Here is a 144,179-nt window from a genome sequence, read left to right on the forward strand (position 1 = left end):
AAAAGTATGCCATACCTATACATAATGACTTTCAAGGTTATATAAAATATTGAAAAAACGATTTGATAAAAACAATACAATTCATGAATATAAAAACAGCGGACTATATAGATGATTCTAGGGAAAGATTTTACAAGAGTATTCATTATCTAATAACAATTATTTTATGAATTTGTAGCGTTATTAATTCATTATATATATGGTAATACATGAAAGCTGTAGCATTTAAACATTATGCGGTTCCAATGATGTAATGTCCCTAACTCTGTTCCGTCTAGCACGGATAGATGCTATCAGAAAGTTCGCAACCCCAAACATCACTACTGGGGACTCCATAAGTTGTAGATATAGCAGTGCAGGTTTTAACTGTGTAGACCCCTTATCCCTTAGCAGTGGTACAATATACTGTTTCCGTCCTTCCACAAAAAAAGGGCAAAAAAACATAAAATGTATAAGATCTTGGTCAGATAAACTATCACATTTACATGGTTTGTTTTCCATTGGTCTACACCACTTCACGTAATAGCCCAGCAAAAAATGTGCTTGATTGAAACCAAATTTTGTTAAAAGCCACCGATGGTAGGGTCTTGTGACAATGGTCAAATAAGGTTGTATAGACATTGTCGTAATCAGGGAATAATTTACTCTTACTGTTGGCTTAACAATTTCTCCAGCTTCACGCTCTATTTCTCTGTTGCCAACAAAGTGTTTCTTTACCCATGCAATATCATCCTTGCATAGGTTTTCGGGGTTAAGATATCATTCAGGCCGACCCAGTTGCTTTGCTGTTGTTTTTATAAATGACAGCCATTGAATATCCTTTTCCCGTCCCATACAGTCCTTAATGATCTTGTGGTTTAGTGTAAGGTTTGGGTTCAGCCATGTTTTGATTTAAGAGTGGTGCCATGTTAAGGGTATCCTCAATGTAACCCAGCCCAGTTCCATATGTACTGCAAAGGATGACTTGGAATGGGGCAGCCCTAGAAGTGAACGCGGAAATTTATTTTCCTCTCTCTGTATTTGGGCAGAGTCTTTATAGCCTTGAAATAAAACATTGGAAGTTGTTTCTGCAACTCAATAACACAAATGCACTAGAGACTGAGATAAGACCAATTGATTCACAGATCTGAACCCCTTAAATAATAATGACATTAAATTTCTGATGCTTCTTGAAAAAAATAAGAAAATATATCTCACTCGTTCTTTTAATGTATCTTTTATATCTCGTTGTGTCATAACACAATTATACCTGAGTATATATGCATAGTTGCAAATATTCTACCATAGATTACGTAAACTAGACTCAACATTACATCAGATGTAAAACATAGCCCCCAAACCCTTCATATTTCCCCAAGAATGAATAGTGCACATTTCTGGTGGTAACCCCCCGTGGGGATAGAATTTCCAGGGATTTGATTTTGAATACAAGGTTCATGTTTGTAGTGCTCAAAGATCCATCACTCCTGTTGAGTGATGTTTTAGATATCTTCTCACAATGGTCAAGTGATAGGCGATCCATTTGACAACTATGGCAATGCTGTATTTAATATGGGCATACTGATGGGGTAATATAAATAGCCCATGATCACACAACTTCGTATTTCATTATCTTTATGCAAATATCATGCCGATCATAGTTTCAATATGTTTACCCATGAGTGTCACACACTCTAGGCAGATGGGACTGGTTAGTAATACACTTGCCCTAACATTGGTTGGGTCCCCACAGGTATGACATTTGCGGGGTTTGACGCGTATTTGCCCTGGAGAATTTTGAGTGACTATTATATCACGTCATCATACTCAGCAATCAACCTTAACCTGTGCATGAAGACGACAAGGTCAATATGCAAGGGAGCCTCCTTTGACTTTTCAGATACAGAATACTGATAGGAACCTGCTTATATCTGCTTTTTAACTTCTCAAATGTCCCCTTAATCCTTTCTTTCCCCCTGTTTCCTCTTGCCGTGCTCAATACATCTAAAAGAGCTTATTGCTAAAAGACAAACCAAGGAGTGACTCTCAAATCATCATCTACCTAATGACATTTTGGAATGTACAAATGGTATGTTCCTTTCTCTTTTCTGTGTTTGTGTTGCTGTTATATTGCAATGTTTTGTAAATGTAAATGTAAATGTATTGGCATTTATATAGCGCACTACTTACCCGTAGGGTCCCAAGGCGCTTCGACCGCTGCGAAACCCTTCCTGGCTTCCCTGAGAGATGGTCCCTTAATGGGTATCTCCAGGGTGAGACCAGGCATCCCCGGCGGTCTGGTGGGGCCGTTAGTGAAGATGAGGCAAGCTAATGCCCAGAGTTGCCGAGTGTGATCGCTGATCAGAGTGGGCACCGAGGCGAGAGAATTATGGAGTCCGCTGACCCTGGTCCAGAAACCTGCCGCGCCAGGAATCGAACCCTGGTCCCGGGCCGTCCTCTGCTCTCGGGTCTGCCGCCTCTAACCAGTGAGTCACACTACTTCACAGTGTTTTCACACTGTAATTTATTTTGGTATCTGAAGCTTTGGTTATTTATTTTGTAATTGTTGTTTGGTGTAGTTTTTACTTTTATGAAATTTTATGGTCCATAGTGAGGTCAGATATATTGTACCTTTTTGACGTGGTCTCATTGGTGGGTCTTTGAAATAAGCCTGCTTTGCCAACTGGTGTACACATTCAGCTAAAGGGTTATTTAAGAGAGAGTGCCTCAGAACAGAAATATGTGCTTTGCATTCTCACTCTGGTAATTAGGCCCCATTACAAACCAGTCTCGGGTGTACTGATCTTGAATGGGGATTCAGGTTATCACTTTGTAGATATATGCAACCTATACCCTGTCCCTATGTTCAACCCCTACTGTCCTTATATATGGTTGCCTCTATGGTGGCAAAGGTTGTTAGATATTTATTAGATATAATATTATTTTTGCTGTTGGTATTAATGTTTTTGTTTCTCCTGATGTAATTGTATAAACCCTTGTCTGTTTGTGAATATCCTGTTATTATCTGGCGTATGGTCATGCTATGAAAAAACATTTCTTTGTTTATATGCAACCCCCCCAAAAAATATGTTATTCATGATGATTGTATCGAACATACAAGACGTGTTGTCATGTATGCATTCATTTATGGCGAATATGTCATATTAAATGTGGTATACAATGACTCTGTTCATCATTGTATTAACTTTGCAGGGGTCCAATAAACCCAGTAAAGAGTAAATAGGTGATTAAGCTTAAAATAAGCTGGTTTAACTATCTCACATAGCAGTGAAAAGGAAGCCAGCCAGGCCTCGTACAGATTTGTATTTTCTAAAACATTTTTCCATAATTTTTGGATATTGTCCTTGATATTATCCTCTGCTTCAATTAACAGTCAATACCACAAGGATACCTATTTATTAATTTTCCCTGTCTTCATAGCCTGGATTAACCACATATCATCCTGATATTCTACCCACTGCTGTCTTGCTCACCAAGCTGAAAGTTGATAATATTTAAATCCCCACATTATCAGTTCACCACCTGATTTTAAGTCTCCCCTACAGAGAAAACCTGCTTGCTTCAATGGCAGGCTAAGCACATCATCCAAACATTCTGGCATCCCTGGTCAATCAATCAATCACGGCATTTATAAAGCGCGCTACTCACCCGGGAGGGTCTCAAGGCGCTGGGGGAGGGGGTATGCTACTGCTCAAACAGCCAGGTCTTGAGCTGCTTTCTGAAGGAGATTGTCCAGGGTTCGCTGAAGGTGGGTGGGGAGGGAGTTCCAGGTCTTGGCTGCCAGGTAGGAGAAGGAGAAGGATCTTCCTCCGGCGGTGGCTCTGCGGATGCGTGGTACGGTGGCGTGGGCATGGCTGGTTGATCGTAGCTGGCGGGTGGGCGTGTAGAAGGTCATGCGGTCATTGAGGTACTTGGGGCCCAGATCGTGGAGAGCCTTATGTGCGTGGATGAGGAATCTGAACGTGATTCTCTTGCTGACGGGGAGCCAGTGCAGGTCTCTCGTGTGTCTGGTGATGTGGCTGTGTCGGGGAATGTCCTCGATAAATCGTGCGGAGGCGTTCAGGATGCGCTGGAGTCTTTTTTAAAGTTTGGCTGTGGTTCCGGTGTAGAGGGTGTTCCCGTAGTCCAGTCGGCTGGTGACTAGTGCCTGGGTGACGGTCTTCCTGGTTTCAATGGGGATCCATCTGAAGATCTTGTGGAGCATGCGCAGGGTGTTGAAGCACGAAGATGAGACGGCACTGACTTGTCTGGTCATAGACAGGGAGGAGTCCAGGATGAAGCCCAGGTTGCATGCATGGTCCATTGGCTTGGGAGCGGTGCCCAGGGCTGGGGGCCACCAGGAGTTGTCCCAGGCGGAGGGTGATGATCCCAGGATGAGGACTTCTGTCTTGTCTGAGTTCAGTTTAAGGCGGCTGTTCCTCATCCAGTCGGCGACGACTTTCATCCCTTCGTGTAGGTTGGCTCTGGCGGTGGTGGGGTCGTTGGTGAGGGAGAGGATCAGCTGGGTGTCGTTGGTGTAGGAGGTGATGTTGAGGTCGTGTTGGCGTGCGATGGCTGTGAGGGGGCTCATGTAGACGTTGAAGAGGGTTGGACTGAGTGAAGATCCTTGTGGTACGCCGCAGATGACTTCGGTGGCCTCGGATATGAACTGGGGGAGGCGGACTCTCTGGGTTCTTCCAGCAAGGAACGAGATGATCCACTCCAGTGCTTTCTCTCAGATTCCGATGTTGCTGAGGCGCTTCTCTAGGGTGTGGTGGCAGAGGGTGTTGAACGCCGCAGAGAGGTCCAAGAGGATGAGGGCTGCTGTTTTCCCGTTGTCGATCAGGGTTGTGATGTCGTCGGTGGCTGCGATTAGGGCGGTCTCGGTGCTGTGGTTGGCCCGAAACCAGGACTGCGAGGGGTCAAGGGATCCATTCGTCTTGAGGAAGGCGGCAAGCTGTCTTTTGACGGTCTTCTCGATGACTTTGGCCAGAAAGGGAAGGAGCGAGATGGGACGGTAGTTCTTGAGGTCGGCGGGGTCCGCCGTTAGTTTCTTCAGGAGGGCGGTAAGTTCGGCATGCTTCCAGCTCTCCTGGAAGGTGGCGGTGTGGAAGGAGGAGTTGATGATGTCCCGGAGATGGGGTGCGATGATGGCGTCGGCAATGTTGAAGACGTGGTGTGGGCAGAGGTCGGTTGGTGATCCAGAGTGGATGGAGTTCATCGTGCGGGTGGTGTCTTCGGTGTTGATCGGGGTCCAGTTGCAGAGGGTGGTGGTGGCGGGCGTTGGTTCGGCGGTAGGGTACGTGGTCTGTGAGACGAAGCTGTTATGTATGTCGGCGATCTTGCGGTGGAAGAACGTGGCGAGTGAGTTGCAGAGGTCTTGCGAGGGAGTGATGTTGTTGTTTCCGGTGCTGGGGTTGGAGAACTCTTTGACGATGTTGAAAAGTTCCTTGCTGTCGTGGGCGTTGTTGTCCAGTCGTTCTTTGGATGCCGACTTCTTAGTGGCGCGGATCAGCTGGTGGTGTTTGCGGGTGGCGTGCTTGAGGGCGGTCCTGTTGTCTGTGGTCTGGTCAATGCGCCAGGCTTTCTCAAGGGTGCGGCAGTTCTTCTTGTATTCCTTGAGTTCGTTGGTGAACCAGGGGGTTTTCTTGCTGCTGGGTCTGCTGGGAGGGTTCTTTAGTGGTGCAAAGTCGTCGGCGCAGGCGGTCAGCCACTTGATGAGGTTGCTGGCTGCTTCGTTTGGGTCCGTTGTGTTGGTGGGTGTGTTCTGGCTGAGAGAGGCGGTTAGCTGCTCGGTGGTGATCTTGCTCCAGCTCCGGCGGGGAACCTGTTGCGGGTGGTGGTGGGTCGCAGTCTTTCTGAAGCTGAAGTGGACGCAGCTGTGGTCGGTCCAGTGGAGTCCGGTGGCTTGGCTGAAGGAGATGTGCTTGCTGGATGAGAAGACGGGGTCAAGCGTGTGGCCGGCATAGTGGGTGGGAGTGTTCACCAGTTGCTTGAGTCCGAAGTTGGCGAGGTTGTCCAGCAGGGCGGTGGTGTTTCTGTTGTTCTCCAGGTGGAAGCTGAGGTCCCCTAGGAGGATGTAGTCGGCGGAGGGCAGGGCGTGCGGGCTGAAGAAGTCTGCGATGTCTTCGCTGAATTGCGTGCGTGGTCTCGGGGGTCTGTAGATGAGGGTGCCTTGGAGGGTGGTCTTGGGGTCAGTGTGTATATGGAAGTGCAGATGTTCGGTGGCGGTGAAGGTATCGTCAGAGTTGGTGATGCCTCCTCCCGTCTGGTTGACAGGGTCCTTCCGGGTGATCTTGTATGCGTCCGGGATGGCTATGGCAATGTCGTGCGATGAGGAGGAGTTCATCCATGTTTCGGTGAGGAAGGCGACTTCCGGTGCTGTCGCGTCGAGTAGGTCCCAGAGTTCCATGGCATGCCTGTGGACGGAGCGGGTGTTCAGCAGGATGCACTTCAGGTGGTTGCTGCTGGTGCTTGACTTGGCGGGGTGGTGCAGGTCCAGGGGCAGGTGAATCGGCAGGCTTGGCAGGAGAAGGGTCCGTGGGTGCGTCTCCGGGTTTCTCGGTAGCAGGCAGGGTTCCGGCCCGCATTGAGTCCGTTGAGAGAGGCGGCGTCGTAGGTCCATCGAGTAGTCATGCATCGGCGGGAGCCAGAGTCCTGGCGCTGGGCGCGGTCTAGGTGCGGATGGGCGCAGACGGGCTTGCCTTTTGCGCACCTTCGGCGTACAATCGGCGCCCGCTGCATGTGACTACTGCGCGTTCGCCATTTAAGGCTAAGTGGGAGGGAGGAGCAGCTGGGAGGCAGGAGCGCGGAGGAAACAAAGCAAAGAGGGTGTGGCCACGTGTGAACCGCGGCGGGAAGCGGAGCGGGGCGGGCAGGCACAGGGGTAACAACAGTAGCAAGATGGGCACAATTACACTAAATACAGATAACAGCAGATATGGCGAACAGCTGGGGAAGGCAGGCACATGGGAAACAACAGGGGAAACAACAGTAACAGGATGGGCACAACTCTACTAAGTACAGATAAACAGCAGATAAGGCGAACAGCTGGGGAAGGCAGGCAGGCAGACGGCACAACGAGGCTGCGAGCAGCAGCAGGGGCACACACACAGCTGGTGGCCGTGCAGCGCAGGGGTGACCTGGTGAACCCCAAATCATTGAAAAATCTGAATAATAAGTAACTCCCATTTTATTCCATATAAAAACCCAATTTTTCACTGCCTGTAGCAAAATATTGAGTCAAGCCTTTTAAAAAAATGTTGGATCCCTGCTCATACCCAAGTTCACTCAACATTACTCCATTAATACAAGCCAATACAAAATCGCTTGGCTTTCTTAATAACATCCTGAAATTCTTAAAGTGAAAAACATGTGCGTAGACCCATAGATCTGGTAGCACCATGTCCCCTTTCTCCAATCTCCTCCTAAGCTTTTTCCAAGAGATATGAGCACCCTTTGATGCAAAGATAAAACTACGATCTTGCCCTGCATCTCAACAAGGACTTTATTTTTCAAATGGAAGAGGTATATTATTAAAAATAAACATTATCTTTGGAAGGATGATAACTTTGGTCAAATTTACCCTACTGTATATATTCGGAGGAAGATTTGCACACCTATTATAGTAGTTTCCCAACCTCATTGCTGATCTTTCTACAGTTTACAATCGGAACATCTACTAATTTTTGAGTCATTTGAATACACAAGTATCGCATCTGGGATTTAGCCCCAAAGGTCCCAGATGTTTGATTCCACTCCATTACTTCTGTTTTATCACTATTCACACTATAGCCAGAGACATTCCCAAAAATCTCTGCTCTAGCCAGAAGCTTAGGAATAGAGACTGCAGGATGTGTTGTGTATACAATTAGATCGTCTGCATATAATGCCAATTTAGCCTTGAAATTATTATACTCAAATGGGGAAATAGTAAGATCTTGTCTAATTGATGGCACGAATGGTTCAATGTAAATATTAACACCTTGGGCGCGGCGCTGGGGGGGGGTCATGTGGCCCTGCAATGCTTGTGACCGAACCACTCCATCACGAGCCATGGGCACGCTGTGCTTATGATGGAGTGGTTCCGTGACAGCCCCGCCCGCGGAATTGATGCAGCGTGCGCAGAGCGGCCGCCGCATGACGGGACCACTCCGTCATTAGCACAGCACGCCAGTGGCTCATGACGGAGTGGTTCTGTCACAAGCACGGAATTTGTTAATACCAGTGGAGACAAAGGACACCCCAGCCTAGTTCCTCGCATAATCTTAAACGACTCAGTTAGTTCCCCATTGACTAACACTGTAGCTCTAGGTGATGTATAAATTGCCTGAAGGGACTTTAATAAATTCTTAGGGAAACTAAACTTTTCCAAGGTTGCCCATAGGTATGGCCAGTAGACTTGATCAAACGCTTTGGCAGCGTTGATTGCCACCATAGTTACTGGAAGGTTATGGCATTCTGCCAAATCTATTATTCCTAACATTATAGGAGTGAGGTCATTAAGCTGCATTCCCAGAATGAATACTCTCTAATCAATATGGATAATATTTTTTATAATTTTGTCAACACTGGTCGCCAATATGCCCATGAACACCTTGTAGTCCGTGTTCAAAAGGGATATAGGCCTATAAGATTCAGCTGCGATCAGGTCCTTGTTTGGTTTTAAAACTAAAACTATCGTAGCCTCATCCCACGATACCGGGGGATCATCCCTGTTCCTCAATAAACTATCAAAGAGTTCCTTAAATACTGATATTAAGTTCCCCTCTAATATTAATTATAACTCTATCGCACGGCCATCTGGGCCCGAAGCCTTTCCTCTTGCCATCCTTCTCAGCTGTGCCCAAAATTCTTCCTCCGTTATTCCAAAAGCTAAAGAGGAGGTCTGATCATCACTAAATGATGGAAGCTCAACACTTTCCAAAAATTCCTTAATTTTTTCTGCCCCAGGTTCCATCTCCTCATTATTTAATTTAGCCATATATCCCCGTACTTCCGATCCAATTTCAACATTGGTGAGTAAAGTCTGACTAGTAGAGCCCTCCCTCACACTACAAATTTGATTTCGGACTCTGTTTCAGCCTTCCAGGCTAAAAGCCTACCACTCTTCTCCCTATTAGAAAAGTTCTGAAGTTTGCTAACCTTCCATCTACTTAATAAGAGGTTATCCAGAAGACTCTTATATTCTGCCCTAAGTTTCTCTCGCTCCTTGGTAAGGAGTGAAACCCTAGAAAAAGATTCTAGGGAAGCCCTTTGTAATTCCTGCTCTTTACTTTGAATATTCTCGAGAAGGATCTTCTCTCTCCTTCTATGGCTACGATTCCTACCAATCATAATGGATGAAATCTCTGCCCTTAAAAATTTCTTAAAAATGTCCCAAATAACCTGTGACTTTGCTGACCCCTGTTAACCTGGAAAAACCAGGTAGCTTCCTCCCGCAACTTTGATTGAACTGTTTCGTCAAGTAAGATTGCCCGATCTAATGTCCATCTTATAGCTCCTCTCTTTCCTTGTAATCTTATAGATAATAGAAGAGCAGAATGATCAGAGAGGATAGCAGGCAAGTGGTCAATCCTTTCAACTTCTCCATAGAGGCCCTGATCGATTAAAAAGTAATTTATGTGGGAATGATGACCGTATTTTTTGCTGTTAAAAGAATATCCCTTCTTGTTCCCTTTTTTAACTCTCCAAACATCGATTAAAGTTAGGTCATGCTTCAACATTTTAAGTGAATTCATAGAGTTTAAAGGGGTATTATAAATTGTCCAAGAGGTCCTATTTAACTCTGAACTTTGAACTCAATTAAAATCACCTCTGATAACTACTGGAACATTAACTAACAGGAGGGCAGCCTCCAATTGAATCAAAGAGTCTGGGTTATCCTGATTTGGCCCGTAATAGCTCACACATACCATAGCCCTATTCTGGATTACCTACTTCCCAGAACAGTCCGTTGAATGACTTTTTAATTTGATATATTATTAGATCTTATAATAATAACAAATCATCTTGTGCTACCTCTCTGTTTTGAACTAACAATGTCCTGAACCCAAGACCATTCTGTAAACATATTTAAACACTTCTTCTCTTGTAAATGAGTTTCCGGCAATAGAAAAATATTAGCTTCAGATTTTTTAAGAAACTTTATAATACGACCCATTTTTTTCTCACCCCATTCACATTCCATGAGATGAGATTTAGTAAATTCGTACTAATTTATTAGTTGGAAAAACTCCAACCCTCTCAGTATAAACCAAAAAGATTTAAACATATAAATATACACAACACAGCAGGTAGAGGAACCTACTTACTTTCATCGTCAATTGGATGACAGCCAATTTGTTAAAAATAAAGCCTGACAAGACTGAGGTGCTGGCAATTATGACGGCATCCAGCCCTTGGAATGATGTCTTGTGGCCAACTGAACTAGGGCCCTCCCCAGTACCAGCAGAGGCAGTAAAAAGCCTAGGCCTGTACATAGATGCCAATCTCACTATGTCAGCCCAGGTCTCAGCCATAGTGGGCACCTGCGTGGGCCTAATTAGACAACTGCGTAAGCTCTCCCTTATTCTGATGTTGGACACGCTCAGAAGAGCGGTGTCAGCTCTGATTCTGTCACGGCTGGACTATGGCAACATCTTGTATGCCGGTATCTCTCAACATCTGCTGGCCAGACTACAAATAGTCATGAACGACGCTGCCAGACTAATTTTTAACAAACCAAGAGGGACTCATGCCACCCCTCTCCTTCACAAGCTCCATTGGCTGCCTAAGTTCAACGGCCTGTGCATCACGCATAAAGCCTTGTACGGGCAAGCCCCAAAATACATCAGAGAACGTCTAGTTCCGTACGTCCCCAGCAGGAATTTACGTTCAAACTATCCTCTCTAGGAGGGCGCGCATTCTCCTACACAATCCCCATAGCGTGGAATAATTTACCAGAGACCTTGCGTAAAGAAACAGGCCTATTACCCTTTAGGAAAAAGCTTCAAACAGTGTTGTTTCAGGAGGTATGGGGCAGTGCCTAACTGGCCCTCCAACTGGGACTGTGTGCACCCTCTGACAAGCGCTTAGAGACCCCTGGGTGATAAGGTGCTCTATAAATCTAAATACAAAAACAAATACAAATACATCTTCTTCACAAATGAGATCTAAATGAAAATGTGTTCTATTGGGACTTCTGCTAATATTTCCTCTGGATATATGTGTTTGGGACTGAAAATCAACTGCCCAATTGGGACCAGTTTTCCGCCCAATTGTTTTGAAAGCTTCATTTGGTATTGTTTGAAGAATGGCATTTCTGTGCACAGCATAAGGCACACTTGTATACCACAATAAAAGGAATATTATGCATAAAATGATATGTTTGTTTTGCAGACTACGCCTGCCAGACATCATTAAAATGCAGCCTTTGGATACAATCACAAGCATAGACTGTGCCCTGAGCAATGTATACATAGCTCTCTTCATATTGTCTAAAAAAACACACATTTCTAAATTATTCACGTAACAAATAATAAAATTCCAAACGGATTTCCTAATCACGGCCTAAGAGCCGCCGATAAAGTGCCTCTCCCCCGTATGAAAGTGATGGGCGAAAAAATAACAAAGTTTTGTCAGCGAAGAAACAACAGTGGGAGCCTAGAAGCCTACAAATTCATCGTGCGTTCGGTGTCCAGGACCAGAGATCTCCCCCTCCTCAAACAGGGTGTCTCCCGGCGTTAGCCAGCCATCATGTTCCCTGACCACACCTCCTACATGTAGTGTTTTATATGTGTTTTAACTTTACAGCAAGTTCTGTTTGCAGAATGACAAAAGGCTGTGGCCTATTTAAATAGAAAGAAAATAAAGCAATAAAGAAGTCATTTCAATAATTTTGTTAAAACGGATTAGAAACACATTGAATTGATTGTACACAAATTGGAATGTGGTGCGACTTTAATAGAAGTTTACACATATCTGGAGGTGGCTGTGGTTTTCTATCATCGCATATATATTTTTTTAATACTAGGATACTGTGGTCCCTATTCACAATGGTAAATCTACTACCAGTAAGTTCACTCATATGATTTTTGGTATTAAGAAAATACGAGTTACCAAAAAACATAGACTTACTTTTTTAAAACCCTTGAAATGGGGTTAGGTACATATATAAACGAAAAGTTAGAAGTGCCAAAGAGGAACAGTATTAAGTCCAGCTCCATATATGGCCAACAACATATGCTGAGCACCCTCCCATAGTAATTATTGAAGGTAGTGTCTTAGAGTAAAACCACATAGTGAATAACTGCATTTTCTAAATAGATACAAATATAAATAATCATGTTTAATGTCTAAAAAATATATAAAAGAACATGTTTTATTGTACTATATATTACTTTAACAATATTTCACAATATTAAAGTTAAGGTAACATTAAGTTTTGTTAAATTATGACTGAATATGTTTGTATTAATTCTATACCTCACTTGTAAAAATTATAATATTTTTGCTTTGTATGGTATTCACTAACAGTGTACTTTTTTTCTCGGTGATGACAATGACTCTCAAAGACGGGCACTTGTTTTACAACTCTAGTAACACTGGAAAACAGTGAGGTTTGGGTAATGGAATTTCAAAACATCTCCTAAACACTCTAAATGACACTATGTACTTAAGCATTTTTAACAATGCTAAAATGCCACTAATATATGGCTTTGTCTCTGAGAATCAGTCTCTGTCCTATAATCAATTTGTAGCAGTTATTCTGATCCATTCCATTTTTAGAGCATATGGCTACCACCACTGGTGGTTTCCCGGCGCTAAGCAGCGGAAGAAACCCGAAAGAGGATAGAAAAAGCAGGACGGGACGTTCTAAGGTATGTCAAATAGCCAAGTTTTCAAATTCTTCTTAAACACAAATTCTGACTCTGCGTTACGAAGATGGTGAGGCATGGAATTCCAGAGGGTAACAGATCTCACTTAGAAAGCTTGCCCGCCAACCCTAATCTTGGTGATGCGAGGAATCTGTGGCAATTCCTTAGAATGGATTTAACCCAGATCTCTTGATTAAGCGTTAATGTATGATTTATTCAGCATTCGGTCTATCATTTGTTTGCATTGCACTTTTCATCCTAAGTGGAATGGGTATGCCCAGACGTGGGTCCCTGGCTCACTGAGCTATTTGATACAAGCTAGCCCGGCTCAGGAAGTATAACACCCAGAAACTGGTCCCCCGATGCTTGTTTCAAGTCCAGGGAGGACCTGGCCTGACAGTTAGGGCTGGACTCTTCCCATTGGACGCAGGGTCAAGATTAATTTGCTTATGGCGGGGTCCAAACGGGAATGGCATGGTGAGCAAAAAAACAATGGATTTAGGCCCAGATCGCTGTACTGGGGTGAATTAATGACATTGTTCTGCATTCTGTCCATCAATTGTTCCTTTTGCACTTTAATTGATGGACATCATATATCAGGCCAAAACTCTCACAATTGTTACTTGTGAAATCCTTGGATTTTTCACATTTCCTATGGCTTCAATGATGTAACCCTGATTGCAGCACACCCATTCTGAAACTTGTTCCAGCATCACTGTTGCAGAGAACCATATACAAAGCATATTCATATACATACCTATCCAATCCACTGGCACCCCAGTCAGATGGATCACAAGCCCTCTCTGATGCATTGGCTAATTTTTTCGAGGACAAAGTTAGAGCCATCTTCAACACGTTCACACCTGATGCATCGCGCATCTCCTCGCACACCACTGCTGATAGTGCCCCCATATTCGCAGCTTTCGAACCCACTACCTGTGAACTCATCCAACCCTTGGTAGCTCGAACCAAATCCGGCTCACCTTTAGACCCATGCCCTCCAGCCATTCTTAACCTCATCCCGGAAGTGATTGCTCCACCTTTAACTAACATCTGTAATGCAATGTTTGCATCCGGTGTCTACCCCTCGGTTTGGAAAAAAGCCATAATTAAACCGCTGCTGAAAAAACCCAGTCTAGACCCTCTCCTTCCTGCCAGCTATAGGCCAATTGCCTGCCTTCCGTTCCCTGCAAAAATCTTTGAAAAGATCATGAACTCCCAGCTGTCAAACTATATCCATCTCAACAATCTACTGGATGACACCCAATTTGGGTTTCGCCAGGGCCACGGAACAGAGACGGCACTGCTAAAGGCAGCAGACGAAATCAGGTCCACCATGGATAAGGGAGGAGCCGCAGTTCTTGTACTCCTGGATCTGTCTGCGGCCTTCGACACGGTCGACCATGCCACCTTGATCGACCGTGTCGAGGCCATAGGAATTACAGACAAAGCTAAGGACCTTCTGGCCTCATTTTTGTCAAACCGCCCGCAAACAGTAAAATTGGGCAATTTTACATCTCATACCTTCTCTCTGCCATGTGGAGTACCGCAGGGATCCTCGTTAAGTCTGACACTATTTAACATCTATGTGTCGGACTTGGCGAGGGTCATAAAATCCTGCGGAATCTCCCTCACTACATATGCTGACGACACCCAACTGGTGTTGTCGATATACGACGATGGAATCTCGGTGGCAGCCAATTTCCAAGCGGGAATGAGGGCAATAAGCTCCTGGATGTCATCCAACTGTCTCAAACTTAATTCTGATAAGACAGAAGTGATGACATTCGGGAGGCTGCAACCCACATGGTCCCCACAATGGTGGCCCCATCAGATGGGACAACCCCCAGCACCTGTGACGAAGGTACGCAATCTGGGTGTTGTCTTTGATAACAAACTATCATTCCAGCAACATGCCAATGCGTTGGCTTCCTCATCCTTCCACATAATGAAAAGGATAAAAAAATTGATTCCATATCTACCTTCACATGCTGGTAAAACACTGATCAGTACATTAGTGTTCTCCAAAACGGACTACTGTAATGCACTGCTACTCAATGCACAACAGAAAGTCCTCAACAAATTGCAAACAGTGCAAAATGCAGCAGCCAGGACACTGCTATCCATCCCCAAATTTGCATTGGTCTCCCCTTACATCCGACAGCTACACTGGCTACCGGTGAGGAGCCGTGTCAAATTCAAAGCTTTATGCATTGCATACAAAGCTATTCATAATCACGGCCCTTTATTTCTAAAAAATGCTTTTCGACCGCTTGAACACACAAGAACCCTACGGTCATCTTCAGCGCACTTACTCATAGTCCCCCACACAAGGAGGGCCAACTGGGGCGACAAATGCTTCTCTGTAGCCACAGCTAAATTATGGAACACACTTCCTTTACACATCAAGTGTGCACCGACCCTCCTCAACTTCAGGAAAAAACTAAAGACATGGTTATTCCTTGCCTAAACCTCCATTCACTGAGAGTTCTGCAACCCAGCGCCGAGACACCCACGGGTATTTGCGCGCTTTAAAAATCGGCAAAATAAATAAATAAATAAATAAATAAATTCTGACGCGAGGACATGATCCCCTGACAGCTGGACATCCAGGTCTGAATAAGCCTACATATTTTGTCAGATATTACTTATAGTGGCCACAAATGCAAAAATGAAAAACTTTGTGTGAAAAACCTGTGCATGCAAAGATACCCCAAAGCGACAGAGGTTGCTGCGTCACAGCTATAACTTGGAGAGCTTTCTAAGGTTGTGTAAGACCAATAAAAGCACCATATGGATTGTCTTTAGTGGTGCAGGCCACTTACGTAAGTGTGCACCATATATCAAGCCAACGTCTCAAATGTATTAATTGATTAGGGCGCACGACCTTGGACCTTGGGATCTGGGATCGAGTCTCAGTAACCATGCCAAACATCCTATGATTCTGGAGTAATCTCCCGGTGCCTAACAAAAATGAATGTGTGCCCTCATGTAACGTAACTGGTGCTATATAAAATGCTCCGATACCCAATTTGGGTCAAGTTCGCGCTATATAAAACTCTGCCAAAAAAAAAAGTAAGTCACTAGACCCTCAGTGACAGGTGCTGTGTGATAATCTCCCATTCTCGTGTTTTACTTTCTTCTTCACCTTACTTTCTTTTTCCAATATACTCACACCAAACTTAAGTGGTGTGCCACTCGGTAACCTCGCTGCCTACTCGAACATTGCCACCAAAAACTGAATTTGCCTGGAAACTTTGATTTTAAAACTGTGTTTTTTTACTCTGTGTCACAAAATCCCTGATCCTCACCTCCATGTTCCCTCACTTCCGGTATCCGGGTCTTCCCCGGTCTAGTGGTTGTTTCAGGACAGCCGCTGCACAGCAGGGCTGAGTGGTGGGTCGGAGGAGTAACAGGGTTAAAAGATGGGTGGGAGCGGGCGTGCTGTGATAGAGGGTCACACCAGACTTAAGTGGTGTGCCACTCGGTAGCCTCGCTGCCTACTCGAACATCGCCACCAAAAACTGAATTTGCCTGGAAACTTTGATTTTAAAACTGTGTTTTTTTACTCTGTGTCACAAAATCACTGATCCTCACCTCCACGTTCCCTCACTTCCGGTATCCGGGTCTTACCTGGTCTACTGGTTGATTCAGGACAGCCGCGGCACAGCAGGGCTGAGTGGTGGGTGGGAGCGGGCGTGCTGTGATAGAGGGTCACACCAGACTTAAGTGGTGTCCCACTCGGTAGCCTCGCTGCCTACTCGAACATCGCTACCAAAAACTGAATTTGCCTAGAAACTTTGATTTTAAAACTGTGTTTTTTTACTCTGTGACACGAAATCCCTGATCCTCACTTCCACATTCCCTCACTTCTGGTATCCGGGTCTTCCTTGGTCTAGTGGTTTATGCAGGACAGCCGCTGCACAGCAGGGCTGAGTGGTGGGTGGGAGGACTAACAGGGTTAAAAGACGGGTTGGAGCGGGCACGCTGTCACAGAGGGTCACACCAGACTTAAGTGGTGAGCCACTCGGTAGCCTCGCTGCCTACTCAAACATTTGCACAAAAAACTGAATTTGCCTGGAAACTTTGATTTTAAAACTGTGTTTTTTTACTCTGTGTCACGAAATCACTGATCCTCACCTCCACGTTCCCTCACTTCCGGTATCCGGGTCTTCCCCGATCAATTGGTTGATTCAGGACAGCCGCGGCACAGCAGGGCTGAGTGGTGGGTGGGAGGAGTAACAGGGTTAAAAGCCGGGCTGGAGCAAGCCGAAGGCGCACCTAAGGCAAGCCCGCCTGTCCGCGCCTGGCCGGGACCAGGGGCCACAACCCGTGGCCCAGGGCCCTGGTACTCCAGGAAAGTCTTGCCTATGCTAAACAATAACATTCGTCACATAAGCCCGCAGACAGTGGAGACACTCCTCGGGAGGGGCAGCTGAAACCTACAGTTAAGTCATTCATTGGCAAGGCGAGTCCAAGGAAGGAAAGAAAAAGGGTAACATCACAGAGCGTTGCCCTGCTGAACACACGCTCGCTTCAACAACACAATCTGGAGGTATTTTCGCTGCTTCAAGAAGGCAACCTGGATGTGCTGGGGGTTATGGAAACATGGCTAGAAGATTTGTCCACCCCGACCTGGTGGCAGCACTTCCACCTAACTTTGGCATCATTAATTACAATAGGAAAGATGTTAGGAAGGGGGGGAGTTGCCCTCCTTTACAATAACTACTTGAAAACTGAAACCATCTGAGCAAAAAGTCTGGAGGGTGCAGATATTTTGGGAGTCAAGTTTCGTTCTGCCACCAACTGTTTGGTGATACTCCTAGTCTACCATCCCCCAAGGACTCCGCCGGGCTTTATCGAGCCTTTCCTGGGACTGGTCCATGACCTGCGGTCAAGGTATGAGGGTCTTGTGGTTATGGGAGATTTTAATTTCCATTGGGAGAAGTCCACCAAAGAAGCAATCTCAAAACAGCTAGAACAGGCCATGACCTCGCTAGATTTAATTCAGAGGGTGACTGGCCCTACACATAAAAAAGGCCACACATTGGACTTGATCTCGACATCAGTCCCATTGCTGAGCCGAATTACCATTTCGCCCTGTACATGGTCAGACCATCACCTGCTACAGGGGAGAATGGCATTCCCAGGGCACAGTTGATCCTCTCCTGCTGAGTGGCAGGTTGTGAGAAGCTGGAATACAATTGACACAGACATACTGGTCTCTACTCTAGGGAAACAACCCTCCCATCTTAATAGACTACCAGAGGATGATACTGAGGCGGCCAGCCTCAAGTTGTCTCAAAAACGTAAAAGCGTGATTGAAGTAGTGGCACCAGCCCGAAAGGTAAAAATTGTAGACAAGGTTAAAAGTGCGCCATGGTTTAATGATGCACTGAAGCTACTGAAACGATTCCTACGCAGGAGTGAGAGAACCTGGCGTAAGGGGTATGATCCCAGTACTCAGGCCATATATGCAAAGGAGTTTGTCACCTACAAACAAGCTATCAGGGTCAGGAAAGCAGAGGTCTATGAGGATAGATTTTTGGCAGCACTCAATCCCCAGAAATAAATCTTTAAGGTCCTGTCAGAGTTGAGGAAAAAGAAAGAACAGCCCCCTCCTTCTCGCAAGAAGACTGCCAAAAATGTCAGTCATTCTTTATCACCAAGATAGCCGACTTCCTGACAGAAATTGAGACCACCCCTAGACTAGCCTGCCCGGGAGACCTCACAAGTACTAGTAGTGACTCAGCCCCTTACCACACTGCCCCTACTCACTAAGGATACAGTGAGAATAGTGATGGGTCGAGTCAAATCGGGCTCACCGGCTGATCCGTGTCTTCTGAGGATCTTCAAACAAGCCTGGCCGGGGCTGGAGGATGATATATTATCACTCCTAAATAGCTCACTGATAACTAGTCAGGTTCCCAACAACTTCAAGGAAGCCGGCTGATCCCTCTCTTAAAAAAGGCAGGGGCAGATAGTAATGGAGCAACCTGTGCTGCCCACACTCTCACACCACCTCGAAAACAACCTCTTGTTGGAACCTAACCAGGCCGGTTTCAAGGCCCTTTAAAGCACGGATTTGGACATGCTTTCCGTGCTGGATGACCTGAGACTCAGAGCAGATAAAAAACCCTGTGTGCCCTGGTGCTGTTGGACCTCTCCACGGCATTTCATACAGTCAATCATGACCTACTACTGTCGCGGAAGTGTGACCTCGGTATCCAGGGCACTGCCCATGCCTGGCTGACATCTTTCCTTAGTAACCGGGTCCAGAGAGTGCAATTAGCTGACCTGGTATCGGAGGCAGTGGGTCTCACTTGTGGAGTTCCACATGGTTCAGCCTTGTCACCTCTACTGTTTAACGCCTACCTGCAACCCCTGATTTTAGCATTAAACCAGATGGACTGTATAATTTATAACTACGCCGATGATACGCAGATCATCATCCAAATTGACAAACGGCACATCAGAGAATGCAAAATATTCTAAAATTCATTGTCAATTGGATGACAGCCAATTTGTTAAAAATGAAGCCTGACAAGACTGAGGAGCTGGCAATTACGACGGCATCCAACCCTTGGAATGATCTCTTGTGGCCCACTGAACTAGGGCCCTCCCCAGTACCAGCAGAGGCAGTAAAAAGCCTAGGCCTGTACATAGATGCCAATCTCACTATGTCAGCCCAGGTCTCAGCCATAGTGGGCACCTGTGTGGGCCTAATGAGACAACTGCGTAGGCTCTCCCCTATTCCGACGTTGGACACGCTCAGAAGAGCGGTGTCAGCTCTGATTCTGGCACGGCTGTACTACGGCAACATCTTGTATGCCGGTATCTCTCAATATCTGCTGGCCAGACTACAAATAGTCATGAACAACGCTGCCAGACTAATTTTTAACAAACCAAGAAGGACTCATGCCACCCCTATCCTTCACAAGCTCCGTTGGCTGCCGGTTAGACAGCGGGCTAAGTTCAAGGGCCTGTGCATCACGCATAAAGCCTTGTACGGGCAAACCCCAAAATACATCAGAGAACATCTAGTTCCGTACGTCCCCAGCAGGAATTTACGTTTGGCAGATGCCGTACTGCTGGTCTGCCCTCGGTTCAAACTATCCTCTCTAGGAGGGCGCGCATTCTCCTACACAATCCCCATAGCGTGGAATAATTTACCAGAGACCTTGCGTAAAGAAACAAGCCTATTACCCTTTAGGAAAAAGCTGAAAACTGTGTTGTTTCAGGAGGTATGGGGTAGTGCCTAACTGGCCCTCCAACTGGGACTGTGTGCACCCTCTGACAAGCGCTTAGAGACCCCTGGGTGATAAGGTGCTCTATAAATCTAAATACAAAAACAAATACAAATACATCTTCTTCACAAATGAGATCCAAATGAAAATGTGTTCTATTGGGACTTCTGCTAATATTTCCTCTGGATATATGTGTTTGGGACTGAAAATCAACTGCCCAATTGGGACCAGTTTTCCGCCAAATTTTTTTGAAAGCTTCATTTGGTATTGTTTTAAGAATGGCATTTCTGTGCACAGCATAAGGCACACTTATACCACAATAAAAGGAATAATATGCATACAATGATATGTTTGTTTTGCAGACTACGCCTGCCAGACATCATTAAAATGCAGCCTTTGGATACAATCACAAGCATAGACTGTGCCCTGAGCAATGTATACATAGCTCTCTTCATATTGTCTAAAAAAACACACATTTCTAAATTATTCATAACAATATGAAACTAAGCCTATTTGGTCAGTCAGACTTTTGTGTGGTGTTCTGTCTGTGGGGAGAGGGTCACAGGATGCTTCTTCAGTATGTTGACTCTTCATCTGGTAAACCCTAGATACCAGTCCAAGGCAATTTCAGACCAAGCTGTCTACCCCGAGGATCCAACTGTCTATAGTCGATCTCTCTTCCTAGCCTCATACTATCACTTTTCTCTCTGCTCTCACCCTCTCCTCCACTTTGGATGCTACCTTCTGTGCTCTCTTGTATTTAGAGTCTGAACCTGTTTTGTCTTTTGTGCGCGTTTGCCTTCTCTGGCTCTTGTTCTGTTTATTCATTTCTGCTTGGTGCCAATGTTTCTTATGTGCTCACTGCTCCTCTGTGCCTGTTGCTCTGGCCTTTTAGATGTTGTTATGCTTGTTGTGCTTTTTTGCTTTTGTGCTTCTTTTGTGTGCCCATTTGACTTGTGTGTCCTTTTTGGTACCTGTTTCTATTGTCTGCTTCTCCCAGCGCTGCAGTGACCCTCACCTCCACCCTCCAGCACTGTTCCCAGTGCCCTTCTTTCCCGCTCCTTACCTGCTCTTTCCGAGCACCTTCGCCTGCTGTAGTTTCCATCGCCTCCAGATACCTGCCTCCTCTATCCTTCCCTCCTATGCCCTATTGAATGGAAGCAGCCGCTTGACTGTGCAGAGGGCATGCTGCTGGTAGGTGAAGGTACACCAAAGAAAAACAAATCGTTCATCATTACAGTTCCACAAACTTGCTAGCACGTAACACTAGACCTCATCATGAGCACTCTCTTCTTTCTGCATCAAATGGCAGGACATTTCCCATGCTATCACTCTCCATTCTCTTGCAGTATACCCATGCCACCCTCTGAACACTCCTCACCAAGCATTTCCTGCATAATCATCAAAACCAGATCCTTCTGTAAATATGCCACCAATGTCTGGGACCTTATTGATATACACTTCTCAGACATCCTCTTTCCACTGAAACGTAGCTCAGCCTGACATGCACCCCCACCATCAGAATGGCCAACCCACCTGCAACAAGACCATCCAAACCAAAAGACTAGACACCCCTATAAGAGGCCTGACAGTCTCCTACAAATACCTCATCACCTGCACTGCCTCTACAGATTAACCAACCACACTCTTGATACCCATACTAACTTCAGCAACCTGCTCACTTACCTAATCACTCCCATCGCCATTAGATTCAACAACTTCCTTCTGCTCAGTGACCTCAACCATCATCTCTATGACCCTACAGAATCTAACACTACTGACCTCATAAACAGCCTTGACAATATCGGATGCATGCAGGTTGTACAAGGTACAGTTCACATTGCTAGACACAATCTTGACCCAGTATCCACTAGGCCTGGGTGGTAAATTACGCTCCGCTTGTGGAATTTGCGGAATTTTGGCAAGTCTGCATTCCGCAGAGAATGAAGATTTGCTTGAAATTCTTGCTATCCATGATGTAGCTGAACTTTTTCCTTATTTGCGCTTTCAAAATGTGTGTTCAGGCACACGGGAGCAACTTACCAGGATCCCTGAATTCTCCTACAATTTTTCCTATCCGTATGCAAGCTCTACAAGATTTTGATAGCCGGCTTCGCGATCCTGTGAGAGTGTGCGATAGAGAACACGTCATTCAGAAGCTCCATCATACATCCCTGTTTGCAAACAGTGGGCGGGACAAGTGAAACAAGATGGCAGCGACTGCATGGGAACGTTTGCAAGATATTTTCCCCCGAGCGCGCAAACAGCAAAAACGCATTGAGAAAGGGCAGAACAAGCAATTCCAAGTGCTCGCGGAATTCTGCGTAGCTTTTTACCATTTTAAGCAGCTTTGCGTAACTGTCAACCCTTCACAGTACTCATGATTTACACTAACTTCGGAGCCCAACCAACTGTAAAGTACATTATCACACAACACAACCACTCTAATGAGCACCCACCTTCTAATGCACTTTAGCCCTGTCACTAAAGTTGACCCTGCTAGAATCATGCAGACTATTCACTCATGTCCCCCTTAAACCCTGCTCTCACCACATGTACAACCTGAGCAGCCAATATCACCCAATCATGAAATCAGCAATAATCAGTGAAATCTTCCCAGACAGCTTGAAACACATAGAGGTCACAGCCCCCCTGAAGAAATTCTCAACCAACCAGAACAAGCTCAGAACTTCAGGCCCTTCTCAGCCGCAGTCCTTGAGGCAGCTCTGTGCTCATCGTGAACAGCAATATCTCCTGGACTCCACCTCGTCAGGTTTAGGCAGCAAACAGACCACCTTCCTGGCAGCAACAGCTGGCATTGAATTTATCAATTGAAAGAAGTCCTGCTGCACTGATCCTGTTTGTCTCCCTTTGGCATTCAAGACCATCTCTCATGGCATCTTCATTATCAGACTTCAAGACTCAGGAATCCAAGCAGAGTTTTTTCCTCGCTCGCATTCACCATCAAGTTGGCGAGCTTTATTGTGGAAAATAAACCTCCCAGCAAACTTTCTCAATGCGAGGGGGTCAGGTTTCTCATTGCGAGTGGTCACGTATGCTCGCAACAGGTCGTGGTAAGAAACTGTCCATTCGCATTGAGAAAGCTGCTGCTCGTGTAAAAATGTACTTGAATAGCAGAAAAGGTAAGCTTGTGCTGTGCATGGTGCTGTTCGCATTGATCGCACAGTGCGGACAAGCATCCAGTACTGTGCAATCACCACAAACAGCATTTTTCTAGCATACTCCGCCTGTAGCCGAGCTCTGCGTTGTGCAACGGAGTTTTCTTTGCACTTTGCATAGCTTCGCCTGGAGCAACTCCGCAAACTCCACCCAGGGTTAATGCAGCCTACTAAAATTTAAGATAGGTCCACTCAGGGCCCCTCTTAATTCTACGGCACGGCTTGTCACCGGATATAATAGAAACAACCACATCATTCCTTATTTGACGTCCCTAAACTGGCTCCCATATTAAGCACGGATAGGGAACAACATTGCCTGCATGACAAATAAAGCCCTACTCTTCAGCACCCCAATTTACCTTCCTCAAAATTAGAGCTGGTCGGTGACTGCAAATCCTCAAGAATTTCCAGCATCTTATTGATGAACCACAAAAGAAAACTTACAACTGAGCCTTCTGACTAACCCTCTCAGCAGCATCATTCAAAAAGATATCATATACCAGGCCACATTCTAACAATGTGTCACCGTGGTGCAAGGGTGTCTGCTTTGTAGGGATAATTGATTTTGTGTAGAAAGGGACACCTTCCTAAACAAATACAATAAATGGGAGGAGTTTCATTGTTCTATGTGCACTGCAGAATGCAGCACACATAGAATGAGGAAGAAGCAAGGAGATATAATGTTATTTCTCCTCCTTGCACCTGCCCCACACCAGCCCTGGGACAGCATGAGCTTTCAATGCATATCCATGGGGTGCTACATAGTAAAACCCACTCTAATAACCTGTGACATCCCGGTGGTGCATAGGGCTTATTACCGAGCCAAATAACTTTAAAAAAAAAATCTTCTAGTACAAGCACCAGAGGTTTTCTTTAATCCTCCCCAGTATCAGCTAGTTTCTTACAGAGAGACTGGAGAGAGAATGAGGTAGAACATTGGATTAATGAAACAAAATATATGTATAATTTTTGTTTGGTTAGTTTAATGTAAAAACTATTTACATTTCATTTTGTAAAAATTCAAGCCTAAACTATTTGCTTTTAATTCATTCAAATTTCTGAAGTTGTTTGGAAAAACAAAGGGCACACTTTAATGTACCAAAGGTTACATAAAATGTAAAAGCCTTGGGCCAAGATGGCGGATGAGTAGTTCGCATCTTCTCGCTGCTCCTGCCTACGGCCCGGGCCTTGCCTACCTAGCACCTTACAGCGTGATCCTACCGGCAGACCCAGACGCAGGTGGCAATTGGGATCCTCATGTGCACCTCTGATCTGCCTTGACTGGGAACGAACTCCAGATTCCAGCTCCCGACCCCGAGGACACCTGCGGCCGAGCGCCCGGAGAATGATCCACGCCGACAGCAGCGAGCTGCGATGGCGGAGACTGTCGCTGTGGCCTGCGGGCACCTTTGTGGAGCTCTGACGGAGGTTTGAGGAACCTGCACAGTTCATCAGCTCTGCCACCAGGAGGACTCTGCCCGCACTGCCAAGATGGCGGTACAGACCTGAGGCTGCCGATGTCACTGCCGCGCCCTGACGGAGGATTACAGCTGCTAGGTGAGAGCCTGTAGCCGGGTGGGCCATTAGCACCGGGCCTGTCTCCTCACCTACACCATGCCCTCCTAGATGCGTGAAAGTTGAGACCGGTGGCCCCACAGCAGGAGTTGCATTTGCCTGGAGGGTGCTGCGAGCCACAGGCAGACTAGAACTGGTACCCGCTTGACCCGCCAGACCACCAGCAGTGGAGCACAGAGAGGGCCAGATCAGAGCCATCTCACAAAGATGAGCTGGGACTTGAAACACCAGATTCCTCAAGCGCACCTGGGTTGTGGTCCCCACCTCATCGTTTCCGCACCCACCATGGGTCGACTAGCATAATGCCCCCGCTGTCATTGCCTGGCGACTAATGGCACTTTGGTTGAGTCCAGCCTAGCCTGTCCTTTTGCTTTCCTAGTAGCCACGCTCGGAGTGCAGCTAGATGGGGAGGGGCCCACCATATTGTACTTGGAGCCCGGGCCTGGGCCTAGCTGCAGCGCTTGTCATAGAGAGGGCATGACCTTGTGGGACACAGAACGGAATGACCCGGGCACCCTTCCATTTGCTGCCAATGACCCTAGTGATCATCACTGCGGCGAACCAGTCACTGCTGAGTAGCTGTGCTGCATGGCGGTCTCCCCTTGTACACTATCCGGTCTCCCCCTAGGATATCAACACTGCAAGGAGATTTTGCCTATCACCTGAGACCAGAAGCCAGGGCGGAGTGCAAGGGATTTTCCATGGGACACCGCAGAGGTTGTCTTCTAATGGACTTGGTCAGGGACACTGCCACATTGTGCTAAGAACCACGTGCTGCCACCGTCCTCGTCCTCTCCGCCACAGCCTGATTGTGCAGCCTTCCATTAATGGCAACTTCCAGAGGCCGAAAAGACAGATCGGTCAAAGACTTACTTCTCAAGGTAGGGACTAGTGGACTAGAAGCAATGTCCCACCCAGGTGGGGCAACTGAACGACGGGACCTGGAAGAACCCGATGGACCTGTCACCCATAGCGTCCTGAAATCGCTTTTTGCAGACCTTACCAGGGAGTTTCATACTATGAAAAAGGATCTTACGGAGGAAATCCGGGAGATGCACAAGGATATTGATTCACTGGGGGAGTGAGTGGATGATCTGGAGACCAGATCACAGTCAGAGACGGAGAGGTTTCCCAGATCCAGCAGGAGGTGCTGCGACTAAGCTAACAACATCTAGATCTTCAGTCCCACACCGAGGACCTGGAGAATCGTTCTTGCTAAAATCATATCCGGATCCGGGCGGCCCCTGAGTGAGCAGAGGTGCCGGACATTGAAGCCTTCATTGCAGACTTGCTCTGCCACATTCTAGGAGGTCCCACAGACCAGGAGATCCGGCTTGATTGCACACATTGAGTGGGCCTCAGGAGGTCACCGATAGCTCCACCACCTGACATCCTGATGTGCATCCACAATTTCTAGCTTAAGGAACGCATCCTACGCGAGGCAAGGTTCAAGCACCCTATTGAATTCTGATCATGTAAACCTCTTCTCTTCCAGGAATTAGCTGCCTCCACTCTTCAGAAATGGCGTGACGTCTGGACCATCACTGCATTCCTCCACTCTAAAGACGTTGCTTACTCCTCGGGGCATCCATTTAGACTCATTTTCAAATGGGAGGTCAAACTCTGTCAGATATGTTCTTTGGAAGAAGCGTCTTGTCTACTGCGTCTCTCGTGGTGGACAACGGTAGGCCTTTGAAGCACGTCAACCCCAACCAATGAGAGGACAAAAGACGTTGGTGGAGAGTGGGTGGCTCATCATCAGTCTCTTGCCCAGACTCAGATATTCTTGCCAAATAACGCTTAGCAGTTCTTCGAACCTTGTCGGAAGACTCCACCTCCGCAGACTGACTTAGGCTCCTTTTTGAAGTATCATCTATCTTCGACTCCTTTTTACCAGCTGCCTGGTGGGACTGCTCCAACTGATATGGCAGGGGTGGCGGGCAGCGGGGGCTCCTGCTATCCATCCCATGTCTCAGCACAGGCAGACCAGCTGGGACATTTATGAATTTTGTCAGCCACTACCAAGACTGTTGGGGTTTTGCTATCTTGGTCTGCTCTCAGTTGCCAGAGTGTGTTGGTAGCAAACAGGCCGAAATAAAAGGGACGTTTTTGGCCCACACCTTCATCCTAGACACACACACTTTTGTGCTAGCCTCGGTATACGTCCCCAATAGTGGCCAGGAGGGCTTTATAAAGACGAACATTCAGGAAATAAGGGGTTAACCAGATCGGACAGTCCTGCAGGGAGGGGACTTCAATATAATTTAGATTGTGACAGGGATCGCTCTGGACAGAGGGGAATCGATTACTGACAGAAGCTGGGCTCACTCACATATGGAGACTTAGGCACCCTAACACCAAAGCCTACATGTTTTACTCACATCCTCATAACTCCTACAAATGGATAGATGTTAAAAAATATTTCTTACACGTGCTTACACCAGGCGGTTTCATGGCGCTGAGAGAAGAAGAGCTGAGACATAGGGTACTTATTGATATGCTTGAGAGAATAAAAGAGTTTTCATGAAAGTTCTGAATTTAGTGTAGCATGTGGCCAGTCGGAGCTTGTTAGGGAGGGAGTTCCAGAAACGGGGGGCTAAGGAGTAAAATGCTTTTTCCATCTGAAGGTGGGAATGGTGAGCAAGTGAAGATAGGAGGAACGGAGCTCGCATGAGGGAGTGTAGCGTTGAATCCGGGAAGAGATGAAGGCAAAGGATTGGTTGGTGGGAGCTTTAAAGATGGTGCAGCCAAGTTTGAAGGGACAGCGTTTGGCTAAAGGTAGCCAATGAAAGCTCTTCATGAGGGGACTAACGTGTTGGTTTCTGGGTTGGCGAAAGATGAGCCTAGCTGCCTGATTTTGTACGTATTGCAGGTGATGGAGTTGGTATGCCGGGATGATGACAAGGATGAGAGCTTCCTTGGTAAGGAATCTGTAGATTTTGTGGATTCTGCGGAGGTGGAAAAAGCAGGTGGAAACTACTGCATTGATTTTGGGCTTAAGCGATAGGTCGCTACAGATGATTACTCCGAGGCTCTTTACAGAGTTTACTGGGTTAGGAGCGGAGCCTAATGAAGACGGCTAGAAGCTGGGATTCCAGGGGTTGACTGAACCTCCCACTAAAACCAGCTCGGTTTTATCGGGGTTGAGTTTGAGTTGACTGTGGTACATCCATTCATTGACAAAGGTCATGGTGGTTTGAAAGTCAGTGATGGAAGTGTCAAAGGAGTCAATGTTAAAAACCAGCTTGAGGTTGTCAGCATAACTGAAGATTGTGGCAGAGCTGTTACGTAAAGACACGATCAGATGTTGCATATATAAGTTAAAAAGGAGGAGCGAGAGGGCCGAGCCCTGGGGAACCCCACAGGTTAGGCAGGTATTCTTTGCAGGGAAATTATTTAGAAGTACTGCCTGGGAGTGCCCGTCAAGTAAGGAGATGATCCATTTTAGGGCCATGCCCTGGATGCCGGCATTGCCGACACGGTGGATCAGGAGTTCATGATCAACCGTGTCAAATGCCGCTGAGAGATCTAGGAGCACCAGGGCCTGAGAGATGTTATTGTCAGCTCCATTCCTGAGTTCGTCCATCACTGCCAAGATGACGGACTCAGGCGAGTGAGCAGGCCGGAAGCCCGCTTGCCGGGGATGAAGGAAATGAGTATGCTCAATGAATGAACTGAGGCAGTTTGTGACATGGGCCTCCAGGATTTTACTGAGGTAGGGAAGCAAAGAAATGGGACAAAAATTGCTTAGCACTGCGGGATTTGCATTGGGCTTTTTTAGTACTGTGTCACATTTAAAGATTTCTGGAACAACGCCTGTCTAAAGAGAGTTATTGAGGAGCGACAGTGGCGGGTCCAGACAGGTGGTAAAAGCCTCTTTCAGGATATGGTGGGGGGCAACGGTCATTGGGGAGCCTGATCCCACTCTGTTTAGGAATGTCAGAAATTCTTCTCTGGAGATCAGAGGGATGAGGTCGAGCGTGGAAGGGTTTTTACAAGCAGCAGGAAGGGTGGAGGGGGTAGTGGGGGTAGGGATATTATTTTTGATAGAGGTAATTTTGTCTATGAAGAACGAATTCAGAGAGTTGCATTGTATTTGTGAGGGTATTGATTTTTGGGTGACCCTATCAGGTTGGGCAAGCTCATTGACAATCGAGAAGATATCCTTGGCCTTTGTAGAAAAGTTCGCGATTTTTTGGGAGAAATAGGCCGATTTAGCCCTAACAATGGGAACTTTATAGCATTTTTGTAAGGCGACATATGCTGCTCTCTCCTCCGGAGCATAGGCTCAGGGCAAACGGCGTTCTCCCTGCCTAAGTACTAATTGTTTCTTTTTTAGGGCATCAGAGAACCAGCGTTGGGCATCATGTAGGCGTTTGAGTGAGATTTTTCTCAAGGGGGCTACCTTGTTGCTGGCTGCTTCTAGCCAGCTGACTAGATTAGAGGTTCGAAGGAAGATGGGGGCCTGTTCTTCTTCTTGGGGGAGGGTAGCAGTTAGAATAGCATGGAATTCGTCTAAGTTAGCTTGTTTCCAATTCCTAGCCAAAAGATTGCTGATAGGGGGTGACATGGTAAAGGGAGTATCAGTTATGTTAAAGGAGATATGATGGTGATCATACCATGTACAGGGAGAGACTAGAGGTGGAAGTTCACCAAAAAGTTGAGGAAACTGAGGCATGTGGTCCAGGGGGTGATAAAAGACAGCACAGCTGAAAGAGGACTTGGGGGAGTCACATTTTAAAATAAGACTGTCAACATGGGGTAAAAAGTTGGTCTGGAGGGAGGTAAAGTTAGGTTTGTGTTGAATGATTGCTGCCACTCCACCTGATGAAGGTGCAGAATTCCTTCTGTTTTTTAAGCGGCCCTGATATTGGGCCTGATGGACCAGTTGCCCTGTCATTTTTGGAGCTCACAGGAGGTATAAGAGGTACGATGAGCATAGTGACTGGCCCCCGGTCCTGGTCGGTTGCGGATGGGTGCAGTTGGGCTTGCCTTTGGCGCGCTGGCACGCCTGCTGCGCACGTCCACTTCGCATTCTGGGTAAGTGCCTGTTTGTGTATTCCCAAGATACTAAGGTGTGTGTGGTCAAAGGAGGCATGGCAGAGGGGCGTGTCACTCTCCACCGGTCCGCCCTCCACAACAAACAGCAGTGAGTTATTTCAAAAAATTGCACAGAGCGCTGGCGCAGCCAAACAGTACACGTGACTCGCAACACTTCAGCCGCGCATCCCAAGGCTGGGTCTTACGTATCGTTCAGCTTCAATTTGGGGCGTGTCTCTCTCCACTGGTCTGCCCTCCACAACAAACAGCACCAGCTGCGGTGGAACGGGCCGGAGCGGGAGGCGAGGGAAAAGAGGCGAGCAAGGACACAAGTAAAAACAGCTTCCTAGTAAATCAAGAGACTACATCTTCACTTCAGAACTCCTAACACAACGCACCCGAGAAGTGGAGAGTCTCCCCTTCCCATTGTCTGACCACTCTGCACTGCGGCTTTCTCTGACCTTTCCCCAAGGCGTACACCTCAACGCTTCTGGCCCCTGCGGGAAACCATTCTCCAGTATCCCTCGGTAGTGCAACTGGTTGAGGGAACCATAGCAGACTACTTAGCCTTAAATGACACCCCAGACATATCCACGATGATGCTATAGGAGGTGATGAAGGTGGTTATTAAAGGGGTCTTCATTGGCATTGCATCAGGCAACAATAGAGACTGATGGAAGAAATGTGAGCGCCTGATGGGTGAGGTCACTGAGTTGGAACATATTCACCAGTGAACGGGAGCGCCAAGGGTCTGGAGACATTTGAAGGCATCTCGGGCACAGCTTGCAGGGTTATACGTATGCAGCTCTATGCCTTAACCCCTTCCATGCTCATGACAAGCTCAGCTCGTCATGCAGCACAGTGCTCGTGTGCTCATGACGAGCTGAGCTCGTCATGACCACACCGTTTTAATTGTGGCCCAGCACAGGAGGGGAAACTTGCAAGCTGCAATGTGGTTAAGCATGCCTTCTATGTAGGAGGCCATCTATGCAGGCACCTCCTCACAAACCTCCTCTGAGCACAACGACAAGCACATAAAGTGACACTGATACAGGACCCCGGGGGGGAGAACAGCGACGACACCACGATTGCAGATGCATTTAGGCGTTTCCATTAATCGTTGTACTTGGCTCAAGTTTTGCCTGACACTGAACCGACTCAGTACCTGCAGGTTGTGACCTCAAATCCCCCATATAGCTGGAAGAGGTTATCTTGGTGATTGCACGCCTCAAGCACAAAAAATCAAGGGCACAACTGTAATTCCCAAGCCTGGGAAGGATCCTCACCTTTGCAGGACCTACCGCCGAATATCCCTTCTTAACGTCGACTTAATGATTTTCATGGGCATCCTAGCAGCCCGGCTCTCCTGTCACCTCCCCTGCCTGATATACATGGACCAATCAGACTTTGTCCCCAGGCGACAGTGCTTGGATAATACTAAATGACTTTTCCACCTGATGGACAGCTCTGAATTCTTTCCGGCAGAATGCATGATCCTTTCGGTTGATGCCGAAAAGCGTATGACAGGGTCCATTGGCCAAATCTCTCGGTGACATTAATCCATTTTGGCTTACCCAAAGGCTTCATCGATTCGATCTTTCAGAAATATTCAAACCCTACTGGTACGGTGTGGGTGAATGGTGTGGAATCAGAAGCCTTCTCGATGTGCAGAGCGACCCAACATGGTTGTCCGCTTTTGCCGCTCTTTTTCTCTCTTGCTCAAAGAATCCGGGATGACCATCCATCAAGGGGTGTTTTATGGAGGGTCAGAACACAAACTCTGCCTCTATGGTGGTGATGTGGTAGTGACTGTGGAATACCCTCTGGACACTCTTTCGGCATTTTTGGACGAATTACCCCAATTTGCTCTGGCCTCGGGCTTTCAGATAAACGTGCATAGGTCGCAAGCCCTTAACCTGTCCCTAGAGCCCAATATGCTGGAACTCCTTCAGCAACATTTTCCGATCCAGTGGGTCCATGACACCATCACCTACCTGGACCTTCTGATGGCGCCCACCATTTCTATCAGTAGACAGTTGAATTGTTCGATTATTTTAAAACTACTGCAGGACTCCCTCCGCAGATGCAGACCTCACTCACTCTCTTGGCTGGGACAGATAGCAGCTGAGAAGATGGTGTTGCTGCCTCAAATTCTTTATATCTTTCACACCCTCCTGTTGATGCCCCCAACATGGGTCCTATGGGCCATGCAGAGGTACATAGAGAGCTTTATCTGGTGTGACTATGGAGCTCTAATATATCGCAATCCTACAAACAGAGACCTGTGGAGGGACTTATTGGCATACTGGCGGGCATCTCAGTTGAGGGCATTAGTGGAGTAGTTTCGCCCTGAATCAGAGAAACACTGGTTATTTAAGGACAAGGCTCTTGCAGCTCACTCACTGTGGGGGGTTCCCTTTCTCCCTCGCCAGGGATGGCACCGCAGTTTATACTTATCAGAGGAGACCTGGCCCATCATGGCAGCTTGGGATAGAACGGCAACCGCTAGAGGACTTACGACTTTTCCATCCCCCATTACGCCCATTATAAAGAACCCAGACTTCATACCTGGTCTTGACTATGGGTAATTTCACTACTAGACAACAGAAGACACTAGCTCCATAGGGCATTTCTTTGATCTTTCTGGCCTGTGCCCGATTGTAGAGTTCCATTCATATCCGGGCTTCCCGAAATGGAGCGATACCGCTATCTACAGATATGACATTGGGTGCTGCAAGAAGGGTTGCGGGAGGGTACAGAAGGGCTGCTCATGCCATTCGAGAAGTGGTTAATCACAAGACATAGCGACACACACTTGACGTCAGATCTGTATAAATTCACGAGGATCTCTTCAGACACTGAGAAATCCCCTGGGCATTTGCGTTGGGAGGGTGAACTGGGAAGTGAGCTTTCACTGAAGGAATGGACAGACATCTACCACCAGGCCCGTTGCACGGCCCGCAATGTAACTTCTATTGAAACAGCTACTAAACAGCCTGCCTATTGGTACTTAACCCATGTATGGCTCCATAGAGGAAATCTCTTATATAGCCCGTTGTGTTGGAGAGGTTAAAGCATGCCAGGTACTCTTACCCACTTGCACTTCTCTAGGGACATACAGGCCACAAATATTGGATGAGATCGACTCCCACTTCGACACACAGATTCCAAGATTTCCGGCATATATCCTCATTGGCCTTCCCAATACCATCACCTTCCCGCTTTATTCTAGGAGAGGCAAACAAATTGCCATAACTCTAATTGCGGCAGTTCAGAATATTCTCACACACTGGGACTCCATGACTGTGCACAATCTATTAGGATGGTTATATAAGCTATTGTTCATGCTAGGGACGGAAAAGATTTCTCTCTCTTTGACCAACCCCGGGGCCTCGTTCCAAGACCTTTGTGCTCCCCTTTTAGAGCTTTTGACATCGTAATTTACAGAACTCACCTGTCCCAAATATCTTAGACTATTACGTCTGACAGACCCCCCACCTGCGCCCATGCCTGCTGCACCTGCCACTTAGTTTCTTTTGGGACATACTTATCGGGCTGCATTACTCCCACTGTCATGAGTTCACTTTTTCTTTGAGGAGGAAGAGGGGGATAGGGGAGGGTGTTTTGCATTCCCGTTTGTTGTTGTTTCTGCCTGAAATGTACAACAGTGACATACCAGGTTGCTACCCGATGAGTGTGCAGCACGCTGACTCATTCGTTTCTTTTGTAGATAAAATCAATTAAAGAAATGTAAACACAAAAAGTAAAAGTTTGTACCAATAGCAATATATATTTGTATTTGCATAAACATTATTGTTGACATATTCATATATATTTGAATGCACATCGTTGTTCAATTTTTTTTTAACACAGATTGATTTTTTTTGCTATTTTTGCATGTTTTAATACATTAAAACTATTACATTTTTACTTATTTTAAATATTGTATATTTGTATTGGTCATTTTAAGTCAGTTGCTTTGATTTATATACACATTGTACATATGTTATACATGTTTTAGAAAAAGTTATTTGCATGCATATTTTTGCAATAGTTTGAATAGTAAGAATATATATCTTTTTTATTTTCAATTACTCCAACATTTTTTTTCTACCTAATTTATTTTGCAGGTTGTTGCATGACACCGGTGACTCTTCCAGTTAATGGTTCATTATTGTTGTACCATACTGCAAGTGATTTTAATATTGTTGCTCTAGTTATCATGTTTCAGGTGAGTTTGAAAATTGTTTGCGAAGTTTGGATTTGTATGTTAATATGTTTACTAGGTTAGTATTGTAGAATCCTTTTATTGTAAGAAGATATTTACAATGTTATCTATTCTTAGATTTTTAACATCTGGTTCACTATTTACGGGGGCATATTTATTTATTTATTCTTTTTTTTTTAAAGCAAGTTATACTGTATTTTCTTTTTAAGCATTTCTGATGATGTTGAAAATCCAATTTTGGCTGGTGGCTGCATTACATTTTGTTATATAAAGATAAATAGTTGAGATACTTTATGACACTGTTTATTTTATTTTTCCTTGTTTTGGTTGGTGTCCTGTAAGAGTAACTTCATTTTGCAAGATTTTCAGGCTTTGAAGGACTTGTGTTGATTGTATATGTTTTTATTGGATGTATTACATTTTTAATTTGTAGTTTTCCATGTTTGGGCTGCATTTTGTACACATGTTTGATTTTGTATGTATTGTTATGTTGTCTATAGTGGACTTCAACTACTAGACGATGAGTAATCTTATGTTTTATCTTATATATTTATTTTGTAGGATCTTTGTATTGTTTTGTGTTTGTTTTCATTTGACTATTTTGCAATTAATGAATATTATGTTATATGATATGCTGTTTTAAATTGATATGTGCTGTATATTATTGTATATTTGTAAGTAAGTGTTTAATAAATAATAACTATTGTGATTACTAATATCATTCAGAAATAATGTTGTTTTTTTTTATAATGTGTGTACACAGTGCTATCCTTATTTAGTGACTAGTTTTCTAGTAGGGTAGGCCAAGGTAGTTGGCAAATAGCTAGCATTTCATGTATTTGTTTAGCTTGACTGGGTCTTTTTGTTTTTAAATAAATCTATAGTATTAGCACTTTCTGTGACAGGGACAAAGGCTAATGTGCATATTGAGCATTTCAGGCAGGTCGCACCCCACGCCGCACAGCTAGCACCACCTTTGTGTGTTGTTCCTCTCCATCCCTGCGGCTTGAGTGCTAGATCTCGGACCTGCTCTCAGTTTCTTCCCCCTTGTTCTCTGTAATTCCTCATGGTTTTTTTTATCTGCTTATTTGCTCCCGGTTTCTCTGTATTTTTAAATGTAAATGTAAATGTACAGGCATTTATATAGCGTAAATCACTGAGCGGTTTCTAAACGCTTGCTTAGGGCACCCGTCCTGGTATTCCCCTGTGAGATAACCCCGGCAGGGTATCCGCAAGGTGAAAGCCGGGCATCCCGCCGCGAGGGGCCATTGTGGAGAATGAGCAAGCTATTGCCCAGAGTCGAAGAGTATGAACCCGTGAATCGAGTAGGCACCGGAGCAAAAATTGTCGATTCCATGGACATTGCAGGACTCAAGACCCCGCCGAGCCGGGAATTGAACCCTGGTCCCGGGCTGACCTCTGCTTCCAGGTCTGCCTCCTCTAACCAGTGAGCCACACTTCTCCACATTTTTACTTGTTTTGTCTGATTATTCTCCTTGTTCTCTATAATTTCATTAATTTCCCTGCTTTCCACCACACTCCACTGTCCCGCCGCTGAGTCCCCGCCCCCTTTGACCACCTATTTTCAAGCTCACCTGCCTCCCAGCTACCCCTCCCTCCCACCTCCCCTTCTTAATGGTGGCACGCCGAAGGCACGCAAAAGGCAAGCCCGTCTGCACCAGTCAGCACCTGGACCGTACCCAGCACCAGACACCCTGGCCCCTTCAATTGCCATGAAGCCCGACACCGCTCCGATGCCACCCTCCATGCACTCAATGCCAGCTGATCTTACACAAGCTGCAGGGCCACCCCGAAGCATACCCATGGACCCTTCTCCTGACTGAACTGCAGCAACAGCCTCCTACAGCATTCTACTTAACACTTGCTCTGCCTGCAAACACACCATCGTACTCTGGGACCTATTCAACACCACCTCCCGAGATGTCCCCTCTCTGAGGGAGACCTGAATGAATCCCTCCTCGGCAGCCGATATCACCATAGCCATCCCGAACGGCTACAAGAGCACCAACATAACAGGAGAAGTAATGGCCATCGTTCACAGAAACACCCTCCAAATATTGACCAGAACCTAAAACACGCTTAGTATCGCTGAACAGCTGCATTTCCAGATTCACACCGACACTAACACCACCCTCAGAGGAACCCTCTTCTACAAACCACCTGGCCACAGTTCAGTGACTCCATAGCAGACTTCATCAGCACACAGGCAATTTTCTCCACAGACAACATCTTCCTCAGAGACCTGAACTTCCACCTCAAGAACACCAACAACGGCACTTCCACCACCCTGCTCTACAACCTTGCCTCAGCCACACCACCGAACTCAACTGGACCGACAACCACTGCACACAACAGGCAGCTGGAGCAAAATTGCTGAAGACCAGCTAGCCACCACCCTCACCTGAAACCCACCAACGGACACTACCGACACCGACTCCGCCGCCCTTATCCTCAGGCATTGGATCAACGACTGCACGAACACTCTCTACCCAATCAAGAAAACCTCGAACAGACGCACAGACAAAAAAGTCACCTGGTTTAACGCTGACCTCCATGCATCTAAGAGGGACTGCCATAGGCTTGAAAAAAGCGGCACCACAAACATATACCGGACTGCAACACAGACTACAGGAGCGCCATCTGCAGACACCACCAACTCATTCAAACCACCAAAAGGACCTCCTTCAAAGAGTGCATTGACAACAACACACACAACAGCAAAGAAATCTTCAACATTGTGAGGGTACTCTCAATCCCAGCTCCAACTCCAATGATATACAGCCATTACAATACCTCAGCGACTCCCTAGTCACCTTCTGCAAGATCGCAGACATCCACGACAGCTTCAGCAACCAGGACCCCCGACAGACACAGTCACCTCAGTTGCACCGCCGCCCAGCCACACCAACTCCCAGCTCTCCTGGACCCACGTCAGCGACAAATACACCAACAAAATCATATACATATCTACTCCGGCTCACCATCTCATCCCTGCCTGCACCAAACCTTCAACAAAGCAGGCTCTACCATCGCACCCCATCTACACAACATCATCAACAGCTCTTTTGAGTCTGCCACCTTCCTGGAGAGGTGGAAGCACTGCGAGATCAACACCCTCCCCAAGAAACCAAAGGCAGACCCCAAGGACCTCAAATACGTCAGGCCCATCTCCCTCCTCCCATTGCCAGTGAAATTCATCAAGAAGATTGTCAACAGGCTACTGACCTTTTTCCTTGAAAAGCACAACATCTAGGACCCATCCCAATCTGGATTCGGCAACAAACACAGCACTGAACCAGCCCTCATCGCCGCCACCGATGACATCAGGCCTCTGCTGGACAACAGAGAGACCGCAGCCCTCATCCTCCTGAACAATGCAGGGATCCATGACAAAGCACTGGACTGGACCACCTCCTTCCTCACTGGCAGAATACAGAGTGTCCGCCTCCTGCCATTCCGCTCTAAAGACACCAAGATGATCTGCAGCATACACCAAGAATCGTCCCTCAGTCCGACACTCTTCAACATCTACATGGCACTACTCACCAACATCGTTCAATCGCATGACCTCAACATCATCTCAAACACCGATGACACTGAACTAATCCTTTTTCTCACCAAGGCCCCCACCATCTCAAAATCCACACTCCATAAAGGAATGAAGGTCATCACTGAATGGATGATGAACAGCCTTCTGAAACTGAATTCGGACAAGGTGGAGGTTCTCATCATCGGATCCACCCACTCTGCCTAGGACGACTCATGGTGGCCGGCCACACTGGGAGCTTCATCAACGCCCAACAACCACGCCCGCAATCTGGCAGTCATCCTGGACTCCACATTGTAAATGACCCAGCTAATAAATACCATCTCTTCCTCCTGCTTCAAACACCCTCTGCATGCTCTGTAAGATATACAGATGGATCAACACTGGAACCAGAAGGACGGTCACACAGGCCCTCAACAGCAGCAGACTGGACTACAGCAACACTCTCCAGAAACGAGTACAACGCATACATAACACCTCTTCACACCTCATCCTCGACATTCCCCACCACAGCCAAATCACAGCCCACCTGAAAGACCTGCACTGGCTCCCCATCAACAAGAGGATGACCTTCAAGCTCCTCACTCATGCACACAAGGCACTCCACAACACTAGACCAACGTACCTCAACAGATGGCTCTCCTTCTACATCCCCAACTGCCAGCTTCACTCCACTAACCTTGTCACCGTCCCCTGCATCTGTTGAGCAACTGCCGATGGCAGAACGTTCTCCCACCTCACTGCAAAAATCTTGGAACACCTGCCCCTTCTGCCTACAGGAGACTCCTCAAGACCTGGCTGTTCGAGCAGTAGCAGCACCCCTTCCAGTGCCTTGAGACCCTCAGGGTTAAGTGGTGCGCTCTATAAAAAAGGATTGATTGATTAATTGATTTGTGTCATGTTCTTTTTTCAATGTACTTCTTCTGGAACTTTTGGAAGTATTTTTTTTGGTATTGTTTATGTGGGCTACGTCAGCTTGTGCTCATTTCTCTTAAATCCTCTATGACATTCCTAACTTGAATTTCATATTGTTTGAAGTGTGAATGTATCCCATACAATGTAACTATTTCAAATTTGGATGCGGTCCTGCCATAGAGATCGTTGGAGCACTATTTAGTACATTTCCAACGCATTCTTTTACTGGAAACTCTGTCTTTCCTATCATATTATCCCTTATACCATAAAAGTAGTTTCCCTCTTTAAAATGTTATAAATGTTGCAATTTCCAACACTGTATCTGTGAATTGCACTCAATCTAAAGAAAGTAAAACTTTTTTGAGAACTCCTGTTCAAGCTCTGATTACATCTGGATGGAGGTATGAAATATGAAAAACCACACCCTGTAACTTGGCCACAGTATAGATGAAAGACAAGCATAACGTCAAATAGTTATAGGAAAGATATCTGTGTTATGAACAGTCAATGCATTGTGGTATATTGTTCTTTGAAGTGGTGAGTCTTCAACTCAGAGCAGTATTAGGGAGGGCTTGATGGATATGGGGATGTTGTTCCAGATACTTGATGCAAATATGGTAATGGCATGCTGCCTTTTAAAAACAATCTGTTTACAATCCTTCTTCTTCTCATGACTGAACCACTAGAGATGTTGAGGTTGCCTCAAGATTAGCACAGGTGCGTGATATGATAAAGACTGTGCGAGCAGGCACATACAACTCAGTTGGATCCAATAGATTTCGATAAGGATTTGGGTGATGTGATCATCTTTCTTTAGGGCTTGTATCAGACAGGCTCTGTTATGTAGGATGCCTGTAAGGGATGCCAATGTGGATAATTCAAGGCCATGGAGAAGCGTTACTGCCACCATGATGCTAGTATTTAAGAAATTGAACACTGGTTCTGAAATTGCTTCCTGTAAAAAATGGTTTCAGTTTCTTAAAAGACTGAGCTGGTACCTGATTGTCTTCATTTTTTAGCAATATGCTCTTTGAGGTTCGGTTGATGTTCAGTATGGGATTGCACCCGGGCATTTTTTGTGGGTTTTGTCTCACAAAGTATAATAAAATGACCCATAAATTCATGGTTTGCTCTTGTAGCACTTCTTCAAGGGACCGGCTTAGACTGTGCTAAAGCATGTGTTACATAGCATAGTTAGCATATGTTTGAAATGTTTTAGTTCCTAAATAGACACTACTGGGGGTACAAATGATATGTAGATGGTTCTCACATATTCATGGGGCTGCAACTTGCAACATGACAATCGTCCAAGACTGATAATTAAGACACACATACAATGCTATGGAACTTAAAACCTTATCCTGAAATGCTAAAGGGTTCCTTTTCCACTAATCGGAGGGGCAATCATAGGTGAGAAATATGGGAGAGACAATATGATTTATAGCTCTTCAAGAGATGTAGCTTAGGAAATGGAAGGAATATTTGTATCCCAGTGTCGACCCTCCTTCTACTGCTACAAAACATCATTATGTGGTTCAGTTCTTTCATAAATCATTAGGTATTAACCTGGTAACCCAGAGTGCAGATCTAGAGGGCTGATTTCTAATGGTCTCAGTATCTCGGAGGGGAATAAAATGTTACTTTTGCCAAATAAAATGTTACTTTTGCCAAAGGTTATGCTCCAAACTTAGATCAACTTATCACTGTTTTTTCACAGTTATGAAGTCTGTCCCACTTCAATAAATCATTCAATCAATCAGACAATCAATCATAACATTTGTGAAGCACACCATTCACCCGTGAGGGTCTCAAGGCTCTGAGGGGAGGGGTGCTGCTACTGCTTAACAAGCCAGGTCTTGAGTAGCCTCCTGAAGATGAGTAGGTCCTGGGTCTGCCGTAGGAGGATGGGGGGATGTTCTGAGTTTTGGTGGCGAGATAGGAGAATGATCTGCTGCCGGTGTTCATGCTTCGGATACGGGGGACAGTGACGAGAGTGAGGTCGATGGAGCGGAGCTGGTGGTTTGGGGTGTAGAATGCGAGTCGGCTGTGGAGGTTTGTGGGTTCGGTGGTATGGAGTGCTTTGTGTATGTGGGTGAGGAGCTTGAAGGTTATCCTCTTGTTGATGGGAAGCCAGTGCAGGTCTTTTAGGTGGGGTGTGATGTGACTGTGGCGAGGGATGTTGAGGATCATGCGCGCTGAGGAGTTCTGTAAGCGTTGTAGGCGTTTTAGGAATGTTGGCGAGGCTCCTGCTTAGAGGGCATTGCCGTAGTCTAGCCCGTTGCTGATGAGGGCCTGGGTGACCAATCTTCTTGTTTCAGGGGGATCTATCTGTAGATCTTGCAAAGCATACAGAGGGTGTTTGAAACAGGAGGAGGAGGCGGTGTTGACCTGCTTGGTCCTGGAGTGTGTTGAATCGAGGATAAAACCTAGATTGCGAGCGTGGTCAGTGGGTGGAGGTGCTGCTCACAGTGTGGTCGGCCACTAGAGGTCATCCCTTGCTGAGGGGTTGGAGCTGAGGATGATGAATACCATCTTGTTTAGCTCAGGTCAGGCAGCTGATCTTCTACCATTCTGCGACGGCTCTCATTTCTTAGTGAAGATTGGTTTTGGCAGTGAGGAGGTCCTTGGTGAAGGGATATGTTCAGCTGGGTGTCGTTGGTGTAGGAGATAATGCTGAGATTGTGCAGTCGGGCGATGTGAGTGAGTGGTGCCATGTAGAATCTGTATCCTCCTGAGGCGGAAGTCGGGAGTTTTGTTGTCTAATTTTAAAACTTTATGTTTCACTGTTAAACTTGCTGATTTTACTAGCACTCACCTCTCTGGCACCACAGGACTCTGCTCACTAACTCGCCTGCACAGCTGATTTCAGCGCTGGCTGCCGAATCGAGTTGACAAACACATCACGCCGCCATTGACGGCAAGTCGCGAGGCCACGCCCCCTCGAGGCCACGCCCCCCGGCCTGCCCTCCTTAAAAATGCTGGAATCGAGCGTCTTGTGTTAGAATCTGTATCCTCCTGAGGCGGAAGCCGGGAGTTTTGTTGTCTAATTTTAAAACTTTATGTGTCACTGTTAAACTTGCTGATTTTACTAGCACTCACCTCTCTGGCACCACAGGACTCTGCTCACTAACTCGCCTGCACAGCTGATTTCAGCGCTGGCTGCAGAATCGAGTTGACAAACACATCACGCCGCCATTGATGGCGAGCTGCGAGGCCACGCCCACTCGAGGCCACGACCCGCCCTCTTTTCTCCCTTTATAATATGTGCTTACACCGTACGCGCAGCGGACGGGCACAGCGGGCGCGCCGTTTGAGCGCCTAAGGCAAGCCCGTCATCGCCAAGTCATCGCCTCTCGCCGATCCCCCTGCTCAAAGTACACGGACAGCATACCACTACGATAAAAACTATCTCCTTGCACTTAACCCGGGCCAACGCTGTGACAAGCTAGTGGGTTGCATTGGGCAGACTGGTCTTCAGTGTAAACCCTGTAACTTTGTCATATCTGAGCCGAGCCTACTCCGACACAAAGCCAGCATAAGAAAACACACTCAGCTCACGATCTCTCAGCTTAATGTCAGGTCCCTGGTAAAGAACCATCTTGAGGTAAATACTCTATTGACCGATGAGAACCCAGACATACTATTCCTGTGTGAAACCTGGCTCAAGGATGAGTTAACCAGCATCCCTAACCTTACGTTACCTGATGGATTCTCTATGACATCTATTAATAGAGACTCTAGAGGAGGTGGCATTGCCGTTATTTACAGAACGCCATATTCTTGCTCCTTTTTGAAGAAAGACATCACGGGATGTGAGTGTGCCCGTTTTAAAATCACCACAAGCCCTCATTTCTCCCTCTCTGGCCTTTTCATTTACCGACCCCCAGGGCCTACCTCAAAATTCACGCAGGAACTCCTAGAGGTAGCCCACGCTCTGGTTATGAGCTCCGCCAACTTCACTATTTTGGGTGATTTAAACCTTCACTTTGACTCCACGTCGGATCCCACTATCAGCAATCTTCTAGCAGACCTAACAGCCCTACAACTGATCCCCCTTATACAGTCCACTACTCACTCTGCTGGTCATTTGCTAGACCCTGTATTCACCAACATCATATAAGCCAGAGCTGATCCACCCAAACCTATGGGTTGGACTGACCACTTCCTCGTCAAATTTGTGATTTTGGCCGATATCCAAGCCAACAAGGTCTCGCCTTCCTCCTGTCTTAAACGGCCCTGGCACAAACTCCAAAACAAGGGTCTTTCCGCTATTTTAGGAAAGCCTAACGCCGCAACCACTAACGACATTAATACGTCGTATGCCGCCTTTCAGGATTGGATCACTAAGGGACTCGACATACTTATACCGGCCAAATGGACCAGAGGACGTAGCACCCCCTCTAATCCCTGGTATAACGAGAACTTGAAACTTCTTAGAAGGGAATGCAAAGTAGCTGAACGTTACTGGAGAAAAGATTATAAGGACAAGGACAAAGCCTCTTACCTGTCTAAACTGAAACTGTATCATAAAGCGATACGCGCAGCTCGCGCATCCTATTCTGCAAAGGAAATTGACTCCAGCTCCAACCCTACGAAAACTATTTTTAAACTGGTTCAAAAGCTGCAAAACTGTGGCAACTCTGCCTCATGTATCTCTTCTACTCAGCAGTGTGAGGACCTCGCCATTTTCTTTATTGAAAACGTGAGGAAAATCTATAACACCTTCTCACAAAACCCCTCTGACTGCACTAGCTCCCCCAATTCCCCCCTGAAGGGCAACAGACTCACCTGTCTGCCTGCTTTCTCCCACGAGGATCTGGCCAAAATCTGTAGAAAGGTGAAATCCAGTGCCCCTTCAGACCCCATGAAACCGGCTCACTTCTTAGAGACTCTGGACTTCTTTCTTCCTTCCCTGGCCATGCTCCTTAACCTCTCTTTCTCTCCGGCTACGGTGCCTACATGTTGGAAACAGGCATGGGTCACTCCTATTATTAAAAAGCCCACCTTGGACCCCACAAACCCGGGGAACTACAGGCCCATCTCACTACTCCCCTGGGTGTCCAAACTGGCAGAAGCCCATGCTAACACTGTACTATCAGACCACATGGCCCAAAACAACATCTTGGACCCCTCCCAACACGGGTTCAGGCCTGGGCATAATACAGAGTCCGCCCTCCTATCCACCACCGAACACCTCCGGAGGGTACTGGACACCGGCCAAAGTGCTGCGCTGATATTACTCGATCTCAGCGCAGCCTTTGACACGGTCTCCCATAACATCCTACTGAGTCATCTGGAAAACATTGGGATCAGTGATCTGGTTCTTGAATGGTTCCGCTCGTTCCTGAAGAGCAGGTCCTTCCGTGTCTCAGCACCCCCGTTCACCTCCCAATCACACTCTATCGGCCAAGGAGTCCCGCAGGGTTCGGCCCTCAGTCCATCCCTTTTTAACTTGTATGTGCAACCTCCCACGGGAGTGGCCAAAGAATGGGACCTCATGCTGGTGTCGTATGCCGACGACAAACAGCTGGTAATCACCCTCACTGAGGCACCCTCAACCTCTGCCACAAGATTCAAGGACGGACTGGCTGCAGTTGCTCATTGGATGACGGCTAACTGTCTACAATTGAATGCAGGGAAAACCGAGGTGTTGCTCCTGGGCAAGAACCCCGGGTGTTGGAACGACCATTGGTGGCCCCCCTGCTGGGCCCCACCCCTCCTTCTAAATCTCTGGTTAAAAATTTGGGAGTGTGGTTGGACTCCTCGCTGAGCTACCAAACCCACACCAAAAGAGTAGCAGCAACGTGCATCGGGCTGCTGAGAAGCCTTAATTACATTCTAGGGTTCTTCAACCCCAAAACTCGGCAGCTCATAGTCCAATCCACCATCCTTTCCCGGTCAGATTATGCTAGCGTACTCCTGCTGGGCGCTAACAAAGCCGAGACAACTAGGCTTCAGCGAATTCAAAATTCCGCGGCTAGGGCAATAGTTGGCCTTCCCAGAAGATGCTCTGCTAGAGCCACCATCCATAAACTCCACTGGCTTCTAGTGGAAATCCGTATACAATTTAAGGCCCTTACCATTGCCATCAAAATACTCAAAACTGATGGCCCTGAACTCCTCCGTCCGCTTCTAACACCTTACACCCCCCAGCGCAATCTTCGCTCCTCGGGTCAACACTTAGTAGCCGTCCCACGCACAAAACTCTGCCGTGTCGGGGTTCGCTCCTTTAGACTATTAGGAGCTAAACTCTGGAACTCCCTTCCCTTGAACATCGCTGCCTTGACAACTTGTCTGCTTTTTGCAAAGCTATAAAACCTCACCTGTTCCCGCTACTATAAAGCCTCCTTCCCCCCCTTCCCCTCCAAGTAGGTTGTGCTATTGATTCTTAGCGCCGGGACGCCCCGTTGCTGGGGCAGCTGTCGCGCTCAACAAACCTGTAACATAACATAACATAACATAACATAACATAACATAACATAACATAACATAACATAACATAACATAACATGTTGAACAATGTCAGGCCAAAGGAAAATTCTTGGGGTATGCCAGAGAGGAAGAAGCTGGTCCAGTACAGTGCTATGTCTTCGCAGATTCCAGAGTTGTGAAGGTGTGTGCATAGGGTCCGGTGGCAGACAGTGTTGAAGGTGGCAGACAGGTCCAGAAAGATGAGTGCCGCAGTTTTGCCGTTGTCCTGTGAGATCCTGATGTCATATGTGGCAGCGTTTCTGTGCTGTGATTGCTGCGGAACCCGGATTACGATGGATCCAGGATGCTGTTCTCCTCGAGGTAGCGGTCAGTTGTCTGTTGAGTGTTTTCTCCATGACCTTTGCTGGGAACGGGAGCAGGGAGATGGGTCAGAAGTTCTTGAGGTCTTTGGGGTCAGCCTTTGGTTTTTTGTGTAAGGCGTTGATTTCGGCATGCTTCCAGCTTTCAGGGAATGTTGTGGTCTCAAAGGAGATCTTTATGGCCTTACGGAGACGGGGTGTGATGGTGGAGCTGGCTTTGGTGAATATATTGTGTGGGCAGGGGTTTGACAGAGAGCCAGAGTGGATGTGTTCATTATTTTGATGGTATTGTCATAATTTATGTTGGTCCAGTCGTGCAGGGGGGAGATGAGGCTGGTGGTCGTGAGGTTGGAGGTCTCTGTGATTGTCAGGGCGGTCAGGGTGTTGAAGCTGTCATGATGTCTGCGATCCTGCAATGGAAGAAGGTGGCGAGGGCATAGCACAGGTCTTGTGAAGGTGGGATGTTGTTGGTGTTGGAGCGCTCTTTCACGATGTTGAAGAGCTCTTTGCTGTTGTGTGCGTTGTTGTCCAGGCGGTCTTTGAAAGATGCCCTTTTGGTGGACCTGATGAGGTGATGGTGATTGCGGATGGTGTTCCCGTGGGCTGCAAGCTGTCTGGTGTCTATTTGCAATGCCATTTCTTCTAGTTGTCAGCAGGTTTGCTTGGATGCCTTGAGGTCCTTGGTGAACCAATTTGCTTTTGTGGTGGTGTGTCTGTTGGAGGGTTTCTTGAGCGGGGCGAGGGTGGTGCCACAGTCATCAGTCCACTATCTAAGGTTGCGGACAGCAGGTTCAGGGGTCGATAAGTGGGCTTTGGGCAAGGGTGGTGTTTAGCTGGAGTTCGGTGAATTTGCTCCAGCATCAGAGATGGAACTGTTGGGTGCGGTGGTGCGTGGGGTGTTTCCAGAAGGTGAAGTGGATGCAGCGATGGTCAGTCCAGTGGAGTTTGGTGGTGTGGCTGAAGGAGATGTGGAAGCATATGGAGAAAATGGAGTGAAGCTTGTGGCCGGCAGAGTGGGTGGGTGTTGTGATGAGCTGTATGAGTCCTAGGTTGGCGAGGTTGTCAATCAGGGCTGTGGAGTTGGTGTTGTTGTTGTTCTTGAGGTGGAAGTTCAGGCCCCTGAGGAGGATGTAGTCTGTGGAGGCGAGGGCATGTGTACTGATGAAATTGGCGATGGTTTTGCTGAACTGTGGTTGTGGTCTGGGGGGTCTGTAGATGAGGGTTCCTCTGAGGGTGGTTTTGGGATCAGTGTCGATCTGGACATGCAGGTGTTCTAAGGGGCTGAGGGTGTCATCGGTGCTGCACAAGGCTCTGAGGGTGTTCCTGTGGACGGTGGCTATTCCTCCTCCTTTTCCATTGGTGCGGTCCCTGCGGGTGATCTTGAAGCCGTCAGGGATAGCTATGGTGATGTCAGGTGCCAAGGAATAGTTCAACCAGGTCTCCTTCAGGAAGCCAGCATCTAGGGAGGTAGAGTCAAGTAGGTCCCAGAGTTAGATTGAGTGTTTTCTGGCTAAGAGGATGTTGAGTAGAATGCATCTGAGGTGGTTGCATCCTTTCTTGGTGGGTTTTTTGGTGGCTTGGATGCTGGGGAACCTACAGTTCCGGCAGGAAAAGGGTCCCTGGGTTTGCTTCGGGGCAGCTAGGAAGCAGGTGTATGATTGTCTGGTGTTGAGTTTCTGGCATCGTAGAGGAGACAGGCATTATGGTGTTCGCGGGGGCCAGGTGTTCTGGTGCTGGGCGCAGTCCTGATGAAGATGGGCCGGACAGGCATGCCTTAGGCACGCCAGCAGTGCAGCCGTGCAACGGTCACCATAAAAATGGGAGGTGGGAGAGAGGAGCAGCTGGGAGGAGGGAGCAGACGAATGGGTGAGCGAGGGGCCACAGGGGACACAGTGGTGGCAAAAATGCTGAGAGGAACAACAAAATAAACAAGAGGCAAAAAAGGATACATGGCACCGAAATAATACAGGAGGGAAAAAGGAGGAATGGAAACGAAACAAAGTGCAAAACAATTAAAATAAGGAAACCTACAGCCTACCACTGGCCCCCATGGATGAGGTGCAAGAGGAAGCCTGCGGGTGGAGAAGGGACTTGAACTTTACTCAGCAATGGCAGCTGGGGCTCAAGGGCATGGACACACAGGTGGTGTTATGTGGCTTGGGGAGCGACCTGCCTATAAAAGGGTCAAGGATCACTCTCCTCAGATCACAGGGGATGCAGCAGCGGGAAAAACATGGAAAGGATTGGTGAAGGAAACAGAAATCAAAAAAGTGCACAGGGCACAGAAATAATACAGGAGGGAAAAGGAAGGATTGAAACAAATAAACAAATAAAAACAAATTGCAATACAATTACAATACGCAAACCTACAGCCTACCATTGGCCACCAGGAATGAGGCACAGGTGGTAGCCTGCGGGTGGAGGAAGGCCTCAAACTCTATGCGGCAGCTGGGGCTCAAGGGCACAGACACACAGGTGGTGCTGTGTGGCGTGGGAAGCAACCTGCCTATAAAAGGGTCAAGGGTCGCTAGGTTGTGTGTGACTTCAACTTAGTACGGTTTCCTTAGTGGACAGAATCTGTCATGCTCTAACTTTCCCCAGAGCATGTTAAAAAAAAGGTGAAAAACACAGTGAAATATTTAGGACTTTGGACACAGTGCTTAACAACAGTAGTATACTTTATTTTCACTTACATATAGGATATACTTTTGAATCAATTTTTTTAATGCTGAGTAATGCCAATATGCCCTTAGCACAGAAGAGTGTGCTCAAGTCGGTCATGCTCTCTGATCATGCCTCAGTGCAGCTATTAATATTACTTAGTGGGGAGATGTATCCTCCACCCAGCAAACCTGAGGGACAAGATATTGAAAGTCGAATTTAAAGACCACATAGACCTCATAGTTCTTCATTATTCCCCTATAGGACCAGCTGATATGAGCTGGGCCTACACATGGGATGCAAATGAAACCATCAATATGGATCATGTTATTAACTCACTAGGAAGATTAAGAAATTCTGACTGGTAAAGTTCACTTTATTGAAGGAAGTTAGCTAAAACCAGGAAAGAGAAACCCTCTCTATTATTTTAGCAATCATTGATATCCCTAAGGGGGAAACTAAATGGGCTTTATATCAACACGGCAGGACTCACTCTTCTGTGACTTAAAAAGGCTTCTTATGACCAGGGTTATGAAGGAGGGTATGTATCTAGCTAGACAGCTGAGGCAAAAACAGGAATGTAATTCCATTAGAAATACCAAATGCCCCAGATGCCAGAAAATACATTGCTAAATGTAAAGCTTTTCAAGGCTTTGACATGACCCTCTATATACAGGTAAAAGTTCAGAGGTGCAGCCATTAACATTATTACAATCAGTCACGTTACCCCAGGCTGTGAGACTTCTACAACCAAGGAAGAGGATGTGCAGCAAAGTCCCAGGTCCAAATGACTACATTTCACACATTTATAAAGACTTCTTCAGTTCCTTGAATCCACATCTGGCACTGCTTTTCAATTACCTTACACAATTGAGTACAGTATTCTAGACTTTGGTCAAGGCCAGATCTCCTTGTGTCCATCATCAATGCAGTAACGGCCTTCATGCAGGAGGACAGGAGTTTTCTGCTCATAATGTTGCACAGCATTTGTTTCTGTGCAATCTTATTCAAGATGCAAATTAAGGGATATCAATGCCTACCCTCTAAACGTCAGCTCAAAGGAGAGTGCTTGCAAACCTTCCAACTTGGTTGAAGCTCAAATTATTATTATTATTATTATTACATTTATTGAGCGCACAGCTACCCAGAGGTTTCCCGGCGCTTGCCTTGGGAACCCGTCCTGGTTTTTCCCTGTGAGATAGCCCCTACAGGGCACCCCCAAGGTGAAAGCCAGGCATCCCGCCGCAGGGGTGCCGTTGTGGAGATTAAGCAAGCTTAATGCCCAGAGTTGCAGAGTGAGAACCCATGATTAGAGCAGGCACCGAAGCGAGAATTATCGAGTCCGTGGACATTTGAGCACAAGACCCTGCCGCGTCGGGAATTGAACCCTGGTCCCGGGTCTGACCTCAGCTTCCGGGTCTGCCTGCTCTACACCGTGAGCCACACTTCTCCACAAATCAATGAAGTTCACTCACCTCATACCTTTTTGCATCAAGCATTACCTGTCGCTGCAGGAGTTAGAGAGTAAAAGGAGAGAAGGGGCATACCCTTCAACAAAGAGGTCCTCGTAAATATTCTGTGTGAGGATGCTCTCTTCTTGACATTACTATAACCTCCTTCATCTCTAAAGCTGTTGTTTTTGGTAACAGGAGCAATATTAGAAAGAAACCGTCTTTGATATAAACACAAGCAATTCAGCAATCTCTTGTATTATGTTACTTCAAGGAGAAGTCAACACACTGTCCTTACAAATGTGCTTCAATGGGCTAATAAAATACCTTGGGATACATATCCCTTCTCATCTGAATGATCGGAGTAAGGCCAATTACCCACAGTACCCAAGGTCTCTGTGTGAATACTTTTGGAGATGGCCTCCCTGTTTCTTGTCATGGTTGTGGAGAAGAAATACTATAAAAATTACCAAACTCCCTTAAGCCATTCCATTATCCATTCATAAGTCCTCTCCTAGCACAAAACCTTATTGTTAAAATATTTTGGCTAAAATAAAATTAAAATTAGGTTATCAGCGCTGGAGTTTTTTAAAATGTTATCTACACTTAAAATGCATATATAAAATCAATAGACATTAATATTTAACATAAACATATGTCTGCCATTTTTTAAGCTTATTGAATATTAATATATTTCTAGTTGATTTTAAATATGGAAGAAAAGTAATTTTTTGGCACTAGTAACTGATTTTTAAACAATCTTTAATTAATGTAAATATATCATGGGAATATTGTGGATTAATAATTAATAAATCTAATCAAATCAAATCTGCTTTATTCGAGTTTTTTGGACAATAAAAAAAACCATAAAAGTACAGTACAAGATAACAAACACATTTAAGTTTCATATAATATCACAAAATTAGCAATTAATTAAACCGGTTCATATATCTTAAAAAGATAAAGAAACAGGAAAGAAGAGTAAAAATTGATGTTGCTATAGGCAAATTTTACATTGTACTCCTATATCTAATCATCACCTTTAAGAATGAAGAGGTAGCCAGTATTATCTGTTCATTATCTAAAGATTGTATCCTCAAAAGTGCTGTTCTAGATTGGCTTAGGTCCAAAATCCTGAAAATAGGGATGAAAACCCATTTTCTTGGTCGGACATAATATTTACAAAAGAGAGTACAGTGTAATGTGGATTGTGTTGAAAAGAGGGTACAGTGTAATGTGGATTGTGTTGAAAAGAGGGTACAGTGTAATGTGGATTGTGTTGAAAAGAGGGTACAGTGTAATGTGGATTGTGTTGAGGTATCAGCACACAGACATGATGGCAGATGACGCAACTAATCATTTGTTTCTGGGAAAGTAACCATTCTAAAATAAGTTCCACAGCGGAAACGCATTAAAATCATGCAACAAAAACTAATCTGGACCTGTACCAGATAGGGTTGTATGCCTATACATAGCGTAATCAGATGGTTCTCAATGACTGTTTTTTTTTTGCTCTCCCAGTAAACCAACGCTTATTCTCTAGGTGGTTCAAAGAATTTGATTTTAACGTTTTTCTTGATATTAATTCTATGTTTTTTGGAAAGTCAAAATATTCAGGATGGTCAATATCATACAATACTTTTTTGAGATAGCTGATCCATGGTATGTTGGCCACCACATCCAATGTAAGGCTATCCATAACTACATCTCTATTGAAACCTGTCTCCTTAGAAACCCGTACCTTATGCCACAATAAAAGGGGAGTTGTTTTAATGGTGTCAGATATGTATGGCAGACCAAGTTCCCTATGACTTCTAAAGGTAGCAGTAGAGCTAGGGACCGCCAAGAGATAGCGAATAAAAGCATTTTCACAACATTGAATTTGCTGAGCGTCTGCTAAGCCCCAGATACCTGCCCCATATAATGCTATTGAATTGCATTTGGATTTATAAATATCTAATAGCTCCGGCACAGGTCTACCACCCACTTTTTTTGAGAAATTGATGACTGAACCTATTCCTCACGGCGGCTTTCCACAAGCCAGTCCTAACAAAATCAGTTCCCAAATAGGAGAATCTATAGATACTTTCTATTTTTTTCTTCTCAATAAACATGTTGCATATTTTACTCATTTTTGTTTCGCAGCTCATAGTATAGGTCTTACTATATTTACTTTTAGACCCCTATCTTTCATACTGGTAGCAAAAGTAGTAATAGTTCTTTGGAGACCTAGCTGTGTCTGTGTCATGATACCAGCTTCATCCGCATACAATAAAATGGGGATGGGGGTGTTCTTGATGATTGGGTAATCCTGCTGATGATCAATCAAATATTGTCCTACACTTTTAAAATATAGGGAGACAATAAAAAGGGGCAAGTATACAACCTTGTCTCTCCCCTTGTCTGACCACCTAATTTGGTCGAACGTTCCCCCTGTAGCCCAAATAGGACGCTCGCCCAAGCTCCCCTATACAATTCCCTAATAAATGATAGGGGAGGAGGGTCGACGTCCATGTCTGGAAGGATGCTTCATAGCTTGCCGTGCTTTACACAATCGAAAGCTGAACTTAAGTCCAGAAAAGTAAAAAAAAGTGTTCCCCCCTTACGAATGGATATTTACCTACAATTACAGCTAGGTTAGCCAATATTGGAAATTTTCATAATACACCTGTATCTTCTGCCCAAGCTTGTAACTTATTTAAAACAACCCTTCCAGCAACTTTTATACGGGTATCCAATAAAGAAATTAGGCATTAGCAGCTTGGTTAATTTCTACCTCCCTTACTTCAATACAGGGATCACATTTGCCTCCGAAAAAGTGGAAATAAACCTACAGCGATTACAGCTGGTTAAAATGTTAGTTAAGAGCAGTGCCTGTGGCCTAATATTGGACTTATAGACTTCCACTGGGACGCCATCCAGTCCTGGTGCTTTTCCTGAAGGACTCTGGGTTATTTTCCTTCTAACTTCCTCATAGGAGAAGTCAATATCTAAAGGAAAAACTATGGGTTGTGCATTTACTTCGCCCTCCGCAGCCACAGTGGCTACCTTACTATGATCAAGAATGTCATAATTATAAAGACCTCCCAAAAACTCAACCCATTTATCCTTGGTGAATGCTATATCTATAATATTGGTATCCCTATTTACAAACAAGCGGGCATTGACTGCTCTCCAAAAACAATGTTATCTTTATTTAAGCATGCTTGGTGCAGTGCCTGCCAAGATTCCCTTTTTACTTTCAATTTTCGATTCTTTATTGCTAATCGATAACGGGTTCTGGAGTGTCTAACTTCTTACCTACATCTACTTTCACTTTGCAGGACGATCTTCAAATGGGCATGTGCTTTACTGCATGCCTTGTTGAACCTGCCCTGTGACTTTTGCAGTCTCTGTCTCCGCTCCCTCATTAGTAATTGTTACGCTTTCCATGTTATGTTAAGGAAAGCGTCAGAAATATGCACATCATCCCTTGTCTGTGAGAGGCAGATTTCAAAATCCCCATATGTCCTTTTAACTAAAGATTTAACGAAAACCAAAGAATCCACTTTTGCCCAATGTAAAGAATATCCATTAGTGATAGCAAGGTTAATATTTCACATGTGTTACAGATACAAACATCACAGGAGTACCTATTTTATATCAGGTCAAAATCATTTATCGAATTACAACCCCTCACATTAAAAGTTGGCACAAAGGGTACAGGGGTTATGCACAATTCATTTGCATACGACAGGTCAAATTGAAAAAATGTTTTCATTCAACAAGTCCCCCACAGTTGGATGTGAAAAGTGGGTCAATATGTGTTCCTTGTCCTTGCCTAGGCCACAATTGCCCTGTTGGCTATGTTGACACAAAACACTGTTGAAATCACCAACCCATATTACACATATCCCCGGGCATATGTTCTTCTATGTGGCTCAAGTTATGATATAGGCCCGCTAAAACCTTTGTGCTCTGAGATTTAGGGATGTTGTTATAGAAATTTATTAACACTGTACTGTACTTTTTTCCTCCCACAAGCTCACTGATATAATCTGGTAAAACTCACTTTAGTGAGAATATTCTTCTATGAAAGTCAACCACTGAGGGTCTATCAACTTACATAAAAGGCCTAAATTGTTCCAAGATAATATTTTACAGACCTTGCTGTTTTCGGCCTTTGTCTGCTCTTCCCCTACAACAGTGGTAGTCTAGATTCCTCCTAACCTATCCACTGTCGGGATCGAGTTGTTATTTTATTAAATCTATTTTTGCTATTAGATGGGTTTTTGCTGCCTCTCCATTTTTATCCCGCCTTCCATTATTTCTTCTGGGAGCGGTATGTGTTCTCCTATTTACTCATATGGAGTAATTTGACCAGGTCCATATACGCCCAATGTATCACCTTGTATAAACACCGCCCCCTCCCATGCTGTGACCTTGGTCAATCAAGGTCTTCCATTGACCCTAACGGGTCAAATCGGTTTTGAAGTGGGGCAATCCATGGTTTTATTTAAGGACGATGCAATCTCCCTGAAGCAATTTTGCTCCTTCCCCACCCACATGATCCGTCTAGCCATTTTGAAAGTTTTAAATAATGCATCACTCACATCAGTATGTCCTCCTAGCTAGTGCAATGATTTTTTGTGAAGTTACTCCCAAGAATCCTGCTCAAATGTATGCATTATGGGGACATTAGCCAGTATTACTATTTATGGTGTAGCTGCCGGCGGTAGGTCAAGACGATCACTGACTGGGATCTCTAATGACAACCTTGTTCTCATCAGGGAAGCACCTGCACTACTAGCAAAATAGTTTTTTCTAACTACATGCATATTTGGGGCGATGTTATCTTGATGTTCACTTCCTAAGGGAATAGTTTTTTTGAGTGATGCTCTAGGTGCTACATGTATGGTGTCTAGATCCGAAGTAACTATATGTCTTGTGACATTAGATCAGTTTTTAAAGGTCCCTGTTACAAATGTATTTCTTCATTTTAGGCATCCTTCTAGATTGTCTACTCTATCAGTCCCAGGGCTCCGACCATATAGCCGTACATATTTATAAAGCACAAACACTTTACCTGTTAAGGTTCTTGGTGCTGGGGGCCATCGGGGAGATGAAGTGAGCGATTGCCCAGAGTCACATGATGTGGAGCTGAGCTGCCCACATACACTATTTTAAAACATATGTAGTTACTCATAAAGATACTTTGAAACAGTCATTCCGAGATGCTAAAACCAAACGACTGCCAGTACAGCACTGTACCCACCGTGAACAAATACAGCCAGGGACGGGTCAGCATTGGAGTACCAGAACCGCTTTTTGGACAAGATATATAAAGTCTGTGATAACTTGAGAAGATAAGGGAAGAGAGGTACTACAAAGAATTTTAAGAACCATGTCGGAATGAAGTAATGACTGGCGAAATACTAGTGTGATGACAGAGGGAATTCTTAAACACAACACACTGAAAAGATCTGCAGCGCCCTGAAGAAACTCCTTGGTAGGGAGTGAAACGCGTTGGCTGAACTCGCTATATATTTTATTGATGTGTTTTTTAGCTGGACAAAGATAAATAAAGAACATTTTTCTATATATTTCTTCTTGGACTTTCATTTTGGTGCGCCCCCATGAGCATTTAAAAAACAAAACATGGTTGTTTGTTCGATTTGTAAAACTGTAGTTAGCCAGGGTAAGCTTGGTACCAACTATGGTAACGGAGGCTAGAGAGGTCATCTCCAAAAACACCACACTATCATTTGGAAGGCGCACATAAGGAAGATCCGGGAAGCCAAACGTACAACAATTCCAAATGTATCCATTCATATTGCATCTGATGATGACGAGGGGCTAACCGTGCAGGGGGGAAGTGAAGAAGTGACAGACATTTGTTCTGGTACACCCAGTACCCCTGGCAGCAGCACTGCAGAGTTAGCGCCCAGACCCTCAACCCCAGCAACATGTATGAGGCACACTAAGAGCCTGGGAGAGACACCAATGCGTAAAAGTACATCAATGAGCCTAACTGGGTTGAATAAGTCTGGAACATCATCATCACAGATGAGAACGGTCCAGACCACCACTAAAAGCATGTTTTGGTCGGTGGGGCCATTTGTACGCAACCACCCAACGGCACGTCTGTATAACACAAAGCTGGCTAAAATACTAGCACTGGACCTTCTCCCTTTTTCTTTCGTGGAAGTGTTGTGTTTTCTAGAATTTGTGGCAACAGTCTGCCCTAAATGGAAGGTTCCTAGCTGGTCCTATTTTGCCAGAGTTGCGGTTCCAGCACTACATGAAGATGTGCTGGAAGTGATTGGGTCAGCTTTGCAGAAGAGTGCTGTTCACACTATCCACCTGACAACAGACATGTGGACCAGTTGCCAAGCCGTGGATTACATGTGCATCACTGCACACTGGGTCTCTTTTGCATTGGTTAAAGAGAAGCTACCTGCAGGTGTTTACCATGCCACAATTTTTAAAGCAAGTCGGAAACATGCAACAGTAGCCATGTTTGCCATTGAGAAATCTCATATTGCATTAAATATTTTGGATGCATTTAAGAGTAAAGTCTCTAAATGGCTGGTGCCAAGAAGTCACATGATTTAGTATGTTTCCACGGATAATGGCTGTATTATAGTTAAGGCCTTGCAAGATGGTGACTACTTCAGAATGCTGTGTTTGGCTCACTGCATTAACATTATTGTTCAAGATTTCTTGAAAAGAAAAGACACAGTCAGCAAGTTACTGACCACCTGCCGAAGAATCTGCACACATTTCAGCCATTCTTTTAAGGCCCCAAAGGAGATGCGGATTATTCAGCATAGCCGTGGAGTGCCAGTCTGAGGACTCATCCAGGAGGTGGCAACACGTTGGAACTCATCCTTCTACATGCTTGAACGTCGGTTTGAGCAGTACTTGGTAATCAATGAGTATGTCACTGGCATTAACATACGGTCTGCTGCTGTGAAAGACATGAGGCTAGAGCCGGAGGAATGGGACCTAGTTAAAATCCTGACTGACATGCTTCGTCCTTTTGAGGTCTTCACCCGTGAAGTCAGCAGGGAGGACTGTAATTTGGGCAAAGCTATGCCATTGTTATTTATGATAAAGCAACAACTGAAGGCAGTGTCTTCAACGTTCTGAGCTGATGTTCACAAAAAAGACGTATATCGGTTTACGGACAGCTTATTAAGCCGCTTACTTGTCAATGAAAGGCTTAAAAAAAGACATTCAGAACAACATTACATTAGTGCCACTATTCTGGATCCATGGTACAAAAATGCACTGACCAGCAAAGTATTCATTCCTTTTGATGAAGAAGATGTTTCAAAGTGCTAGCTGTGTCAGCCACTCGGTTCGAAAAAGAGCGGCAGGAAATTGAAGGAAACACCACACTTACTACTGAAGCAGCAGGCCATTCAGCGTCAAGGTCCACTTCTTTGGCTGAAGGCAGTCACTTTCCCTCACAGCCGTTACCGACAGCAGCAACAGTATCCTCATCATCATCACCTGCACCAGGCCCAGCCCTAATATTGTTGGAAGCGGATTGGATGACTCAGCAAGGGTTTGCTCGCTCCAGTGTAGCACCACCCAGGGAGGCCCTTGAGTGGATGGTGCAGGCCTATCTGGATGACCCCACAGAGGTCTACATTAATCATGACCCATTGGTGTATTGGTATGGGAAAAGGCCTCACTGACAACTGCTCAGCAGGCTGGCTATAACTTATTTGTCTTGCCCACTCACACGCGTGTCTTGGGTATGAGTTTTCAGTGCTACTGGTGCCATTTTCACATCAAAAAGGTCCTGGCTCTTGCTCCTAAATGTGGAGAGGTTAACAATGATCAAGATGAATCAGCCATTACTACCACGAGATTACAAAATACGTGAATCCACGCAGGAAGAAGAGGACATCGACTTAGGTGACGGAACCTCTTCTCTGTTAGCTGACCTACTCCATATTCAAGAATTCACAGAGTTTGAGGACGAGCTCTACTTCCCAGACAACTAGGCTTGAAAAACTTACTTTTTGTTTTCTTCCGTCCTTTGGACTTTTATTTCTGTGTGTCTTTCTTTCATTTGCAACTTTTAGCACAACAAAACTTTAATCACAACAAATCCATCAGCAGCACTGTCTTCGTCTTATTTTCCATATTGAAGGTGCCACTGTCTGTATTCCTGAAGTTCACAAGTTCACAACTCAGTCATGCTCCTCTATCCTCCTCCAGACTCCCCCTATCCATTTCTCTCAAGGCAGATGGCCGGATTACTCAGAATCTAGAAATTGTCTCTTCAGTCCGTACACGAGTCCCCTCAAAAGAAGTGGGACTGGAATGACTGACTATACTGACTGCACCTTCTGAAATTGACACGAGAGGCTGCCGTGTTGCCCTTCACTTAAGAATAAGATGCTGACAAGTGCACCAGGTAATGAATGATGAGATGGCATGCAGTGGTGACACTGGCTGTCAGGCTCTGATGAAAGCAATTGTTGTTTGTTTGTTGTGCATGGAGTGAATCCAATTATGTGTTCTGTTATTATTATTTAAAATTTTACACACTAAATGTTACTCAAGTCTACTCTGTTACCTTGTTTAATACAAGTTGTACTTCTACTGCAGGAGCCACTACGTTGCATTTTTCAATATGGAAAATGTCCTTGGACTCAGTGAGTGTGTAGACAATACCATGATGTTGATGAGCCTTGATGATTAAAGTTTCATAATATCTTAATTCTTTACACAGTCACTCACTGGGATGGATGGATCATCATCATTGTCGGTTTACAGAAGAAATAACGCTGTTTCGTGAGTGGCAAGGCAAACAACAGGTAAACATGTCAACAACAACCACAGAAGACCTATATGTCTGTCTAGATCAAACAAGGGAGGGAAACCTGCCCTATATGGTCTAGTAAGAGGCCTCAAGGAGGTCCACTGTATTGTGCAACGTGCCCTGACACCCACAAGGAACAATTCACAAGTACATTTACTCAGATTGAACAAAACCCTACCATCGGTCCCCATTCCATCTAAGACCATCCGTGCATAGTGTTGTGTGATGTGTGAATGCTTATGTATGTGTGTAGATTAAGGGTGGGCATAAAATCCGTTTCGCGGGCGAATTTGCGGATTTTCCGCGATTTTGCGATCCGCGAATCTCGCGAAATCGCGGTAAAATCCGCGAATCAGCGGGGACACATTTTCAGTCAAGCAAGGGTTACAGCAGGTGCAAAAGGTGAACCTAATTTCTTTGTAACGTTTTTCAAAAGGGTTACAAGCAAATTAACTTCAACTTGGACTCTTGCTGCTAATTGCTTCCTGGCGCCTCGTTGCCTACTTGGAACTATTCTCTGACCCTTGAAGCAGGGTCAGAGAATAGTTACAAGTAGGCAACGAGGCACCTGTCCAAGGAATTAAACCTCATCAGGAAGCACTTACAGATATAAAAAACAGGAAGAAGGGAGAGGATGGTAAATACACCCTTTTTGAGTTGTCAGGAGGGGTTAAACTAAAAGAGACCTTTACAGCACAATTTTCATATGCATTTTGCTAAAAAATAAAAAGCTGTATGTTCTGTAGGGGCAATTCAGGAATCTGGCCCTTCAGAGATCCGGCCTCTCTTTCTTTCTCTCGTTCTCTCTCTCCCTTTCTCTTTCTCTTTCCCTCTCTTTCTCTCTCTATCTATCTATCTATCTATCTATTTATCTATCTATCTATCTATCTATCTATCTCTCTCTCCCTCTCCCATAAACGACTGCATGGGTAACTTCGCTATGCAAGCGGCTCGCGAAGACGCAAAAATCCCCGCGAACACGCAAAAAACCCCGCGAACACGCAAAAACCCAGCGAACACGCAAAAAAACAAAAATCCGCAAATTGGCACAAATTCGCGAATTTTGCAGATCGCGAATTCGCAAATCCGCAAGTTCGCAGATCGCGAATTCGCAAAATTCGCCCATGCTTAGTGTAGATGGTATGTAAGTGTGGAGTAAGAACCACTGTTAATTGTGTCTTGCGTTTTTTTATCTTTGCACATATTTATTCATTGAATTATTCTAATCTATCGACGACAAAAATGAACTTTAAAATAAAAACGAATTTTGATAAATCTGAGTAAATGTATTTGTGAATTGTTCCTTGTGGGTTCAGGGCACGTTGCACAATACAGTGGACCTCCTTGAGGCCTCTTACTAGACCATATAGGGTAGGTTTCCCTCCCTTGTTTGATCTTTATTGTCCCCGTCTACCTGACTTTTATTGATGTGGGGTCCCCCTTCGGTTTGAAGTTTCTTCACAGCCCAGTTGCTGTGGGGGTGGTTGTTCTTTATCCTTTATTTATGACTCCAGGACTGCCCACGGTCTCTGTCTAGGCCTATTCTGTATTTGTTTGTGCTTTTATGTTTTTGAATACGTTGAACTGTTGTTGTTTTTGATTTGTTTTCCTTTCTTTGAACCTTTTTTTACCCCAACTTCGTCAGTGTTCTTTCCTTTTAGAAACTCTCTGCTTAGAAACCCCAGGATGGAGAGCATTAAAACTTTTGGTTTCTCAGACGAGGAATTCGCCAAGATGGTTGGCGCCTCAGCCAACAATGATGCTGCATTTCCCTTGCCCAAAGGACTGCAAGGTGACTGGTCTAAATTACTCAATCTCCGCAAGAAATCTAAATGCACGGAATTCCATGCCAAGTTCATTCTCGATTATCTCCGGGCAGGTACCATACCTATTGGTCTTAGAGTACGAAACATCCCTGGTCTCTTTGTTGAGATCAGACAGTTCCTGGAGAAATGGGCTCTTATTTCCAACAGTTGCTCCAGGGACTGGATGATGCTCATCCTAGAGACCGCCCGGGATGTAATAGACATCCTCACCAAAGAGATCGAGGCATTGGAAGCAAAACTGAAATCTGAAGATGCCGTGGATCTTGGCAAAAAGAAACTTGAGGAGATTGAGGTGGAATTAGACTCCTTCTCTGAGTATTTATTAAAAAGGAAAACGGAAAATTTCTGCAAGGATATCAGGGTGGGCGGAAAATCCGTTCCGCTCGCGGATTTTGCGGATTTTCGGGAAATCCGCAATCCGCGAGATTTGCGAACCTCCCGCAAAATCCGCAAATCCGCGAGCAGCGGATTTTGCTCGCACTGCTCGCACTGTTCGCGTGAGTTCGCGTGAGTTCGCGCCCCGCGAATAAGTGCAAAATTGCAGAAATACGATCTTAGCAAAACTGAAAGTATCTACTTACCAGGTTCAAAAGTTCAGGCTCATCATTAGTAGCCATTTCCTGTAGTGCTTCCTGAGGGGCCCCTCCAGAGTTCAGTTGCCAGTTGAAACTATTATGTGACCCTGCTCTGAACCTCAGAATAGTTACACATATGCCACAAAGGTCCTGAATTACAGCTAAGGGAGACAAGCAGGAGCCAGGCTGGAAGTTAAAATCCATTAATCAGCCCCTAATTCATTATTGTCAGTTGGGGCAGGGCAGGTGTTGTAACTAATTTTGCAACAATGAAAGCACTTAGCAAGTGCAAAAGATCACTAATCAGGGCGCACTAAGGAAGCAGGTGCCAGCTAAAAAAATATTCTGTGACACATTAATCAGCCCCAAATTAATTCAGGTCACTTGAGGCAGGGAAGGTGTGCTTTGCTTTGCCGAAAATAATGTACACTGGACAACCAGAGGGTGTGGTGATGAAACAGAGGGTGGCATGGGTGGGCCAGAGGGTGGCATGAGTAGTCAGAGAGTGGCAGTGGTGACAGAGAGTGGCAGTGATGAAGAAGAGTGTCCCAAACAGGCTGGACACGTATAAACAACAAGTTCGCGAAACTTGCGACCCGACAGGTAAGTTCGCAATTTGCGAAAGTGTACAAAACCCTCGCGAACTGGCAGAAACACGGGCAAATCCGCAAATCCGCAAAATTCGCGAACGCGAAATCCGCAAAATTCGCTCATGCTTAGATATCAGCCTTTTTACTCAGGAGAAAGCATAACCCTACCTAGCCAGTAATTTTTATAACACTCAAAGTAGCTCCGACCAACAGAGTGGTTATCAAAAGTGGGGCAAATAACGAGTAACCACTTTTTCAGATACCACAGATTCCGATGGTGATGATGGACACAATTCAAGTTCAAGTTCAAGTTCGAGCATTTGTAAAGCGCACTACTCACCCAGAGGGTCTCAAGGCGCTGGGGGAAGGGGTTCATTATTTGTCGAACAGCCAGGTTTTAAGTTCTTTTCTGAAAGAGAGGTGGTTATGGGTGAGACGGAGGAGGGTTGGGATTGAGTTCCAGGTCTTGGCAGCCAGGAAGGAGAAGGATCTGCCACCCATAGTGGATTTCCGGATGCGCAGGACTGCGGCGAGGGCAAGATTGGATGATCTCAGTTGGCGGGTGGGTTTGTGGAAGGATAGTCGAGTGTTGAGGCATTCGGGTCCTAGGTTGTAGAGGACTTTGTGCGCGTGGGTGAGAAGGGGGAAAGAAATTATTTTGTTAACGGGGAGACAGTGGAGGTCTTTTAGATGTTTGGTGATGTGATCTTGGCGTGGGATGTCTAATATGAGTCTCGCTGACGCGTTTTGGATGAGTTTTTTCTGTAATTTTTCTGTGGTTCCGGCGTAAAGTGTGTTGCCATAATCCAGTCGACTTGTGACCAGAGCGTGGGTGACAGTCTTTCTTGTCTCAAGGGGGATCCAGCGGAAGATCTTTTTGAGAATGCAGAGTACGTTGAAGCAGGAGGACGAGTCGGCGTTGACTTGTTTGGACATCGAGAGAGAGGAGTCTAGGATGAAGCCCAGGTTGCGTGCGTGGTCTGTGGGTGTGGGTGCTGTGCCCAGAGTGGAAGGCCACCAAGAGTCATCCCAGGCAGAGGGGGAGGATCCTAGGATGAGCACCTCCGTTTTATCTGAGTTTTTTTTAGGCGGCTATGTTTCATCCATTCGGCTACTTCTTTCATGCCTTCGTGAAGATTGGTTTTGGCAGTGTTGGGGTCTTTGGTGAGGGAGAGGATTAGCTGGGTGTCATTGGCGTAAGAGATGATGTTGAGGTTGTGTTGACGCGCAATGGAGGCGAGAGGACTCATGTAGACGTTGAAGAGGGTGGGACTGAGTGAGGATCCTTGAGGTACGCCGCAGATGACTTCGGTGGCCTCTGAGTAGAATGGGGGAAGTCGGACTCTTTGGGTTCTCCCAGCGAGGAATGAGGTGACCCAATCCAAGGCTTTTCCTTGTATGCTGATGTTGCTGAGGCAATGTATAAGGGTGCTGTGGCAGACGGTGTCGAAAGCAGCGGATAGGTCGAGTAGGATGAGGGCCACTGTTTCTCCGTTATCCAGGAGTATTTGGATGTCGTCGGTTGCTGCAATGAGGGCAGTTTCGGTGCTGTGTTTGGCTCGGAATCCAGATTGAGATGGATCAAGGGAGTTGTTGGATTCAAAGAAGGCGGCGAGCTGGCTGTTGACGGCTTTCTCGATGACTTTGGCCGGGAATGGGAGGAGGGATATGGGTCGGTAGTTTTTAAGTTCAGAGGGGTCAGCTGTGGGTTTCTTCAGGAGGGCGCTGAGTTCGGCATGTTTCCAGCTTTCTGGGACGGTAGCGGAGTTGAACAATCAGTTGATGACATCACGGAGATAGGGTGCGATGATGGAGTCAGCTTTGTTGAAGATGTGGTGGGGGCAGGAGTCAGTGGGCGAGCCAGAGTGGATTGAGTTCATGAGGCGAATGGTGTCTTCAGTGGTAATTGGGTTCCAGGCGCTGAGGTTGTTAGTTGGCGGATTAGGGTCTGAGGGGGGTGGGGAGGGTTGAGAATTTTCGAAGCTGTTGTGGATGTCGGCAATTTTGTTGTAGAAGAAGGAGGATAATGCGTCGCATAGGTCTTGGGAGAGAGTAATGTCGTTAGATGCAGCGGTGGGGTTGGTGAATTCTTTGACGATGTTGAAGAGTTCCTTGCTGTTATGAGTGTTGTTGTCGAGACGGTCCTTGAATGCTGATTTCTTAGCGGATCGGATCAGTTGGTGGTGTTTGCGGGTGGCTGACTTGAAGGAGGCCATGTTGTCTGGGGTTGGGTTTTTTCTCCATATCTTTTCCAGGGTGCGGCATAGCATCTTGGATTTTTTAAGGTCATCATTGAACCAGGGAGCCTTTTTGCTGGCTGATTTAATCTGGTGCTTTTTCAGGGGTGCTAATTCGTCATCGCTGTGGGTGGTCCAATGCTTGAGTTTGGTGGCCGCTTGGTTTGGGTCCAATGAGAGCGTGGGAGGGTTTTGGTTGAGTGAAGTGAGGAGTTGGTCGGAGGTGATTTTGTTCCAGTTTCTCCGAGGAATAGGTTGAGGGCAATTGTGGGATTGGGATGTTTTGTAGCTGAAGTGAACACTGCTGTGGTCAGTCCAGTGGAGAGCTGTGGTGCGATCGAAGGAGATGTGCTTGCTGGAAGTGAAAATAGGGTCGAGCGTGTGTCCGGCTATATGGGTGGGGGTGTTCACAAGTTGTTTGAGTCTGAGGTTGGCCAGGTTGTCCAGAATGGTGATGGTGTTGCTGTCGTGTTTGTTTTCAAGGTGGTAGTTGAAGTCTCCTAGAAGAATGTAGTTCTCTGAGGCTAGGGCGTGTGGGCTGACGAAGTCTGTGATGTCATCGCTGAATTGAGTGCGGGTACCTGGAGGCCTGTAGATGAGGGTGCCTCTCAGTGTGGTCCCGGGGTCGGTGTGGATCTGGAAGTGGAGATGTTCGGCAGTTGCAAGATTGACGTCTGAGCTGGTTGTGATTTTGATGGTGTTCCTGTGGATGATGGCAAAGCCTTCTCTTGTTTGATTGGTGCGGTCTTTGCGGATAATCTTGTAAGTGTCCGGTATGGCTATGGCGATGTCGGGAGCTGATGATGTGTTCATCCATGTTTCAGTGAGAAAGGCAACGTCAGGTGATGTAGTGTCGATTAGGTCCCAGAGTTCTGTTGCGTGTCTGTGGACCGAGCGGGTGTTGAGCAGGATGCACTTTAGGCGGTATGAGTCGGAGTTGTGTTTGGAGGACATGGAATTGGTAAGGGTCCTGAAGCAGTTGTACTTGCAGGAAAGGCAGGCGAAAGGGCCGTGAGTGCGTCCTGGAGTTGCATCGCAGCAGAGTGGTGTACGTCCGGGATTGAGGGCGAGGAGAGTAGCGGCATCATGTGTGATTCTAGTGGGATGGGTACGGCGGGGGCCAGGGGGTCTGGTGCTGGGCGCTGTCCAGGCGTGGACGGGCGTAGACGGGCTTACCTTTGGCGCACCTTCGGCGCACATGGGGCTCGGCCGCTGCGCGTGAACGCTGCGCGCAAATACATCTGACATATATGGATAGAGGGGGGGTGAGGGAGGGTCAGCTGGGAGGCGGGGTGGGCAGTGGAGGAGGTGCTCCGAGGCAACAACAACAAAGATGGCGGCCCGAGAGTAAACTCGTGGTAGGCAGGGTCAACAAATGGACATCAAAGGCTGCACAACAATAAGGCAATGAGGCGTGCAGTACAGATAAACACAGTACAAAAAATACACAAATAATGCGGGCGTCAATCAAAGCGCAGCGTTAAATATAATCAAAGCGATACAAATGGCAATTTCTGTTGATAGAGCAACTCGCACTATAGCGCTATGCATTTAGGAGGCGCTATGCAGATCGTAACAATGCAAGAGTAAGAGGGAAGGAGCGCGGGTACGATACCAGGCAGGAGCTGTGGTGAGGGAGCGACCGCTTCTGAAAGTGCCAGAGGGGTCACAGCGTTGACGGGGCTGGGAGCGGGATGTGTAGTCCGTGGAAGGGAGGGTCAGCTGGGAGGCGAGGCGGGCTGTGGAGGAGGTGCTCCGAGGCAACAACAACAAAGATGGCGGCCCGAGAGTAAACTCGAGGTAGGCAGGGTCAAGAAATGGACATCAAAGGCTGCACAACAATCAGGCAATGCGGCGTGCAGTACAGATAAACACAGTGCAAAAAATACACAAATAATGCGGGCGTCAATCAAAGAGCAGCGTTAAATATAATCAAAGCGATACAAATGGCAAATTCTGTTGATAGAGGCACTCGTGCTATAGCGCTATGCAGTTAGGAGGCGCTATGCAGATCGTAACAATGCGAGAGTAGGAGGCAGGGAGCGCGGGTACGATACCAGGCAGGAGCTGTGGTGAGGGAGCGACCGCTTCTGAAAGCGCCAGACCCGAATTATGATACCAACTATCCCCACTCCGGGAAACAGGATAGCATTAATCGACCTTCACGACCCAACCGTTTTTTAGGGAATCGCCGGGGAAACTACAGACCAAGAAATCGGAACCCCCACAGAGGGAATTACCATCAGGGTCCACCTCAAATGTATGCCAAACCAGACAACAACAATATTAGACAAGGTGAAGACTATCCCTGTATTTAACCTGTCTAATAAGGATATGACCCCAGAGAATGTAGGATTACTCTCTAGGGGGTTATCCTTTGTGCCCACCACCCATTTCAACAAATTTGAATTCCTAGGAGACTTACATTCATTTTTCAGAAAAATACCCCTTCAAAATTTTTTCTTGACCCGTCCTTCATTGGAGGATACAGAAAACAAGTCAGGCCTCAAACCTCTGTCCACCTTCATTCCCAGTTTGGAAGAGATCGGCAATGAGGTAGGAACCTTTGAAAAAACGTTTACCCTGAAAATAAATAGAATCTTGAAATTTGTCCCTAGGGGACCTGGAAATTTGACTAGTACTGAGGAAAAAACCCCGAAGTCCCTTGAAACGAACGACACCCTCACCATTAAACCCTGTGATAAGGGCGGGGGTATTGTTATCTTTGACACTCCCAAATACATAGAGAAAATGAACACCTTTCTCTCTGCTACTGAGTATTATCAAAGAATAACAAGAAATCCTGAGCCAGCTCTCAAACGCCACATCCTCCGTCTGGTAGAGAGAGGCGTCAACAATGGCGATATTTGTGAGAAGGAAGCTGAGTTCCTGACCCCCACATTCGCCAGGATACCGATCAACTACGGGGTTCCTAAAACTCATAAAAACCAACATGACCCACCTTTGAAGCCTATTGTATCCATGATAGGATCGGCCTCTGAGCCACTATCAAAATATATTGACCAATTTCTCAAACCCTTGGTCTGCTCGTTGGACTCCTTCATCAAGGACACTGGCCATCTTATTTCTAAGGTGGAAGGAACCCCTTACCATTCTAATAGGGAATTCCTGGAAACCCTGGATGTGGAGTCTCTATACTCCAACATTCCCCAGGAGGGAGCGTTGGCGGTCGTGCAGGATATTCCAACATCTAACCCTGAGATCGATAATGCTAGCTTCATCATTGACTGCCTGAAAATAGTTCTAATGGAAAACTATTTCGAGTTCAACAACAACTTTTACCATCGGGTCGGTGGAGTAAGCATGGGCGCAGATTGTGCCCCCAGCATTGCTTGCCTGTACATGGGTGCATTCGAACGCACTAATGTCTACAATGAGATGGCCCCATTCTGTGAGAACGTGCAGGCCTGGTCCCGCTTTATTGACAACGTGTTTTTCATTTGGGAGGGGGATGATACCACCCTGAAGGAATTTATTGCATGGCTCAATTCAGTGGACCCTAACCTGAGGTTCACTAGTCACTTTGATCATGACAGGATAGAATTCTTGGACCTATGGGTTGAACACCGCAATCAGGAGATCACGGTCTCATTGTTTACTAAACCCACCGCCCGGAACACCATCCTTCAGTACGGCAGCTACCACCCCGGGTGCCAGCGGGATAACATCCCCTTCAGCCAATTCCTCCGCATCAGGAGGAATTGTACGGATATAAGGGACTTCCTAACCGAGGGCGATATCCTCAAGGATTAGCTGCTGCAACGGGGCTACCCTTACCGGCTGGTAAAGGATAGCTTCAAACGAGCCCGCTATTACAATCGGGAATCTATGTTTGAACCGAGGAATACCAACACTAAGGAGTCCATCATATGTATCACTAGACATTCGACCATTAACAACAAATTAAGACAGGCAATTATTTCAAGCTGGTTCCTCTTTAATCTAAATAAAGATTAAAAAGCCCTACCCAAACCGATCTTCGCATTCAAACGAAATAAAAACCTCAAGAACCATCTGGTAAGAGGCAAAATGCGTGGATGGGAACCCTTACTCCAGAGCTCTATCACTGGCCCCTGTCCTGTGACTGGCAACCACAAGTGTGGTAAATGCCAAGCTTGCCCGAATGCGATAGTGGGAAACACGATTATTACACCCACCCGTACCATCCATCTTACCAGAATGACGAATTGTCGATCTACAAACAGTATTTACATCATCCGAAGTCCCTGTAAATTACCAGATGTGGTTAAAACAGGGAGGGAGATCAGGTTGCGCATCGGGGAACACAAATCCTACATCCGTACCGGCAAGAGGGGAGCATTGGATGACCAAAGGGCACTCTGAAACTGATCTCAGTTGGTCTATACTGGAAAAAATTCAGACTCCCACTGGTGTTGATCCCACCTCACTAAGAAAAAAATGTGAGGTCTTTTGGATGTTCTTTCTCAACAGCATGGAGAAGGGCCTTAATGAGGAATGCCCATGGGCTAATGCCCTATTGTAATCCCTTATCCGGCGTCTCTGTCCTATTATTATCCGCTGATTTTCTGATTCCTTCTAGCCGATTTGTGAAGATGCTATTTGAGAACTTGCATCTATTACATGACTGAGCATACACACTACTTAGGTTAGGGTTTGCATTCCCCCTTCACCGCGGTGAGGTTCTAATGTGTCTATCTTATTAGTTTACATTTTTGTTCATTTTTTTCCCTTCTTTTTACATTTTTCTCAGTTCTTTCGCTATCCGTTCCAATTCTGTGTGATTATATATATACACATATATTCTAACAGGACTCCTTTTATCTGTGAAATTTCCTTAACTCCTCATATACGTTTCCAACATGAATTGTGGGCCATCTATCCCCCTTACAAGATGGCCGCTCCATTATTTGCCAATCGGTTTGACCTATTTGATCCCTCTTTGATGTTGCCCACGCGCTAGTAATCCCGCGCTGCAACAGCTGGCCCGAGTTGCAGTTATGTACTAGTATAAAGGGGCCCCGTCTCAGCAATTCTATAGCTGATTTTCTGCTGCTATGTGTGCTGCCGCTGCCGCCGACCGGATGCCCGTTATCCTCCCATACGTCAGGTATGTTTGTGCTCGTAACCATGCTCTGCTGCTTTTACCTCCTAGATTCTTGAAGCTTTTATCTACAATTTAAGCCCCGCACATAGCGAGTGTATTCCGGCACTTAGACAGCCTAAATTATTCTGTCTCAGCAAAGAGGTTTCTAGCTTCCTGGTGACCAGAACTCTGTAACACGCTGCAGGAGCAGCCTATTTCCATACCTGCCGCTTTCCAGGGCTTTCCAGGACACAGCACCGACGTGAGGAGCAGCGCGAGAGCGAGGCCGCAGAGGAGGTGAGAGGTGCGGCCCCGGGACTGCGAGGACCAGCAAGCAACATCAACAGCTGGTCCTCTTCCCGAGGGAGCCGCGCCCCCTCCCAGTGCCACGTCCCCTGCCGCGTCCATAACCTCTCGCGGCCCCCGCTTTGCGGGAGCCGCTCGCAAAGAGGTTTCTAGCTTCCTGGTGACCAGAACTCTGTAACACGCTGCAGGAGCAGCCTATTTCCATACCTGCCGCTTTCCAGGGCTTTCCAGGACACAGCACCGACGTGAGAAGCAGCGCGAGAGCGAGGCCGCAGAGGAGGTGAGAGGTGCGGCCCCGGGACTGCGAGGACCAGCAAGCAACATCAACAGCTGGTCCTCTTCCCGAGGGAGCCGCGCCCACTCCCAGTGCCACGCCCCCCCTCCACCTCACAGATATAAAAGAAAGACCGACTCACGCAACGCGGGACGTGCGCGGGTCGGAGCCCGGGGCGAAGCCCGGGCCAAGGGCGGGCCCGTTGTTGCCCGTTAGTGCCCGATAGAGACCGGACCGGGCCATCCCTCTTTCATCACTGAACCCATAACCAGGAAACACCATGCCACCAAAAACAAGGAGCACCACTAAGACAAAATCCAAACACGCACAGGAGGTAGCTCAAGTAACAGGTCCCATCGACCTATTCATCTCGCGGGTCCACGAAACAATAAACCAGAGTATAGCCCTGATGGAAAAGAGAGTATCACTAGACCTTATGAACGCTAATGCAAAGCGTTCCTCTCTAGGCGCTATAGCAAACACCACCTCTCCCATCCACCTCAACACACAAAACTGTTCCCTCCCAGTGACTCTGTCAGTACCAGACTCAAACACAGTACCGTCGGTAGTAAACCTTTCTGTTACACAGTCTGAGTCAGATCTCTCCATTCTCCCTAACATTTGACGACTTGGAGACAACCCCAGACCTAGCTGTCTGTCACACTCAGGAGGACGCCCACTCAAACGAAAATCCGCTCCATCAAGGTGAAAGGGAAGGAGTAATTCCAAAAAAGCATCAACCAATCACTGAAGAATTAGTAACCAATATCCCGTCTACAGAACACGCGACAACCCATTCAAATCCTACAACGTCCCATAGCATACTATTTCCCCCAGTAACCAACCAACCGCACAAGGCAATTTCCAATGATCGTCTTGACAACCAATGTAAAACTTGCAGAATCACCTCGCAAGTCCTTACTACAACAAAAGATCTGTTATTTCAATACCTAAAGCCCATTCAACTCAGTATCAGGAATCTTGAAGCTCAGTTAACCATAATCTCGGCCACCCTTTTAGACACGAACACCTGTATAGAAACAAAAGGTCAGCGGAACATCTCGCAGCTACCTAAAAAACAACATCAAGCACAAATCCAAAAAATAGCTAAACACACAAATCCAACGTCCCTAGCACAGAAAAATCACAAACAAAACACCACACTTCCCAAACCGTCAGCTAAAACGCCCCAACCTCAGAGAGAGAAACCTTCTGCTATACCCATTCAGCAAACAGCAAACACAGATCCAGTCAAGATAGATACCCCAGGTCGAGCGACAAATATAGACACCAGTAGAGCTTGTCAGAAAAAAGGCCCGAAACTCTCCCATCAAAACCACTGCCCTTTCAACCGACTCCTAAAAACACATACATAAAACCTCCAGCAGCTAGACGCCCTGCCCACTTGCCTCCGGAAGCCACTCCTTACACAATAGTTCTCACAGGTGTACCAGAGCTAACCGATGACACCCCTGAAACTGCATGGTCACTCAAAAACAAGGCCATGCAGTGGTTAAGCATCAATAGACCTCTCGAATCCCACCTATCTGGAGGGATCACCACAGCCCGTAGGGTAGCCTGGATAGGCAAAACGACAAAAACAATCCGCGGAGACTGCATCATTGTAACATGCAGAGATCCCTCAACAGTGGACTACATCTGTGCCTGGCCTCAGCTCGACAAGAAAGGGGGGATTGATGCTCGCCATCTCTCCTTTTTCTATCCCCCAGCTAAACAACAACGTAATCCTACACCATGGACATGGCACCAGCTCCCTAAAGAACCATGGAACCAGGAGCCATGGTATCAAGTGCCATGGAATCAGATGGAACACTCATATGACTTTGTAGGTAGGGGGGGACCGAGAGAAAGGCCTAGAGAACGCCAGAGGCCCTACTGGCAAGAAAGACCCTATCAAACATACGAAGGTTGGCAGGGCCTCTCAACCCAAAACCGTTTTGATTGTCTCGATATGGTCGACTGACCATTCAGGGACAAATCTAGGCATCTTAAATCCGATATTACTTTGCAATTAGTGAATATCATGCAGCATCCAACACCTCCAGAGTCTCTCTACGATAGACACGAAACCCCATCTCAGGAACCATTTAACATCTTCTCCACCAAATCCGAAAAACCTACCCATACCTGCCAGGAAATATCCAATGCTCCAAAAAAAGCTCAGTTTATCATCTTTTCAGCAGAAGCTGACACTACCTCGGGAATGTGCCATCAGCAAGTCGCACCCATTAAAGTTTCAGTTGAACGTCCCCGTGTCAAACCACAACAAATACCAGAAATCGAGGCTGCTAACAACCCGACAAAACCAGCACAGACGGAATCTTCAACTTTGAGATTTGCCATCGCTTATTGGAACATTGCAGGCTTAACTACAAAAATAACCTCTTCTTCGTGGCTCGATACAGCAAAGAGTCATCAAATTTTGTGCCTGCAAGAGACCTGGTGTACAACACCACTTCATCTAGCGGGCTACAAAACATTTTTCACTCAAGCAGTATCTGGTAGTATGGGCAGACCAAAAGGCGGGCTCACGACCTACATTTCCAATACCCTTCCCTTCACTGCGATACTACTAAAGGAAACACCCATCTTTCAAATCATACAAATCACACAGTTAACGGCTTCGAAAGGAAATCTATATATACTCATAAACTACTACAATAACTCAAGCACTCTGGAATGCTGCTCACACCTAGACGAAATAGTCGCATATCTATCTTCATTCCAAAAAACTAACAACAAATCCACAATCTACCTCATCTGGGGTGGCGACTTTAATCTCACACTATGCCCAAAGCACAAAAATGGGAATTGCGGGCTACAGAACGAACTTGGAAATCCCATCCCTCACTTTGTGCATACGCCAGGTGGCAACAAATTAAATGAAATCCTCTTCACCTTAGACCTTGACTTTGTAAATGAACTAGTCAATCCGGAGCAGGACTTTCTACCCACCTTACACGGGCGAGGCTGTCTGTCAACCATCGACTACATTCTGGCCTCAAACTAAGCAATTACAAAATCGGGTCTAACCCAATTAGCGACCACTATCCACTCAGTGTAGAAATCTACATGAAACAAGCTGGGATACTCCCCTTAAAAGCTAGTTCCCTCGATCAACAATCGCTGTCCATGAAGAAGCTGAACGGGTACGCAATTAAATGGACAAAGATCGACCCGGAAGAGATGACACAGAGGATTCTCGGAAAAACACACCTCTGGCTAACCAACTGTTTGTCCCCTGAGGCACCACCAGAATTAATTGTCACCTCTTTTCAAAGCATTCAGGAAGCAATAAGGGACGAGCTATTCATCAACTCAAAAAATAAGCTCAGACTACCTACCACGAGATGGTTCGATACCGCCTGTCGGAAGGCCCTTATATCCCTCAAAGAAGGTCTACGTCAGCAACCGAGAGACTCCCAAGAAATTTCCCAATTGAGGAAAATTTATAACACTGCTCGGAAAAATCGTAAAAAACAGATCAAGCAAGACCTATGGCTTCGACTACATGATAGTGCATTAAGGAAAGACAGCACCGCTTTCTGGCAGACCATAAGATCACCTCTCCTGGCCAACATCAGCGACCCAGACCATCTCGATGTGGCAATAACTGAGAAAGACTGGGTTTCCCATTTTTCAAAAATCTTCGGAATATCACCAGATGCTGCACCAACAATCCAAATACAGGAACCCGAACTGGCAAAGAGCAACATCTATCCAATCAATCTACGTTTTACCCTAAATGAGGTCAGAAAGGCAATTAAGGCCTCAAAAACAGGTAAGCCCCCTGGCCCAGACGGGGTCCCCATGGACTTGTTCCTGCATGACGTCGACTATTGGTCGAAAATAATCACACGGGTAATGGCTGCAGTAGTCTCAACCGGTCTCTTCCATTCATGGTCAACATTGACACTATTGCCCATCTTCAAAAAAGGGGACCGTAACGACCCTGCGTGCTACAGACCGATTTCGCTCCTGGACTCCACGGGCAAGATTGCAGGTCGAATACTCCTGGACCGACTACAATCTTGGGCCCGGGAGAATAACATCATTACTGACCTGCAATATGGTTTCCAGAAGGGGCTCGGAACTGTGGAACAGGCCCTAAATCTCGTCCTCCTGGCTGGAAAGTATGCTCGCGCTAAAGGAGGCAACATCTTCCTGGTCTATGTAGACTTAAGCGCGGCATTCGACTGTGTACAACATGCAAAGCTCTGGCAGATCCTAGCACACCTCGGAGTGGACCCACCCATACTAGCCTTTTTAAGAGAGCTATATACCAACGCAGAAGGTCGAGTTCGATTTGGCACCAGCGGTGAACTATCACGACCCTTCAAAATCTCAAGAGGAGTAAGGCAGGGATGTGTACTGGCTCCCTTCCTGTTCAACCTATACACAAACAGGCTTGAACAGGCGATGCTGGAAGGGAGCCAGGACCTCCCGAAGATAAATCACCGCCCAATACCTATTCTCCTCTATGCCACGACTCTGTAATTCTGGCACGGACCTCTAACCAACTCCAGCGGCAGCTTAATAAATATGTGACATTTATGGACACACTTGGTCTTAAAGTAAACATCAAAAAAACTTTCACAATGAACATTGGCCCAAGGCCAAAAGTCTCCAAGCCCATACTCATTAACAACAGCAGACTAGAAAAAACACCGGTGTACCCATATCTGGGCATCCTAGTGGATGACACAATGAACTGGCGCAAGGCAGTGGAAGCCAGAAATCTTAATTTCCGCCGTGCTACCACAGCACTAACCGCTTTTTCAAGGAAACTAGGCAAACCAGCCCCAGCGGAACTGTTAACCATATACTATGCAAAATGCCACAGTGTGGCTACTTACGGAGCAGGTATTTGGGGCTATGGATGTATCGACCAACTTCAGGTCACTGAAAACGCCTTTATCAAATACATCCTAGCTCTCCCCCAAAGTTCCCCGATTTTAGCCTCACACCGGGAGCTTGGCATGGAATACATTATCGACACCATCCGATGCCAGCCCATCCTACTGTGGCAGCGAATATGGTGTAATCCTGAAAGTCACATTACCCGCTCCCTTATTACTGACTGTATAGGCCTAGCGCACTGGAGGAAAATTCTGTGGCTTAATTACATTCACAAATTCTTTGCAGATCTTGACTGTGAGCATTATTTCCTCGAACCACCCTCAATTGAAGACATCTCGAAGAAACAGCTGAAGCAAATATGTATGGGTCATCTAAGGGAACTCCGCAACCAAGCAGAGATCACCAAAACACAAAATGAAAAAACTTGTTTATTGCAAATAGGGAAACCCATTCAGCCCTACCTGACATATTTCATGTCAAACTATGAAAAGTTCTTAATTACAAGACTCCGCTTTGATCTTTTTTACCGTCTGGTCTCATTTCCAGAAATGAAGAACTGGTCCCGTAGTTTGATGAGTTGTCCTTGCGATGGAGTTTCCGAACAATCCACGATCCATGTCGTCCTTTTCTGCAAATACTACAGACTAGCAAGAAAAACATGGATCATTCCCATCCTCCGATCTAGTGGACTCAGACAATCGTATCCAGCACTCTCCCATTTACAATCCCCGAAATCCCCGCATGAAGCCAAAATGATAGCAACCTTTCTTAAAACAGTAATATTAACACGTCGCAAAGTTTCTACCTAAACCTGTATTTTTCCAATTCACAGAAACAATACCACCATTTCGAAATTCCTTTTCTACACAGTGATTTAAATTTTGTGATCCTATTGCTTACTGATTCTATCTATTGATCTATGTTTAAAATGTTCTCTTTTTAAAAATGTACTTTTTATGATTATATAAACCTATAATCGAATAAAAGTTGATGAGATTGAAATTGAAATATTCTGTCTCAGTCATTTTTATATCCGCCATCATGTCTCTGTTCATAGATTGCATCCCTGCTGTTTATATCTATCCACGAAGAAAACCCGTTGTCTCCTATAAACTCCGCTTCTGAAACCTTTCCGAGCTTGAAAAGGCCATTTACTCTGTAAGGACGCCTGCTTGTTTTTTTCATTCGTTTTCCACACTCGAGGAAAGCCACCACCTTGACCTAGCCTCCTTATTTGTAGGAATGTTTTAAACCTGGGGACCATTTATGAGATCGTCCAAACCACTATCTACTAGCCAGTAAGCAGCTTGTTTTTTTTCCCCCTAGGTTTTGTACTTGCTATCTGCCGGGCGGCTGCCTGTGGGCATACCAGAAATAAATATATAAAAAAACGGAACCCATTCACGGAACTGTTTCCTTCCCTATCAGGTGTATATCACCCCTCTGATATTGCTGGACTCCAACCTTATGTTGCAGGATCCCCTCTCAGTGAGTTTATATTACTAATTTTCACCCTCTTCTTCCTTAGGGAACTACAAGCTTCGTCGCATTGCCGCCCACGTCAGCTCCAGTCTTACTATCCGTCTCTGGGTGCATTATTCAATTTTTCACAGGTATGGTTTTACTCTGACAAACGAAGGCACCCCCCCTCTATGTGCACTATATAAAAATGACGTTAGGGGAGATTGCCCTTGGTGTTTAAACACCCTCATTATCCTATCCCCCCAGGTTACAAAGACTGCGTTGCTCTAACACACAGGTGCTGGTAGAGAAAACTAACTCTTGAATCAGAAGATTGCCCTACTTGAAGTTAATCTAATCCCCTAGTAACAGGTAAAATATATGACATGGCCACCATAGCGATTTTCTAGCTGTGCTCTCTGCTTGTTGTTTTGTACCCTTGGTCTATACTTTGTCGTGTGCTCCATTTGTTATCCAGTTTCACCTGAAATATGTATATATGCGCATGTTGTCTCATTAATTTATTTGTTGTTTGCATGCCTAGTTATCGTTGGACAAACTGGATGTCATTATCCTCATTAGTCTCTAAGTATCCGAATTTTGATGTGCCTTGAACCTGTGCAAGGATGTTTTCTAAAACCATGTTTTTAATATATCATTTACACAGATTATTTGTCTCCTTTGTGGTTCCATCTCCTCCTCTTCACTTTGCCCTGATGAAGGTGTAGCCCCGGACGGGGCCATACACCGAAACGCGCGTTGGCGTCTGTTCCTATCCTGGAACTTACAGGACCAACCCGGATACCCTACCATCGGTCCCCATTCCATCTAAGACCATCCGTGCATAGTGTTGTGTGATGTATGAATGCTTATGTATGTGTGTAGATGGTCTGTAAGTGTGGAGTAAGAACCACTGTTAATTGTGTCTTGCGTTTTTTTTATCTTTGCACATATTTATTCATTGAATTATTCTAATCTATCTACAACAAAAATGAACTTTAAAATAAAAACAAATTTTGATAAATCTGGGTAAATGTATTAGTGAATGGTTCCTTGTGGGTTCAGGGCACGTTGCACAATACAGTTGACCTCCTTGAGGCCTCTTACTAGACCATATAGGGCAGGTTTTCCTCCCTTGTTTGATCTTTATTGTCCCCGTCTACCTGCCTTTAATTGATGTGGGGTCCCCCTTCGGTTTGAAACTACATGTCTGTCTAGTCATGCTATGGGAGTGGTCGAGCCAGTGTAGTGTATGCCAGAGACCAGACAGCAGTTAATGTAAAATTGTGGCTATGTGGCTTGCTCCATAAAATTAGATATGCTTTGTCTGTCTGTATCAAAGAGGTATGTTACATCCTCAGGTTGGTTCACTCAGTGGTGCCTGGCTTGACCGTTTGCATGGCCCTGGCCTGCTGTGTGCAATTACTATCCTTCAAAAGGAGACTTAGAGCACTCACTTTAGAAATGATGCCTGTACTGTCGCCTATGAAAGGGTTATTTTTGCACTACACACCGTACCTTATATTTTTTCTCAGTGCTGTTTTAATATCCTTTCTTGCTTTTTCCATCAACAATTGCAGGCCGGCTTTTACCTTGCGCCATGGGAACAACATCAATCTGAAATTCCGCATCCGCCAGGCAGGCAATGGACAGTGTGTCCAGTCACCAAGATTGATTGACGGAGCGTCAGATGGAATGGAGGAGTGTTGTGTTTCTATCTAGGACCCTAATTCGATATTCCAGATTCTTGCCCTTATGTGGTTATAATCAATAATATCCTGATAAAGCCATAAGAATCGTATCCATTTTCAGTAATAGCCAATGCAGTCCAAAGCACAGCACGGCTACTCCCATCGACTCCTAGAAAGCACAACACGTTCTTTAAACAAACCAAGCCTGCAGCAGCCCAGGAATTCCCCCCAGCTTTTGTTTTGATTTGAACAAGAACTCATGGAGTGCAGAAAGAACTGTTAGTTCTTAATGGCGTCTTATGTTCAACCTTACGTCAAACTCGGCACCTTTCATTTATAAATATATCAACAGTTGCCTTAAGCAAATACACAGTGGTTTGGAGCAGAGCGGCCATTTACTTGCCCTAGAGCCCAGCTGATGCGAGAGCCCACGGAAGCCGTCCCTCCCGTTTTACGCACTGAGAGAGACGCTGTCTTTTTCTCCAGCAGAGAAAATCCAGCTCCGGTGTTTCCAGCCTACCCTTGCGGGTTCCTGGGAGATCGAGTCCTGGGGAAAGAGAAACCAGACCTCCCACATTCTATTACCAAGGTCCAGAGTTGACTAAACCCTTAAGAGAATTCTTGATGCATATTCTTGGAAAAACAATCTTTACAAGCTTAAATTAAACTGCTACTTACTTACTCCTTCCCAAGTATTAGGCTTAGGTCAGGTACACCGGGGTAGGTGTAGTTAGAAGCACCAGTTGAGTACGTTAGTCAAATGTTTTTATGTATGTATATATTTTATCCATTTCAAAGTATCATATGGCTAACAAACCATATCAATGCTTTTACAGTATTATTTCATAGTACTACTTTTACTGTACTCACTTTACCTTATGATAAGTATTGCAATTGTGGCAATTTATTTCTCTTGCATGAAAAAGAAGACTGCTCAATAAATAACACCTTTTATTGAAAACGCCCGCCTCTCTATTTCTCTGCACTCTGGTGAAACTAAGTATGCACGGTTGACTAGTTGAAATACCTGCCTATTGTTTTCACACGACTCTAGAGATACACTCTTATTCTGAGGGATCAAAGTTGTCATGTTTATGCGGTTGTCAGAAACGGAATCCCTTCTTGACTGAGTCAAGGAAGTTCATCCCTCCCTATTCATTCAAGAAAGTTTCTAATGACCTCTGAGCTAGCTGGCGCAAACCTAAATTAAGTTTAACATAGTCAGTAGAGACCTAGATGACCTCAGTCCTACGTCTACACTGCTGTTTATGTTATTCCAATGCGCAGAGCCTATTAGGTAAATAGGAACTACACTACATGGCGCCTAACGTTTGGTAAGGCGATAATCTAAGGCAAGACACTAGATTAACTCAGTCATGCTTTTTCACACAGAACCCTTTTTCCCGTAAAAACTCCAAAAGACGTCTGGAATGGGTGAAAGGTTAATATCCGCCGGAACTTAGTAGGATGAGAATCCTATGTATTAGTTTTTGGTTTAGTCAACATTGAAGGATACAGTGTTCCAAAATATTGTGCACCTAATCTTTGTTTCCTTCAAACTCGATCTGCAACAGAAAACTTTCAGTCAGTATAATGTCAGAAAGTGACGAAGAGAGAGAAAGAGAAGCCTTAGCAGCTTGACTCTTAGAGGAAGACACAACCCTCCAAGTAAATGACCTGAGTGTTATAATCATTCCGGTCAATATAAGAAGTACTATAACTCTTATACTTATAGAAAACAGACTGACACCACGAGGTGGTAAAGTCATATTCGTGGTAGGGGCACATGAATATCGGAAGACAGAGGTATTCTATTCATGGATACATTTTCCAGCAGCACACGCTGTGACAAAAGACTTCCACTATTAAAAAATAGAGGAACCTCCGGGAGAATACACTCCTTTCGAGGAGATCGAAATCCCACTAAATTACCGAGAGCACCTGCTCTGGTTTAATGGCGGCCTAAAACATAATAATCACGTCACCAGGCTCGGTCCACTAGGTAGACCAGAAGCAACGGGGCCGGTCCTATGCAACTACGCAACACATCCAGACATCGAAACAATGTCAAGCGAAGAACTCTTAGTTAAACTAAAATAATTAACAAAGGCATATAGAGAATTAGTTCAATTGGCAAGGAATGATATGAAGTAGCTCCAGAAATTGAAGAAAACATAAATAGCAGACCAACCATTTGAACTCGCCCCAGAATCATAGAAAAATCCTATGAAGAACTAGGAAGAGATAGTTTGGGTGGCAAACTGGTAAAACCCTAACTAACTGAAATCCCAAAAAAGAGTTGGGATGGTAATTAACAATCCACTCCCAGGGAAAAACATTTCCAGTCCAGAGGAAGGTCTTCTCAGTGGAGAGAGAGATCTCCGGACAGAGAAGACAAGTCTCCCCAAAGGGAGCCCTCTGAAAGAAGATATAACCTTAGAGATAGGGATAAAATAAGAAAACCTGACAGATATCAAGATGTTGATACACGTCCCTCTCGATCCTTCTCACTCAATATTCCTTGATCTTCCTCACAGAAATCAGAAAGAAGAGGACGCTCAGTACACAGAGAAGAGCACGTCAAGTCCAAAGACAAGGAATCTGCTCATCAAAGTAAAAAATTACAATTTCCCAGAAAGAAGGTAGCAAGTATTAAAATTAAACATGCCGAGAATTCTGTGGACAAAACTGAAAAAAGCAGAGTGGGCACAGACAATGCTAGACAGCGCGGCAGAAGTGAAGATAGCTCGCAAGATCCTGATGAATCTTCTGGAGACAGTGGACACGAAGGAATACATTCAGGTGGAAACTGCAGACACACGAGTTAGTGTGCCCGATAAACTATATGAAATAACATTACGTATAGAGGGGGATAAAACTAGGAAAATAAAAGGTCTCTTTTGGGAAAAACTTTCTAAAGGCTATGACATCCTGCTAGCTGAGAATGACTGGCCACCAGAGTTTGTCAGGGAGTGCCCTCATGGCGAAGAAATGATTATGCCTGCCTTCTCCAATCATATTCTGATTCATAAAAAAATACACATTGGCAAGAAAATGGGCAGTTGCCCAAGCTCCTGCTTTCTACAAAAATCATGTAGGATGGGATGAGGATTCTCCTCACCACAAAATCCAGTAAAAAAATCAGCCCACTGCACAAAGACAGTACCCAGTTAAACAAGAAGCGAAAAAGCAAGTCAGGGAGATCTTAGATCAACTTGAATATCAAGGGGTGATCGAAACATGCACGTCTTAAATGAACAATCCTTTGTTTCCTGTCTCCAAGGAAGACGATTCATATCGTCTAGTTTTGAACTAGTTTTGAACACCTTAACTCCTGTTGTAAAACATTTGCAGTACACAACTCACATAGTGCAGCACTAATGAATAACATTGTGCGCAAAAAATGTAAAATGACATTAGATATCTCCAATGGATTCTTTTGTCAAAACATAGCACCTGAAAGCAGGTATTTGACCGCTTTCTCAATAATGGGATCGCAAAAACAAATTTGCCCACTCCCACAGGGATTCAAGAATAGCCCAGGATTATTCTCAGCAAAGGTAAAAGAGTTACTACAAATTTATGATGATGAGGCATTATCCTATGTCGATGACATTTATCTCACAGATGATGACCTGGAGACTCACTTAAAAAGAGTGAACACTCCTAATACTTGGGTTCGTATCAGAGGGTTACAAATTCAACATTAAAAAGTCACGAATTGCCCATCTAACTGTCCTATTTTTAGGATATGAATTATCAAGTGAAGGCAAAAGCCTGGCAGACAGTTTCTTAGAGAAATGCGCTGTACTCCAAGCTCCAAAAACGCTGAAGAATTTACAATCAATACTAGGTTTCCTGAATTTTGGAAGAACATACATTCGAAATTATGCAGAGAGGGTAAAACCTCTCTATGAAATGATAAGACCAGATTTCAAACAAATCAATTGGACTCAGAAACGCACAGAGATTTTGAGATCATTGCAAACAGACATGTTAGCTAAAACAAAATTACAAACTCGCGAAAACATACGCAATCTTGTAATCCGAGTCATCCCAGGAAGATGCGGATTCACATACCTGACCTCTAATGAGGGAGAAACGGTACCTATAGCTTACAAATCTCATTGTACACTCAAGCTGAAATGAAATTCAGCTCTAGATAAAAAATTCTGACGGCGGTTCAGACTGCTGTAGCAAAAGAAAGAGCCCTAACCCAAGGCAAATTAATATCTGTTTATACAGCAGAATCGGCCCTTGAGGCATTAACAAGTCCACGTAAACTGATTACAGTGGCCTTAGATCCAAAGTGGATAGAATGGGAAAATTATTTTGCTACAGAAGACGTGAAACACTATTTTGACCCGAAACTGAAAAAACTAGATGATCTAGACTATGAACGTGAATATCCTCTGCCAATCGAAATTCTGCCTCTGGAACAATACACCTGCGTAATCTATATGGACAGATTCGTACAACACTACGATGTAGATAAAAAATCCTACAATGCAGCGTGCGCGATTGTTAAAGGTCGCTGGCGCTCTGGTAAATTCAAACCGATGATCACCAAAACTGAATCACTCAGAAACTGTTCAGCTCAGCAGCTGAAATAAGATCTTTAAAGATGCCGCTTGAAAATGCCGATTGAGAATTCCCCACACTGATAGTGTGTGATTCGTATTTCTGCATCAAATCATACAACAGTGACATGCAGACATGGAGTAATAACGGTTACAAAGATGACACAGGTGCCACAATAAAGCATAAAACGCTTTGGGAACAAGTAGTTCTTGTAAAGAAAGAACTACGAAAGACTCACGTGATACATGCACTGAGTCATCGACGTGATGGCGTTCACGTTGCAGGGAATTCATTGGCTAACACAGCCACAGCTGAAGCAGTTCAACCGGCTTCCATAGCCACTGAAAAGCGTTCAGAAAAACACATAGATGGGGAAACCATGCTGGCGGTAAAAGCCTCATTAAAAGGTGATTATGCAGCATTTCCTCCCAACTATCCACTCAGTAATACATTCCTAATTGATGCAAACTCAGTTCCGTTTGCTCAAATCCCTGGAGTGGGGGATAGAGTAATTCCAAACACGAACCAGAGAGCTTTCTTGATTGAAGACGCACACATGGGATTGGGTCTGAGGCACCAAGAGATCCTGAAATCTCTGATGGAATTACAATCAGAGTACTGGGTTGCCGGGAATGAGCGTAGATATCTACAATTTTGCAAAAAATTGTGAGGACTGCAACAGAGATCGCAGTTGTGAACTGGACCAGCCAATAGCCCAGATACCACTATTAGATGGCATCAGGCTATCTATAGCGCAGAAATCCAGTCGGAGGAATGCGTCCCCATAATTATTAAGACTGAATTCACTTAAAATGTAGACCCCAGCACTCGGCTGATGCCAGAACTGTTATAAAAGATTTGCGAATCTTTATCGGCACATACGCAATTGGCATGCTACATTCTGATCAAGGTCCTGCGTTTAGCTCTCGAGCTTACAAAGAGGCCATGAACAGCATGAGCATTGCATTGCGGCACTCTTCTCCCTTCCATCCTGAGGGAAATGCGGTAGTGGAAAGAAAAAAACGGGACATAAAGCAATCTATAGCGGCAAGGGTATTAGGTTCACGTTATGGGTGGGTCAAACATTTAACAAGTGTCCAACGTAGTCTTAATAATCTGCCAAGAAATTCTCTAAAAGGTCTCACTCAATATGAACTATTGTTCGGCACTAGAATGCTCATTCAGGACCTTGATTGTCACACTTCAGTGGTAGAAGAAAAAACCTTTGATATCAAAGATCGTTTGGCTGTTTTACAGGATTTAAATGAAACAAGAAAAAAACAGAGTAACATAAAGTTGAAACAACAGCCGACAGCCACTGAAGAAAAACCACCTGTCCCAGCAAGACCTTTCTGGATTCCAAAGATTGGGGATCTAGTCAGAGAGAAGATCGCGGTGAAGAAGGAATTTGGGCCTTCTTACAGAAAATCAGTACCTGTCCTAGCTATAAGCAGAACAAGATCAGTGGTACTACCGCCCCTTGCTGGTAAAAAGGAGAACAGAGTTGTATCCATCAACCTGGTAAAACCACAATCATGTGGCCAATATTAAGTAGTAGGCCAAGTGGACTCCCAAGAAATAGCAGAATACCGAAATTTGCTACAATCCAAGAGGCTCATACTGAGAGACTAATCACATTTGATAAACCTGCAGTGAATAAAAAAGGACTATGCAATAATGCCATGGAACTTGTGCCTCTTGAAACCCAAAGTGCAACAGTTTGTCAAGAAACACCAGTATACAATGATGTATCCTCTAACTATGCTAATGAAACAAAGAAAAATGCAAAAGCAAATGAAAATCCAGAAAAAATTCCAACAATGGACAGAACTGCATCTGGCAACTTCATCAATTTCGACGACTCCTCTGAAGATCCAAGCGAGCATGAAGAAACGCCTCCAACAAAAACTTTCAAGGACAACGTTATTGAACTTTTTCACCATCTAAAAGAAACATATCTGATTTCACCATGCATTGAACTTTGGATTGTGTTAGGTATACTTACTCTCCTGCTTTGGCTCATCATGGGTATTGTATATTGTATTGTATATTGGATTTATATAGCGCTTATCACCCAGGGGTCTCTAAGTGCTTGCCTTGTCTATGTTTGGGAAAATTCATTGATGGAATTATAGTACAATGGACACAGCAAGTCAGAACACCAGTGGCGGTGGCGGATAGTTGAGCTGGTGGCGGATCCGGCGGCCACTGAGGAGACCGACACTGCTGGGCACGACTGGAGTTCACCGGGAGTGCTGTGCTGCCCTCGGGAGGTCTCCTAATCTCCTAATCGCCTACGGTCTCGCCAGTCAACAACGGAGTCCTGGGGACAGGACTCGCACCATCGCAGCCATCTGTACAACTGCTGCCCCCGTTCATCGGGAGTGCTGTGCTGCCCTCGGGAGGTCTCCTGGTCCCCTGGGCGCCTGCGGTCTCGCCCTTCAACACCAGAGTACGTGGGATGGGACTAGCACCATCGCAGCCATCTGCGCAACTGCTGCCGCTGTGGAGACTGACACCACTGAGCACGTTCTGAATTCAGCAGGAGTGCTGAACTACCCACGGGAGATCACTGGGACCCTCGCGCAGATGCCTGGACCGTCGGGTCGGCTTGTGCAGGCTCCTCACTGGAGGGCTCCCAAGCCTGCACCGGCCTGCATCGGACCATCGACGGATCTCTGGGTTGGTCACTGAGCTTGCTACAGACCCTGCCAGCAAGGAGTCTGGCACAGCTGGGCACGACCAGAGCTCTCATTGCCCTCGGGGGTCTCTCTCTTCGTCACCGGATCGATCCTGGAGTAAGGACGCACACGGGGAGCAGCGCGCCTACCCCCAGACAGACAGATCAGCTGGATCAAGCCTCTCATCCAACAGAGATATTGGCCACTCCCCGCGCCCCCCTCTGCTACCACCGGGATCTACAGTGAACGGAGCTGCAGCCTGTGCAAGGGTGTTTCGAGCTGCCGCCTGAATCCCTACAAGGTGTGGGCACACAAGTTTACTTTCCTATGGGCTTCTCTCTCTTTGCCCGGACTCCTAAAGTGATATTTTCTTACAATTCAAATTATTCTCGGCGACTGGGCAATGTTCCCATTGTCTAAAATGGCGGGGGCCGTAAAGTTGAGCAATAAATAAATCACCCCACTGCTCCCAGTTGACCATGAGGCTGCATACCAACTCGGTCAGGGGTCAACAAAATGGAGATAAGTCTCTCTCCTCCCCACCAAGCAGCAACATAGAAGCAGCAACATAGAAGCTGGACTAACTCGACTTGCACCTCAGTAAAAAGGGAAACTGGACTCTCTAATTCCCAACAACAACAGACAAAGGACTAATACCCCTGCCTCTCTATATTCTATTTTGGCGGCCATCTTTGACTAATCCTCCACTTTAGTGGCCATCTCAGACTAGTCATCCTCACAACCCACACCTAGGGCTAAACTGAACTCTCTTATCCCCAACAACTACAGACAAAGGACTATTACCCCTGCCTCTCTACATTCTATTCTGGCGGTCATCTCAGACTGATCCTCCACTTTGGTGGTGGCCATCTTAGACTAGTCATCCTCACAACCCACACATCCAAACAACCCAAAGCTATCCTCTATTCTCTATTCTTTTCATGCCTACCGCCCTATAACTGCACCCACCCACCCACACACACCCCCCTCTTCTACCTACACCTCTTCCATTATGGAAAGCATGAGCAAGCATACATACAAAATTTACTACCCACCCAAGCTCACCCAAAAAATGCCAAACGCTTCAAACACAACTTCCTGAAGGCCCACCCCGAAACCCCATTTGTGGACACCTATTTCTCAATAATTAATGGGGCCACGAGCACTGATATCATCCTCTAAACTCCACGTAGAGCACAGTGGAGGAAAGTGTTCCTCTCCACTCTCACTATCTCCACCACTAGAAAATCCGCTCATGGGCTAACACTTTCTATTATACCATCCCAACTTTTCCCTGGCAGGGCCACTATCTCCATCTACAACAATGGGATCATCCTATTCCAATCCACTGGTAGGAACCTTGACCTACTCAACAACTTGTTCCCCACCTTCATAGATCATATCCCCAACTGACGGACCCCCACTCCAAATACCGCGGACTACACAACACCCTCAACTCCCAATTATCAATCTAACTTGCCTAACCTATCACAGCATCTGAACGACACACACCCCTCCCCCCCAGCGCTGTAATCAGTCACCCACTCGATTCCACCTCGCCACACCTCTCATGCACTAGCGAAGATCACTCACCTTCTTACATCCCTAATACCCCCACCCTCCTTACCCCCACCTCACACCTCACACGAGCCTCACAGAACCCACCACCACCCTGAACATATCTCCCACCCGCACTGCAGGACCATCTCTCACCCTACCCCCCCACTCTCACTCCACACTACCCTACTCTCCCAGCTATACTCACAGAACACACCACCTCCCTCTCCCTAACTCCTCAACCTCTCTCCCCCCACTTTCAGCCCCCCACCATCTTACTTGCACCCCCACCCCCACCATCTCCAGTCTACACTCATCCCTTAACTCACATGCGACGCCTCCAACCAGCGCCATCACCTATGCTACCAACGCCCCCCCTAACTCATCCACACCCCCTACCCACAATCTCTCTCACCCAGCGAATGCCACCCCACCTACTATTGCCGCAGAGCCCTGCACAGTCACTAGCACTTCTCTCCCCCTCCGCTCCAGTTCCCACCCCAGTGCCCCACTCTACCACTCGCCCACGGCTCTCATTCCCAATACCATCCCCAATCCAACCCTGGACATGATCATATCCACCCTCCTACAAGTCAAAGAAGATCTCCACACCATCAAATAACTTCTCTTCACACACCCCAGACACCCCTTACCGACCACTTCTGCCCTCAACAAGTCCTCCTCTCTCCCCACAGACCCTCTCATTCATTACCCCCCGCGTTGGCTCTGTATCCCCACGTGCAATATCACCTGCCGCCCCCGTCACACCCTCAACCCCCTCTCTGACCGCGACTTATACACTCTCCTCCGCTCATATGGCCCAGGTCCCAAAAACACATAACCAACACACACCTTCCCCTACCCACGATTCTCACAAATCCCCTTAGACCCCCCACGCTGAGCAACAGAAGCTCCATACCCAATAATCCCAGGAAAGTCCCCCTTTTACTAGAACACTCGACCACCCCTCTCACTCCCAGACTCAAATGTCTCCTTCTCAACTGCAGATCGGCCCCGAGACACTCCTCCAGCATTGTGGATCTCATCTTAACAATGGACCTCGACCTAGCCATTCTGACTGAAACGTGGCTAACTGAAGCCTTTACACCTATAATGGACATACTAGTCCCCCCCAACTATCACATCATTAGACTCGACAGAACGGGTAAGGCGGGCGGGGGCATCGCATGCATTTTTAGGAGCAACCTTGTGGTCACTAAAGCCACCTCCCCCTCCCTCACCTCCTGTGAACTCATCTGCCTCGATATTACCAGCGAGGGCAAACCTGTATGCTCCCTGCATGTCATCTACCACCCACCCGGGGACAACCTCAACTTCTCCCAACAACTCATGGACACGATAACATCCAACGCCGGGCGACAGATCACTCAAGTCAACTTGGGTGACTTCAACCTCCACTGGAACGACCAGAAAGACGCTGTGGTGAATAGTCTCAAAACTTTCCTTTATGCGCTTGACCTCACCCAAATCTGCAACAGTCCGACAAACGACAAAGGCTCCATCCTTGACCTTATCATCGCCAAAGAGGGCTCGACCCAGCTGGAGGCAATCATACCCTGTGACTGGTCAGACCACCACATCATCACATTCTGCATCAACGAAAAGGTCAAGCCTATCAAGGCTCAACCCACCAAAACCAAGATCTGGAAAAGGGACATGAAGAATCTTAACCCAAACTCCTTGCCTTCCCACACCCGCAGTCTCCTCCTTCCTCTGGCGGGCGTCTCTGATGTTCATTTTCTGATCGACCTCTACTTCGACTCTATGACCTCAGTAATCAATGTAGCCGCCACCCTGCAATTGAAGAGAGTATCTACCAAGAGCTCAAACCCATAGTATGATGGTAGACTCAATGAAGACAGGCGTGCTATGTGAATGGCAGAGCGCACTTGGAGATCGGACCCCTCAGCACTGCACCTTAAAACACTTAAGAATAAGAGAAATGCCTACTTTAGGAAAATCAAGCACTCAAAATCAGACTTTTTCAACCAACAGTTGGACCAAGCAAAAAAACAACCAAGAAAACTGTTCGAGCTAGTCAAAGCCCAAACCAAAATGCAACACATTCAATCAATCAGCACAACTCGTGTTACTCCAAGCTTTGAAGACTTTTCTGCTTTCTTTAAGCTAAAGACCGACAATATAAGAAATGATCTCCTCATTGATGTAAACAGATACTCCAGCCCCATTTCCATCAACACAACAAACACTCAACCTAAAAACAACGCATCATGGACGTCCTTCGCCACCTACTCTGAGGAAACAATTCACAAACTGCTCGGCTCCTTGAAGCCCTCTAATCACCTCACAGACCCCCTACCGGCTAATGCTGTAAAAGACTTCACCCCCCTGCTCCTCCCACTCTGGACTAAAATCATTAACGGTTCCCTTCAACAAGGGCTCATCCCAGACTCCCTCAAGGTAGGGCAAGTCACGCCTATACTCATGAAACCAACAGCTGACCCGGCCGACCTAAACAACTACTGCCCTATCACCAATATCCCCACCTTGGCAAAACTACTAGAAACATGCGTACAACTCCAACTGACAAAAACACATAGATCAGTTTGACCTCCTCAACCCTCATCAATCAGGATTCCAAGCAAAACACAGCACGGAAACGGCTAAGACACACATAATTGATGAAGCCCTCCAGATCCTTGGCCACAATGACTCCTGCCTCCTCATCCTTCTTGATCTCTCCTCAGCATTTGATACGGTCAAACATGAGAATCTACTGGAGTTGTTAAATACCAGAATGGGTTTATCCGGGACTGTGTTCAAATGGTTCACTTACTTCCTACATAACCGGTCTCAGAAGTTCAAGATCAAAAACGTGCTGTCCTCATCTGTGCCCGTAACACTAGGCGTCCCACAAGGATCTTCCCTATCCCCACATTGTTCAACCTCGTAATGGAACCACTCACTACCTTGCTTCAGGCATCAAATGTACACTTCCATATGTACGCCGATGACACTCAACTTTACCTCAAGTTACAATCCCCGGAAGACATCAAACTTCTGAACTCCACACTAAGAAACACCCAAACTTGGCTGGCCGATAATCACCTCAAAGTAAATGCCCTGAAAACTGAGTTCCTTCTGATTGCACCTCCTGCGAAAAAAGCCATCACCCAATCCTGGCTTAATCTTCTAACCGTACTCTGAGGTTCCGTGACGATTTGAACCCGTGTTTTCAACATTGTCGTACATACATAATTTTGGTATCAGTGAACCGCAAATGGTCCATTTAGCATATCCTGGTGTTTTCGCTGTGCTACGAGCAAGAGCACTCCTGTTACAAACACATTTCTAATCTACCCATGGCATCCATCTTAGATCATGGCAGCCATTTTGTGTTTCTTGCCCTCACATAGACAATGGACACGCAATGACCTCTGATTTCTTCATTTCGATTAAGGACACGTAGGCTTAGCCGGAGATTCACCTCTCTAGTGACACGTGCACCTTAGAACAGAACACGCTGTGGCTGCATGACTCGACAAAGGCTGCCTCCTCTGCCCGAGGCCAGTCCTGCCATACTGGTTCTCGTGTTCGTTGGCCTGATCATGATTAGGCGGCCGAAGCTGGTAGCCTTGCCCATTTACAACCCACAAACATCTCTTATCCTGCCTTTCTATCTCCTACACCTGGCCTTGTTTCTTTCTTTCTGGACCTTTATTAGGGGGAGGTAACGAAATTTACGATGAGGCGGTCCGGCTCTTGAATGAAATGTTGACATGGGATTGTGATGGAATAGTGGGAACCCCTCTTCGTAATGTTTGACATCAGATATTATCGACGATTCCTGTGCAACGCCAAATATTTATTGTTTAGGACACAAAGGTTTGGGAATGTACCAGCATGTAAAGAATTTGCCTGAAGGCCATTATTTAGTATATAAGGAGCAACCCTTCTTGTACAAATCAAACAGGCTCCTAGATACTGCCCGTGTGTAGTTTCTGTGACTTCTGTGTCCCTGCAGTAATAAACCTTTGGTCTTTGACGCCACCATCGAGAAGCCCGTGTTTCTGTTTATTTGTGCACCGAGACAGGTAGAACTCCGGGGTCTTCGGGTGTTATCCCTGACACCTCTGGACGGAACCAAAAAGTCCAGAACTCCAATTGGCGCCCAACGTCGGGCGACGTCATTCGGTACCGGTCCAAAAGCCTGAAGAGTTCAAGAAGCTTCGTGTGAAGATTCCTGAGGAAGGCGCCCCACTTCATCGATCCCGGCATATCACAAAAGTGGCCCGACGTTCTCTTCCACGAGGGTTCCCGTTCAGGACGGCTGCAGTGGTCGGTTGCCTTGACCGTCGCCCTGTCTTGGACCCGAGGTGCAGTCCTTAGTACGGCGAGACGAGACGGGTTTCTCCTTGGTGACGTCTTCAGTACCTCAGTTAAGTATTTAGTGGTTGCTAGTTGGTTGCTCCGTAAGGGTTGTTAAAATCCTTTTAGTTCTTGGTTTGGTTTGGTTTCGTAAGATTATCACTGGTTGTTCTGGTTAAGGTAATCTATTGGTTTAGTTTGGGTATCGATACATTGGTTCGTTTTTGGTAGGCCTAAGTTCTTGGTTCGAGTGCACATTTCTGTTTGTGTTTTTGTTTGTTCTGTGTTCCGGATTACAAAATGTTTAGTCGGAAAAATTGTATGTTGTCGTGTTTTGGTTGCAACAGTGATTCCGGGTTGGAGGACTCGTGTCTGGTTCCTCCGATTGGAACTCCTTTATATGATCTTTATTGTAAACATGGTGTGGGTCCTATATCTTATAATGAGGTGTGGGTCCGTTATACAGACAAAGACGGTGTCCTTAGTTGGCCACTGCATGGTAGTTTTGAACCTGAAGTCCTTGACAATTTAAAAGTGAAATTGTTTAAGAAGAAAGCCCGGCCGGCAATGTTTGATTCTTTTCGTTACTGGCGAAAGGAATCTAAACAGAGAGAAATTAAAAGATTGAAAAAAGAACAGAAAGAGCAGGAGTTGACTTTAGAACAGGCTGCTAAACAGCTGCAAATCAACGAGTCTGAGAAGGCAATGGAGGTGGCTACTAGAGAGCGTAATTTAGCGATCGACAAATGCTACCCTGCCTTGCCATCGAGTACAGCTAAGGCGGTAGAGGACTCCGAGAATGATCCTTTGCTGTCTTATTTGTTACAGTCACCCCCACCGTATGCACAGGGTGCTATGGTTCCTCCTTTACCGAATGTTCAATTGCCGGTTGATGGACAACCTGGTATTCCTGCTCCTGCTCCCCTGAATCAAGCTCCTGTACCACCTGTGGTCAATGTGAATGTTCCTTCGGCACCCCCTCTTCCTGGGGTGCCGGTTTCTTTGCCTATACCTGTATCACTTATACCTACTGTTTCACAAGCTACCTTACCTGATACTCCTACTGTTCCTATTCTATCTGTTCCAACTGCTACTGTGTTTTCTACATCTGCTAGTATTATGACTCCGCTTTCTGTTCGTCGGAGAATCACTGATTCTGTCTCTAATATTCTGTCTCCTTTCTATAAAACTTTAATTAAGACTCCTGCCTCTGAGTCTGTACAGAGACGTAGCCAGCTTCCAAGCACTGAGGAACGGGGAATCTTAGATTCCACGGCTCTCAGATGGATTTCGAAGAGTAGGAGATATAGTACGAGAGATGTATTAGATACTTTTATGCAATGGAATGAACCAACGCAACGATATGTGTTCGACGAGATGTGCTCCCTTTTGCGTGATGAATTAGAAGAAGATGATTCTGAATCGAACTTAGAAGAATTAATTAATGTTCAGAAAGAGTTTGCTGCAGGTACAATAATTGGTCAAAATATAAAGGAAGCGATGGAACTAATTTTAAGCTATAGTAATGATCCGTCTCTTCGTTCACCGAGAGATTTAGAAAAACATAGTACGAAGCAGAATCTCCAATATCCAATGAGGGAAGTTCCACCAATTTGGCGTGAAGCTGTGCAAGCTGATGCAGTGAATGGTATTGCTGCCGCTCCGGCGCAATTCCAGAGAGTGTGGATACACATTCCATGGAAGCGAGCTGAAGTGCTAGCGGTGAAACAGGACTTGCCAGATCCGCGTAAGAATCCTGCTGGATACTATAAAGAATTAGCACAGACAGTTGAGGCTTGTGTGATGAATTTAGCGGACATTGACATGTTATTTGGGAATGTAGTTCCGCAACCAATTTGGGCCAAAATTCGTAAAGAGAATCATCCAGTTGCCCTAGGTGGTGATTGGGCAGCTATCATAGCAGCGGATGGTCAGCAAATAGGTGGTTCCAAACCCAAACCTCTAATTGCTAATCTTCCAGGTAGGATAATTGACTTAATGAAGACTCTGATGCCAGCATTGCGCGTTAACTGGGACAAGTTGTCCGCATGCAGGCAGAAGAAAGATGAAAGTGTCTCCGATTTTTTCACGAGGTTTGAAGAGACTTTTGTGGATCACAGTGGTCAGGATATGAGCACAGAAGGAGGACAGAGATTGATTGTCGATAAATTTGTACACAATCTGCTACCAGAGCTTTGCAATAAATTGAAAGATTCCGAGAGTGCGTGGGCTGTCTCTACAACTGCGCAAATACTTGCAACTGCACAGTATTATGAAAATAGGGATAAAGAGGAGAAAGAGAAATCAGATAAGAAAACGAAAGATTTAGAAACTAAAGTTCTTTTGCAACAGGCATATCCGCCTCGCATGAATCAAACCAATACACAGCAAGGGTCATATCAAAGGACAGATTATAGTTCACCGAGGCCGCATTATCAGTGGAACCAGTGTGCCTACTGTAAGAAAGAGGGTCATTATAAGAATGAGTGTCCGATCTTAGCGCAAAATAATGCGGCAGCAGCTCAAAGAGGTCGTGGTGGTTCTATGCAAAATTCTAGAGGTCGAGGATGAGGTGCTATGCCTCCACAAACGAATGATCGCCCTTCTAATCACTTTGATCAACGAAATGGACAGTCTGCCCAGCAAAATAGATCCCAACAGTATCATGTTGAGGACTATTGTGAAGTAGATGAGGGATTTCAACACACTGAATACTAGGACAGCCGTGGACAGAGAGAGGGAGTAGTATCAGTTCCAGTGGATCAGAGTGGGCCTTATGTCGCAGTAGCAACATCAGGTGTAGTCGAACCGTTTCTGTTGGATACTGGTGCCGCAAAAAGTTCTATCATTCATGCGAAACTCCCTGGCGCACCTTTATCCGGCTTAACAAATGTTTCTGTAGGTTTTTCAGGCGCCCCTGTTTACAATCCAGTATCTGGTCCTTTGCCTATTTCTGTTGGACCGTGTCAATTGAAAGCACCCCTGATTTTGACGACAGGTTGTAATGAAAATCTGCTTGGTTTAGACTTGTTAAAACGCCTATATGCGACATTGCACTGTTCTCCATCAGGAGTACAGCTTACATTGGGTAAAAGAATCACCTCTCCGATGTACTTGTCAATGGATGCACTCCCGCCAGAGCTGCGTTCACTCCCTGATACTCTTTGGGCGACTGGTCCTAACGATGTAGGCCTTTTGGAAATACCACCATATGTAGTCACTTTGAAAGCAAATGTTAAATTTCCACGAATTCCACAATATAAGATTTCTAGTGAAGGTGAACGAGCACTTTTATTGATTGTGCAAGATTTGATTAAGAAAGGTGTGGTTGAGGAAACTAGAGGAAATGTCTGTAATAGTCCTGTATTACCGATTTTGAAACGTACTGATCCTTTAAAGCCTCCAGTTTATAGATTTGTTATCGATCTCAGAGAGGTTAATAAGATTGTGGTTCCGCAGTTTCCTGTGGTTACAGACATCACTGCATTATTAACGTTGATTCCTGCTACAGCTACATGGTTTTCAGTTATCGACTTGAAGAATGCCTTTTTCAGCATTCCGATAGCCGAGGAAAGCAGGGATATTTTCGGCTTCTCTCTAGGAGGTCGAAGCTTCAGGTTTAAACGTGCTCCACAAGGCTATTGTGAGAGTCCATCCATTTACAGTCAGGCATTAAAAAGTCAGTTAGATTCTTTTGTACTTCCTTCTGGTTCTGCTCTAGTACAGTATGTAGATGATCTTCTGGTGGCTGCTGATGACAAGGAAACTTGCAAAGCAGCTACAATTTCGTTATTGCATAATTTGTCTAATTTGAATCATAAGGTGTCACCTTCCAAAATGCAATACTGCTGCCAAGAAGTGACCTACCTAGGTCATCTCTTATCAAAGGAGGGAAGGAAGTTGACCCCAGAGAGAATAAAAGCAATTACGCAGATGAGTGTTCCCCGCACACAGAGAGAAGTACGTGCCTTTTTAGGTATTACCTCATACTGTAGGCAGTGGATCCCAAATTTTTCTCTTTTAGCAAAACCATTGATAGCTTTGACTGGGAAAGGTGTTCCGAGTCCGGTGCCATGGTCTGCTGAATGTCAGGAGAGTTTTTCTGAGTTACGTAATGCACTATGTTCAGCTCCTGTGTTGGGTACACCAGATTACAGTAAACCATTCACGCTCTATGTTCACGAGAGAGAAGGTTGCGCGTTGAGTGTTCTGACACAGAGATTTGGTGATAAACAACGCCCTTGTGCGTATTATTCATCAACATTAAATCCGGTAGCTAGAGCATTGCCTAGTTGTTTGAGAGCTACAGCGGCAGCTGCAGCTTCCATTCGACAATCTGCTGGTTTGGTGATGAACAACATGCTAGTGGTCATGGTTCCTCATGCTGTGGATACACTCATGAACCGAACCAAGACGCAACACCTTACTAGTGCTAGATTATCAGGTTATGAGCTGACATTATTAGCGAGTCATATTCAAATCAAAAGATGCAATGTATTGAATCCAGCAACATTGTTGCCGACTAATCAAGAGTCGAGTGATTCCGAACCCCATGATTGTTGTTTCAGAACCGAGGAAGAGACTAAAGGACGAATTGATTTAAAAGACACTCCATTGTCAGATCCAGATGGCACGTTGTATGTTGTATGTTGATGGATCGTGCTTTAAATTAGAGAATGGTGATGTGACTGCTGCCTACGCAGTAACAACTTTGAGTACGATTGTGGAGACTGCAAGAGTGAGTCAGAATTCTGCCCAAGCTGCAGAATTAATCGCTCTTAGCAAAGGGAAAGAGAGTAAATGTGTTCACAGATAGTCAGTACGCATTCGGCGTGGCCCATAGTTTTGGCCGTTTGTGGAAAGAGAGAGGTTTCATTACGTCCCATGGGACTAAGATTCAACATGGTCAGTTAGGTAACGACTTGTTGGAATCTCTAACCTTGCCGACTGAAGTTGCGATTGTGAAATGCAGTGCTCATAAACCAATCACGGATGATGTTGGTCGTGGGAATGCTTTTGCTGATGAAACCGCTAAACAGACAGCTAGAAATATGATGAGTAGAATGTATGTTGCAACGTCTGCGAGATGGATTTCCGAGTCTGGAATGTGCGAGGATACAGTGGAAAGTGTGAAAGAGATTCAAAAAGAGGCAACTGAGGAGGAAAAGCGTGCATGGAAAGAGAGTACGGGTAAATTAGACTCGAGTGGATGTTGGATTGATTTGTCGGAACAACAGCGTTGGATGTTGCCTGATGCGTACGTGCTTGCAGTGGTAACGATGGCACATGGAGTAGCACACATTAGTTCTAAAGAAATTTGTAAGATGTTGCCTCCAGTTTGGAAGAATGATGGGATTAATAAATGTGCAGAGAGAGTGGTGAAAAATTGTATGGTATGCCTGATGTATAATCCTGGCAAGGGAGTCCCAACTCCTACTGGTCACTTCGCTCCTCCCTCTTGCCCCTTTGAAGTGATTCAGTTAGATTTCATTCACATGGATCGTTGCAACAACCTAAAATACGTCCTGGTGGTAGTTTGTGCTTTCTCCAGATGGATCGAAGCATATCCACTAAAGGACAACACTGCCCTATCAACTGCCAAAATCCTTCTCAAAGAATACTTCCCTAGGTATGGAATGCCACGGATTGTATGGTCAGATAACGGAAGTGAGTTTGTAGGGAAAGTTATGCAGAGTGTGTGTGCCGGTTTAGGGATCAAGCAAAAATACACAGTGCAAACCATCCCCAGTCTGCTGCCCTCAAGCTGAAACTCGCTAAAATACAGGCATCCACTGGTTTGTCCTGGCCAGACGCGCTACCCTTGGCTTTGTTATCAACAAGAGCGACTCTACATTCTAGAGTAGGGCTTAGTCCTTATGAAATAGTCTTTGGTCGTCCTGCGAATATTTGGGGAGTGCCAAGGCCAAACGAATTCTGTTCTCTGGAATATCCAATGTTGATTGATTACCTTTACGACTTGACTGCTAAATTGAGTCTTATTCACCAACAGGTTTTCGATGCATTGCCAAAGCCACCGGAGAGTCCAGGTCATCAGCTGAAACCTGGCGACCACGTTGTTGTGCGGAACTTTGCGAGGACGAAGAACCTTCAACCCAGATTTGTCGGCCCCTATCAAGTACTACTAGCAAGGAGAACTGCTATTCGAGTGGCTGGCCGCAAGAACTGGATACACACGACGCACGTCAAACGTGTGCCCCTGCCGCTTCCTTATGATAACTGGGTGAAGAAGGGAATTGGTGCCTCTGAGTTTGAACGAACGCCCAGGTTTATCCCTTTCAGCGATGCCGAATTGATAACTGACACATCAAACTCTAGCTCTCCTCTTGAAACTACTTCTTTGACTTCTGAACACCTGCCCTCTGCATCAGAAGAAACTTTGCCTTCTGCGAACTTGAACATTGTAACCTCTGCTGATGAGACACTGTTTCCAGATCAAACAGCTCCTGCAAAACTGAGATACAATTTACGGTCTCGCAATATGGACAAATAAAGCAGGAAACTGCCTATTGTAATATTTGAATTCTGACACTTTTTGCCTTCAGCCAGGAAGTTTGCTATTGTTTCTATTGTTTTAAAATTGCCTTGCCGTCTGGGTAGCCGTAGGGTCGTGGCTGTGTGCCTAGTTGAATCTGCGGGGGTCAGACACAAGGTCGATCTTTCTGTTAGTTCTGGGAACTCCCAGGGCTGATAGAGGCATTTTCATCTACGTACACATCATCAGTGGTCGCGAGCGGATTGTAGAAGATGGAGCTTCCTGAGCTGCAACAAGAAAATGTGATTTATGTTCGCAGAAATAGACTTTACAGAATTCTCCACAGCGAATGCTTTTTGATGCAATTTGCTATTACATTTTTAATTGTCTTGATAACATTGGTGGGTGGAATCGCCTTTGGTGTGAATTTGATTTTTATGCCAGTAACTACAGTACCTCCCCTTGATCCTGCTACTTCTACTGTTTCTTCTGTGCACTCTTTTCACTCGTTTCCTGAACACAAACAAGTTCGACGCTCAGAATTCATTAATAACACTTTTGTACAGCTCTTGCACCAACACCAACTGTTAGTTAACACTACAGACTGCTGGTTGTGTGGCTTGATACCCCACACTATGGATAAAGGCATTCCCTACCTGGTTTTGCCTTTTAGCTATAATGGATCATTCCAGGCCCTTCAGACCATTTTTGCTTATGCCCTTGAAACCTAACCTCCGCGTCCACCACGTTCCACTAAATATAACTCTGCCAACAAAGCTTTAGTTCAGGGAATTATTGACATGATTAGAGACGTCAATAATACTCCATCTTACCCTAGAGATGAATTACGAGTATATTTGAGTTGGAACTCTTCAGAGTATCGCCTTAGTTTGGGAGAAAACAAGCGTAAAAGCTCAACTCCAATCTGGGTCGTGCCTCACCGAGGTCAGGTCTGTTTGCAAGGAAATGGGAGAAATCCGAGAGCTCAGCTGGGGAGAAGTGAGTGCATTGAGACCTATGTGTTTCCGTCTAACTCTTCCCCTGCTTTCCTTACTGCTAGGGGTACCTATTTCATCTGTCAAGACAGAGCGTATACGTGGTTGCCTGCTGACTTTTCAGGTTCATGTTATATTGCTCGATTGTTGCCTCCAACATACACTGCTTCGTCTGATTATCACAAGACCAGAGTAGCAAGAGGTGTTTTCAGCAAGGAAGATACCGCTGGTCAGGAAGCTGGAGACTTCTTCAAAGGTTTCCTTCCGTTCTGGGGGCCTATGGCCAATAGTAGAAACATACGTCAGCTAACACGGGTAGTTGAATCTACTATTACCGAAACTGCTGGTGCCCTTAGCAACTTGACAGCTGAGCTTCAGGCGGATCGACTAATGACGTTGCAGAACCGTATGGTTCTAGACGTGATACTTGCAGATCGAGGTGGGGTATGCAGAATGATCCAATCGAGCTGCTGTGTCTTTATTCCCAATAATGCTCCAACTGTTTATGAGGCGATCTCTAAGCTACACAAAATTTCCGACTCTATCCACGTAGACAAGGGAAACTGGTCCTTAATGGAGTGGTTTTGGACTCTGATATCAGCGTGGGGATGGAAGGTTCTGATGGTCATTGGTGTCATCTTAGTATTCCTGTTCTCGTGCTGCCTGATTATCCAGTGTGGTCCCGCTCTGTGTAGTCTCTGTGCTGCAACCTGTTTTAAAAAACCACCTGCGTTTGGAGAAAAGGCGCAAGAAAGGATGATGATACAACAGCATGTCACTGACCTGATGAGCATAGAACTAGATTCTGACATAGACTGAGTAATTGCCTATGTAAGGGCAAAAGGAGGGTCTGAGGTTCCGTGACGATTTGAACCCGTGTTTTCAACATTGTCGTACATACATAATTTTGGTATCAGTGAACCGCAAATGGTCCATTTAGCATATCCTGGTGTTTTCGCTGTGCTACGAGCAAGAGCACTCCTGTTACAAACACATTTCTAATCTACCCATGGCATCCATCTTAGATCATGGCAGCCATTTTGTGTTTCTTGCCCTCACATAGACAATGGACACGCAATGACCTCTGATTTCTTCATTTCGATTAAGGACACGTAGGCTTAGCCGGAGATTCACCTCTCTAGTGACACGTGCACCTTAGAACAGAACACGCTGTGGCTGCATGACTCGACAAAGGCTGCCTCCTCTGCCCGAGGCCAGTCCTGCCATACTGGTTCTCGTGTTCGTTGGCCTGATCATGATTAGGCGGCCGAAGCTGGTAGCCTTGCCCATTTACAACCCACAAACATCTCTTATCCTGCCTTTCTATCTCCTACACCTGGCCCTGTTTCTTTCTTTCTGGACCTTTATTAGGGGGAGGTAACGAAATTTACGATGAGGCGGTCCGGCTCTTGAATGAAATGTTGACATGGGATTGTGATGGAATAGTGGGAACCCCTCTTCGTAATGTTTGACATCAGATATTATCGACGATTCCTGTGCAACGCCAAATATTTATTGTTTAGGACACAAAGGTTTGGGAATGTACCAGCATGTAAAGAATTTGCCTGAAGGCCAATATTTAGTATATAAGGAGCAACCCTTCTTGTACAAATCGAACAGGCTCCTAGATACTGCCCGTGTGTAGTTTCTGTGACTTCTGTGTCCCTGCAGTAATAAACCTTTGGTCTTTGACGCCACCATCGAGAAGCCCGTGTTTCTGTTTATTTGTGCACCGAGACAGGTAGAACTCCGGGGTCTTCGGGTGTTATCCCTGACACCTCTGGACGGAACCAAAAAGTCCAGAACTCCAACTCAATGTTCAGCCCACCATCGTGGACTCCACGAAATCCCTAGGCATCAACACTTTGAGGAAACTCAAACCCTTCCTCCCCGCAAGGACTTCCAAACAGCTGTACAAGCCCTAGTCATCCCTCGCATAGACTATGGAATTGCGGCTCTCAGCGGGCTCCTCCTATCAACAACGGCACCCCTAAGAGCCTCCCTGAACGCTGCTGCGAGACTCATCAATGGCTCAAGGAAACACTCGCAAATATCCCCCGACTTAAAAACCCTGAACTGGCTGCCTTTTGAAGCCAGAATACAGTTGAAAATTGCCTGTATGACACACTCAGCCGTACATCACAAGTCACCTAACTACCTCACTCAAAAGCTGACTATATCAGGAGGCTCGAGATCCAAAAGAAGCACAAAAAACCTCCTCCTGAAACCGCGAAGATTCCGGAAGGTTAAAACATACAAACGCTCCTTCTCAGGAATGGCACCCAGGATCTGGAATGCACTCCCTCCTGAAACCAGGCGTATCTCCTCCTCTGCATTTTTTAAGAAAGAGGTAAAAGCCTTCCTTATGGCTAAGTTCACCTGAACTCTAGTGTTACTGGATCATAGACATTGCGCGGCTTCTGTATTATTGGTTTCCTGATTGTTTATTGTGTTATGCTCTTACTTGATTGATTTCCTACCTTGCATCTCACCTACTACTTACTACTATATTGTTATCAAGAATTGTTATCAATAATTGTCTAATCACCCCTGGTTGCCCCTTCCCTCTATTTCTGTAAAGCGCTCTGATATCTGCAAAGATCTTGTTCGCGCTATATAAAACTTTACAATAAATAAATAAACTTGGTCCTAAAGCCTCACCTATTCTCCCATATCGATAAAAGAGAAGTGACATCTGTAAACATCTCAGCCAATCCAATACCCGGTTGGGACAGAACTGATTATGACTTTTTTGGCCTGGTTGAGCTCTTGAAATATCCACACCAGTTCAAGGTTTCATTAAGTGACTTTGTGACACCAAGGGGCAGATTTATGTTAACTGGCGCATCCCCAGGGATGCGCCAGTTAACATTCGCCACAGTGCGCCACAGCTCCGCCAGCCATGGTGCGCCGCATTTATAATGCGGCGCACCATGGTGCAAAAACAGCACAGATGCGTGACGCATCTGTGCCGGAAATGTGGCGCATTGCTGGAGTTGCGTCGCAAGCGCGACGCAGCTCCAGCAAGGCTCGGGGGTGCCCCATTTTAACAATGCTACGTCAAGACCTACGCCTGCTTCAAGCAGGCGCAGGCTTTTGACGCAGCATTGGCTTAAAAGTGACTGAGTGAAATCTCATAGATTTCACTCAGCCACTTTTGCGAGGCGCACCTGCCCCGGAACGCCCACCCTGCGCCGGAACGCCCACAAGCGGCGCAGGGTTTTACAACGTGACGCATCTGCCTTTGTAGGGATGCGCCACGTTTACGCCGCCTTGCGTGACGCAACAGCGGCGTAAACGTGGCGCAAGGGCCTCATAAATCTGCCCCCAAGTACCTTCTCTGATGATTGGTACTTTGAAAACATTAATATTATGATGTCAGATTTAGTAATATCAGCCAAATTTACAGAACATGATTACTTACAGGGTTCATCGAATTATGAAGAGTTATATTGTTATAATCATTATGGTGATCACTATTTGCTTAAAACTGCTCAGCCTAGAAATGTTTTATCTTATAACCAATGGGAACACTGTCCAACTCCACCAAAAGGCAGTTTGAAAACATTTTATGAGAAATTCCAGTACTTCTCAGATTTTAACAACAGTGATCCAGAAACATTTTATTTTAAAATGTTATTTAAGACAGGAATGAAAACAATGTTGACAAATACTAAATAAATTTATTCTGAAAAATGTTATGACAACATTTCTACATTTGGTTTCGAATTTTGGAAAAACACCATTGAAACAAAAACAATCTGGGGTTCCAAAGATTGGCAAGTACAAGGCCTAGAAGCATTATTTAGGGCCTGCATGATGCCAGAACAAATGATATTCTTGAATGACACAATTCAACAAACTACTTGTGTTGGCCTAGCTAAGATAAAAGACTTAAATACACCGTCTATTCCGAAACCCATAACTGATAGTGACAGCACTACAGATTTGGAGATAGACATATCCCATATTTTACACCAAAACAGAACACATCCTGATTGGAAAAAGTGGTTGATCTGGCCAACAGACACGAATAACTGTCAAGATAGATTCCTGAACAAAACACAGGGGTTCAAAATGACCAGGCCATACCCTAGATACTCCCAGAGACAACTTCCAGGGATAGTTACAACATACAGTGTGGGAAATTATGCCTTGAGTGGCTGGAGAAATCCACACTGGCTGAAATTAAGCAACACTTGACTTTACTTAAAGACGGTGCTGACTTGCGTGATTTCATATTGGGACCACGCACACAGTGTCAAAATCGTTTCATAGCGGCCCGTATATACGCTGCGTATAACGAAGCTTGGAAAGTAATGCAAATTGAAACAGCAGACAAAATACGAGAAATTGATCATATAAATTTGGAAAAATCACTTTCTGTAGTGGACAATGGGTTAACGACTCTGTCCTCCAGAATATATTCACTAGACAGCATTGTATCATCTGCTTTTGATATAATAGAGCAGGACTTACTAATGTTACAACATGGTCAGTCTCAATTACGTTCTATTGTACAGCTTGGTTGGACTTCGCAAAATCTGCGTTCAGACTGCGTACCATGGCGTTTAATCAACACAACGTCATTATTCGATATCGTTAACCTTACTGATGTCAAGGTATTAACTTGCATGGAGCCTGCAAAGGGTCTTCGAATAACCTTTCATGTCACCTGCATGGCAAGCCTGCAAAACAGATAGAGCAATTTTTTAGACCACTTTCTAACGGCAGTTATGTTTTAATAAGTGACCACAGCTGTTGTGGCATGCTGCCAGGAAAAGCCTATCTGACGACCGTAACTTCCAGGGCCGTTTGCTGTATGCAAGTATTGTATCCACACAGCAATCCAGATATGGGGGCTGCACTATGACCTTCCTTGAATATCTCTTTCATTCAAATTGATACTTTAAGCAGAATGAAGTCTATTCTTTTACAGACAACTGTACCTTTAACGTCATCCAAAGAAATGTATGATCTGCAAGTGGCAAGGACATCGGCAGAGATACATTCCCTTTTATCAACAAATTGCCCCGTTCATTTCATAGAAATGTTAAGCCAAATCTTAAACATGTCTGATACCAGTGGCATTGCACATGTATTTCAGACAATTTTTTCGGGACTGTTAGCACCACTTAAAACAGTTCTGGGCATCTTCCCGTATTTTGTCCATTCTGTGTTTGGCGGCCTACCCTTAATCTTGGGACTCGTGGCAGGAATATTATTTTTGCTCCTTCTGCACCGATATGGCAAGCCAAGCCACAGACAAGACACCAGCAACGATGGAAGACGATCCTAGCAATACGATACCGAGACCGTATCACTAAGGTCCTCGGATTGTCCCGGCTAAGAGATCTGAATACAACCTGGTTTCTTTCATTCAGACCAATCTGGCAAGATTGCATCTTAGCTGTGCTTCGATGTCTGCTATGCAGAGAAGAATGCGTGTTGGACGTCTGTCTTACACTTCCATCAGCAGTACCAAAGGATATTGATACTTTGCTAGGTCCTGTAACGACTCATGCATCGCGTTGTCCCCAGCGGCTACCCATTCTGATGACGGCATTCGTTGAGACTTCTCCACTACGAGTAGGTGACGGTGAGGTACGAGAGGAAAGCAGCACCAAACAGGTACAAACTACTGTGAGCATTGCTGATCCAAACATCGATGATAGCAATCACGAAGAGAACTGCGCAGATGTGCATTTTCGAACTTGGTCAAACTTTCACCTGATGTCGTAGACCAATTTATTGCGGGTCCATCTGAAATAATGTTCTCTCCAGTCAACGAGAATAACTCTTAAAAAAAGAATGAGCATACAGCGTTCCCTGAACTCTGAATTCGGCCTTCAGTTTTGATAAACAAAGCTACCGAAAATATTTGGAACTATATTTCCCCCTGAAAGCGAAATTATTTTTGTCCATTTTCCAAAATATTTACCTTTTATTTTAGAACCTGGTACTCTGCTTAAAGTAGAACTATTAGAGAACAGAGCTTCTATTTTTAGGATACTAGAGACAATATTTTACCTCAGCCTCTAGCACATATACAGCATTTTTGTATAAATATGTGATGGAATGGTCTCGACCTTCTTTTCTGTATTCAGAGCCATTTCCTGTGTAATTTTCGCAATTCATTCAGCTGATATATATATGCATTTATCTGAATGATGACACTGCTTGAAAAGCATACAGTACCAACACTCATTTTGGTGTATTTACCATATACCATTTCAAATGCGAAATATGTATTGCTTAGTTTTTTAGTAATGATGGACATTAATCCGTAGAGTGCGTGTTGGGTCTGTTTCAATATCCTTTCATGCTTTTTCCATCAACAATTGCATGCCCAGAACACTGCTTAAAGTAATATATATTTTGCACTGCCCCCCAGGCCTTCAGTACTACAAAAGTAAAATAAAGATTATTTATTTCTGATCATGTATCCAGCCGATCACATGATCTTTGCTTATATGATGGATGACTTTAGGTGTTAAGTTGTGATAGATTGAGTGAACAACAGAGATAGTCCACCCATGATTAACACAGCTGAAAGAAAATTATTAACATAGGGAGTGAGTGTGGTACCCATAATTGCCGGAGGAAGGGACTTGATTGGATATAATGTCAACTATACATGAATACATATACAATATATGCTGTGCTTGCAAAGTAAACTACTGTAGTCAAGGGAGAATTTCTGAACAATCACAACTTCTAGTATTTGGATTTCCTCTGCTTTGCTACTCTGGCACGGACATGCTGTCCAAACAACGTAACACTCTTCATCCACTGAGAGTCTGCTCTACATACACCTCTGCTATCTATGAGGAAGAAGATACCATCCAGGCTTCCAAAGTAAAGGTCTATCATTCTTCTTAATGTCTCAACTGTACCAACTTTACTTTTTCTCAACAACCAACTTACACCCTTTTCATTTTATTTGGTAAACCACCGTCTTGACTTGGATTTTACCTTCACCCAAATGAAATATTGCAATGCACACCACACATGCATTTTCTGATTCACCCACACAGGCAGTCATCCTTTCTTTCTCCTCCAACCATCCTTGCTTCAAGCAGCCATGAATCTGATTGCTTCCTATCAGCCACCTCTGCATGCATTTAAAAACACGTATCATTCTTTACAGTCATAAATGTTACGACACGCTCTTCCTTCCTTACACCCTTCTTTCCCTTTTAGTTCATCACATCCCTCAAGTTCATCTGATCTGACTTGGCTTCACGATAAAAGTTTCACAGCTGAGTTGAAGTCAAATAGAGGGGGCCATTGCTTACCTGAGAACTAACGCCGCCAATGCTATTACTAAGTCAAGGTTGACTGTCTTATCCGTGATTGTCAAAAATGTAGTTCTAAATTAGTAACTGTTCTTAACAGTACAGTGTACTTCTACTAGTGTACTGTCAACTGTACAGTACATCATACACCCTTTGCAAGTCAGCCTACTTTAAAATGTTAATAAGTAAGGAGTATAAGAACTTACCACCGTCCGTGGCTACTGGGCCGTCCCCCGCAGCTCCTCCTGGTGACACTTGTGGCGCAGCCGCATCCGCCCCTGGAGTGGACACGTCCGCGATGCTGGCCCCATCACTGGTGTTGGGAAGTGCTGCATCCGATGTTGTGATGATGCCTAGAAAAAACATGTAATATTTTTAGATGCCATACACCACCCCCTATTTCGTCTCGTAGCGGAAGAGAAAATGTTATACATAAACTATTTTTAATTATTGGGACTGAAAATAATTCACAGTTTTGAGGAGGCTGTTAACTTATATGCTTATCCATACCATGCAACACTTTTTGGTACAACTGATGAATGCTTGCTTTTTAACGTGCAACATTTTTCTAATTACAGAAAGAATCACCTACTCCACATCACCACCAGGAGGACTTGAAGTTCCAACAAGGTGAGGGCTCCGAGTCCCGCACAGTTACTATTAATAATTACATTTGTTAAGTTGAAGTATATAATAGGGAAGGGTGTTTAAACTTTAACGTCATCTATCACCACTGCTCGCCGGGAATACTGCTCTATTAAAAATAAATACATTATTTTTTTTTTATTTGAAAATAAAACTTTAAAACTAAAAAACACTGTGTGGTTTTTGTTCACGAGTGAGTAAGCGGAAGGGTTTGCAGTTGCACTACTGCACTTTGCAAGCATGCCTTCGTGACAAAAAGGTCGGGACTCAGTAGTCTTCTTCTGTTCTTCTGGGTCGTATAATCATTGGTCAGACACACTAGATAGTTGGTCAGGGGATTGGGGGTTCAACTTCTGTTCTGACTGAGGTATGTGGAAAGTCGAACTGCACCTATCATCAACAATGTCCTATTTCTCTTGTCCATACGTCTGCATGTGCAGAATAGTCCCTGAAACACTAGCGGTATGGTATGTGCTCCTATGAAATCAAAATGTCAACTACTACCTTATTCTTGGTGGACATTGACATTTTGTTGTTGGGAATTGTCAAAACACTAACATTAAGCAGACTTGAATAGGCAGCAAGGGCAACCCAGTGGACTGCACTCAGTGCCTGGAGCTATTGCTGGATCAGAGTTTTGTTTAACACTGTTTGCCGACTGGGCAAGCTTAGCTGCCTACACAGACCGACTCATAATATTAGTAAATAGTAGTAGCACAGAGAGTGATGGTAGAGGCAGGATAAGAATGTAGGAACAGTCTACAAGAGATCAAATACTATTTTATAAAAAATAGAATAGAAGCTGCAAAAGTTAGGGAAGTCTAAATATTAATATTAACAACAGAAAACTTACTGCTACCTTTCTGGTTCTGGAACAAGCGCTGGGATGCTCCAGGGTAACTATGCGCTATATAAAACTCGAAATACTGGAGCCAGCAGAAGAGCCTGCAGAGGACCGATCCTGCCCACTTTGTTCCGCCGGATTCTCGGGTGTGGTCATCTTGCCCCTGGGAGGTGCTGACAATCATGAAATAAACACAAACATGGATGATTGTTTTTTGGAAATATTTGATTTCTTTGACCACAATCTGAAATTATCTCGGGGCAACAAATTACCAACAATTGTTGCACTACATGTATATTGACTGACCTATCTGATCTCGTCAACTAGGATAGATGGTACAGTATTGCTGGATTTGCAGACCGTCTACTTGGAAAGTTATGTACATCACTAACTAACAACAGAAAGGTTCTACTACGACTGACAGCACTCTGCAGCAAGCGACGTGACAGAAACAGTACATCATCATGATTGCAGACCACTAAAAAATGTCTTACTACTAAATAACAAGTCATAATATACTCAACCCACCACTGACTCTTCTTAGTGGCAGCCAGAGTACAAAGGAAAGACTAGATTTGAGTCTCTAGTCTCTCTAGCATTATGCAGTTCTTCTCAAATGAGCACAAAGTTGCAAACAAGTAAGCATTGGAGCAACGCCACTGAGCAGGCGAGCACCTGCAATCACAGTAGCTATTTAAACATTGATTTACCTTCAATGAAATGGAATCAGCAGCATTCTTGCTCTCCAGGAAAAACATATTGTAGCAATATAACACAGAGCAGAAGAAAACAAAGTATTTATTAAATAGCTACTCACCAAGGCCAGGGATCTCTACGCCTAGCAGGTGGAGCAGGTCCTGCTCCCGGTCAAGGAGGTCAGCCCACCGGTGCGTCGCATGGCCCAGCAGACCTTATCTCACAGCTGACGACTCTCCCGGGGGCCACACCCTGAACCGGGACTGCCCCCTGCTGCCACGGTCTTCGGGAGGTGGCGCTGAACATAAAAGATAAGTGCAGCCACCTCCACCGCGCTGAAGATCTCCCTGGCTACTACTTGCTCCCTCCTTAATCATCCTCAAGGGAGCGGGTACGGGGTGTGGGACCCTTCTCCTTGTTCTACCCAGGTCCCTTTGCAACGTTCCTGGACAGGAAAGTTAAATAAAAAATAGAAAAGAATAGGGAAAAAGTGATTAAAATAAAAGAGGTAAAAAAAGTAGTTTTTAAAGTAACAGAAAGTTGAAAAAAACACAAAATATAGATGTAGAAAAATAGAGGGATAGATAATTAGTAAAAAAGATTTTAAAAAGTTCAAAGAAACAAAGGATTGCAAAGATTAAGGAAGGATTAAAAAAGCATGCTCAGAACCATAGCAATGAATGAAAAACAAGATGGCCGCGCCCATTGAGGACCGCGTGGGTTAGTTTGCGCGATATTTCCCCCGCGAACATGCAAAAACGTGTGCGACCACGTAATCGCACCCCCGCGCAAAAGGTGAGAGAGCAACTAGTGCCCGGAAACGGTTATACGCTATGCAAACAAGATGGCCTGCCTATTCATGACCGCATTGGCGTGCTGAAAGAGGCAATAAAAAAATCCACTAATTTGCGGATTATGCGGAACGCGAATTCGCTTTCACAGGAATTCGCGTACCGCCCATACTTAGCTGAAACCTATGCTTTTTTCAGTGAATTTCAAAGGTTTTGTAAATGATAATTTTTAAATGTATTAATTGCTATATTTTAATACTAATTCACTACATTGTTTTAAAGACTTTATTTTTAGATATTTTATGTTTTAAATTACATTACATATTTTTAATATACATTGAATATTTTTTTTTAAATATTGAAATTGTAGTCTTTTTTTTATTTAAATATTTTTTTAATTTATATATATTTTATATAGGAGGCAAAGATATCCTATGGGAGGAAATTCAAGTTACTGGTAGGTTCAGTTAAATTTACTTTTCAGGAATAGTAGTGAGCTGAAAGATGCAGCACTGAGGTATCTCCTGAAAACAGGTGAGTAAATCAGAAATCGTAGTTTGGCTGATATTTGAGGAATTTTTTAAAGTTCCAAAACTCCACACTTTGAAAAATTTCGAAGTGAAACCAGTCAATGTTAGCCTATGGAAGGAAATTCAAGTTACTGTAAGTATGGTTAAAATTACTTTTCAGGATCAGAAGTGGGCTGAAAATGCAGCACTGAGGTCTCCCCTGGTAACAGGTCAGTAAATCGGAATTCGTAGTTCGGCTGATTTTACAGGAATATTTTGCACAATAGTGAAGGAATGGGGTGGGGCCTGAGATAACATGAGTGCAAACACGCCCTGTGGCGTGTTTTAGGTTGGGGAATTAATTCCTCTTCAATCCTGAGGTCTCCTGTGAGCCAACTAGCCCACCAGGTACCTCCAGTATGCCCCAGGGAGCTGTGCTGCAGAGAGGTGTTCAAACGGCACGCCCCCTTTTTACAACACTCTACAACACAGCTACGGGGTGCTTACTTGAGATACCTTTTGGACTAGTTGCCCCTTAGGGGACCTCTGGATTGAAGAGGAATGAATTCCCCAACTTAAAACGCTCCACAGGGTTTGCACTCACATCACCTCAAGCCCCACCTCCTAGCTTCACCTCACTGAAAACGTGCCGTGTAGCATGTTCTAGTGTATGAAAAGGAAATGCATGTATGGAAAATAACATTAACTTGGGCCCAAACTTGGAGCCAAAAGTCATGAACAGGTTTGCATAGGAACAGCATATGAAATAAAGTTGCTTGCGGGGAGGAACACGACCAGCAGATGTGTGGAGTAGTTGGAAAGCGCTTATGGAGGTAGCATGTTCTAAGTTGATGGATTAAGTCCCCTTGCATACTGGGGGTCCCTGGGGGCCAACTATCCCACCAGGAACTTTCAGTATACGCCAGGGGGCTGTTTTGCAGACAGGTGTAATGAGGCCACGCCCCTTTTTTCAAAACTGGTGGGGCACTCCGGTCCGCTCCTATCCTGAAAGTCTTTGGGTGATTAGTGAAGTGGTGGGCTGAGAAAATGGGGGTCCCAAAACATGTTTTCCCTATGCAATTTTCCATAAGTACCGTTCATCGCGGCTACAGCCCGATCGCTGAACAGAATGACACCAAATTTGGCAAAGTGGTAGTCCTTGGTTCAGACTCGTGCCTTTTGCCTGAATGGTGAGAAAATTACAATTAAAAATACATATATATCTATGACATGGATCCGCGCATCTTGCGTGCAATTTAAGCGCACCATCTCGATCACGCACTGAATGCTAGTTGGCTGTCAAGTGGTTGTTAACATTCAAAACCAAGATTTGTTGGCAGCCATTTTGTGCCTTATTAGAAGCAAGGTTAAAGCAGTCAGTGGAAGTCAGTGGAAGAAGTGTGGAAAACGTATAAAGGCAGTAGGGTAGAAATATCTTGACCCTCTATACCTGCTTAGAGGATCCCACAACGACTCCCAGGGCCCCCCAATTTTTTTTTCCAAAAAAGGCAAATTGCGCTTAAGGTGCGCAAATCATGCTGTAAACAAACAAATAAAAGGAAGCGCAGACTTTAATATTTAGCTACCAGGTGGGACAAATTCCGGGGGCAAATGTTTTACATTTTATTGGGTCCCTGAGGGGCTTCCTAGCACCGGGGATCACCATCCTCCGGGGCTAAAATATTAATGGGTGGCAGGGGTGGCTGGACTGCCACCCCATCAGTAAAATATATTGGTGGGGGGATTAATGTTTCAAAAATGGTTAACAGGGGGCTCAAAGGCCCCTCAAATCTGAGACCGCCATTTCTCTTTGCTATGGCTGTCTGGTGTGCACGCATTGGATACACAACTCTAACGCATTGGGTGCACAAATCCAAGGGCAAAAAAAACTAATTTTTTTCAGATCTACATGAAGCTTATGTGTTTAGATCTTGGGTGGCCCTTGTGTTTATTGAGAGAATTTCGGTACTAACAAGTAAGTACCTATGCAGAGTCTAAAGTTCAAGAAGATGACCCTGTTACCCTCATCTTTAAAATGTACACTATCTGGCCTCTAGATGCCATCCATATTGAAATGTAGATTGTTGTGGTAAGTGGATCCCATTCTATAATCTCAGAGAAAAGCAGAAACAGATTTATTGACATGTTGCCTGGCTATCTCATTCTGTGGACAAATTTGATTGGACCAGTTCCATTTCTGCCTTTGGCATATGTTAGAATAGACAAAGGCAGTTTGGGGGAAAAGTGACACCAATTCTCCAAATGTGTCCTTCATAAACATTTCCAGACCTGCCCCAGTTAAAGTGCCTAAGACATTGCTACCACAGTGTACAATTATAAGGTCAGGGTGTTGGAGATGTAAAAATGATTTAACCAATGCCATCAAATGGTGCTACTTTAACCCTCTCTGTCCAATCCATTTATTGTCTGCATTTGGTAAACCTAGGTCTTGTCAATGGCTCCATTTTCTGCATACCTTTGGCTCCAGAAAATATAGCTGTGCCCCACAATCCACACTGTAAGCAACTTGAAAGGAGGTCTGGATGCACTGAGATAGTCTCTGTAAATGAAATGGTAGTTTGAAAAGTACGATTTTTTCTAAAATGGTGGAAAAGGTGTAGTTTTGAAAAAACAATTGAAACGATTGGCTGTTTAAAAACATTGTAGTCTGAAAAGTAGGGTGCATGTTTCTGTTTTTTAAAAGCATATTTCTTATTGGTTAAGAAAAACTGTTTGAATGGAACATTACATTAGATTAGTTGATATTTTGAAAAGTCAAGTCACTTGCTGTTTACATTAGCAGCATTGTGTGCTGAACTTGTGACCGATGTGCTTAGTTCAGTTCAGTGGAACGGGCTGAAATGTGTAACCAATAGAAATGTGTGTTAGATTTTGAATTAATGTCGGAAGCAATATGATTTGATATTTACATGTATCTGTGTGCAGAATGAGAGGGAAACTTTGCCATTTTTTAGTTTTTCTAAGTAGTGAAGTACAGAGATTCTGTATAAGAAAATCTGTTGTGTTACTGAAATTCTTTTTAATCTATAAATGAATTGGAAAGGTAAATACGTAATTTGTGAAGAGTTTTATGTGGGGTTTTTATTTTCAATTTAATTGATGTGTTTTTCTGGTACAATTCAGGTAGTAGTGTTGCTTGTCTAGAATTACAAGTGTGCCTGCTGTTGAGATCTTGCATACACCGCAATTAGCAAGAGTTTTGGTATTTTTCCTAAAGTGCAGGGTTACCTAGTAAACATAATGCTATTGTCATGCTCCCATCTTCCATGTTCTATTGTCATAGGAAAACGTACCTTCCCTCTGGGAACGCCTACATTGCAACTCTTTTGAGATACAAGGCAAGCTGTTACCAAACAGACTGCTAACATGCGTAAATACATCTTATCGTCACCTAGTAAATGCGGCGATATATTATCCACTGCATTTTTTTTTAAATCGCGGCGAAATGGCACTTGTTAATATGCCCTCAAGTTTGCTATGACAGAGAGGGAACCTCGACTTGGCCTTGCCATAGCAAACAGCAGTGCCATTGTCCCGGGGGGAGACACCCCAAGATACAGCAGGAGCCAGTCCTCGGGGTGCTTTCCCCAAGGCTTTCAACTGCTCCAAAATGTGGGCCATGCGACCTGTCTCCTACAATATAAAAAGCCACGGTGGCTGTTGATGATCAGCGGGCTTAGAAGGAAATTTGAACCCTTCGACCCATTGTTTTTCAAAGCCTTGAAGAGTAGCGGTTCCCGGAGCTGGCGGGGGTATGTAAGGCCGTCCTACCTAGGAATTTTTATGGGGAGTACCTTTGAGTCTCCTCACACATTTGTAAATGTAAATGTAAATCCAGTACTTGTAGAGCACAAAATCATCCCCAAAGTGGTATCTCAGCACTGGAGGCCGTTGTGAAGATTAAGCGAGCTATTGCCCAAAGCTGCATGGTGCTGGAAAGAACCCGGCTTCCGGAGCCGGGGATCAAACCATGATCCCCAGCATCCAGCATCAGTCACCCTGGCCACAGCGGCATACCACTTCTCTATTTATTTTGTATCACCGAAGAATCGAGGTCCCACTGGCTACAGGAACCCCAGTGAAATGCAATATTTTAGACCCCTGGATTTAGCCCTCCCCACGTAGCAAATTTTTCAACAAGCACAGGAGCCCGTACTTCGTTTTTATTTTTTTTACGGCAGATCCATGCACCCTGCTTACATTTCTCTATTTAAAAAAAATGTTTTAGGACATTGACTGTTTTAAACTCCTATCCACTATGCATGTACTGGTCTAATCACCTTTACAGTTCTGTTTCAGGCATACAATTCTGTAGTCAGTATACCTAGACTACACTAAGTCTTTTCTTGTACTATTCTAATTATTCACTTAGTATCCATGTAATCATATAGTGAGCCAGTCTTTAGGGCACAGAGTGCTTCAATCTCCTATGCACTATGCATGTGGTGTAGTTTGACCACTTTCACATCTGTATTTAAAGTATAGAATTTCTCTGTTAGTATTGATATAGAATGTGTTTGCATAGTACTAGAAAAGTATAATTTATAAGAACAGTAATATACTTTGTTATGTTTATTTTTTTCAGAAATTGTTTATCATCATTAAAATATTGTTATTGTGCCTGAAAAAGGTAGAAAAAAAAGAAAAATAGAGCTAAAGGATATTTACTTGAAGACAACTCAACAACATTTATTGGATGAGCAACATAATATGGCCAAAAAGAGAAAATCTTCTTTTAAGGTTACTAAGACATTTAATAAAAATATCTCTTGACGGAAAAATAAGGTTCAAAATGTTGAAAACAATGATGAAGCTTCAACGAGAAAAAAAAATATAATAATAGGAAAGGGAAAAACATGTAGAATAAAAACATTGACTTTTGGTAAAAGAAGAGAACATCAGTATAAAGAGATTTGAACGAAAATATTTTATAATAGAGTAGTACATAATTTGATGAAAGATTTGAAGAAATATAAAAAGGGATCACTATTTTATAAAAAGAAGAAGCATATTGAATCCAGTGTTGAAAAGGCTTTTCAAATAAAAAGAAAACTATTTATTTTAGTTTTAATAAGAATTGGGAATGGACAAACAGTTCAAGTTCAGAGCCTTTCTTTAATGAAGAGAGGTATTTTCAGACCAATTATTTGTTGCATGCAGTTGACACCAGTGGTCGAGCTTATGAGGTTAGAAATGTTTGTCCAATTGAGAAAGAGAAAATGGTTCCCCTAAATGCAGAAGAAGAGATATTTGATGAAGTTCTAGGCAGACGTGCTAAAGCCCCAGTCTACATGTGGGATTGCAGTAGTATTTGTAGTGTACGACAAGAATCTATTAATCTTTTACGTAATTTCCTATGAGCATATAGTAAAAAAGTGTTAAACAAAAGATGAAGGTGTTGCAAGGACTAGACCCTTGCAGAGTGAGAAAACACACAGGTTTGCATGGTCATTCTCTGGCTTGTCTTTCTAGGAAAGTATGTCAAAGTGTTTTTATCATTTCAGGATGTTGGCAGTACATCATAATCAAATGCGGTAGCTAGTCAGAAGATTTTTTTATACAAAAAGTCCAGCACTAAAGTTAAATGAGTTGAACAGTGCTCTTTTGCTTGGGTCAGTTTCAGATGTGAAGATTTGTGATGATATTGAGTTTTGTTACTTTGGTCCTGAAGAAGAGAGTGAAGAAACTCAGACAATAATAGAAGAAAATGTTGAAGAGAATGTTGAACATACTGGTACCAAAGAATTGGAAGGTAAAATACAAAGTTTAAGGTGATTTCAGATGAAAGGCCAAATTACTTGTGTATTTGTTACCGGAGAACTCACTAGAAAAATCAGACTAGGAGTGTTGATCTGTATTTAAAAAGTGAAAGAGAAAAGAATGATATGTGGAAGGAATTTGCAACTTATTTGTTGGTAGAGAATTTTTGATTTGGATTCTGATCAGCGTATTTGTAAATATTGTTATAACAAATTAGATGAGAATAAAATTTCCGCTGGAGCCATCCATAATATTCTAGAGTTGGTTGCTGTTCTTCCAGAATGGATAGATTTAAATACCTATGAGTCTATTCTCATTCAATGTGTGCACCTGTTTCAGGCTATTGTTTGCATGGAGCCCAAAAGAGGTAAATTGCCTCCATCAGATTTACAGAGAGGAAGTTGTATATTTACCTTTAGATTTAAGAAAAATGTTGGTGTAGACTGTGTAGAAAATGTACCACTATTGATTCTAGTTAATGGCGTTCCTACTAAGAGTAAGAAAATATGGTAGGAGTTTGTGGATGTTAGGAAAGTGCATAAGGCGTCTGTGTATTGAATAAAAAAACAATGAGTACTATAAAAATGTGTATATCAGAGAAGAAGAAATACTTTTAGCAGAAGATACTGAAATGTCAATTGGACAAATTGAAAACGTGTATATGTCAAGAAGTGAAGACATTTATAAACATTACAGTGTACATCCACTTCATTCAAAAGAAATGATGGGGAACACTATTGAGTTGTTTCAAATTAAAAAAGCAAAGGGAAGTCCCATGAGTGTATGGGAAGAGAGCTTGGAAGCTCATTGTTTTCCACAGTTGTTTTAACAGGAAAAGGAGGATGATATGATGATCTACCTATGCAAATTCCTGCATCTGAATATCGGTCAACAAGATTATATGCAGAAGGCGTCTGTGTATTGAATAAAAAAACAATGAGTACTATAAAAATGTGTATATCAGAGAAGAAGAAATACTTTTAGCAGAAGATACTGAAATGTCAATTGGACAAATTGAAAACGTGTATATGTCAAGAAGTGAAGACATTTATAAACATTACAGTGTACATCCACTTCATTCAAAAGAAATGATGGGGAACACTATTGAGTTGTTTCAAATTAAAAAAGCAAAGGGAAGTCCCATGAGTGTATGGGAAGAGAGCTTGGAAGCTCATTGTTTTCCACAGTTGTTTTAACAGGAAAAGGAGGATGATATGATGATCGACCTATGCAAATTCCTGCATCTGAATATCGGACAACAAGATTATATGCAGAAGATCCAAGATTTAGACAATGTCTCCCTTATATATTTCATCTTTTGTTTGAAAGTGACTTGTCTGGACTTTCATATGCAGTCAATCACATATTCGAAACAGGTGTACATCTGCAAAATGTTTTTGCAAAGGATTTTATGGACAAAGTGCACCAGAGTGATGATCACTTAGAATCTCGGCTGATTTCTCTAATGGCATGTGTGCCTGGCAGTAATGAATATTGGTACCGTCGTCATGGAGAACTGAAATATATGCTACTGAACTTAGGAACCCCTTCATGGTTCCTTACCCTAAGCTGTGCTTAGTACGCTTGGGATGATTTACTTGAATTTCTTAGAGAGGCAAATTCCAATATAAAAATATTGAATACAAGACACCTGGAGAATTGTGCTCTTTGGATCCTGTTAATGTATAGTAGAGAAGCTGTGCAGAGTTGATTACTTTCCAAATTGTTTCCAAATGAAAATGTAGTTCCTGAGAAAATATATATGAAAAATGCAGAAAACAAATCTGTTCTCTGCCTAATGCCAACTCTGCTTAAGTGTTCTATATTTAACGAACAACTTTTGTAGCTGGAAAATGAAGAAATATTAAAAACGGAAGCCATTGTTAAAATTGACCATGAAGGAACCACTATTATTTCGACAGAAAAGTTGAAAACAAAGTTAGATCGATATCTGAAACTGCTGGTTTAGAAAAGAATTTAAATGTATGTAGAATAAATACCAGGCCCAAGAGGAAGGGAAACACCATCCAAAGTACCCTATGGGACCTTCCGCCAATGGTGGGCCATTACCCCAGTGGTGGATGCGCCGTCTGCCAACAAACTAGTCAGTGTAGAGAGATCCAACTAACAGAAACATTTACCTGGCATCTGAAATGACACACCAACTGTAACACCTGTAGATGCATCTATATTCTAACTTGCGCCTGTGGAAAGAGATACATTGGTATGACCATGAGACAATTCAAACTCAGAATTTCCGAGCACAAAAGTAAGATAAGGTGCTCCAAGACACATACAAAACTTTATGGCCATTGCAAATAAATGAATCATGCAGCAGAGAGCAGAAGATGGCTCATCCTGGAATCACATCAAGATATAACACAACAAGCGCTCTTCAGAATTGAGCAGAGATGGGTCCACAGCTTAAACTTGGACAGCAACGGTCTCAATGATTATTACCTTGGGCTACTCTGGCCAGGTAACCCATATTAGACACCTGTGTAGTAACCAAACCTTCACTGGAATACTGGGAGTAGGAAACACTATAGTACCACCTGTATTAGACACCTCTGTTGTGACCAAACGTTCCCTGTAATACTGGGTGTAGGAAACACTATATTACCACCTGTATTAGACACCTCTGTTGTGACCAAACGTTCCCTGTAATACTGGGTGTAAGAAACACTATAGTACCACCCCAGCAAATGGAAAGCAATTCCATAAATAAGACCAGCTACTATTCTTAATGTTTAGTTTTTAATATTCCCAAATCCCTATTTCAAATTGTATGAGCCTGGCGGTGACAAACCCCCACAAGAAAGCTTGAAAAAACCTTTTAGCCCGTGACTATGCACACTAACATTGCCTTATGTGCTGCGCAGCATTACCACTCAGATACAGCCCCCCACTAGCGTGTACATTATTACAGTGCAGGTTGTGAAACTGCCCGCTAATATGGCCATAACTAGTGTGCAACATGACTATTCCTAACTGACATCGCGCACCTTGTTACGCATCCTTTCTTGTGGCAAGTTTTCATGCATATACCTGAGTTGCCAATGCAGAATAGTTACAGTAAGGTAATCAGGACAAACCCCCTTCCACCACCTACATAGGCCATAGTACAAGTACAATTTTGAACTATACCATAGTCTCGTTATCCCTATTGAGACAAACATTTTTTTTCCAAATAATTGGCTCTTTAGACAGCGACCATTCAATGCAGCACATTGAAATGAAACTGGCTCCATCAAGGCACTCACAAGCTGCGACGACAGCCGGTGAGATTTCATCAATTAACCTGAAGCGACTAAGGTGGACTAGTAACACATTACCACAAAAAGCGCAGGATGCCAAGAAGCTATTCCAAACGCTAACCCAAGGAAAAGATCTGAGTCCAAAAATTTGGTCTGACTTCCTGAACAAACTACCCAGGACTGGTGTCAATCATAAAAAAAAGATCCATCCAATGAGAGGCACTGCTTTCACAAAGTCAACTCTATCCTTAAGAAGACGCCTGCGGAAGCTCACAAGGCAAGCACAAAGCCACAAAGCAAATTCAAAAATTTGGCAAGCAGTCCGATCAACAAGGAAGCGCTATAAGAATCTAATTTGGACTGAAAAGAAAAACCGAGTCACTGACTTTTGGGTCAAAATGCTACACAATATAAAAAAGTCTGACTCCAGGGCATTCTGGTTGCAAATTATTTCTTTGAAAAGACCAGCACAAACGATAAGCGCAACCTGCATCACTGAAAGCCAATGGGTCCAGTACCTAGTAGACACCTTTTTGATAAAATTGCAGACGCTGCCGATAACAACTGAAATAAGAGCACCTAGAGCATCAAAACCGCGGCTGTGAAGGGCACTGCCTGTGTTTGGTAAAACGTCCCGTGGAAAAAAACAGGAGGGTACAGACCAACCAAGGTGGACAGATGATGTACTCCAAATACTACAAATAATAAAGAAAAGTAGGCAGGACACGGCACCAGGACTTAATGGCGTCCCCGAGGCAATTTATAAGGAGGATCCTCAATATTGGGCCCGTAACTTCAACCTCCTACTCAGGGCAATAAACAACACTAGTCGGCTCCTTGAAAGCTGGAGAGGGGGGATCAATATTCTAATCTATAAAGGCGGAGATCATAAGAATCAAGCCAACTACCGCCTTTTAGTACTCATCGACGCGGAAGCAAAATATTACGCATCCCTGGTATTAGCTGATCTTGCACAATGGTCTGAAGACAACAATAAAATCCCGATAAATCAGACAGGGTTTCGTCACGGCATGGGCACTACAGCAAATACAATGGCGCTCAGCTTACTAGCAGAAAAAAGCTTTCAAAATCATCAGGCACTCTACGCCTGTTTCATAGACTTTAAGGCGCCGTTAGACCGTGTCAGCAGGCAACTCTCTGGTCCAAATTGAATCAGCAGGGCCTGCCGGATTTAATCTTAACCCCAATAATGTACCTTTACACCAACACCTGGATGCAGGTAAAGATCGACAACGGTAAGCGGCTAACTCGGAAGATCAGCACTCATGATGGTCTCAAACAAGGCTGCGTTCTGGCCCCATACCTCTTCAACTTATTTATGGCTGACATGACATTGAGGCTAGACAGGATCAATGCTCATCCACCGTGGCTAGGGAACCTACATTTAACACACTTATCCTACGTCGATGATGTGGTCCTTCTTAGCCACACGAAAATAGGCCTACAGCGTCTCCTGCATGAATTAACAGGATACACAAAACATAACCTGCTAGAAATAAATAACAGGAAAACAAAGATCATGGTAATAACACGACACTGCAAAGCACCACCAATCCTGGAAATAGATAACAACAAACTGGAAGTAGTGGAAAGCTATAAGTATTTGGGGATCCCACTGGACAAGCGCCTCAATTTCTCTATGCATCTCAACGCCATCGAAAACAAGGGCACCGCCCTGTTGCACGCATTTAGCAGCTTAGCCATCAAATTTAAAGGCCCTCTGTTCAACCCACTACTAACTGCAAAGAAAGCCAAGATAATTCCAACTATAGCCTACGGAAGCATGCTACATCACGAAAAGAGCGCACAGTTAATAGACAAAATCCAAACAAAAGTCTACAAGCATGTATTTGGCCTACCACACAACGCATCACCCGCACAAGTGCGACTCGAATTCGGCCTACAGTCTCAAGTACTGTTGAAAAAATATGAGACTGTTAAATTCTGGTATGGCATCTGAATGAACCAAGACAACGAGGTCTACCGTGCAATGTGGGAAGCAATTCATAACAGTCCGAATTCCCAGTACGCCAAATACGTACAACAATCCCTTGAAACCACCGAACTAGTAGCGCTTTGGGAAACCAAGCTTCCAGTACCGACGTTCAAACAGGCGATAAAGAAGGCAGCCAAAAGGCACTCATTGCTCAACAACAAATTAGCCCTGAGCCATTGCTCACATGCCTGGATGACTATAGAATCATACAAAAAGTCCATGCCGGCAGCCTACCGGACACTCGCATTTTCATCACATGTTAAACACATGTACCTTTGCCTAAGGTTGGGGAACCTGCCGACCAATGCTGATCAACCTAAATGGAGGATGCCGGACATCAAGTAGTATGACCTATGCGGTGCAGCAAAGAAAGATCTCATTCACCTGATCTGCATTTGTCCCACATTGGACCAGGAATGCCAAATAGGCTAAAAACGAAGTTTAAACAATATGGTATTCACACTTGTCGTTATGCGATTATACAATTCCTGTGCTCTGCGGACCCTCAGCTCATCTGTAGAGCAGTTAAATTCATCACCAACTTTGAGGAAAAGAGAGGAACTTTGGCAAAGATCCAATCCATACCCTGAACTTACAATACTAGTGCAATTATTCCCTCTGTAACTGTCTCTACCCTCTTGAAGCTCAAAGGACATTTTTATTAACAATTTCCCCGTCCACCTTAAGATGTCTGCCATGGTTGCTCTGAATTTTCGACATACTAGTGGAAGGGTGGAACCCGCGGGTAGGGTCTTCCGTGCATGCGCGGCTTTATACTCTCTCCCCCCACACTTGACGCGGGAGCTCAATGGCGGCCATTTAGGTTAAAAGCGGCTTTCTGATATGCCTCATTTCCCCGGTAGCTCCTTGTCCTGACCCGACGCTGTGGGGGTAGGTGTACCAGGCGTAGTCCGCTCATTGGACAGATAAGAACCTTTACAGTTTGTTTAGCTTTCACCCGTAGCGCCGCCCACAGTGGCGCCGATCCCCGGGACACTACTGGGCAGCCTTACTTTTGTGAGTTAGGTGTTTTGGAGGCTTTGGCCGACACTGCCCCACGTACCATCATGTGGGACAGTGTTGATACTACTTAGCTGCCTGTTTTTGAGCCACCGCAACCCTTGCTTGCACACTCGCTGTAGGCATTAAGGACCTTTGCCACTGGCGTGCTTGCAGGGTTGCTGGCGAATCAACTAGGAGCATCTCTCTGCTTGGGGGTGCCGTGCGCACGTGTTTCTGTTACTCCATTATCACCATGGCATTTCACATAGCGGTATGCCTCCATGGGGCGTGGAAGCCATCTCCACTGTGTTGAGCAACCTTGATGGGCCTCGTTAACATTTGTAATCTCTCTTTCACTAAGGTACCTACTACAAGGTGCCATTTCCATGAGAGCAGACCGTTGAGGCACCCTAGGGACTATATTAGGGTGAGCATTTACCTTCATTGACCCTACTCCCAGTTCACCTTGTTTTTAGAGCATCACAGAGCGTCTTCTATATCCCCTTTTTAACTCACTTTGTTCTGAATAAATGTTCCCTTGCACCACCATATGATGTTACCCCATAGACACTAATGGTTGTGTATAATCACCTTGTTATCTAGCGTGTTTTGTGACCTGAATAGTGCAGCAACTCAGTAATTGAGCAGTATCATATTTTCTGTCATTCTGTTTAGGTCGAATCGTAGAGGGCAGGACCGATTGGCCTGCACATATACTGACTTCTTAAATAAGGTTGAATGGCTCTATCCTCTATGTGTAGTACAGTTTTTTCACCATCTAGGTCTTGACGAATTGCTACATATGCATGAAACATGTCGACCTTAGGGTAGCGGATACAGTACTGGATCATATCACCAGCACGTATCTCTCCCTTACTTAATTTTTAATAAGGCAGTTAACCACAATATTAAAGTACTCAGTGGATTACCTAACCTTTTTTTAAACTCCACATACCACTCACGACTACACCACCACACTTTTTTGTTAAGTCCCTCATACCCACATGCAAAAATTGGCAGGAACAAAAGATCTCCGATAAAGAGCCCCTTCGCGGGTGCCCGTCAGACATTGCAGCGCCAGTCTGACAAGGAGCAAAACCCATATGATGAAACATGACACCTAGCTTGCTGGGTGTGTGAGGGTTTTAGTTCCCGAAAAGGGGATTCCCCCTTGCTCCTTTCCCTCCTAGTTTTACACACTATATTTCCCCCTTATCTTTACCCTCTCTATGTCATTGACCACGTCATGAATGATGTAATATGTGAGCATCATCAGCAGTGCATAGCGGGCGCGCTTTGTACCAGTGACGTGTCAAGCTAACTATAACAACCCTGGAACCATTGTTTATTTTTGTAAATTTCTAAGGTTTTTTAAATGCTAATTTCTAAATATAATGTCTCTGAAACCTATGTTTTCTTTCAGTGAATTTCAAAGGTTTTTTAAATGCTAATTTTTAATTGTAATAGTAGGTATATATTTTTTGCACTGATTTTTTACAGTTTTTTAACTGAAAATTGCAAAAAAATACATTTAAAAAAATGTAAACTGAAATACTGTTTAATTTTTTGGTTTTATGTTTTATTTTAATATATTTATATTATTTCCTTTTTAGATTTTTCTTTCCACTTTTGTTCGGAGTCGCGCACCCAAAGCTTACACATCACTGTGGGTGCGCGGATTCTAGCCACCATTTCTGAAAAGTCATGAAGGATCTGCATACAGTGTGCGATGGCTGAGTATTTTTCAGTTACATCATATACATTTAGAATTAAGTGATGTGCGCGATTGGTATGCAATAGTCTGCAACTCATGCTCCTGCTCATTTGCAACACATATGCATTACAGTACGCGTACCTTGCAAGGTGGCGGGTCAAACGTGATGTCATATAACTGCTGGGGTGCGCTGGGTGCGCAACTCCCGCAACATTTTTTTGTGCTTTAAAATGATATGTATGTGTCCTCAGTATAAATATTAGGGCAATAGATTATCCAAGATATTCATACAAATAATGTATTTGTACTTATAATAATCGTACATTATTTTTAAATATATTTTTGTGAAGTTGTGTCATTGGTTTCATTGGTTCATAACATTTCCCTCTGTAACTATTGAAGGATCTCACCAATTTTAAACATTCTTGTTGGAGCATCTTTAGAGAGACATCTCTTTTCCTTCAAGAATCCTTTTTGCTTGTTTTGTTGGTGTTTTTCAAAAAAAAGGCCAGACTCTGTTGTGTGGAAATTCTTCACTTTTCCAACGGAAGAGAAGAAAGTAAATGCGAGAAAGGTGACGTGCAAAATTTGCGACGAGTCCTGTCAAGAGGCAGTGAAAAAAAATACTCTTGTGGCACTGCTTCTATTTACAAGCATCTCTGGACCCCACATCTTCCCAATCTTGCTTGGAAGGAAATGAGGCGAGCTGCTTTTAACCCCTCACCTGCAGTGGCAAGTACATCTGGAGCGTTCTCAGGAACACCTGCAATGGAGATTAGGCCAGAATCTGCCTTTCTTGAGTAACACTGCGTGAGGTGTAAGAAACTTATATGCTTCAGTAAGCAGTCAGTAGATGCAGTTTGTTTTTGAAATGATAAGTTTCCTTGTTTTATTTGTTCTCTTTTTGTTCATTTTTTTGAAAAAATACAAAATTGTTACTACCTTAACCGGTTAAAGAAAGAACTATAATTGCAAGGAAATGTGTGAAAGTTTGGTTGAATATATGTATGCAGCATGACTGACGGAAATAATGCATTAGTAGGGTATGATGTATTCATAGGTGAAGGTTTATGAGGAAGTACTGCAGCATGACACTGCAAGCTCTTTAGCTGCACTGCACTGTAGCACTTCTGAAACACAGGGATGGGACATATGTACATGAATATGTTGCAACTCTGTGCTTCGCTCTGCGCCGCTGCACAAACTGCAGGAATGCGGTGAGAGAGGCACCTTTGCACCGTGGTGCAAGGGTGTCTGTGTTGTGCAGAGATTGTTTTTGTGCAGGAAGGAACACCTTCCGGCACACAAAAACAATCATTAAAGGCATTTTACTCTTTCAAAGTATGCTGTGGAATGCAGCAGGCATTGAATGAGGGAATAATGAGGAGAAATTAAACCAATTCTCCTTGTTGCACCTTGCTACACCAACTCTAGCAGCATTAACAAAAATCTCCAGATTTACGAGTTCTCATAAACACCTATGGAACGAATCTTCAACGCAAATTCTGTGTATGAAGGGGTTATATTTACAAGGAGAGGAAAAACCATGCAGGGTGGCTTTTTCTCTACTTGTAAATATGAAGTAGTGCCTGGCGCCATCACTACGTTACAAAAAGTGATGTAATGGTGGCGCAGGGTGCTTGTGAATCTGCCGCATAAGTGCTTAGATATTTGAAGACTGATACAATAAGAACATCATGCTGGATGGGTGATTGAAGAATTGCATGAGACTGACAGGAGGCATCCTACACTGCATGGGTACTACTTAAGTATTTAATGGAGTGGACCGATAGTATGTTTCTGCTTAGAGATTTGTAGGGATTATACACAGAATATTTTATGTGTACCTGTGTTAGTGCCTAGGTCATTTTATAAGAATACCACTAGTAACTGGAATGATGACAGTGCTACAAACAGAGTGAACACTTAATTTATAAGTGCTTATGTATTGGTGGAGTGATAGGATGAGTAAATAGTGGTAGATAAGTGATTAAAGAAGTGCATTGAACTGACTGGACGATTACTACACTGCATGAGTACTAACTGGGTATTAATGAATAGTATGTATCTAGTTAGAGGTCTGCTTGTATAGTGCACAAAATATTATAGATATACTTGTGTTAGTAGCTAGGTCATTCCATAAGTTCATGACTAGTAACTAGAATAATTACAGTATTACACACAGAGTGTATAGTGAATTTATAAGTGCTTAGGTATTGGTGGAGTAATAGGAAAAGTAGATAGTGCTGGATGGGTGATTGGAGAAATGCATGGGACAGACAGGCGGATTCCTGCACTGCATAGGTACTAACTGGGTATTTAAAAGAGTATATCATTGGTTTGTAGCTGGTTAGAGGTGTGCATGCATAGTGTACAAAATATTGTACCTGCACTGTGTTAGTGACTACGCCATCCTTAAGCATACAATTAATACCAGGAGTAATTTCAGTGTTGCAAAGAAAGTCTGTGCTGAATTTATAAATTCCTAGGTATTGGTGGAGTGATAGGATACGTAGATAGTGCGGGATGGGTGAATGGAGAAGTGCATGGGACAGACAGAAGGATTCCTAGACTGCATAGGGTCTAACAAGGTATTTAGAAGAGTGTATCAATAGTATGTTGCTGGTTAGAGGTCTGCATGCATAGTGTACAACATATTGTACCTGCACTTGTGTTAGTGGCTAGGCCATACCTTAAGTATTTGACTAATAACTGGAGTAATTTCAGGGATACAAAGAGAGTGCATGGTAAATTAATTAGTGCTTAGGTATTGGCAGAGTGATCGGATACATAGATAGTGCTGGATGGTTGAATGGAGAAGTGCATGGGACCGACAGAAGTGATCCTAGACTACATAGGTACTAACTGAGTATTTAAAAGACTGTATCAATGCTATGTAGCTGATTAGAGGTCTGCATGCATAGTGCATAGAATATTGTAGCTGTACTAGTTTTACTGGCTAGGCCATTCCTTAGGTACATGACTAGTAACTAGAATAATGTCAGTGCTGCAAAGAGAGTACATGTTGAATTTATAAGTGCTTAGGTATTGCGGAGTGATAGGATACATAGATAGTGCTGGATGGGTGATTTGAGAAGTGCATGGGACAGACAGGAGGATTCCTAGGTTGCATGGATAGAGGTTTATATATATAGTGCACAGCTGAATGTACTTGTGCATTGATAGTGTGTGGATTACTTCAAGTCAAGTCAAGTCAAAACCACTTTATTCGATTATTTAAAATCATAAAAGTATGCTGTACATTATACAAAGACATTAAAATATCTGTTAAAAATATATAATACAAGATAAAAACATGATTCAAAGTCAAATTAAAATACAAAATCAATCATATCCACAATTAAGCAATTGATAGAGATACATTGTCTGTGAATTGAGATGATTCAATTTCTTTTTTTTTTTTTAAATGTCTTTATTCAAATTTCCCCCCCTTTTTTCTGTTACAACCAGTACATTTTTATCGTTACAAAAAAAGATTTTTAAACCAAGTACAGATTTGTTTTTTTGGAAAAGTTATACAAATAAAACATTCTCAAAGTAAAAATGAATAGAGTGCATCATACAACATATATTACAATCTTATAGTCCATGCATATTTCACAAATGATACAAAAAGAAGCAGAGAGAGCATACTTTTAACTCTTTCCACTCTTCCATTGATCAATGGAGAACCATATCCTGCCCCGCAGAGCTTTTGCCTTTCTGCCTTTTCTATCATATATAGCCTTCTCTAAATTATATGTAGATAGTAATCTTGCCATCCAGATCTGAAACGACGGTGCTAATTTCTCTTTCCAAGCTTTTGCAACAATTATCCTGTATACTGCAGTAACCATGAATAGAAATTCTGGGTGGATGATATTTTCTTCTAAACTTATACCCAATATTATCAATTTGTCAGTTAGTTTAGTTTTTATTCCCAGCGACTTTTCCATAAACTCCTCTATTGCCAATTTTAAGGTGTATAATTGCGGGCATTGTGCGAACATGTGTGTGATGTTAGCATCTGTTGAATTGCAACGTGGGCATGTTATTCCGGTGGAACCCCCCCATTGGGCAATTCTGGCGGGTGTGTGATATAGTGAATAGACTGTTTTATAATGTTGGGTTTGAAGTGTGGCTGAACACAAAATAGTTCGACCCAGGTCTAAGGAGGTTTGTAGATCTTCCGGCCGGGCTCTTACTTGTTCGCTCCATTTAACACTATATTTCTCTCTATCGTCTGTTTTATATGCCTGTAGCTCAGCATACAACTGCCTGATTGAACACAAAAGGCTGCTTCCCAGATAGTCCATTATCCTACAACTTCTCATCCCCCCTGCTCCCCCCCACTTTTGTATAAAAATAACTCCTCACTTGTAAATATTTAAAAAAACTATTCCCAGCTATTTTATAACTATACTGTATATCTTGAAACGTCAAGAATCCTCCTCCTGAATCCATTAAATCCCCCAGTTTCTTGATCCCTTTTTCATCCCACTCTTTCATAGCTGTGTCTCTAAAAATTTCTAGTGGAAGATCGTTATTCATATAAAGCCTCAGATATCTGTTGTACCTTCCCAAACCCAATTTTTTCTTAATTGCCCTCCAAATTTTATATATCGCGCTCAGAGTCTTAAATCTTGTGTGTTTGAAGTATGCATAGTCCACAGTTGTAACTAAGGCGTTTTCTGCCGCCTTTCCCAAAAGTGCTTCATATACATTCGCAGGACATTTTCTCTCCTCCTGCTGAGCACTTCCACCTAATAGCCCTTTAGAGTATTGTAGAGCTGTTGCCCAATAGTAGAATCTAAAATCAGGTGCTCCCCAACCTCCCCTCTCTCGTGGTAATGTCAAAAAACGGTATGCTCTACGTGTCTTCCCCTGTGCCCAAATTAATTTATTTACTGTTGATTCTATTCTGTTGAACCATATGCCTTCAATAAATAGTGGAATTGCCCTGAACAGATATAAAATTTTCGGAAAAGTAACCATTTTAATAAAATTAATTCAGCCCATAAGAGTCAGGTGTAAGTTATTAACCCTCTCCATGTTACTTTTAACCTTTCCAAGCAATGGTTCCAAATTTATCTCCACTAATTTTCCTAACTCTGCAGTCACCCTAACCCCCAAATACTTTGTGTCTGAAACTACTCTCGCATCTGCAAATATAGTGTGTCTGTTCTGTACTACTTGTGTTTTTCCCCTGTTTATTAGATACCCGGACACCTCCCCAAATTTCCTTGCCTCTTGTTCTATTTCAATCAATGATTCCTCTGGTGTCGGTGTTATAACAGCCACATCATCTGCATAAGCAAATAATTTATACTCTTTCTCATACAGTGTGACTGGGGTGATCCCCCTGTTTTGTGTAAGTCTTCTTAAGTAGGGGTCTATATATATCGCAAATAGTAAAGGTGAAGCTGGGCATCCCTGCCTAGTCCCCCGTCTAATCTGTACTGAATTGGAGTAGGATCTATTAATACGTATCCTAGCACTAGGATGTTTGTAAAGTGCCTGGATTGCGGTTATATATCCTCTACCTATACCAGCCCACTCCATAGCCTTCCATAAGTACGCCCAAGAGACCCTGTCAAAAGCCTTTTCGGCATCCAAAAATATAGCTGCGACAGGGTCTCCTGAGGCCTTTGCTGCATCCAGAATAGTAATCAGCTGTCTAGTGTGTTCAGTAGTTCCTTTACCAGGTATAAAGCCATGTTGTGTAGGGGAGACCACTCTTTCTATTACCTTACTCAACCTGTTAGCCAGTGCTTTTGAGAATATTTTTGCATTAGCGTTAAGCAATGTAATCGGCCTATATGAGCCTGGTTCGGTGGGGGGTTTATCTTTTTTCAGAATTACTATTATATCCGCACCCGCCCAAGATTGAGGGACTATTCTGCCCCCTTGTGCCAAACAGCAAATTGTCCATATATCTTTAGCTAGCACATCCCAAAAGGTTTTATAAAATTCTACCGGGATCTGATCTTGTCCAGTTGCTTTACCAGATGGTAAGCTAAATATCGCATCTCTTATTTCCTGGACCGTTAGTTGTGTGTCTAGCTTATCCCTTTCTTCAATACTCAACCCCTCCTGTGGACCTTGCATGATATATTCCAAACTTTCTGCCTCTATATTTTCGTTGTTCTTCTCTTGTTCATATAGCACCTCATAGAACCTTCTGAATACCTCCTGTATCTCCTCAACTTTATTGACAATTGCCCCAATACAATCCTTAATTTCTTTTATCTCGCCCGCTGCTAGCGTTTGCCTGGTTCTAACTGCGAGCAAGTGTCCCACCCTCTCATTGAATTCATAGCATTTCTCCTTATTTGCTAGGTATTTCCTTGCTGTTTTCTGTGCCAGAGTAGTCCCCGTTTCTGACTTCTGCACTTCCATAGTCACTAGAATCTGTTCAATGGGGTCTTGCCTGCCTTTTGCATCTACTAGCATTTTTTCCAAGCCCATCAGGGTTCTAATCTCCTCTTCCACCTTCTCCTTTTCCTTTTTACTTCTTACCAGGGTGTAGCTTAGTGTCTCCCCCCTTACACCTGCTTTAAAACTGTCCCACACCATATCTGCTGAAGCTGAATACCTATTTATATCCCAAAATTGGGATATCCATTCTTGCATCCTTATAATGTACTCCTCCTCCTTCAGCAGTCCTCTCTCAAACGTCCATGTCGAGTTTATCCTTTCTGCATTTTGTGGGACTGCTAAGCTTAAAACCAGCGGATTGTGGTCTGACATTATTGTGGGGAGACATTCTATTTTAGCCCTGCTAACTAATGAGCTAGAGATAAAGAAATAGTCCAGTCTGGCTACTGTTTGATGCGGTGCTGAATAGAAAGTGCTGCCTGCACCTAGAGGGTTAAATTCCAACCATGTATCCACCAGCGCGTTATGACGAGCAAGGTTTTGTACCGCTTTGTGCACCTTTTTTTTCCTCCCTTGATACCTACCCCCCCTCATGCCTATTAGGCTGTTCAATCCATTAATATTAAAGTCCCCGCAGCAAATCACAGGCTCCGGCCACAATGCTAACTCGCTGTCAATGAAATCAAATAATTCGGGCTCATCTTCATTTGGACCATACAATGAGGACAGTGTACATCTTCCTGCGACTGTTTCTATGTCTAGCATTACCCATCTCCCTTCATGATCTTCTTTTTTCTTTTTAATTTTAGCAACACCTTTTCTAGCCAGAATTGCTACCCCCTTGTTTCTCCCCTCTTGTCCTGTGCTAGCAAGAACCTCAAAGCCCATCTGATCAAGCAGAAATTTATCTTCAGCTGCTACATGTGTTTCCTGTAAGCAAGTTATATCAATTCTCCAATAACGCAGCAATGCAGAGAGCTTCTGTCTTTTCTCCTTATTGTTTAGACCACAGATATTAATCGTCATTATCCTAACTGCCATAATTTTAATTTTATTTTTACCAACACCTCAGCTACTATTTTTCCTTTATCTATACATTTTCTTTCTGCTTCCTTGCAAATTTCACAAATCTGTACCATTTTATACCACCACCTTTCACCAATGTCTTCTTCCCTTCCCCCTCCCCCCCCTTTATCCCCCCCACCCTGACTGCTGCCCCACCCCACCTGTGTCAGGCAAATAGGTCACTCCTGACCTATGCGTGTCCGCTTAGCATTGTAGTGTCGCTCCCCCTCTCCTCCCTTCTTGTCTAATACTGTTTTTAACTATCAGGCTCAGTAAATTAACCAACATTTATACTTTCATAATTTTGGGCACCTTCTGTTCCCTTTTTCCTATTTCCTTCTAGTTCCCCCTTGCTCTTTTAACTCTGTCAGAAATTCCCCCGCTTTTATCTCGGAAAAGAACATTCTTGTGCGGCCCGCATGGATAACCTTTAACTTTGCTGGGAACATTAGATAAGCCTCTGCCCCTTGAGTCTGAAATGCAGTGATCAGTTGCCTGAGTCTCCAACGCCTTTCCACTGTTACATGACAAAAGTCAGGTCTAGCAAAAAAAGTTATTCCTTCCACCGTTTTTTTGGAGTCAGGTCTGGCTTTTTCCATTAATTCTTGTCTTGCCAAGAAGTTGCCAAAAAATACTAACATGGCTCTTGGTAGAGTCTTTGAGCCCTCTCTATGAGTTTTCCTTGTGAAGAGCGGGAATCTATGGGCTCTCTGCACTTCTTGTTCCCAGTCCCATGGAGCCTCCGGGAAGGCTCCCTTTAGTAGCTTGATGACAAAGCCTCTGGGGTCCTGTCCCTCCATCCCTTCCTCTATTCCAAGAAGCCTGGCATTATTGCGCCGCTGGCGATTCTCCAAATCCTCCACCTTCCATTGTAGGTCCTCCACGATCTTAGACTGTTCCTCTCTGGATGTTTGCCAATCATTTACCTCATCTTCTAATCTGCCAGTTCTCTCTTCGACCCCAATAACTCTCTCCTCCACTTCCTCAAACTTTTTATTTATTTTCCTGATTGAAGCTTGGATTTTTTTAGTACCATGTCTGGCCCTCCGACTTTCAGCCCTGGCCTCCATTTGTATCTGTTTTAATGTGGCAAACATTATATCCAACTTTCCTCCGTCATTTTGAGACTCTTGCTCATCCTCTTTATACATATTGGAGGTAGTGGAGTAATCCCATACAAGTTTCTTTTGTGTACCCTTGTGTGAGCTCCCAGTCATTTTACGCCTTTTTTGTGTGCCTCTTCCCCTGGAGCTACCACTGTCATCAGAGCTCGAGCATGTGCCCAAAGAGTCCCTCTCCTCATCGCTACTTGCAAGTGTTGATTCAGATTCTTCTGGAACAGAGAAGAACCTGTCCCCCTCAGCCCTTTCTGTAAGGTCCACCTCTGTCATGTTGTTATCCAGTCTAGGGCTTGCAGTGACCTCACCCAGTGCAGTGTTTTCTTTTCTTTGAGCCTGAGCCTGCTCCTCGCATATTTCCGCCTCCACCTCTATCAGGGCCTCTAACATTTGTCCAGTATTTGAGATCCCTGGTATCCCTGCCCCGCCATCAGGCTCTCTCACCTCTTTTGCAGTGTCCCGGCTTTCGTTCTGTCTCCCCTGCATCAGTTCCCGTTCGGCAGCGTCTGGCTGGGCAGCTACGCGGCGTTCCGCGGGAAGCGTGAGCTCCGTAGTCTCTGGTTGCTTAGCAACCCCACCGCTTGCGTCCTCGAGGACGTTCTGATCTGTATCGACGGCCGGCCCTGATGCCGTGTTTAGCGAGGTTGCTATGACCGATCCTGATGCCTCTGGAGGAACTTTTGCACTGAAAACTTCAGACATCGACGGTTGTCGATAGGTGACATCGTTTTTCTTTTTTTCCGATATTTCCCGCGTCGCTGGGGTAATGTTGCTGCCTCGTATCTCTTTACTTTGAATGATCCCCTTCTCTTTATCGCTGGCTTTCTCCAGTTTGCGCATCTGTGCTTTGGTTATCGTGGAGACTGTAGGGGTAGTTCTTTTGCTGGTAGATGGTGCCTTTGTTTTAGGAATTGTACCCGTTCTTCCCGCTTCTTTCTGCAGCATCTCCTTGTTCGCTCCACTAGATATGGGCTGTTGTTGCTGCTGCTTATCTTTGCCGCGGGTCACCATCTCTGCCATGAATGCCTCAAGGAGTTTGAAATAAATTGATTTCGCTTTCACAAAGGCTCGTGTGAGGCCAGCAATTCCGCCGTGAATTAATCTCACAGAAGTGTTTCCTACTTGTTGATTCCAGTAGACTACTTGCATGCTGTCTTCAAAACTCCATTGCCTGAGTTTTTGCTTAGGTCGGAGAGGGGTCTGTGAGCGACTGACTCCTACAGCGCTTCAGCGGCCATCTTGCCTGCTTTCTTCGTAAAAGGGGATGATTCAATTTCTTGTGCAGCTTTATGTCTGTCCCTCTTAATTCTAACAGACGCAGCGAGAAAACTGGCAACACAAAACATAATTACTGGGTATTCTAACAGTTGTAAAAACAATAAGGCAGGTTTACACTGAGCAAAATTCATCTTTTTCAACAATGGGAAAATAAACCTTTTTCTGGCATCTTGGTACAATGGGCAAAATATCATAAAGTGCATAGTGTCTTGCGGTGTATATTTGGTTAAATCGGAATTTATTCAATAGCCATCTATGGAAAAAATGTGTCACTATGGTCAAGTACGGTGGCATTGCTAATGCCGGGGTGACCAAAACATGGCCCCTAACCGATGGTTTACATAGTTCTGCTCCTTCCCGCTCCGCCTCCCTTAACTCGATGAAATTAGTTTTTACCCACTCCAGGTCAGACTTACATAGAGATTCTGGGTTTGAACAAGATCTCTGGTCGCCCCATATACAGAGCTAACATTTTTATGTTAGACAACCACTGGATTTTATTCGTATTGTCGAGCATAATACAATCCTTTAAGATCTTGTGATTTAGGGAGAGGTTCGGATTTAACCAGATTTTAATCCATAGCAGCATTGGGGCTATTTTGATTGTGTCTGCTATGTAACCTATCCCCAATTCAAGATGGACAGAGTGGGTGGCAGTAGATTGCGGAAGGCCTAGGAGGGAGTGTAGGAATTTGTTTTCTTCCGTTTGGATAGCATGTGGATTGGTAAATCCCCATATTGCGGCTCCATACCTTATGATAGAAATTGTCTTGGCTTTGTAAATTGTTAAAATTGCCTCAAAGGGTTTTCCCCCCAACCTTTTGGCAAAACCTAACACTGCAGCTAAAGAGATTCTCACCGAGTTTACCTTTAATGAAAGCTGAGGGGACCATAAACCCTTATCATCAAAAACTACTCCCAAGTAGGTAAATACCTTTACTCTGGTGATTTCTTCGCTACCACATAAGAAGGTCTTAACTTTATTTTTTGACGGCCCCAATGACATAACATGCGATTTGCCATTATTTACTACCAGACCCAGGCTTCTCATAAAATCCCCAAATGAGTCCAGCAATCTTTGCAGGCCCAGGGGTGTCCTTGCCAACAGGACAGCGTCGTCTGCATATAGGAGGACCGGAACCGGTGTACCTCCCATACGCGGAATGTCCAGGGTCGCTGTTAGCAGGTTTTCCTCTAACGAATTTATATATATAGCGTAAACAACATGGGGGCCAAGATGCATCCCTGGCGCACCCCTCTACCGGACTTAAAACTGGACGTACATTTCCCCTCATTCGTCATCCTGATTGAGGCGTTCAATATTGGGCACCAGACAGTATGTTGTTCACAGAGACCCACCCTGTTATCCTTGCTAGAATAACTTTCCCCAGAATTTTTATAGAGGAATCTAGCAGGGATATGGGCCTGTAACATCTAGGGTCACCCCTTTGGCCCTTCTTAAACACCGGGATTATAATAGACCGAGACCATGATTTAGGGTATCCTACACGGGCGGAGGTATTAAAAACATTGGTCAGGATGTTAGCCCAGTACAATGGGTTAGCCTTATACATGTCTGAGGGAACCCCATCTGGTCCAGGTGCCTTTCGCCCTGCAGAGTCTTCAATTGCTTTAACAACTTCACCCAGGTGAAACCTAACTGGCGTGACGGGAGGTTCTGAGGCTGGAGCCTCAAAGATTTGTAACTCTAGATGACTACCATATATCTTTTCAAAGTGGCGCAGCCAGTCCTCCTCTGCGATATTAACTTCTAAGACGTTGTCTTTGCTGCTAGAAAATAGGGGCATATTAATAATAGACCAGAATTTTGCACTGTCTTTAAACGTTGCTTTGTCCATAAGCTGAACCAAAGCGTTGTATTTAAATTCCTTTTTCATTTCCTGGACTACTTTTTTGTATTCATTTCTGAGCTGTGCGACCAAGGCTTTATTCCTAGGTTGCTCCTGAAGGGCTTTTTTGAGGAGATTATGGGATTTAGTGCATTTGTGGTCAAACCAGCCCGTGACCGGCTTATTTAAAGCTGGTCGGCTTTTAGAGGTAAGTTCTTTAGCCACTTGGGAGCAGATAACTTCATAGGAGGATATTACTTGCCTTTGTAGTGATAGTGTTAAAAAACACCTCTGGCATGACCTTACTCCATTTTAACCTCCTCCCCTAACTTCAGCTACTGCTGTAGACGGAGTGGAATTATTTTAGAGAGAAAAACCATTAACCAGTTCAATTGCTACTGGATTATGGTCACTAAAAAAGGAAGGTATAGCATTGTAAGAAACTACGTATTTTAAAAGACCAGAAGAAAGAAATATGTAGTCAATTATTGTTTCGCGATTCCTGCCTATAAATGTGGGAACACGGGAACTTTTATCAAAAAACCCTGGTTCATACAAATCGTTGTCAGATAACAGTTTCTCCAGTGCTTCCACTTACTAGTATGCTCAAAGTGTTGCGGGGATGTAAAGTCTGGCCCATCGTTATCTATTAATAAACAATTTTGACTACATAAGTGCACGTTAAGATCGCCCAACAAAATATATTGGCAGAAAGTGGTTTGCTTTAAAGTGTAAGTGTTTAAAAAATCAGACAACCACACCAAGTTTACATTTGGGGAGTCCCTTGCTGTGAATTATAAAAATTCACTAGAATTAATTTGGTGTTATTTGTAAGTTTAAATTCCAGAATGAGAAGATTATTAGAGTCACAATCTACCCTGCTAACTTACCCTATTTTATTCACAGAGACCAATACCACGAGTCCTCCTCTATCCCTCCCGACCGGTGATTTTATTGCAGGGACATAGTAAGAGGTAAAACCATCCATCCAAAAGTCGCAGTCTTTGTACCACGTTTCTTGAAAAGCCACTATGTCATGTTGTTTCACAAAATGTAACCAGTTGGTGTCTTCTCTCTTGGAGCGCGGACCAGCAACGTTCCAACTTATCATCTTAATTGTTGCCCCCTTAGCATTACACAGAGTTACAGGGTTGCAGTGGGTAGCCACGGGAGTCGGAGTGGAAAGGTCCGGTGCCAGAAGGACCGAGCCAGGCTGAGACTCTTCCCCACTTTCCTTGTTGGCCTCTCGTCAATCACACATCTCCAAAGTAGAAAGTACATCAAATCTATTATGTGTGGGAATGTTGGGCCCAAAATTGAAGTAGTTCTCCCCTCCGGGACCCTGGAATGAGAGCAGCGTCTGCGCCATGGCGGGTGTATGAGATCTCAGTCTTGCGCTGTGTGGGGGCAGTCTATTAAGATGGTTGTAAAAGAACCCAAGAGGACGCACCCAGATGCTGTTGTCATCGTGCGTCAGTGATGCTGCCCTTAGCAGGAATGTGGCCACATGTTGTGGGTATTTAAAGTTTACAATTATACAGTCCCTTTTAAAGGTCTTTTTAGAAGAGCCGATCCAATTTGCCCTGCGAGTAGTTATGATATCAGGGGCAAATTTTGTAGGAAAACCACAGTTCCTATTTAACTAAGACACAGTTTTATTTTTGAGGGAGTCATGCGATTCCTCGTGTGCCTGGGCTAATTGCATATCTTGGGGCGGTACATTTGTTAAAACAACAACATAGGGAGTACAAGCTGGGGGTAAATTTATAAATCTGCTTCTCCTGACCAAGTTATTGTTAGATGAATAATCAGTCAATGTTGTTAATTGAGTAGCTTCTCTCACTACGGTGGTGGGGGCTGTTATAGCTGGATTAGTATTATTTAGTTGTTGGGTAGCTTGTTGCTGATTTTCCACTCTTGCTACCTGCTCTGGCCTTCCTATGCCCATCTCCACTTGTTTATTACTGTCAGCCATTTGTAAATGTTTTGCTAGCAGCCCTCCTAGCCTCTTAACTTCGGCGGTAACACTGTCAAGTTTCCGCACTAGGGGTTGAACAAACTGTTCTAGTTTGGCTTCAAACTTGGCTTCCAGAGAGGGAAGTAATTGTGAAAAGTGGTCGGGGCTTAGAGTGTTATTGACAACCATACTATCATCCTGTGCTTTGGTGGGCTCATCTATATTGATCTGGGCTTGTACAGGGATGTCAACCCTTTATTTGGAATGCTCCCCCCCTTTTGTTTTGTTGTTTCCTACAGTTTCTAACCGGCCTGACAACAGGCTGTGCTTCATTGTTTTCTTCACTCACTATGTGTATGTCTGCTTCCAGGGGCTCAGTATGAACCTGGGCTGTAACCGTGGAGACCGATTTGGGATCCACTGTGGGGTACAAAGCAGAGGTAGCAAGCTCAGGGGGGTTCTCCTCTGGGATTAGGGACACTTGGGTACTATTTGGGGGACTACCCCTTCCCAGAGAGGCCCTCCTATCGTTGTTAATTTTATTTACCATCTTCACCAGTTAATTATTGATAGGGCCATACCCCGACTTAAATTTTTCCTTTGAACCACTTGGCATGATTTTAACGTAATATATAATTTTAGCAACTTAAGTGGGGGATAAGACCTTGGGAATAACAGTTGCGATGCTAACTGAAATCTAACCAATATAACCGGGAAACACTTTACCTCTTTAAACTCCCAAAGGTCCAGTGCAAAGTGAGCCAGGGGGTATGGCCCAGGCCTGCCTCTTCCTGTCTATGACTGTCATAAACTGTCCCGCCCTTGTCCCGGGCTTCTCCCGGGCTGCTCCCACGCGCTCCCGTGACACGGAGGAAGAGGGGGTTCTTAAAGCGCCTCCTGGCGCATTTCTGGCGTTGGCGGCTTTCGGCCGCGTTGCAGGCTGGAGCCTGTAGTCCCTGGTGCCAGCGCTCTCCCCCGCACAGCGGCCGCAGAGCGAGATGGAAGTCAGCTGCGGCAGCAGAAGGAGAGCAGGGAGATACGGGCAGCCCAGAGCAGGAAAGACACGACCTCCGTGTCAGGTGCCCCCCCCCCGCAATGCAGGTGATTAACAGCAAGGCAACCGATGTTGCCAACAGGGATTACCTAATTTTACTATGACAGTAGAACATATCAAAAAATGCTAAAAACAAAATTCAGTTATTATAAGTGCTTCGGTATTGGTGGAGTAATAGGATACGTGGCTAGTGCTGGATGTGTGATTGGAGGAATGCATGGGACAGACAGAAGGATTCGTAGACTAGGCTGTATAGGTACTAACTGAGTATTTAAACAACTGTATCAATGCTATGTAGCTGATTAGAGGTATTCATGCATAGTGCACATCATCTTGTAGCTGTACTATTTTTTCTGACTTGGCAATTCATTAGGTTCATGACTAGTAACTAGAATAATTACAGTATTACAAAAACAGTGCATGGTGAATTTATTCGTGCGTAGGTATTGGTGGAGTGATAGGATACGTACGTAGATAATGCTGGATGGGTAAATGGAGAAGTGCATGGGCCAAGCAGAAGTATTACTAGACTGCATAGGTACTAACTGGGTATTTAGAAGAGTGTATCAATAGTATGTAGCTGGTTAGGGGTCTGCATGCATAGTGTAAAAAATATTTTACCTGCACCTGTGTTAGTGGCTGGGCCATTCCTTAAGTATAGCTAATAACTGGAGTGATTTCAGTGTTGCAAAGAGAGTGCATGCTAAATTTATTAGTTCTTAGCTATTGGCAGGATGATAGGATACATAGATAGTCATGAACGGTTGAATGGAGAAGTGCATGGGACAGACAGAAGGATTCCTAAACTGCATAGGTACTGAGTATTTAAAAGACTGTATCAATGCTACGTGGAAAGGGGCGACCATTCGGTCCCCCCGAACGTATGGCGGAGTACCACGAGCCCCCCGGGAAGCCATTTTGGGCGGGAGGCGAGCCTCGGCTGGTATGCCCGAAGCGGCGTAGTCGGGGCGCGCTTTTTCCCGCCCTGAAGTGGGCTGGCCTAGACACTGACGCGGCCAGCCACGCCCTAGGGGCAGGCAGGGGCGGGTTTACGCCCGCCCTGAAGACGGATAAAAGGAGCAACAAGCCAAGAACGCATCCTCTTGTTCCGGTGCTCGGAAGCTGCACCTCTCGCTACACGTGAGCTCGAGACGGAACGAAGAGCCAATTTTGAGTGTGGTAATCTTTCTTGTTTGTCTTACAGATACTCTGTTGGAGAATGCCTAAGAAAGTTGGAAAGCGAATGACTACCGACCAGATGCTGCGTGTCCTTATGAAAGAGGTGACCGACCTAAAAAAGCGAATGGCGGATAAAGACGGGGAAGATGGACCGAAACGTCCTTTGGCTGGAGCAGCTCCGGGAGGAAAAGATAAGAGGCCCAGAAGGGGGCCAGCTGGGGGAAGCATCCCGGTTCCATGTACCCCGCTCGAGGAGCCAACTCCGGTGCCGGCAGAGGGGAATCCGATTCCTGTAGTCGTCACTCCCGTGTCCGGGGAGGATATGCCGCCTGAGCTGGCAGCACAATTAGCAGCGTGGTTGGGTAAAGATAGCGAGGGCACCACGGCTGACGACGCACGGGTGTTGATGAGGCAACTGCGTGAAACAAGGGAGGCGGCGAAGGCAACATCGCCCGTTATCACGCCGGCTGCGGCTGTAGAAAAACCACCTGGGACAAGCTCAGCGGCAGATACAGCTTCCGGTTCAGGTAAGCGGCCATTGCCGATTGCGAGGGATGAGTCTGCACCTTCACGAAGGGAAAAGTTGGGTCAACATGTCCCTCTGGCTATTAAGGAGAAGATATGGGCAGAGGAGTATGTAAACATCTTCTCGTTGCTTACCGATCATTATGAGATGGAGCATGTTAAGACCCAAAAGGAACTCATGCATCCGAGTGTTTGGCGCGCTAAGGTGGCCGCCTTTAAGGTTAATGAAAACATTGGCAACTGGGGCAAGGCGTGGGGGATTTTTACGTCCATCCTGGGCGAACGTAGGCCCGAGTTGTTGTCCGAATTGCCGATTTATCAGTCACGGATCATGGGGTATTCTGTGTCATATGGGGGCAATCAGTGGTTCTGTTACGATAATATTTTTAGAAAAGCGAAAGAACATGATAAAAACTTAACTTGGGATTGCTACGATTCTGTGTCATGGTCAAAAATGGAGGATACTGGTATGTTGAATTTGCCATTGGTAGGGAGTAGTGTGGGAGAATCCTCCCGCCAATATGCTGGGACGCCCTTTCGATCAGGTACGAGTAACGACCACCACTCGAGGCCGAACGCCACCACAGGTAAAAGGGGGATTTGTTGGAACTTTAACAGGGGTAAGTGTACGAGACCCCAGGGGTCCTGCAAATTTAGGCACGAATGTGGTGGGTGTGGGCAAACATCCCATCCTGAGTCCATGTGCAGAGCCAAAACGGGTGAAAACGGGGGTAGAGGAGGCGCCAAACAGGTCTGAAATGGTCCGAGGGGCGCCTTTACCTACTCCAATTGATACCATGGCAATGATTCCTTGGCTCAGCGAATACCCGGATCACGCTTCCGCTGGGGTGTTGCGGAACGGTTTTTTGTATGGTTTCCGCATCCCAGTGGGGGAGTTTCAGGGTGTAGCGAAATGTAAAAACCAGATATCAGTCTTGCAACATACGACCGTGGTACAGGAGAAGATTGGGAAAGAGGTGGCTCGTGGTCGAGTCGCCGGTCCATTTAACGTGCCACCGGTTGCTAACTTTGTTTGTTCCCCTTTAGGGGTGGTCCCCAAGAAGGACCCGGGTGAGTTTCGGCTGATACATAATTTGTCAGCCCCACGTGGTCTTTCCGTAAACGATGCGATAGACCCGGAAGTGTGTTCAGTGCGGTACGCATCCTTCGATGAGGCCGTAGCCATTTTGAATCGCCTAGGGCCCGGTGCGCTGATGGCGAAGTCTGATATCGAGTCAGCGTTCCGGTTGCTCCCGGTACATCCAGACGATCAGCGTCTTCTTGGTTTCATGTTTCAGGGTCACTATTACATGGATAGATGTATGCCAATGGGGTGCTCTATATCTTGTGCCTACTTTGAGCAGTTCAGTTGTTTCCTGCAATGGGCCTTCACGAGGAAGACGGGGTTTCAACATGTTATGCATTATCTCGATGACTTTTTGTTTCTGGGGGCAGCCGGGGATCCGGAATGTGGTCAGGCTTTGAATGACTTTTGTGTTTTGATGAATAATTTTGGTGTGCCATTGGCATCAGGTAAGACTGTGGGTCCTTCGACTTGCCTCGAGTTTCTGGGGATTGAGCTCGACTCGGAGGAAGGTTGTTTTCGTTTACCAGGAGACAAAGTGCTAAGGTTCAGGGCATCCCTGAAAACGTGTATTAGTCAGTCTAAAGTTAAGTTACATCAGTTACAACAATTGGTGGGACAGTTGAATTTCGCACTAAGAGTAATACCGATGGCCCGCCCCTTTTCCCGCTCGATCGCTCAGGCCATGGTCGGCCTGAAGGAGGGTCATCACCGCACGAGGCTCTCGGCAGAGGTTCGCCAGGACATGCGCATTTGGTTGGCATTTCTGGCGGATTTCAATGGTCGAATTGTCTGGAACAAACCGGCGGTGTCCTCCGAGGAGCTGGGACTGTGGACAGATTCGGCAGGGAGTATTGGTTTTGGTGCCATATTCGGCACACAATGGTCGGCTCAAAAATGGCCGTCATGGTGGCATGAGGGCGGGCTGACAAGTAACATTGCTTTTCTTGAACTTTTTCCCATTCTGGTGGCCCTGAAAACTTGGCCCGAGGGGTTTAGAGATCACTCTGTGGTGTTCTGGTCTGATAACATGACCGTGGTTGAGTGTATCAATAGCCAGTCAGCACGATGCAAATGGATTTTGAGACTGCTCAAAGAAATTGTGTTATTATGTATGCAATTGAATGTGCTATTTAGGGCAAGACATGTGCCGGGGGTGATGAACCAAGCGGCTGATGCCCTTTCTCGTTTTCGTATGCAGGCCTTCTGGGGTTTTCTGCCCACAGCGGACCCGGTGGCGGCACCCTTTCCCGAAGCTCTCTGGTCTCTCGGTGCCCCGAACTACGAAACCTCGTGGGAGAGAGTTTAGCACCCAGGACGAGGAAGGCATATGAAGGGGCGTTCCGTTCCTATTGGGCCTTTTTGGGGGCTGCTATGGGGGAGAATTGGGGCCAGGAGGAGTTGGTAGTAAAATTTCTGCTGTCTTTACGTCAGGCAGGCAAGTCAGTGGCCACGGCCCAGAGGCATCGGGCCGCCATTTCCTTTGTGGCAAGGGCTCATGGGATCCAGGACCCAACAGCGTCTTTCGTTGTGCAAAAAGCGTTACGTGGGTGGCAACGCCTTGAGGGTCGCAGAGTAGATGAAAGGCGCCCGATAGGTCTGGATAGGTTGGCCCTGTTATTATCTGTACTTCCTGCAACATGTTCATCCCGGTATGAAACTGTGTTATTCCGAGCCGCTTTTGCGCTGGCATTCCATGGGGCTATGCAGGTGAGCGAACTAGTGGCGAAGAACAAGCAGGATGCGATGGGGGGACTCTGCCGAGAGCACGTTCAGTTCAGAGGGGAGACAATGATTGTCTCGTTTGTCAGGTCCAAGACCGATCAGGGTGCGATGGGGGACTGCATAATCATACAAAGGATTCCCGGGTCCTCCATGTGCCCGGTGAGTTGCGTGGAGGAATATTTAGCGCAAAGGGTGGCATCATGGGGGGGACCTTGTTGAGACACGCTGACGCCACCCCACTGACGAGGTTTCAGTTTCAGTGGGTGATTGCGATGTCGATTTCCGCCGCGGGCTTGAACCCCGGCGAGTTTGGGACCCATTCCTTTCGGATAGGGGCTGCTACAGAGGCTACAGCCAGGGGTCTGAATGTCGAACAAGTTAAACGTGTGGGGCGTTGGTCCTCGAACTGTTATAAAAGGTATGTGCGGTTGCACATGTTGTGAAGCTGTAATGATATACTCACGCTTCTTGTTTTTGTTTGGTTTTCAGTTGCGCAAGCCTGCGAGGCGGGGCGGACTGTGCGGTCGACCCAACACCGGGCCAGCGGTCAGACATCACCGGCTGTGAAAAAGGAGGTGTGCGTCGTGGGCCACTCATACGTGAGGCGTGCCGCGGACGTATTCAAAGCAGGTGACATGATTCACGTGGCTGGGGAATACGGGTACAGTGTGTCCTTCTACGGAAAGGGCGGGCTCTGTATTGACCAGTTTCAATCATTTCTTGAGGGTTTGTTAGGGCGGACGAGGTCACCGCCGGCTATAGTCATAGTACATCTTGGGGGCAACGATTTGGTGACCACTGGTAGACGACTTCTTCTTGAGGCGATGCTTTCCACGGTAAGTTGGTTAGCGAGAAGAGTTCCAGGGTGCACAATCGCATGGTCCCATATGATCCCACGAAAAGTGTGGCGGGGGGCTCTTTCAGTTTCTGCTCTGAATCATTCAGTAAGGAAAATTAATAATAAAGTGAGTAGATTGTTCCGTTCAAGTACACTGCATTCTATTTCGCATGGTTGTATTAAAGGGGACAGTATGTATTTGGGTGATGGGGTTCATTTGTCCCGGGTGGGGAATGAGTTACTCATAGGAGACCTGATAGCTTGGCTGAGGACGTTGTGACATGACCTTTAGGTAGGAGTGTGTGGGGGGTCCGGATAGCCGGTCAACTATCCGGCCTGTGGCGGTAAGGTCATGATCGGTGAGCACTAATTGGTAGATCCCTATGAGTGGGCGTCACCCATTACGGATGGGAGCGCACGAGGGAGGTGGCCATCGGCCCCTCAACGGGTAGGCGGTCCCTTCTAAGGATGGGCCGCCGAAAGGAAAGGAAAGGCGGTCAAGGCCCCTTCCTGGGTAGGAGGGGCTACAGCCCCCTCCTGGGGAATTTCCCGGGGCCAGGATATCTGCGACGGCAGATGTGGTAAGTTGTGTGGGGTTTGGGAGGGGGTCTACGCTACCTTCTAGATACCTCACACGAGTCCTCGGACGACCTTTAAGTGGCGTCGAGTTTATTGGGGCCCCCGTCAAGTCAAGGGAAATTGGTAGTTGCACTTGAGGTACACCTCTGTGCGGTCGCCCCTCACAAGTGAGGGGGATATTTCTGGTTTAGGGATCTTGACACCGGTTACGACCTTGCCGTTGGCCCTTAAACGTTAGGATGTACAATTTCAAATTTTCAAGTTAATGTTTTGTAGGATGTTAGTTCGGCTAGGAGAACCTTTGTATTAGAGAATATGTTAAGGTTAGCCAAACATCGCAATGTGGTAATGAAATTGTACATAATATGAAACTGTTATTTTAATGTTTTAATTTTGTTTCATATTTTAATAAATACGGCCGGGAGGGTCACTCCCTCCCGTCTTCCAAAAGTTCAGAACTGTTTCCGGTTTCCCATCCTTGGGGAGTGTGTTGAGAGGGGGTGGCGGGTATCTCAGCCATATAGCTGGTTTGAGGTCTGCATGCATAGTGCACAGAATATTGTAGCTGTACTAGTATTGGTGTGGCTATGGTTTCGAGACAGGTAGCCTGTATTTTAGGGCGTGAGGAGGTGCATCAGATGATCATGTGGATGATGTCAACAGTGACGTAATTTGAGATGTCATGAGTGATGTCATCAGTGATGTCACTGACCATGTCATGAGTGACGTAATATGTGACGTCATCAGCAATGCATTGCTGGGGCACGAGTTATAGTTAGCACAACTAACTATAATGGCTGAATTTCTCTTGTTTTATACGAGTGAAATGTCCAACTAACTATGACGTCCACAAAACCTGTGTTTTTTTCAGTGAATTTTTGAGGTTTTTTAAAATGCTAATTTCAAACTCTAATGTCCCTGAAACTTGTGTTTTTTTGTAGTGAATGTTATATATATAAGTATTTAATCTCCTTTCTCTCTTACAAGGAAGGAATCAGCACTCAAGTTGTTGTTTGGAAGTTTATAATCTACAAAGGACGTGATCCATGCTTTTTGGCTCATCCGAACCTTGATAACGATACAAGATGTCATTGTAGCA

This window comes from Lissotriton vulgaris, chromosome 4_1, assembly GCF_964263255.1.
Source record: "Lissotriton vulgaris chromosome 4_1, aLisVul1.2, whole genome shotgun sequence".
NCBI classification, from domain to species: Eukaryota; Metazoa; Chordata; class Amphibia; order Caudata; family Salamandridae; genus Lissotriton; species Lissotriton vulgaris.